The 144,179-nt window shown below is 43.4% G+C and overlaps 3 protein-coding genes across 5 annotated transcripts; 1 reads left to right on the plus strand and 2 right to left on the minus strand.

Moving 5' to 3' along the window:
* Positions 1-15,101: 15,101 nt before the first annotated feature.
* Positions 15,102-20,385, minus strand: LOC118015043 (cytochrome b-c1 complex subunit 7). The gene is made up of 4 exons (XM_035011566.1): positions 20,285-20,385; positions 18,019-18,090; positions 16,189-16,355; positions 15,102-15,309 (listed from the first exon to the last, which is right to left on the minus strand). The coding sequence occupies exons 1-4, from the start codon at positions 20,301-20,303 to the stop codon at positions 15,232-15,234; spliced, it is 336 nt and encodes a 111-aa protein (XP_034867457.1). The 5' UTR covers positions 20,304-20,385; the 3' UTR covers positions 15,102-15,231.
* Positions 20,386-23,848: 3,463 nt separating this feature from the next.
* MTERF3 (mitochondrial transcription termination factor 3) lies at positions 23,849-42,501 on the minus strand. Of its 2 annotated transcripts, XM_035011564.1 has the most exons (9): positions 42,384-42,501; positions 39,336-39,684; positions 37,896-38,048; positions 33,750-33,788; positions 33,042-33,231; positions 28,935-29,082; positions 28,507-28,578; positions 27,192-27,353; positions 23,849-24,150 (listed from the first exon to the last, which is right to left on the minus strand). In XM_035011564.1, the coding sequence occupies exons 2-9, from the start codon at positions 39,667-39,669 to the stop codon at positions 23,956-23,958; spliced, it is 1,293 nt and encodes a 430-aa protein (XP_034867455.1). In that variant the 5' UTR covers positions 39,670-39,684; positions 42,384-42,501; the 3' UTR covers positions 23,849-23,955. The 2 variants fall into 2 exon arrangements, with proteins under 2 accessions (XP_034867455.1, XP_034867456.1); XM_035011565.1 differs by lacking the exon at positions 33,750-33,788.
* Positions 42,502-42,806: 305 nt separating this feature from the next.
* Positions 42,807-105,151, plus strand: PTDSS1 (phosphatidylserine synthase 1). Of its 2 annotated transcripts, none has more exons than XM_035011568.1 (13): positions 42,807-43,105; positions 52,720-52,811; positions 65,750-65,794; positions 69,100-69,224; positions 73,132-73,290; positions 76,983-77,134; positions 80,490-80,631; positions 82,551-82,663; positions 85,575-85,640; positions 93,276-93,375; positions 101,246-101,314; positions 102,038-102,107; positions 104,085-105,151. In XM_035011568.1, the coding sequence occupies exons 1-13, from the start codon at positions 42,927-42,929 to the stop codon at positions 104,192-104,194; spliced, it is 1,422 nt and encodes a 473-aa protein (XP_034867459.1). In that variant the 5' UTR covers positions 42,807-42,926; the 3' UTR covers positions 104,195-105,151. The 2 variants fall into 2 exon arrangements, with proteins under 2 accessions (XP_034867459.1, XP_034867458.1); XM_035011567.1 differs by lacking the exon at positions 104,085-105,151 and adding an exon at positions 103,208-104,052.
* The last annotated feature ends 39,028 nt before the right edge of the window (positions 105,152-144,179 follow it).

The raw sequence follows: 144,179 nt of genomic DNA on the forward strand, positions 1-144,179 counted from the left end.
ACTTAGCAGAATTGTTGAATTCAGTCACTGAGATTTTCCCATTCCTCCATGTAATCATAGTCTGTCTGTATTTTTATACCTTCTTCCCAAAGCCTCGGTTTCTCTAGATTCTGATGACTCACAGCAGAGATGGCCGCGCTTTGTAGTTGTGACCCATGTTTTCATAATTAAAAGAAAGTAAAGGTTCTAGAGTAAAGGAAATAGTGGGTCGAGATTAATTCAAAGATTTTCCAAACTATCAGAGAGAAACCTAAACACACTGGCTCACCATTGTTATTTAACTCGGGCACAACCCCTATGCTTAAAAAACAGATTTGTTTGCCCAGTGACAGAGTCTCTTCAGACATTTGAACAGCTGCTTTCATCAATCCCTATACTCTAAGACCCCTATCTTAAATCTCTGAACCGAGGTCCACAGACACTTTTCTCCCAGGAGTGACAGAATTATGGAATTGAGGTTATAAATTCAGTCAAGCCCCAAGACCTTCCAAGTTGGAGTGTTAGGGTCTAATGTTGATATTTTGCTTTTTTAAGTCAAAGTCATAATTTGAAACAGTTGTTCATCAGCAAATCAGTTTTCTTACTTTTTCCTGATCTTTAGATAACAGTCTCAACAGTTAAAAGATTATAATATGGGTCAGTGAGCTAAGCTATGTTTTTTTTTCTTTTTTTTTTTTATTTTATTATGTTATGTTAATCACCATACGTTACATCATTAGTTTTTTTTTTTTAAGATTTTATTTATTTATTTGACAGAGAGAGATACAGCGAGAGAGGGAACACAAGCAGGGGGAGTGAGAGAGAGAGAAGCAGGCTTCCTGCTGAGCAGGGAGCCCAATGCGGGGCTCGATCCCAGGACCCTGGGATCATGACCTGAGCCAAAGGCAGACGCTTAACGACTGAGCCACCCAGGTTCCCCACATCATTAGTTTTTGATGTAGTGTTCCATGATTCATTGTTTGCGTATAACACCCAGTGCTCCATGCAGAACGTGCCCTCTTTAATACCCATCACCAGGCTAACCAATCCCCCCACCCCCTCCCCTCTAGAACCCTCAGTTTGTTTTTCAGAGTCCATCGTCTCTCACGGTTCATCTCCCCCTCTGATTTCCCCCCCCCTTCATTTTTCCCTTCCTACTATCTTCTTCTTCTTTTTTAACATATAATGTATTATTTGTTTCAGAGGTACAGGTCTGTGATTCAACAGTCTTACACAATTCCCAGCACTCACCATAGCACATACCCTCCCCAATGTCTAAAAGCTATGTTTTTAGTCCTCAATACTCAAGGTAGTTAACTTACAACATCTTATACCAAAATTTCAATATGGATTGGAAAGAAAAGCAATTTGGGGAGAAAAAAGAAAAATGAGCCATTGCCCAAAAATGTCTGTTCCTTCTTTTGGCTCACTCAATTGTGCTGTAAATATTTGAGTAAGGTAAAGACACGAGGCACTCTCTCTAACCCCAGGGACAAATTCCAGCACGTGGATCAACATGTTCTTTGCCTTCTCACTCAGTTTCCAGTCGGAAGCTCATTCCTGGGGAGGGTGGGGGAGGCATCTGACTGTGTTGTTTTATACAAAGTTTTGCTCACTAAGTTAAGTAAGTGAGTCTTGCAATTTTCCCATTAAGGACATTAGGATTTGACCCTTGCTCTGGAGGGCAATTTAGGACTTACTCTTTCTGCTGTCCACAAACTGCTGTCCGACTTCAAAGGATGGGCTGGTGGTTGGGTATTTCACACAATTTAAATGGCCGAAAGCAGCAGTGGCTTCCTATACTGGAGGGTTCTGCCAGCAAGTTCAATCCACAACCCTTTTTAGATGATAACAGAGACACGAGACGTATTAAAGGGGAGGGGGTTTCTGATCAGCTTATTTCCAATAAGTTATAGTGCTTTCTGGTAAGATGCAAGCTATTAAGAAGAGAAAGAGGTGAAGAAGGAAAGAGAAGGAGCCTGAAGAATCAGCAAATACCTTAGGAAGACATGAAGAAGAGAGAGAAGGCATTCATGCCCAGGAAGGTTGGAGTTTTTTTTCCATATGAGAAATGCGTACATGTTTGGAATTGGTGATCCTTAACCAGGGGCACCCAGATGATTCCGATGGGTTTTTTGTTTGTTAGTTTGTTTTCTGCATACTGAATCAGGATCTCTGGGTGGAGTGTATTGTGGAAAAGGCCCTCAGGTGGTTCTAACATACATCCCAGACTAAGAAAATGTGTGCTGCATAATATTTTTCTGTCTTTATTTTCTCCTAATATCACAGCTTAATTTTTCAATGCCATTATTTTTTTTAAGTGCTCAGATGATAAAAACAAGTCACTGAAAATCTGAAAAAGTACACCTAAAAAGGCTAAAACCATCTCTAAACCAATTAGCCAGACATACTTTTTTTAGTCTAGGGAGTCTAAACTTAGAAGCCCTGTAGGGATTTCAAGGGGTCCGTGGCCTAAATCTCTGAAAAACTTACAGAAAATTACTGTTGCCTTTTCCCCCTTTTATAATGTTAACATCATCTGTTTTAATTTGAAACTGCTTTTTTTCCTAGTTAACAAGACATGTCTTTAATATCCTCATGTCCTTAAGTACCCTTTGCGAATACCACTTTTAAAGGGTGAGTATATTGCAACCCCCATAGCCCCTCGTTGACAGTAAAACTATAATAAACAACACTGGAATAAACATCCATGTACAGAAATCTCTGCATTTTTATTTTCTGCTTTCCCATTCTGAGATGCAGAATTACTGGACCAAATGGTATGTCCTTTTAAAGGCTCTTGGCATCTATGCTTTCTTTTGGCAAGAAAGACCTTGCCAATCTGCACACCCACCAGGAGCGTATTAGAGAGGGACCCTCGTGTTTTGTCTGTACGCTTTTAGAACATACTCTGTGTCTCTGATTTCTTTTCAGATACCTTTTATTCGTATTAGTATTAGTCCCCTTTCTTGGGGAAAATGACAGCCTGATACAGGGCCCAAGTGTCCTGAAATGAGCCACACGAAGAAGGAGAGACGAGCTCACGTGAGTTACTCTAGTAGCCTTCTCCAGGCCGCCGGCCCCAGCAGCTCCGTCCAGGGTGACGCCCCTGCTGACTGGTTCCTTCCCGGGGTGTAGATGTGTTCGTGTGTCCACATCATAGCCGCCAGCATCTGGACGTGCTCCTGGCAGGGGGCGGGAGGGAACCCTCTGGTATGAGTCCCACGGGGAGGCAATCACCCGCCTCTTGTTACCGGAGCTTCGGAAGCAAGACACCTTCTCCCAGCAGTCAGCATGGGGGGCCTGAGCCAGGCCCCACCACCTGGATGTTCCAACTGACGATTCTGTCTAGTGGGAACAACAGAGGTGGAGGGAGAGCTGGGAAATGACGCAGGGGCCCGCAGCTGCCGTGGCCAGCACAGGCCTTTAGTCAGTCAGTCCTGGGACAGGAACTTGGCAGGACTTGAGCCCGTCCGTCCCTTTCTGGAGGCCTCTCTTTTGCCTTCCGTGGTAGGCGGAGTAACGGCCTCCATCCCCAAAGAGGTCCTTGCTTTAATCCTTGGCACCTGTGAGTACGTTACCTTCTATGGCAAAAGGGACTTTGCAGATGGGACTTAGTGAGGAATCTTGAGATAGGGAGATTACCCTGGATCACCCGGGTGGGCCCAACGTACTCACAAGGGTTCTTATAAGAGGGAAGCAGCGCGGTCAAAGATAGCGGTAAGCCCTGTGCTACCAGCATCAGAAACCGAGGAGTTGGCCACAAGCCAGGCAATGCTGGCAGCCTCTGGAAGCTGGAGGAGCGGAGGAACAGATTCGCCCCCCGAGCCTCCAGAAGGAACTGGCCCTCATGACACCTTGATTTTAGCTCCATAAGACTTATTAGGGGCTTCTGCCCTCCAGAACAGTCAGACAATAAATCTGCATGGTTTTATGCTAAGTCCATGGTGATTTGTTACAGCAGCAATGGGAAATTAAAACAACTTCCACTCATTCCATGACCGTCTCCCAATACGGATATCTGCTTCCTGTAGCCACAATCTATTCAGTTGCTTATCACCAATGACTGTCACCCACCTCCAGCCCTCACCCGGTGTTGGCTCGTTCCTGTCCTCCATGCTCCGTCCTCATCCCCTGCTTTCTGCAAAGAAACCCTGCTGATCCCGAGTTGTGACTGCAGGTCACAGGGGCGATCTCCCCTCCAGGCCACAGACCCAGTGAGGACAAGGCTTCCATTAGCACAATGCAGGAGTAAATGTTAGTTAATTACACATTAAAACTTAATTTGTACACGCACATGCACACGAAAGGTGGAAATGCCCTAAGAAAGAAATAACTTTTGAATAGCTGGAGAAATGTTCACATTAGGTACCTTTTCTTTAGACAATGGGAATTATCTATTAAAAAAATGGTATACTTGGGGCGCCTGGGTGGCTCAGTTGGTTAAGCAACTGCCTTCGGCTCAGGGCATGATCCCGGAGTCCCGGGATCGAGTCCCACATCAGGCTCCCTGCTCAGCAGGGAGTCTGCTTCTCCCTCTGACCCTCCTCCCTCTCATGCTCTCTGTCTCTCATTCTCTCTCTCGCAAATAAATAAAATCTTAAAAAAAAAAAAAATTAAAAAAAAAATGGTATACTTATCTACCTAAAAGGAAAATTCTGTCCTGATTTACGACAGGATTTTAAAAAGCTGACTTTTACATGAACATAAAATACTAAACATACAATATGTTCGCGAAATCGCTTGGATAGAACTGAAAGCAGAGCAAATGTAATCAATTTATGATATTATGAAAACCTAAGGGGAAATGAAATGTCCGTTTCAGTAACGCTGGGTGTGTCCATGTTTCTCACACTTCAGTGTTATTGTAGGACACTCCAGCGGCTGGTTGCAAAATCTTGATTGTCTGCTAAACCTGGCTTTATCCTGGCTAGTGGGGAACACGCATTTGAGACACTTGGGCTTAAGAGATCTCTCTCCCTTGCATGACAAGGAGTTTTAAAGGATTTTTCTCCCCTCCCTGCCAACCATGTCCCCTGTCTAAATTTTTTTAAGCCTTTGGACTCTCTCCTACAAAAATGCAAAAGCACTTTTTGTGCAGAAGGATATTCGCTGCCGCTCTATTTTGTAATAGCCTTCCATTGGAAGCAACCCAAATGTCAATCAATGGGCAAGTGGTTGAATAAATTATTGGACACCCATAATCTGGAGAGCTCTGCTTTCCTGAAAAAGAATGAGGTAGTTTTATACATACCGCTTGCTTTCAAATCATGGTTCACTGCTCTGCTTAAAACCCTCCTGGGCTTACAGTTGCATTTACATAAAATTCGAACTCCTTCTCCTGGTCTAAAATGTCCCCCACCAGGTGGCTGTGCCTGCTTCTCTGACTTCAGGTTTGCCCTCTCCCCTCCTCTGTTCAGAGTCAGCCCGATGGCCCTCTCCATCAGCTTCTCCTCAGCTGCTCCCAGCTAGCTACCACCACAGGTCCTTTGCACTTGCTGTTTTCTCTGCCGAGAGCATCCTTCCCTAATCCAGTATTTCTCGGCCTTAGTTATATATTAAAACCATCTGCATTACAAGCTGCACTCTCATCCGGTCAATTCAGGATCTCCGGGGTGGCTCCCAGGCATCAGGTTGTTTTGGTTTGGGTTGCTTGCTTGTTTTTAAATTTCCCTGGCGATTCTCTGCACAGCTCAACTTGAGAACCAGGGTGGCTTCCCATGGGGGTTCCTCTCCAACATTCAGGACATAGTTCAAATGTCACCTCCTCAGAGAGAGTATGATTACACTACTTTTAAAACTAAAGATTTCATTTCAAAAAGAGAGGCTTTTTTAAAAGATAAGTATAAGGAAATAATGAGTACAAAACGGAATTGAATTTGTAAATGTTAAGATGGTAAATACGAAATGGCAGGTATTGAAAAGACAGCATGCCATTTCGGGGCCAACAGAATTTAAATTTCAGTTTGCTCTCCTGCTGTGATCTTATATCGGTTACCTAAGATCTCTGAGCCCTTATGAAAATTGTACCCACCTTAAAGAGTTGTTTGTTTGTTTTTTTTTTTAAGGAATAACAAGACTGCTATGAGCCCATAGCGAACACTAGGTAAATAGTATTAGCTAATTTTAGATAACAAATGATTGGCTGAAGCAGTAAGTGCTTCAGAAATTCAAAGAAAATAGACATGTCAGCTGCCTTGGGATCAGAAAGGGCTTCTTTGAGTAGGTAGAATTTCATTTTTGTCTGAAAGTAAAGCTAGAACGTGGGCAAGCGGAGAGAATGGTGAGGGTTGTGAATGGCATTCCAGGAGATAGGGAACAGGAGAGACAGAGACTAGGGGTGGAATTTTAAAGTGTGTTTGGGGAAGAGGGAGTTAAACAAGAAGAAAGAGCTTGCCCAGAAAGACAGCGCAGCAGTATGTCAGGATGGGTGAACCTTCTGTTTTCTGTCATACAGCATCTTTTTAGCACTGGCATTTCCCTGATTTAAATTATGTGGAAGAGTAAGTCTCTGATTGGAAGCAGACCCATTAGGCATAGAGGCAGAGAGGTGGGAGTGGTAGGAGACAGGGCTTTGGAAGATCATTCCCTTCCACAGGAACTTGTGTGGTCTCTTGGAGGCTGACTCTGGGCCAGGACTTGGCCAACCTCAAAGAAGCAAGCTTGTAAAGTTTTCCAGGGGCGGACCACAAACCAGTTCCAAGGGGCAGCACTTGGTTCTCCCATGGGGAAACCCAACTACTCTTGAGGGGAGCCCAATTCTGTCTGAGTCAGTGTCCGTGGTTGCCAGTCAGATTCCCACAACCAAAGAACATCCAGTGAAGAACCACTAACAAAGGGCAGGCAGGGTTAGAGGAAACCAACAAAGGATGGGTGCAGAGAAGGAGAGAGCTGCAGGAATCCTGAGAGGGACTGCCAACCCATGGCCCAGCAGGGGGTGGGCTGGGGAAGTATACCCTAGTCTCTCTTCTTGTCTGCCCTCTCCTACAGGTGACTTTCCATTGGCCAACCTCAAGCCAGAAGCCAGAGGCCAAGAGGTCTATTGATGTAGTCCATACAGGTCAGCCTTCCGGGTGCAAAGCAGAATGGAGAAGTATAGAGAGTGGATCTGGAATATCCAGCACAGTGAAAAATCTTACAGAATGACACGCTCACAGAAGGGGCTGATTACCAGCCTGCATCCCCCCTAAAGCATTCCCTTTAGTGGATCCCCTCCATGCTTCCCTCTCTACATCCTACCTCCACCCCTGCACATGTAATTGATCATCCAGTCTTGCCAATTGGACCTCCTAGTATCTCTCAAAAATATACTCTGCTCATACCATACACCTAAATTCCTTGGAGATTAAAGATTTATGGTTTTACTTCTTACAGCTAAAAGTACTGGATTAAAACCTCACTGGATATTTATATAACCTTGGAGTAAAGGGAGGACTTCTCAAAGGCAAAACCACAGAGGAGAAGACTGATAGATTGTGCTACAGAAAAATTGGAAACTTCCATTCGACAAAAACCACCATGAACAAAGTTGAAAAGGCATCAAAAATAACCAAAATAAAACTCAAACAACGAAATAAGAAAATATCATCTCAGCAAATTTAAGTAAAAGGAGTACTGTCTAAATACGTAAAGGTCTCATACAAATAGATAAGAAATGACCCAAATTTGGGGGAGGGGGACTAAGAAGAAAACCAAACAAATAAGGAAAAAACTGTAAAAATAAAAAATAGAGGCATAGGCAAAGGACACGAACAAGATTGATTAAGGAGGAAAAACAGTTTTGACAAGAGCATATGGAAAAAGGTTTAACTACTCAATCCAAGAAATGCAAATTTAAACAAGAAACTATCCAACCAAGTTCATAAAGATTGTTCTTAAGGGGAGCACTGAGTGCACGCGGGGTGCTGAGGGATTACTTAGAGGCGTATGAATCATTACAAAGTTTTGAAAAGCAAATTGGCAGTTCAGTATTGAGAAACTTTAAAATTCATCCCTCTTAACCCAACTTGAAAATTCTGGGAATTCTGGGAAAATTCTAGAAAAAATTCTCAGAATCTTTTCAAATACTTTTCCTGCTCACAAAGTCCAAGCACGTCAACATGGAGTTCCCTTCCACGTTTCATCTCGCCCATCCCCCAGCTGACAACCGCCACTCCATTAAGGCAAAACTGCTTGTTCTTCCCAAGTCATAAGCCTTGCACTTCCGTGCCTCTGAGCATGTCCTTTTTATTTTCCTCTGCTTAGAAAGTCCTTCACCACCTTCTTGGCTTGGCTGACTTTGCTTACTCTTCTGGAATCAGCTAAGTTGTCAGAGGGTCTTCCCTGATTCCCCTCCAGGTTCAGTAAGTTTGCCTTCTTCCGTGTTTCCATAATACCCAGTACATATATTTTTACAGATAATTTACACATCTATTTACATATTTATGTATCTATTTACATATCTGTCTCCACCAGCTTGGTTTCTCTCTTTGTATCCCTATACTGACAGTTTACTGACTTACCATTGGCCAACCTCAAGCCAGAAGCCAGAGGCCAAGAGGTCTATTGATGTAGTCCATACAGGTCAGCCTCCCGGGTGCAAAGCAGGATGGAGAAGTACAGAGAGTGGATCTGGAATATACCGTCAGTATAGGGGCAATTCCGTCTCCCATGGAACATTTGGCAAGGTGTGGAGACGTTTTTCGTAGCCACAACTGGGGGGGAACCAAGGATGCTACTAAACATCCTACAATGTACAGGAAAGCCCCCACGACAAAGAATGATCCAGCCCAAAATGTCAATAGAGTTGATGTTGAGAAACCCTGTCCTATCCTTAGCTCCCACCTAGTATAAAGCACATAAAAAGCACACCAAAAAAATTTTTTAAACTATATAATGAACAATAGATAATTGATCTTTTCAAGCCCAATTTCTTCTTTCATACAGCAGATGTAATAATACCTATGTCAGAGGGTTGTAGGGAGGATTAAAAGAGACAACATATGAACAATGCCTGGTACAAAACTGATGCTCCATCAGTGGTAGTTTATCCTAACAGTCAAGTGCATAAATTAAGTCACAGACCCAGATTGTTTTGGTGCTGAAATGAGTCTTAAAGACTTTGCAGTTAAACCCCTTCATTTTATAGCTGAGAAACCCAAATCTATAAAAGCTAATGACTTGCCTAAATTGTTGGCATCAGATCTGAGTTTCCAGTTTAGTGGCAAATCACATTTTAAATGCATGCATAAGAAAGGAATTATAAACTGACTCTTTTGTAAACCAAATAATTATCATTCTTTGGGGGGGAGGGATTTGGCTTGCAAATATAGTTTTCATTTTTATGTATAAAATTTTCTTTAAAATAGTTAGAACACAAACAGAGCAATGACTCAACTGAATAATGTTACTGTAAGTTTCACAGGGATTTATTTTGAAATAACATTTTTGGCATTTATGCAAAAATAGGCAAATGTATTAAAATACAAAGTAAAACAAATAATACATACTTTTGACTGTAGGAGAGATAGAGTCAGAATCCAGAATAACAATCTAAATAGTTTGTCATAATACATAAACCTCTCAAATATTAACAGACTTTCTGGAATCTATGCTCAAAATTAACTGCCTTGTAATGATTCCACTCTTCTTCCCTGCTCAATTGCTAATACATACAATGACATTTCTTAGCAAAATATAATTCAGAGGCACCATCCAGTCTGAGATCTCAGATTCTAACATGTTATGACTTTTAATATGAACACCAGTATAACCAGAATTTAAACAAATTATGGCAAATAAATTAAAACATTTATATTTTAACATCTATAGACTTTATTAGGTGTTCCTTATACAGTCATCTGGTATGTTTAAAGAGTGAGCAATCATATAAAAGGAAATATGGTCATAACTGATTGAAGTAATAAAATCCTGAAACTAAATAACATCTCATAATTCATTGCACAGCATATATTAGATTTCATTACATCAGTATATAGCTTAGTTGTAAATTCTCCTGTTGGCCATAAACCTCTAAGGTGTTGTCATCCTGAAAAATGAAGGGGAGGGAGTTGGTGGGGCACAGAATGGATAAATCTTCAATCGCTCTAGTGTGTTGTATCTTGAAGTTGTAAAGTTGTAGTGCATCGCCACCTAGTGGCAGAATTTAGTACCTTATTCTAACAAGGGACCTTTCCTTGTATTTTCTGAAGTTCGTGATTCAGTCACCCTTCAACTCTGTTCATCTCTGATACCATAGTTCCTAAAATTCACGTCACCCAAACAGAGTAAACTCAATTCCCTTCATCCTCCAAGTTGTCCCGGGTTTGCTTAGTACAGTTTTTATGTTTGCCTAACTTTTAAATTCCAAGTACTTTGGTTATTTTCAAAGCCACACACAGGATGTCTGTATTAACAAAACCCCATCATGTTTGTGAATGTAGAAGGATTATTATGACTGTGGGAACGTTGGGCTTTGGCCCAGTTTTTATTCTTATTAATGAATCTTTTAGAAAGTCAGAATTAGTGCAGAATTAATGCCTTGGAGGGGAATCCTTAAAGTAAACATGAAATCCTTACCAAAATCTACACTTGGGATTTTATTAAGATTCTAGGTTCCTTCACTAACATGTCAGCACCATTCATAGAGCATCACATGAATGTTTAGGCTGCGAGAACTCTGTTTGGGAATGTTACCAAACATTGCTATGCAGTTTGGGATTACCAGAGTCAGTATTTGGGGACCTGAGACCCCATCATTCCTTACTCTGCTTCCTATACCTGGACACCATGAAGGTTGAGTGAAGCACTACATCAGTGAGCATAAGCTAAGTGTTGTATGGAATTGCAAGGAACAGAAAAACAAAATAAGTCACCTGAGAGTAAGCAAATCTATCTTCCTTCGAGGACTAGGAAGCCATATATTCAAAACCTAAATCAACCTCAAACTTCAAAGAATAAAAGATATCAAACATTTTACGCTGTACAAAGTAAACTAGCAGGATGTGAAATATTGGAAGTTTAAAAAACACTGCCAATCCAAAAGGCCAAACGGGAAAGCCTTGGCTGGGCTCCATCCCAATCAAGCTGTCATATGGGTCCAATTCCACCTGTCCTCACCTCGGCTAAATGGTATTTCATTCAAGGCCAGACATCCAAAGGGGGTAGATGGACCAGAAATGAGAATGCCACATGGCAGGTAGAGGAAAGGAGCTCAGGACCTGGGCCTCGACTACTCCACTACTAGACTTGATGGTCCTCAGCATTTCCCCAGAATATTTATTCTCCCTTCTATTCACATAGAGGAGCACAGAAGCTAACCCTTCTAGTGCTTGCCATGTGCCAGGAACTATTCTAGGTGCTTGGCATGTAATGAAGTCAGGTAATTTTCACAATATCCCTGTAAAGTAGGGTCTATCATGAGCCCCACTTTAGAGCTGAGGAAACTGAGGTACAGAGCAGTTAAACCAGAGTCCTATAGTTACATAGTAGGTAAGTGGATTCATATCTGGGCATTTCTGAATCCCTCTATTCTTTTTTTAAAAAATATATATTTTTTTAATTTATTTATTTGACAGAGAGATAGAGAGCACAAGTAGGCAGAGCGGCCAGCAAAGGGAAAGGGAGAAGCAGGCTCTCTGCTGAGCAGGGAGCCCGATGTGGGGCTCGATCCCAGGACCCTGGGATCATGACCTGAGCCGAAGGCAGCCGCTTAACCCACTGAGCCACCCAGGCACCCCTGAATCCCTCTATTCTCTCTGCAGATTTTCTATATTTCAGATTTTCCCATGCTGATTTTTCAAAGAGTACAGCTTTTGGGAACAAAATGACCCTCTCTTCAAATGAAAAGATTTCACTGACCAATTAACAAAATTCTCACCCCTTCAACTATTCTTTCAATGGGTTAGATACTGTTTCTATTTTCTCTCTTATTCTTCATAACAAGCAGAACAATACTGATAATTAACAGTAAAAACATCGATGTAGTGTTCTATGGTTTTCAAAGAACTTTTGCATACTTTTTCCATTTAGAAGAATAAGGTCATTAAGTGACGTAGAAAAGCCTTACAGTTTGGCTAGAAAGAGCTCTCACAAAGTCACAGATTGCCCTACTGTCACGCCTCATTTTCTGCCTTGAGCAGGTGGATGACCCAGTTCCTCCTATTACACCTTAACCTTGGTCAGCTGTTTGCCCCTGCCTTAGGCTTGCTGTAAATATCAACAGCATTCACAAGCATAGTCCCTAAGTATAATGTCGTGGCCTCCCTCCACCCCATCCTTCTCCCCACACACCTTTGTAGGGGTCCGGTGGGAGGTGCTTCAGCTCTGGTCTCCTTGTAAAAGTGCACACTGGACGCTTAGTTGAATGATTATCAGACTCCTACAAAAGTGATCTTGAAGTTAAAGGAGGCTCTGGAGAGTCCAAGTCAAGGAAATTCTCTGAGGATACAAATGCTTTTATTTTTATTTATTTATTTATTTTAAAGATTTTATTTATTTATTTGAGAGAGAATGAGAGAGAGAGCACATGAGAGGGGGGAGGGTCAGAGGGAGAAGCAGACTCCCTGCCAAGCAGGGAGCCCGATGCGGGACTCGATCCCGGGACTCCAGGATCATGACCTGAGCTGAAGGCAGTCGCTTAACCAACTGAGCCACCCAGGCGCCCTACAAATGCTTTTAAAAACAGGGGTTCTGGACAGTCCATTTTCTCAACCTTCTTCTGCCAAGCAGGACTACGTTGAAACCTCCTCCCAGCGTGACCTGATATTTTTCTTAAGAACCTCCAGAGAGTCTTGATCTTGCTTGGGTAGTTTTCTGTCCTCGCAGTACTAGCAAATTCACTGGCAACAAAGGAAATATAAGGGTACAGCCTACCTGCTGTTCTTCAGTCTGGTCTTCCTTATTCACCTGAACATGTTTTAGAAAAACTGTTGAGTCTTATTGCTAGCTACGTTCTCACCCATAAGAGCCCCTGGGGCAGGGGGCTCAAGCAAGGCAAGAAACCTACAGCTTTTGTGCCAAGAACACAAACATCTGCTATTGCTTTTTCTACTGTAAAAGTGATTGCTACTCAATTATAAAAAATCGACTATCAGAGAAAAGGAAAAATACAAAACCACCCTTACTCACTAAAAGATAACCACCACTGTTATCTTGATGTTTCCCATCTTTCCTTAACAAAGAGTTGGGGATTTTGTTCCACCTAGTTGTATCTTTCTTCACATATTATCACAAGAAGTTTCAAAGTTTTAAAACTATCTTCATAAATATACTTTTCCCACTCAGCACAGCTTACTTAAGCATGTCCTATTATTGAAAACTTACATTGTTTGGTTTTTCACTCTGATAAGCAATGCTGCAATAAACATCTTTTTCATAAAGCAGCACTGCATCACAGTTTTGGAGTCATACATTATTTCTGGGGATGCATGACTTGGGGCAAGTTGCTTGTCCTCTGTAAGTAAGCCTTAGTTTGCTCATTTGCAAAGGAGTAACGTACCTATCTGACTGCATCGTTGTGAGACCAATGATCATGAAGTGCACAGTGCCTCATGTAAAATAATCATAATCACTCAATATAATGGTGGCTGCTATTGGAATTAGATTTTGCCGTTCTTGATACATATTGCCAAAATTCTATCCAAATGGGTCATATGCTTATTAATACCCATTAGCAATGTATGAGATTTAAATTTTTTTGAAAAAGTGTGAGGAAAGAAATTGAATCACTGATTCAATTGAAATTGAATTCAATTGAAATTGAATTCAATTGAAATTGAATTTCAATTCAAATTGAATCACCGGTGGTCCTTGGTTGTCAGAATTTATCTTAGTTGCTTCATTAGGCCAGATAAGGAAGCATCTTGACACAAAAAACTTAATAATCAACTAAGCATATGTAGTCCACTAAACCATTCTCCAACACTAGCATCTACCACCATCTTCATCGGTTTCTCTGTGATTTGTCATACTGTACCAACAATGTATGCAACCAAATGGATTGCCAAATCAAATAAATCTTACAAAATATTAAGTATGTTAAAGGAGAACTGCTTTTACCATGACCAAGACCATTATCAAATGAGGACTCATCCAACTTGGACCAGACTAAAGAAAATTGGCAAGAATGATTAGGCGTTTCAGAAAATACTCTGAATGTGAAAGAGCAGGCTCTTAGAGAATTTAATGAGGCTAATATTTTAGATATTTTAGCAAAAAATTTAAGACATTCATGTTCATGTTGTAAAAGACAATCATAAATGACTGTCAAACATCGTAACCCATTTTGTGAAAAAAATATATATATATACTTTTGATTCTGCTTCAGGAATTTTAAATATAACCCCAAACTTGCTCTTCACATTCTAGTTCTGTTCTCCGAGGGAAGATCCCAGTCAGATGCTCTCTCTGCACACAGCAGAGGCTTGTGAAACCTTGCACAGGCTGCAGGTCCCATACAGCTCCTTCCACTGAAGCATTTTAGAATTCAGGGGTGGGAATGACATTATTGAATGGTTCTAATTTATATTTAAAATTATAACCTTAACACTTTTACTTTGTACTTTTGTCAATTTTTTTAACCTCTAGTTTTTGTTTTCTAATACACATATTAACACAAGAGCACATGTATGTATCCTACACAGACCCATATTGGGACCACATACATAACTTTTTTAAAAAGGATAGGATGTAAAATCAGTAATATTCAGAGAGCAGTGGTTGGAAAGGGCTGTTTACCAATCCTGGCAAACGAGGGCGTGAATCCTCTTTTCATCGGGTACCTTGCAAAGTCTGATAGCCAATCTGTTAAGAGTGCTGTTCGCTTTACACACCGTAAAGTCACGGGCACTCATTTCTTGCTCTATTGCATCCCTGCCAAGTGAGGCCCTGAGGGGACTTATAAGTATCTTGCTAATCTACAAAGGCAGTATAAAGGGGACTATTCTACTTGCAAGAATGTTATATCCTTCAGTAAATTCAGATGTTGTCCAACCAGTGAGGGAAGTTGATTAAAGTGGACTCCCTGAGCTTCAGGAAGCAGTAAAACACTAACTAAAAAATACCTTAAAAGTCTAGAAAGAATCCTAACAGGTAAGTAAATTCAGTAGTTATTCAGAGTAAGATTTAGAATTCAAACACTCCAATAATCACCATAGACATTTATTTAAAGTAATACATTTGCAGCTCAGATAGTCCTAAATTGTACATTTCAGGTTTATTCAACTTCTTAAAAATATTTGAGGGCAGCTGCAACCACAGATTTCAACTCCATCACTATTTCTTTGCCCATTCTTCTCTCTCTTTTCTTTCCCGAATAACTTCTTTCAGATATGGTTCAAGATAGAATTTATCCTAAAGAATGAATAAAAAAAAATTATATGCAGCCATCACATACTGATATATTCCAAACACTCAAGAGGTCTTCGACAAAAGAAATTCATCAAAATTAATTCTTATTTCCAACTTAAGAAAATAATTTTCAAGCAGACTAAGAACTGTCTGCTTTTCTAAAATGTAAAAACCTACAAAGATATTGTAATAAGTTGCTTTGATAGGTTGAGAGGGGAAAGTCTGCCAGAGAAGAAATGAGAGTAGAAGCTTTTGCCTACTTTTTTTTTTTTTTTTTTTTTAAGATTTCATTTATTTATTTGACAGAGAGAGAGACAGCAAGAGAGAGAACACAAGCAGGGGGAGTGGGAGAGGGAGAAGCCGGCTTCCCGCTGAGCAGGGAGCCCGATGTGGAGCTCGATCCCAGGACCCTGGGATCATGACCTGAGCCGAAGGCAGAAGCTTAACAACTGAGCCACCCAGGTGCCCCTTTTGCCTAATTTCAATGCAGTTTAAGGGGTGAGGGTTTACTTCAGAGTCCTTCCTGGAAGCCAGAGGACCACTCTATGGGTTGATCACATGGATACCAACATTTTTCCATCAGAGCAGGAAACATTGTAGAGGGAGAACAACGACCCATAAGACAGAGGATCTGGACTCTAGCCCAGGATTTCTATATTAGAGACCTGCTTAGCGATTCTGGAACAGTCCGTCCCCTTTAAGTCACAAAGTAATTATCTCTAAAATGGAGTTAACATTTGCTCTATTAACCTCACTGGACTGTCATGAGGGTATTTATTTGACACAACCTTAAGAACTCTAAAGCACTATACAAATGAGTGTTTGTTTCTAATGCTTAATGCTTAGTGGCCAATATTGTCAGATACATAAAAGCTGAGCTACCTCCTCATATTTTGTCCACTGCTCTTTAGGCAAGATCTGATGCCTCATGGTCAGGTCCAGTGCTCTCTTAATGCGAAACATCCTGTCGTTATAAAGGTTCTCAGGAAGCCTTCTTATGGCCTCTTTCACATCATCATTCTCATATATTGTATCATCTCTCATTAACCCTGTGACAGAAAACAAGAGAGTCAGATTGAATACACATCTCAAAAATCAGATTTTTTTAAAAAAATGAGTGAAATATGTGTATGACATAACTTAAGATTCAGGTGAAATATGTATGCATTTCATACATAATAATGGGTTCTTTCTTTTTTTTTTAATTTAAAATCAATTAATTAACATACAGTGTATTACTAGCTTCAGAGGTAGAGTTTAGCGACTTATGAGTTGTATATAACATCCAGTGCTCATTATATCAAGTCCCCTCCTTAATGTCCATCACGCACTTACCCATCCCCCCAACCACCTCCCCTCCAGCAACCCTCAGTTTGTTTCCTATAGTTGTCTCCTGTGATTTGTCTCCCTCTCTGATTTTGTCTTATTTTATTTTTTCCTTTCCTTCATAATGGGTTATTTCTTAAATGGTACTGTAGAAACAGTCTTTTAAAAACCTTTGTCACAAAATTCACATTTTATCTAAAATAATTTTAAAAATATCTAAAGTATCTACTTTGTTTTTAAACACACATCAATAAATCACATCTCTACTTTCTTATACTTTGAATCTGAGATCAAGGTATTAAAGAACCTTAAGATGACAGTGTACTAAGGAACCAGTAACATTTTTTTTAAATATAACTTTTATTTATTTATTTGACAGAGAGAGAGCACAAGTAGGCAGAGCGGCAGGTAGAGGGAGAGGGAGAAGCAGACTCCCCGCTGAGCAGGGAGTCTGACGTGAGGCTCGATCCCAGGACCCTGAGATCATGACCTGAGCCGAAGGCAGCCGTTTCACCAACTGAGCCACCCAGGCGCCCCCAAGGAACCAGTAACATTTAATGATGCTTCTGTCAAGCTTCAATTAAAAAAAAGATGAAGTTCATGGCAAATTATAAAGATCTAAAAAAGTTCAGGTATCCAATGATTTGAACACTCGACAATTTTAACATCAGAGAAATCTCTTACTTTCAAAGTTCATATAACTTAAATTTTCAAATGCCAAATGGAGGAGTTGGGAGAGGGAGCGTGCATTAAGGAAAATGTACTGCTACCATATTTCAAGAATGTAACTTATTTCCACCTCAAACATCTGAGATGACTGATTCTATTACTCTCTTCTCAAAATAATAAAAAGGAAACGATCGAACAATAACATGTGACCAAATTTTACAATTTTCTAATGTACACAGGTACAATTAGTTAAGCTGTTTTTGGGAATCATAACAACTCTTGCAAAAGCTAGTAAAACCCAGGCATTAGGTTGGTTGTCCACAATGGAACATCCATAGATGTTTACACACACACACACACACACACACAGTCTAAATCATATATATACTATATATATATATATATTATGATTAGTATAGAATCATATATATAATATATATAGCATAGAATCATATATATATATATAATCTGTAATATAACTTTAAATTATTTCAATATTTGGATTTTACTGTAATTTACTTATAACCAGTGGTTCAAGAACATCTTTGTAGCTAAATCTTTGGGCAATATTTAAATTATTATCTAAATTATTTCATTAGGATGAATTCCTAGAAGTGAGATTGTGGGTCACATGGCTATACATGTTTAAGACCTATGATATGAACTATATATAAAGCAAAAAAAAAAAGAAAACCAAGGGAAAAAGCAGATACTCACCCAGTTTATTGAACCCTGCAGCATTGTAGTACCATTTTCGAATACCCTCCAGCCACCGGCTTGATGCTGCAACTGATATTGTCACACTGTTAGTTGCTACGATTCACTTATTATACTATATGAACACCTGGAGAGGCAAGCAACCAGTACTCTAATAGTTACCTTGTTAGAGAATGCAAACATAGGAAGGAATTTCCTTTTGAAACTATATATTCTGTATACTGTAGGTAAAAACTGCTTATTTTATCTATGAGCAAAAGTGATTAGAGGTTAAAAAAAATGGGCAGCAAGTCATGGGGAAAAAAGGGTAAACTCAAACACATGATGTACAAAAGAGCTATAGTAGTTATTAGCACTCCAGCCTCTTCACGTCAAGTATCCCATCTTTTATGTACCCCTGCTACCATCAGAACGGAATGGGTAGGGTGTGGGACTGGAACTCGGAACTCCATTTTCTGCAATTTCAGAAATAAATTACAGGAAATAAATGTAAACTTTTCTTATCAAGGGAGTTGGAGTTATACGTAAAGACGGTAAGACTTCAGGATAGGTTGGCAAGTCTCAATGACCTTCATCTTCCAAAATCTTTATTCTACATTACCTTTACTTCACTTGCCTAGCCTCTTTAAAAATATATGTATTTCTGGGAGGATTTTTGATACCATTAGCCAGTCATTTAATAGTAATATGGGTTAGTAGAAGCAGCCCATTTTCCTCCTCCCAAGTAGCTAACTTTCCAACAAGGAAATGGATATTTGAAAATGGATGAGACGAAATAGATAACATTAAAGTTCTTTGGGGAGGACTGAGCCTGATGGGATAACCCAGTAGGGGCTAAGGGCAACATGATAGTGCCTGATGTTCGTAGGAGAGATGTGTTAAGAAGTGGAGATAGAGCAAATTTAAATCTTCTTTTAAAATTTTGTCTGGGGCTAGCCTCTCACCAAGGCATGAAAGCAAACTCTTTTATTCCAACCCCTCCTCATCCCTACTCCTTAGCATATCACAGATTACACAGCTTTGGTAAATCTCCTTGAAAATTAAGCACCATGTAGAAGATGGCTCCTAGAAAAACAAGTACCAAAGAGTCAACAATCTACAAACATACTTGTAGAAAACAAATGATCTGTATACATATTTGCCATTGACAGTGATGATTAATATTCATTGAACACTTGTGTGCTAGGCACTATCCCATCTGCTTTACCCACATTGGCTCGGTTTATTTACAACACGCCCGTCCTCGCAGAAGAATAAGGTTTACAGAACTTATCCTATCCAAGATCAGAGCCAGCCAGTGATAGGGTCGAGACCAGGTCTACCTAGTTCTCAAACACAGGACAGAGCAGAGTGCCTCCTATATTTGTCAAATTAATGAAACAACGAATTCCTAAATGTCTCCCCCACTCCCCAAAAAATTCAATGTCATTTAGATTAACGGATTTTTCAGGCAATCTGATGTTTTCACCATCGCTGAGGGCGAGGAGAAAGGGGCCAGTATCATTTAAAGGCTACTCCAATTTATACCTCCAGAGGGCAGAGACCGGCAAAAAAGGTGCGGGGGAGGGAAAATCCTTGATGTTCACGATCTGTTTTAAATATTCCGGTAATTTCTGTATTCTATTGCATAATAAGTATGTTTGTTTTAGTGCCTACAGTAAATACAAACTTCTCCAAATCTACAGACCGAGCTGACGTTCCAGATAAGCAAAAATTAATCTGAAGCTTCGCTGTAACACTGGCTCAGCTGCCCTGAATTCCGTTTGAGAAGGGCGAGGGGTGGACGCAAGTTTGCAGACCTATTTCCTCCGGTCACTTTGCCTCGGTTACCTGATCAGCGTAAAAGGGAAACTAATACCGCCCTCGTCACACTGGCAGGAGAATTTATCGCACACGACAGGGCTAGACTCACGGCAAGCACTCGGTTCATTTTGGTCGAAAGTCACGCACTATTATCTCCTAGTGTCCTTGAACACTTCTAAGGCCGAGCGGAAGGCCTGCCGAGCACAGGCAGCCGGAATGGCAGGGCTATCGGAGGCACCGCGGGCACCTGCACCGACAGCAGATCCACCTTCAACCCTTCGGGTGAGCCCGGCTGGCCTGGGGACAGTAAGAGGGTGGGGGGGGAGGCGCCCTTTAGGCTGGAGCGGAGCCTCCACCTTCCCTGACGTCGGACACCTAGCCACTTAGAGGAAGCGGAGCGATTTACTGGAAGAAAAAAAGGCTGAGTGGGCAATGCCTGTCAGGGACGCCACCAGGGACTTACCTGCAGGCCTGCTCGCCATTTTGACCCGAGGCTGCAGCGTTGCCTGCTGGGTAAGTCCTGGAGGACGCTCTGGGCCCTTGCGCAGGCGCCCTACGTCGCGTCGCCTGGCGAGGAAGGACGCCCGCGCAGGCGCAGTTTCTGCCAGCCGACTGGGGGCACCTGCGCCTGCCTTTTTTTCCGCTTGAGTCCTGCCGATGTAGTAGGGCGGGCATTTTGCGCGCTCCGTTCCAAGAACCATTTCGTGTGACCTGATGGGAAGAACATTAGGCAAGGAATAAGGGGCTTTAGCCTGGGTTCTGTGATGGACGAGCTGTGGGAATTTAGCGAGTATTTATTGCGCCCTTTGTGCCAAGCAACGCGCTAAGCGTTTTACCTGCGTATTATTTTAATTCTCATTTAGTTCTAAATCCGTGAGGTAAGTACTATGATTATCCCCATTGTAGAGGAAACAGGGGCTCAGAAAGTTGGGATAAATTGTCCAAGACTACACAGCTAGAAAGAATCCAGATTTATCTTCTAGTATCAGAGGATCCGGGTAAAACTTTGGGACTCCTTCTTAATTCTAGGGCCAAATACCACACTGCTAATCCAGGAGACACTAACCCTCTCTGGCCTTGCGTTTCTCCAGCTTAAGGTCTACGCCAGACCATTTTCGTGGTAGGTTAGGTCAGCACACCCGAAAAATTTAACACTAATCTAAGATACAGAGCAGACTTTGTGTGTGATTTTAAGATAAAAGTATACCCTCAAGGCCTCAGCCCCAACATGTTAAGTCTAAGGCATTAAAATCTAGGGACAGAAACGATTATAGTGTGACTGACTCATTCAGTTCCTGTGACCTCCTACCACCATTACTGTCACGGTCAGCTCAAATTGCCATAACAAAACACCACAGACTGGGTAGTTTAAAAAACAAATGTATTTCTCACAGGTCTGGAGGCTGGAAGCCCAAGATCAAGGCGCAAGAATGGTCACTTTCAGGTGAGAGCTTTTCCTGTGGGTTTTAGAGGACTGCCTTCTCATTGTGTCCTCACAGGGCAGACTCTTTTGTACCTTACAAGGACACTATTCGCATTATGAAGGCCCTGTCTCTAAATGCCATCACATTGGGGGTTAGTGTTTCAACACGACTTCTGGGGAGACACAATTCAGTCCATAACAAGAACCCACGAATACCTACTTTTGTTTACTTCAGGCTTAAGCGGAGAACTGGGACCATATAGAGAAATCCATCTCACTGTAAATTCAGGTTAGATTCAGTGGTCCTAGTCACATTCCAGTTCTAAACTTTTGTTGCCTTCCCCTTTTTTCTTCTTTGTGCCACCACATTCTCACATTACTCAGTCCCGTATGCAGCACTAAAAACATGAATGTCTGCTCCCAGACTACGCTAGCCAAAGTGAAGTCTGAAAGACGTGAAGAAGTGCAATACATTTAAACACTGGCACATTGCTTTACAAGAAGTACTCAGTGAACTCTTGTTTCCTCGTTACCCTTAAGTTTCAGCTTGCTGGTTACACGGTGAAGGTGGTAAGAGAAGGAAGACCTTGTCAAGAGATCAGATGCCCAAGACTGTCAAAAAAATCCAGCTCCTAGAGGTATTGAGCCTAGAGGTCCTGGATGTTTGCTGGCAGTCATTAGTATTGATTCAAAAATTGTTTGATTTCCCTCCGGGCACGTGGGTAGGACTGCATTTCTCTGCTCCCTTAAAGCTAGGCGTGGCCATGTGACGCCTTGGCCAAGAAAAATGTGATTAGTTTTTAAGAGCAATTCACATTCTTTTCCCCTTTCATAGATTGGCTACACTTAAGACACAGTGGAGGCGCCATCAACCTCTGTCACTAAAGATGATAAGGAGCAGAGCTTTTTTAGTCCCAAGTAGGATATGTATGAGATAAAAACTTCCGTGGTTTTAAACCATTTAAGGTTTGGGGTACCTGGGTGGCTCAGTCGGTTAAGCACCTGCCATCGGCTCAGGTCATGATCTCGGAGTCCTGGGATGGAGTCCTGCGTCGGGCTCCCTGCTCAGCAGGTTCTGCTTCTCCTTCTCCCTCTGCTCCTCCCCGCGCTCGTGCTCTCTCTCTCAAATAAATAAATAAAATCTTTAAAAAGAAACCATTTAAGGTTTTAGGACTGTTCATTATAGCCTGTTCTGATACAAGTGGTTTGTTAATAAAGGCAAAATGAGGTTCTGAGCCATAGAAAGACCAGTGGGATGGTTCCACGCTTTTTTAGCTGAGCCTTGTTTCCTGTGTATTGATCTCATCCATTAGAGAACTCCATGAAGGCCCCTATCTATGCCACATTCACCACTACATTTTAGGAACTCAAATGTCTGTTGGGCAAATGAATAAAATACCTAACAGGAAGGCCCTCATCAATTATAAATTTAGTTTCTTATGAGGCTTCCGGATCTACAGCACATCACAGAACCCTGGTGCACAACAAACTGCCCCCAAAGTTAGTGTTTTAAAAGTTTTTTATCCCAATTCTGAATTCAGCTGGATAGTTCTGCTCCATGTTGCATCTACTGAGGCTGAAATGTCTAAGCTTCCCCCCCCCCCCCCCCCCCCCGCCATGTCTGGTGCTCCCTTGGCATGACTGGAATAGCTGAGGTTTGGCCAGACACCTCTTTCTCTCCACCTCATTTCTCCGAGTCACCCAACCTCTTTACATAGTGGCTCAAGGTTCCAAGAGCAAATGTTTCAAGAGGACAAGCCCCAGTGTGCAAGTACTTATCTAGCCTCTGCTTGGTAATGTTTCAGGGACCAGGTCTCATTGGCCCAGAGTCAGTGTGGAAGGGGACAAGGAGAACAAATACCAGGGTGGTTCGCTGGAAGCCACCAGTGTTAACTACCCATCCAAGCTTGTGATCCCAAGGCAGATAGCTGAAGTCACAATGCCTTGTTTTACAAATAAGGATCTGACCCAGAGGTTAAATTATTGGCCCAGGATTACATGTCTAAATGATAAATGGGGAAAAGAGTATCAGTTCATGCTGTAAATCTTTGCATACTGGCAATAAGTCAGAGGTTTGTTATGGTCTTTTACCATACGTCTCATTGCCCTTTACTTATCTTCACACTAGTCCCCTCCTCCCCCCCCCCCCCCCCCCCCCCCCAATCCTTTTTCCTTTCCCGATTCTCGGTAGCTAATTTGTGGGCAACTCTGAATATCTATGCTCAGGAGGATACAGCACAGATCATCCAAAATGGAATGTGTTTTGTAGCATTATCTACGTGAACAGTAGCTATTAGGTGAATAATAATATAGCATGCTCCAGAAACTTCTAACATTTCGAAGAAAATAAAGAGGTCTTGTGAGGAAACCACTTTAGAAGGCCTGCGAATATCAGAGGGAAACCTCTGTCCTCATCCTCACCAGAAGGACACACAGTGTGCCAGCCCATAGGAAAGTGACTCTCACTCCTTCTCTCAGCTTGCTGTGGTTTAAGTTCTGTCCTCCCTGAGAAGGAAGGAAATGGTTGAGTTGAAGAAAATTAAGTCACCAGGAACTTGTAAGAAAGATCTGCCACAAGTGTACCCAAATTCACAATATCAAGAAATTGTTTCCAGCATCAGTGGAGGCATGAGGCATTTATTTAAAAATATGTATCATTCATTCATATATACATTCATTTTATATTATTACATTTTAACATTCATCAAAAACTAAAGAGTTTTTAAGAATTTTTCAAAGTCTTGTACTGAGGCTTTGGCAATCTCTTCACAAAATATTTCATCAGGCAAAGACACTAACTTGTCCAAAGAGATGTAGTTAGGTTTTGTTGGATCATATTGTGCTCTTCCTAAATAGGTAAGAAACAAATGCCTTTCTTTGACTTTAAACAACCTTGTATTAAATACCTAAAAAAAGAAAAAAAAAAGTTTTTAAAAACAACATGTGCACTGAAAGATGAACAACTAAAAATGTTTATTTGGCTAAAAATTTAAGTAGGCTAAAAATTATAAAGTAGTGACCACATGCTTAGTAACTATGATAAATGCCACAGGGTTTAAACCATATAGCTTTGGCTAAGAAATTATGATTAAAAAGAACAGAAAAATTATAAAGTAATTAAGGGCTATATTGCAGGCAAAGAACATTGGCTAATCCAGATGGAGGAGATGTTAAAATAGCAAATCCTCAGGCCCTGCCCCCAAAATACTCAATTTTTGTGGGGCCCACAGGTTCTCCAGGTGACTCTGGAGAGTCACTGGTGACTGATGTCAGAGGTGACTCTGATGACTGCCAAGTTTGAGAACCAAAGTTAGAAATCAAGGTCCACTGGCACCAAAAAGTTTGTAAGATTTCACAATCTTGTGAAGCTTCCTTATTTTTGTAAAATTCCTGCCTGCTCCCTCCGACTAGTATTAGAATGAAATGAACCTGGCCTCTAGGGGAGCAACTAGGGGAAGCACGTCTTTGTCTTGGGGTTAAAACTCCTAAGGAGTAGCATGAGTGGCAGCAACTTTAAAAAGGAATCAGAAACAGGTCAACCAGAACTGTTATTTGCAAGAGAAAATTCCTTTCATACCACTTAAGTTTTTAAAACACCAGCCAAAAATTTAAAGTCTATCAGTTCCCCCACAGTCCTGTCAGTTAGTTTTCCTTTTTTTTTTTTAAAAAAAACAATATTAGCCAGACCCCTATGAGTCTAAGAATCCCAAAAAGGAAGTCACAGTTCTATAACTGGGCTTCCCAGAAGCTAGGGTTTCGGGTGCCTAAAAGTCTGTGTTATTTAAACAAGTGATTTTGATGCATTTGGTCAAGTTTATAGTTTCCCCTACTTAGAAAGTTTCTGTCCATCTTTGAGACCCCACTCATTCTACTGACCACTCAAACGTCAGTTCTTAGAGTGGTAGAATATCCTAGTTAAGAGCATGGATTTTTAAACCTGACTGCCAGAGTTCTAATCTTGTCTCTGTTCCTTGTTACCTGGGTAGCCACCTTTGGACAATCCTTTTATGCTTACTTTCTTCACTTGTAAAATCGGGATAATAATAGTACCTATCTCATATGATGGTTGTGAGGATTAAATGAATTAATACAAGTAAAGCAGTAAAGACAGAGCTGACACACAGTGAGCACTTAGTAGCTATCATTATTTCTATGATTTTCCTACCTCTTCTAAATTAAATTAATAAGTTCTATAAGGTTAAGACTTATCTAAGTCTAGGTTAAGGTAGACTTAGACTTAACTAAGTCTATCTGGTTAAGACTCTAACATTATGTAAATCAATTACATTTTAGAGACTTGTCTTCCACACTAGATTACAAATTCCACAAGAATACACACCATGTCTGATTGATTTTTATATCCCCAAATCAGATTATTTTATCATACTCTGTCACTGAATTATCTAACAGCCCAGGGGAAAACTAATTGTTACTGCTTTTTAGTTGAAGACCACTTACTTTACAGTTGTTCCAATAAGCCAAATTTGTACCCCTGCACTTTTAATAATCAACACATACACATTTGATGAAACAGAAAAACTCTCTATTGGGGCGCCTGGGTGGCTCAGTTGTTAAGCGTTTGCCTTCGGCTCAGGTCATGATCCCAGGGTCCTGGGATCGAGCCCCGCATCGGGCTACCTGCTCGGCGGGAAGCCTGCTTCTCCCTCTCCCACTCGCCCTGCTTGTGTTCCCTCTCTCGCTGTGTCTCTCTCTGTCAAATAAATAAATAAAATCTTAAAAAAAAAAACCAACAAAAAAAACCTCTCTATTAAGGGCCCATTCGTAGTGAAGTGTGATAGGTAAATAAACATTGCTATTTGTGAAGGAATTGTACCAAATGCAATCTAGTTCTGAGTTATATTAAAGCCGTATTTCTTTTGCCTATCTTTATATCAAGAACACATGTAGCAACAGAGTAGGGGGATCACTCTAATGAAATTCAATCTTTCATTTATCCAGTGACTATGGAGTGTCTATTCACATGGCAAACAGGAAAGAAAGGATGACTTTGATGAAATTCAATCATTCATTTGTTCAGCAAATACTTATCTAGTGCCTACTAAATGTCCTGTATAGTTCCAGGCACCGGGAATCCAGCAGTGTATAAATCCGAAAGGATCTCTGCTTTCAAAGAGTTAACATTCTTGTGAACAGCAGATAATGTCACTTGCTAAAGAGGAAAGTCTGATTAGCTTGGAAAACATAAATATGGCTTTGGCACAATGGCAAACTAGAACTGTTTTATGTTTTTGTAGGAGATCATTACAATACGGCTCATTAACTAATGGATTTATTTATTCATTCATTCATTTATTCATTCATTTATTTATTCCAATTATTTAGAGAGACCACACGAATGGGGGGAGGGGCAGGAGAGAATCCCAAGCAGATTCCCTGCTGACTGCAGAGCCCGCTGTGTGGCTCAATCTCAGGACCCGTGAGATGATGACCTGAGCTGAAACCTAGAGTCAAGACACTTTAACTGACTGAGCCACCCAGGTGCCCCTAACTAATGGATTTAGATAGACTGTGAATGAAAAGTACATGTAGAATTGAAAGGACCTTTAAGGGAAGTGATCTTTTCTAATTTAGATGGGAGAAAAACACAACTGGGAATACGTTAGATTCCAACAGGCAGGATGAGCAATAGGTAACAACTAAAGGGAACAGACTCGTCCCTTGTGTCTCCTATGTACATGTGTGCCCTAGAAGTTGTAAACTTTTCACAAGTGATCCCTTGACTTCGTTGCTAGATGTGTTCTTGATTTAAAAGATGGGCGAAAGAAATTATGACCTTACTACAACTGTCAGTCTCAGAACCAGAGTATATTGGCCCAATTCCTTCCCAAACAGCAAGTCATTTTTGCAGTGGAACAGCACTATGCACACAGAGCAGTTCTGGACAAAGGGCAATGAGAGCTTCCAGAGAGAGTTGTGCACTTGTTACCTGTGGGAACCTGACGATGAGGTGGTGGGGAATGCTCATCACATTGTGCACATAGTCAAAAGTCTCAGTAAGTTTCCTTTTACTTGCAGTCAACATCTTTGGGACTTTGGTGATCATATGTTGAATTTCATTATGTTTAAAACCTAGTTCAAGACGATAAACCTAAGAGAAAGTAGAGTTGCTTGAATCACAAATGTAAACAGTTATTTTCCTAATATGCCAGAGGACACACTGATTATTTTAAAATCTGAAATGAGGACATTAAAAACTGGAGACAGCTATGCCAATGCCCTCAAGGGTCCATAGCTTCCTGCTTCTGGGGTATCCTGAATTTCAAGCCCCTCTCCTGAGACGAACTCTCACAGCATGGTGATAATCGTGAAGATCACCAAAAGGAGCTATCATAACGATGAAACAGAATAATGGTGGATGTGGAAGGCCTGGTCAGGCTATCTGTATGGGCCCTACACCACAGACCAGCAGTTAAGATTTTCAATGTGTTTTTTTGAGCCTCTGCTCCCAAGCACACTCACATACATGTTATCTGGAAAAACCACATGTCAAAATTCCAGACAGAGATGGTAAAACTAAATACCCAAATGTGTGTTAGGTCCTCTGCTCCCCTACCAATGCGTTGTTCTTATTACTCTGCAGGCTATGCCCCTACTAGATTATGAGCCCCATGAGAGCAGGGACTATCTTCAAGCACAGTGCATGGGCAGGTGCTCAACAAAAATTTCTTCAACAACTGGACATGAAACACTTTAAGCACCTCAGAAAAACAGGCCTTCTATCATAATTTCAAGTACGACTACAGCTTTGTATACTAACTAGTTAGCTGCCTTTGGCTTTATACTACTTGCTTGGAGGTAGGACAGTAACGAGTGTCTGGTATGTCCTGTGATAGAACTAGAGCGGGCAGTGTGCAATGTGCTGGCTACTAGGCTCTTCACAGATGTCTTCCGGATCCAGCCTCCAAATCTCATCTCCCACCAAGGTGACATAAACCTGGAGTCTCACACTGGCAACAAACGCAGTTTCCAGGCATCGCCCAGATACCTAATGCATTACTCTAGGATTACTGGTATCAGTGTCTACAAGGTGATTTACGCATGTAACACCTGCTCAACGTGTGAACATATTATTAACTAAAATAAACTGCTTGCTAGATATTTATTGTATCATTTCCTATGTCCATCTTTTTAGAAATTACTTCTTTCACAATCTAGTGTTAAGAAGACAGTAGCAAAATCTATCCTCTTCTTAAGCACTTAAAGAAAGAAGCTGATTTCTGAAAATCTTAAAGTCGACCCACCTTCATGTTTTCTTTCACGGGCTCCAGACTTCCAGTTAGTAGCCTTGGGAGACGAACTACCAGATCTCTAGTCTATAGTTATAAAACAATCTATTATTACTATACATGCACATTCAACTAGTTTGGGAAAACAAGGCATTACTAGGAACACAAAACTAAAATTCAAAATATGAGCTAGGAACCCTGAAAATACATAAACTTAATCCTGTTTGAGGGAAAAAAATACTGAAAACAAAACTTAAGGCACCAACTTGATGGAATACTATAAAATGATACAGTTATACATTTAACCTAGTAGGGTAATTCATTCTTATACAAAAATACCAGGCATTTATAGAATTCATATGGACCAGGCATCTGTGAGAAACGTGAGATTTAAGCTTCTAAATGTAGCTCACATGGAAATATATAAATTCTCTTTTCTTTACCTTCTTCACGCTAAGTTCAAGTTCTTTCTGAAAAAATCCCAATCTGTTATCCAATCTTTCCACTGAAAAACTCAGCAAAAATGGCGCATTTCTGACCATCTGTGCTATATGTGCCTTACTGAAATTTTTTGACTGCAGATAAGCCACTCTAGAGAAACAAACAAAAAAATACATGTACATATGATTAACATTTACTAATGTCATGTACTTTCCAAAGTAACAAACAAAAAAAAAAGGATAAGTAAAAACATTCAATAATGGCCCAAATATGGTTAAAGCAAAATAAGCACCCATCCAACGACAGAACGGTTCCCATTTCTACTCAGAAACCAAATAATTCTGAAATCCACTAACAGATTCTCTTTTCAGTTATTTTATTACTTGGTAGAAAAAAATCAAATAGCTTCATTTAAGAATTCTTTGCCAAGAACATAAATCCATAAATTAAGAAAATAAGAGATTCCAAACTCTTTTTATAAAGACCCTCAAGCATAGCAGAAGTCGAGAGAGGAATTTTTTAGTTTAGCAAATTTACTATGTATATTCGTAAATAATTTTTACTGCGATTTCCATTATGCATTTTGTTAACAACTGAGAAATTTCCTGCTAAGTTTCTGGGACCCAAAATATGGTAGTAAAATATAGAAAGTTTGACTATGAAATAACATTATTGATTTTTAAAAACTTATAAACATAGTAAAAGGCAGTTTTATTAAATGCCTAAAATATACTAGGACATTATCTTGTTTAATTCTCACCAAATAAAACACAAGAAACAAAAACCCGTGAACCAGGTAAATTTTCCACATTGTATCTGAAGAAACATAGATTCAGAGAAGTTAAATAACTCCTCTTAGACCACCAGCTAATTAATGACCAAGCTGAGATTTGAACTCAGACATGCCTATGAGATTTCTATACCATGTATCACCAGAGCTTATATTTTATAAGTGATGACTACTCCTTTAAGGGACTCCCTTAGAGGACATGAGAGAAAAGACCGACAAATTTAACTATATAAACACTTAAATGCAAGGCATCCCCCCTGCCCAAGCACTGACAAAGTCAAAACAAGTGACAAGTATTTACAACATGTCACGGGGAAATAACTAATTTTGTTAAAATACAGAAGAATGCTTACAAAAGAAAGAAAAAGACTTAATTTTAAAATGACAAAGGACATATGTGATTTATAGAAAAGGTGATGTAAATAGAAATTCAACAGAGGAAAAGAGCCTCCAAACATCATTTCTGAAACAACACTGAGGCACTGTTTTTATCTATAAAATGAACTGAAACCATAAAGTTTGATGACTCTGTAATAGTGAGGGTAACAGAGAAACTGGCACTTCTGTATGACGCTGGTGGATGTGTATACTGGAAAACAACCTTACAAAGGACAACTTGTCGATATCTTTAAGATTATAAATGCACATACCCTTTCACCTAGCAATTCCACTTCTAGAAATCTGTCCTACAGATATATAGCAGTATGTGCAAAATGATATATATATACATGCACACACACACACATATGGAGAGTCACTGAAGCCTTGTTGTGGTAGCAGTGACTGGAATCAAGCACCATGTTTATCGTGAGGGACTGGATGATCCACAGTATGAACTAAACTAGCATTAAAAAAAGAGGAAGTCCCAGTACAAAACTATCTCTAACATACAGTTAAGGTAAGAAAGTGGGGTGCAGAATAGTATGTATAAATGCTACCAGTTGTATGTATGTGGGTTCATGTGTATTTGTACACAGATATACACATATGCTTACATATGACAGAACATTCTTAGCAGGTCAAACAAAAAACCTGATCATAGTAGCTGCCTCCACAGATGGGTCTCAGAAAGTTAATGAGGGACAAATATAAGTAGGTGGGAAGGAGGATTACTTTTTGTCCCCCCCCCTTTTTTTGGTCACAGCAAAAATCAATATCTGACTAAAACATTATCAAAACTGTTGTCTACCTTGTGATAATTTTTCTAATAAAAAACTAAGATATGCCCAGCCAAAAAAAATTCAAATAATTAAATGCAAATTATTCATTTGAAAATAACTTTTTTATACATTTGAAATTTTCTTCATTCAAAGGAAAACAAGTATATGAAATCAATGCTATTACAGAAATCCTAGAAATAAGACTACTGTACATACCAGAGACAAAAGCTAAGTTCAATTAAAGATTATCATACTCTTGCCTCTTACAGTAGCAGCTTATTTTTTGCTGTATGTGGATAAACCTATTAAAAAATTCCAAGTAATTAAAATAATGCTCCAGAGTTTAGGAACCACTAGACTATGCTGTCCATGAGAGAATATCCTCTCGTTGTTAGGAGCATGTGTGATCTTGAGCAAGTAACTTCAGCTTCTTTTAAACTCAGGTTTCCTTTACAGAATTAAGAGTAGGGAGACAGCATGGGGCAGTAGCGAGGACTCTGCAGTTAGACTAAGTGGGCCTGAATCCCAGCTCTGTCACTTACACTATCCGCGTAATCTTGGGCAAATTATTAAACCTTTCTGTGCTTCCCGTGGAAAATGGGGATATTAATAATAGTGGTGCAATAGTCAGTGGTATTGAAATAGCGCTGTATGGTGACAGATGGTAGCTACACATGTGGTGAGCATAGCATAACAGATAGCCTTGTACAGACTTGTTGAATCACTGATTCAACATTGTATGTCAACTATACTTCAATTTAAAAAAATAGTATTAGCATAGTAGGCAGTTTCTGACATGGCTCCCAATAATCCCCACCTCCTGGTATGCACACTTCCTTTGAATAAATCTTGAACAGTAGGGCAAACTGGTTTTTGAATGGGGAGGGATCAGTGTTCCAGACAGTCAGGAGAAGCAGAGCTGGATATGTCAGACTGAGTTTCCTAGAATCATCCGTTCTCTCCCCTGTAATAGTCTGTCTGTATTATACCAGAAGGTAAGTCCATGAAGAGAGAGCATGTGCACGTTCTGTCTTTTGGGGTTCAAGTCTAGCTCAGTGCCTTGCATATACAGGAGCTCAAATCGTTCAATGTACGGAATCCAGTTTTTTGTTTAGTTCTTTTTCCTAATTCAGACAAGGCATTGTACTCTGATATTGTTCAAGGAACTGTAAAGTTCTCTGAAATGCAGTGAGGCTCACCATCAGAGTAAGAATAATCTGGGGATGAAGACCAGAGGCAGACCAGTCAGGAGACTGTTAGAGCAGTCTTCATGTGAAATGGGGACCCAAGGTGATCTTCACAGTGAAGATTCAGAGAAATGCACTGACTGATTTGAGAGATAAAAAAGAATTGATAGTTGATTTATTAGATGTGGATACTGTAAGAAGAGAAGCCAAAGTTAACACTAATGTTTCTGATTTGGGCAACAAGGTGAACAGTGCTCCTATTCAGTGAATCTGGGAATACAGGGAAGAACTGACTTAGGTACGAAGTAGGGAGGATGATAAATTCAAAAGGTGAACTTAGGGACAGGGGCTCTGTCTTGTTCTCTGTGGTGTTCCCAGTGCCTAGCAGGGTTCTTATCTCACAGATCAATACTATCTCATCTCACTGTATTGATTCTCACAGATGTAATAAATTCTTTGAATGTTGAATGAAGTACAAAGATGTTTATGGAAGTGCTTTTTAAAGAAGAAAAAAAGGAACAACCAAAATAGGCCACTTACGTAAATGATTAAGCAAATGATACAATAATGTGCCAAGAGGATGTCAGATGTCTACCATCAAAAACTGCCCTGAAAATTAAAACAACCCACAAAAGTTCAGGCTTTCGTAACTCTAAGTGCACTCTCAGGTAATTTAGCCATGTGTTGATGGATTAAAAAAATTTTTTTATTCCAGTTTCTGAAGAGAACCCGTTGAGTGTTGACTCAGCAGTAAGTTGAACACATAAAAATGAGAAGTCAAATAAAAGGACTGTTTTAGATACTTAATCTTGATCAAAGGAAGTCCCGTAACCAAAATAATAATAATAATAATAATATTCATGTTCATTATCAGCCGATCCTTATGCAGCTAAGACTTAAAAATAACTTACACATATATTTCCTTCATAACCACTTCTTGGGTTATGTGAAAAATCATTGTAAAAGCCCTACCTGGTCTTAAGATTTTCAAGGTCTTCGGAGAAAATAGCATAGTTTTTAGTCAGGTATGTTCCCAGCTGGTTATCCTCTATACCCAAATCTTTAAGAAACATGAGTATTTGCTTAATGTCTTTTTCAAAATCCAGTCGCAGAAGGAGGTTGGCTGCATCTGGATGTTTTTCTATCTTTGAGAGATCCACTCCTATAATAAATTACAAATACTGTTTGAAGATAACTGTTTAGCTAGGTCATTAAACTTCATACATAAAAACACAAGGAATTACTGATGAAGATCAACAACCTGTCCAAAAGAGAACTGAGACAGGCCAATAGAAACTTCTAAATATATTTAAACTAAACTAGTTGCAGAAATAAAATTAAATTAAAATGAAAACATAGTACTTATGTCAAAGTCACATATAGAGGAAAACAATTCAGTTGGGGTTAAATTTCTACCTGAAACAAATTCACCAAGTCATAGTGACCTAGCTAGGATCATCCTCTTTATCTATGGTTCTTGAATATTGTTTGAATAATGCTTATGAGCTCCTACTGATCTCCACAGTAATTGCTTAAGTGGCAATTCTACAGTGTAACAAACCCTTTAAATGAATTGTTACTTTCTTTGACATTTGTCATTTCCTTAGTTATAAGCATTATTTTCGAAATATGTTTATGATCTCCTCCGGGTGGGGGAATAAAAATAACCCTATGTCTTACTCATTGTAATCTCCAGGTCTTCAGCATGGAGACAAGTACCTTGAAGGAGCACAAGAAATGTCTGTGTGAGAACAGGTGAGCATATACAGCCCTCAAATATACAACAAAGCAGAAAGTATACAACCTTTGACCTTCACGTATCCTTATAATCTTAGGTAGTCTAAGTAAGTGAGACAAGGCATAGAAGAAAGAAAGAAGAGGGAGAAAGCAAGCTGTTACTTTCAAGTATTCTCTGGTTATGGATATAATTAGATGGCAATGTTAATTAGGCAAGGAATCAAAGTAACCTGTAATTCAAAATTCTCATTAAAACTGAGCGTTTTGGGGCACCTGGGTGGCTCAGTCGATTGAGCAGCTGCCTTCGGCTCAGGTCATGATCCCAGAGTCCTGGGATCGAGCCCCACGTCGTCGGGCTCCCTGCTCAGCGAAAGCCTGCTTCTCCCTCTCCCTCTGCCTGCCGCTCCGCCTACTTGTGCTCTCTCTGTCTGTCAAATAAATAAAATCTTAAAAAAAAAAACCAAAAAAACAACTGAGCATTTTATTCTCTCATTTTTTTCCTTTTATCTGATTAAAAAAATAAGCATGAACAGGAAAGGCCTCTTCTTTATGTTGAGAGTAAACATTTGAAGATAATCTAAAACCTTAAGGTTAAAGTTTTATATTCTTAAAAATATTTCTTCAGATGAAAAATAACTCTCAAACTGATTTCCAGATGCAACTTTCAAGTCTTAAATATAAAAGCAATGAAATAAAAACATTCTTTAATGGTGTACATAACCAGAAAAATTATAATTTCATATACTATTATATCCAAACATAATTCTAAACCCAAATTTCTTGATATTAGGCAGGCATTGATGTAAGATGATCATGACTAGAAAAACAGATTACACAAACACACCCGCAGAATAAAGACCAGAAACAGAGCCAAGATCAACTAAATGAATAAAATAAAAAATTAGCATATAATAATAATGGCATTTCAAATTAATGGGTGAAAAGATACACTATTCATTACAACATAATGGGACCACTAGCTATACGTGTGAAAAATAATTGTTTCTATTACTACACTTACGGTGAACATGATGTAATGTACAGAACTACTGAATCACTATGTTGTGTATCTGAAACTATATGTCAATTTTACTTAAAAAAAATTCCTTCTATATCTTACACAAAAGATTAAGCATCTAAATGTGTACTAACTCTAAAACTACTACAAGAAAACAGTTTAAAAAATATTAAGTATGACTACATAAAAATATAAAACTCATGTATGGCTTTCTGTAATAAATGTATTTGCATAGAAAAAGGTGGGGAAAGCTATTCAACAAATTGGTGATAGGGTTACCTCTGGAAAGTGGAAATGGGTATGTAGAGAAGGTGAGAGCTCTTTCTCTTACAGTACTTGCATTATTAACAACTAGATGAAATTCTAATTTAAAAATAGTATTAATAAAAATAAATTATTGGATGGATACATAAGTAAGACAGAAGCTAGTTCCAAATCTCTGTGATAAATGTGGGAAGGGGTGCTTTGAAAATAACATACAGGGTTCAGACTTGGAATTGAACTTACTCATACAGCTGATCTGTGCTGAAGCGCCTTGCTCAGCATTAGCCGTCACACCCTGACTGCGCTCAAACAGAAATCCTGAAAAGCTGCCTTTTAACAGCAATAGGAGAGCAGAATCTCATCAGGAGAGCACACTGCTGTCAGCACAAATCACTTGGACTTACTCAAGATTAACTTGAAAAAATAGTCACTGAATTCCCACTATGGACCAGGCACTTCTGTTAGGCTCTGGGGATATAACAAATGAGTAATACACGCCTCTAACTTCTGGGTGACTGCAGTCTGAGTTGCTTTTATCCATTCAGTAACTACAATTATTACCACTGTATTCAGTTATGGTTACACATATCTAGTGTATCCATCAAGGTCTGGCAGGCAGCAGATATTGCCCTAGAAAGTGCGAGCAAAAAGAACTTTAATGAAGGGACTTTACACAGTGGTGTGACGGATGAGGGAGCGAACAAGGGCACCCCTAGTGCTAAACAGACAGGGAGCAAAAAGTATGCCCCGAACCCAGAGGGAACTGCAAGCTATTAAGAAAGGGCTGCTCAGGAGGAGCTGTTGTCACGGAGCGAGGCAGTTACAGGACCCAAAGCAGGGAAGGAACGGGAAAAAAAATATACTCCCACCCGCCTTCGCTCTCCTCCTGCAAGTGCCTCCCTCCCACTGGCTGAAGCTGCCCAGGAGCCTGCTGGCAAAGAAGCTCTAGTGCATGGAGACTGGCCTCCTGGGATAGAAAACAGGCAGAGTAGGGCAGAAAACAGATCGGAGAAGCAGACAGGCACCGGGACACATGGGTCCTCAAAAATACTGCCTCTGACAAGTATGATTGCCTCTGACAAGGCAATCACGGCTCCTCCACGGTACTGTCACCTAAGTTACTTCCAAGATATGCTGTTGACATATCAACATACAGAGAAGGAATGGCTGGAACATATATTCCAAAACTCTTAGTATGCTGTAAATTATTTAAAGGCAGGGGCCACGTCTTCTGTTTATCTTGTATTAGCCCTGGCACCTACCATAAGGCTGGGGAAGCTGTTCCAGAAGGAAGGTGACTGGCTCTCCTCTTTGTAGCAGATGTCATCTTTCTCTCCCCTTTGAAGCCAAAGGACACTGTATTTGTATGTCTTATGTAGCACTTCTCACTTTACCTTTCATCCTTGTAGTCCAGTTATTTTTATATATGTATATTTAGATACTTCTGAAGACTTGAAGCTTCTTGAGAACAAAGGCCGTTACCTGCACATTTGCGTAACTTGCACAGGAACAGGGAAGTAAACAACTGTAATGCTGTTATTAGTGCTAGAATGGAACTAAGCCGGGGTGATGCAAGGGTCCAGAGGAGGGTCACCGAAGAACTTGAACTAAGTCTTCCAGTGGTCAGAGCTGGCCGAACAGAAGGAGAGAAGGGGAAAGGAGTAAAGCTGAAAAGGTAAGCTGGGGCCAGATTAGGCAGAGCGCTGACATCCCGGGGAGGCTTTGAAGGATTTCCAATAGGTCACTGACATAGTCAGATCGGCATTTTAGAAAGAGAACTGGTATTTGAGAGATCATCAGAGCAATGTGGCTATCTGATAAGACGGCTATCAAGTTAGGAAGCTCCTAACTTTCCAGTGAAAAATGAGAGCCTAAAGTATGGCAGTGACTGGAGAATGAGAGCAGATGAATTTGAGAGAGAATCCCTTACCTACCCTGTTCCTCTCAATCCCCCGGGGAGAAAGGAGGTTTATCATCTGGGAAAATGAAACCAGAGATGTGCCAGAGCTAGGGATAATGAGAGAAGCAGATGGCTGCAATAAGGTGTTGGACTGAACAGGAGAGGACTAAGTAAAAAGTCTGCAGTGAGATCACTTGGCTGTCTTCAACTATCCAGACCCCAGTGCATCCTCCCAGCCAACAAGCTAAAATAGTTATGGAGCAGGCCTAGACAGAAACCATCCACATTAGGGGGACAGTGGGCTCCAGGAGGAAGGGCAGGAGGTGGTGGGGAAAAGGAAGGAATTCCTCATCTGGTAGGGTTTACTGCAGGAAACACTGTCCTGACAGGCTACTGGAAGGTGTGGGAAAATTTGGCCCTAGAAATAAAGAAAACTAATCAAAGGAAAAACAAGAATTATTAACAACTATTGCAAAATGAAAACGAACCCAGAGAGCAGCAAGCAATATTTATAGTCATAATATAATCGCTGACTGATGATTCATCTAAAAATTGTTACCATAACTATACTGGGCAAACTGAATAGGGGAAAAATATGTATGTACATACAAGAGATCAACCAATGTCTAAAACTGATGAACCAAGCCACAGCACTATAAACAATGACATAAACAGAGATTAACTACAAACAGAAAGAGCTGTAAAAGTTAAGGAGACACCTCTGGGGAATAGCATGAAGGTCAGGAAGGATGAAGCAGAGAGTACGGTTTTTCACTAGAAGCTTTTTCCACACTATATGACTTCTGTTCATCTTGATAAAGATTAAAAATGCTGATTTGAACAAAGTAAGGCAAAAAAGCAAATGAGGAATACACTGAAAAAGTACCTGTAGGTTGTTGAGACTTACCTAGAAGCACTAACTTCTGCAGAGTCTCAGAATGATCCACGTAGTCTCGAAGCGTGAACGTATCTGGGGGCAGTGGAGGGTCTGCGATAATCTGAACGGCCTCCTCCTCGGAAACTGGCTGCAACGGAGACACCGGAGGCAGGTCGTCCAGTGCTTTGAAGCCAGCCATATAGAAAGACAGGGGCGGTCAGCTCTCCAGACTGTATACTTAAAAGTGAAACCTCTTCCCTAGTTTGCTTCTTTTTAAATCTTGGGATCATCTCAGAACTAAATATCTTAGAAGTTCAAATATTTTCTACCTCCTAAGAGGTAAGGCTAAGACTATTTAGAGAAATCAACCACTGTTCCTCCAAGATAAGCAATCTGTTGGTAAGTTTCTATTCATAAGGAGGAGGTCCTACACAAAATTCCTTTCTTTTAGTTCACTTTTAATCAATAGGTAAGAATGCTAAAAATCAACTGACCTTCTAGTACATTTTGAGATAGATTCTACCATAGCTTGTTAAACTGGCCCAAAGTACAACATATTCTACCATCCTGATTTGTGTGAGTTAGAGTCAATTCGATCCTGAAATGTCTTTTGATGCAATCTCCTTTCCTCCAAGTTATTCTCAAGTATGTCTTTAAAAGGACTTCTATGATTCTGTTTCTACCACCTGTAGTCCTTCACTATGGACATGACCCTCTCTAGCACAGCCCTGATTCTGAGATTTTGTTTTGTTTAAACCAAATGCGTAATGGGAGACACTGGGAACTATAACCTACCTTAAGCTAAAGAATCAAGACTATGATTTTTTCGTTCTATTTTTTGCTTCTCATAACTACCCTTTCTTATTTCTTATAGCCAGTCTTTCCTCTCTGCCCTCCTTGACCCTGCTTTCTTTCATATTCTACTTAACCTAATATTCCCTCATTGTGGTGAAATATTCCTTGCATGGGAATATTCCTAGAAGAGGAAGCATAGGAGAGCGAGGACTGACTAAAAAGTGACAAGGGAGTTTTTTGGGGTGTTCTATTTGTGTTCTTTTTGGTTTGTTAATTGTGGAGGCTGTTACACTACTAAATGTGTTTGTCAAAATTCATAAAACTATACACTCAAAACTGATGAATTTTACTTGGATAAAATTATATCCTAATTAGGAATATATTAGGATAAATTATACCCTAGTAAAACTAATTACCACCTGAAAATTTTTTATAAATTTAAATAAAGTATTTAGAAAGCCACTGTTACACATAAATCTAGAACATAATATTATCTATATATTAATCTACAAACCTTTTTTCTCAGTCAAATAAGTAAATGAATAGAACTGGCATTGTTCTTTTTCTTACTTGGTACAAAGTATGACCTGAAATAGGCTAACAGACTATAAACAGTTAACCTGTTCAAACTATCAAAGTGGGGCAGAGGGGACTCTTCGGGAAGTTCAGAATTACCTTCTAGAGACAGCTCAGAATCAAAGTTGGGTATTTTTTGTGTCTTCTGTGTCTGTTCATTCATGCAAGGAAGCAGAGTACTTTGGCCAGAACCAATCTCTTGCCTACTTGAGTTGGTAGACTGGGAACTATTCCATAAGGAGGAAGTCCTGTAAGTCTTGAATCCCCACTGGAGAAAGCAATTATCAGAGGACATCTGTGGCTGAGCAGAAAAGCCAAGCAACAATGTTCTTCCTGGTCTCTGGAAATGTTTTCCGCATTGTGTAGCTGTAATGAAGCTACTCAATTTAACTGAATTGAACCATCTGGATATCTGTTGGGCTGACAAAGCCATTTTTCTTAAAGTAGCCTACAAAGGAAATATATAACCATCAAAAAAGAGAAACTCACTTGACTTAAATGTTTAGAACAGTACTCAAACAACAAAATGATAAACTGGAAAATCTTTTTTCTAATTAAAAGATGTTCAATAGACTTAGATAATTAGAGCAGTCACATGTTACTTAAGCACAGGAAAAGCCAAAAACAAGACAGCCCCAGTTATAAACCAAAAGACAGGAACTTCTGAACTGGAAAAATAATGACTGCTTTACAATATAAAAAAAAGCAAAACCATTGGTATAAGAAAACCATTTAAAACAAAAATCTGTGTTTAAATTACAGCTGAACCCAATAATCTGTTAATTTAATATTTAAAGGAAATAAGGTGATGCAATTAAGTGTTCTTGATATTTGGTTTGAAGGACATTGGTTTGAAGAAGCAGATTGTTGATCCAAGACACTGAATTATGCAAATGCATTTTATGTTTATGCATTACTCACAAACTAAAAAACAAGAAGAAATCTACTTTGCCCTAAATGAATTATCACTGTCCTAAATATCATCACTGTTATCTAGAAGATTGTTTCTTGGTTAATCCTCAGGGCTGAACACTTGATTATTTCAGATAAAGCTGTTCCTCAAAAGGGAATTGAACAAAACCAATTTTGTCAAATTCTGTTTTTTGGCTGTAGGAAAAAAGAAAAAGAAAAGGCTTCAAAACAAAAGGTCAAAACTAGCAAGCAAAATGAAGTGACAGAAATACATAAGCAACCAGTAAAGAATACATGAATATTTTGAAAATGCAGTTGTTTTAAGATTTTTATAAGGAAAGGCTGTTAATACTTTAAGCTCCAGGATTATGAAGGAATTTTATATTTAGACAGCTTAATTAGAAGAGTAGATTTGATGCATATAATTTTATGTTAAATAAGATAATCCATATAACACACAGCATGGAGTCCAGTATACGGAAAATCCTCAACAAAGTTAGCCATTAGTATTATTATTGATTACACATCCATATATAAATGAATTCTGCTGAATTAACTGTAGTATACAACTTTTTTGTTTTTCTACATATTGGAATTCAGCTTGTTTTATGCTCACAATTAGACCAGATATTGAAGGTCTAACCTCCTCCTGGATATCTGTAGTTTAGGGAAGTCTCCTGAAAGAGCTTTACGAAAGTGAAAGTCTCACTATCATTCTGAAATGATTTTAGAAAGGAAATAGGTAGGCACAACAGCCTATGGGATAGGTGCTTTTTGTTAAATTCTGGCAGGAAATGACTCGCCAAATCTGTCAGGTTTCCCTCAAACCTACAACATTCATTCTCTGCACAAAGGGAGCAAATTGGAAGCCAGAAGACCTCAGGTGTGCTAGTTGACAAGACTATTTCTTCTTGTGGTGGGCACACTGACAGGCCCATGATGGGGGTTCAATAACTATTCTTGAAATAACAATTTTTGGGGGCACCTGGGTGGCTCAGTCGTTAAGCATCTGCCTTCGGCTCAGGTCATGATCCCAGGATCCTGGGATCAAGCCCGCATTGGGCTCCCTGCTAGGTGGGAAGCCTGCTTCTCCCTCTCCCACTCCCCCATGCTTGTGTTCCCTCTCTCCCTGCGTCTCTGTCAAATAAATAAAATCTTTAAAATAAATAAATAATAAAAATTGTTAAAAAAAATAACAATTTTTTGAAAAGGTAATGTGATTCTTAAGGTCCCAATCAGCTTTAAAATATTTTGACTTCTAAGTTTATCTAAATATTTCATCCTGTTTCAAAGCAAACTTCTGAAATCCCACATTCACTGTGAAGCCTTTCCAGGCTCAAATTAATACTCCTCCCATATAGCGCAAATTAATTTTTGAATTCCACCCATATTCATTTAAAGACCTTTATGCATTCACCTAATGTTTATCCTGTTTGTATTTACAAGTGCAGTATCCTCTCTACATCATTTCATTGCTGTGTATACCTCTTAACAATTGATAAATTGTTCGTTCACTGGACCAGGGCTGGGTCCTATCTGTGGACCCACCCTCCCAGTGACTATTCCCCATTAGCCCCGAGACTTGCATTGCTCCAATGTCTGTGGGATGGAAATGAATCAGTTGCAACTATGAGTAATTCGTCTACTCAGTATTCAAATGCGGATAAGGCATTTGCAGACGTGCACAAAGGCCCTGCGTGGTGCTAACAGTAAATCTAACACGACTCCATCAGGAAGATTAAAGGAAAAAGCCCTAAAGGATTCTGCATTAAAATATCATACACCAGGACTTGCTCTAATTCTTCGCTAGGAACAGGAATTGCCACTGAAGTACTGTTTTCCCAGGATTCAAGATTTCTAACTCTGTAAGGCTAATAAGTGATGTCAGGGGACGAAAGCGGGTGTTGGGAAGATGGCTTCGTAATCAGGGGCCCCTCGTGAATGCTACACGCCCCTCCTAGGCCATTTTAACAAGTCCCCACAGCGAACTTCCGCAGGAAGCCAGCTGCCACGCTAGGCTTCCTTCCGCGTCCTCCGCAAAAGGCGCTAATAAACAAGCATAGTTGCGTTTTCGTCTCGTCGGCCAGAGAAAAAAACAAAACTAAACTAATCGCCCCCGACCGGGCCGCGGAGACCCAGGGGCCAGGAGGCCCCGGGCCGGCCTGGACGCGGGTGGGTCCGGACCCGAACCCCACCGGGAGCGCGCCCCGAGTGCTCCGGCGGCTCCCGCTTTACCTGTGGCGAGGCGCACGCTCTTGGCTTGCTTGCGGGTGGCCGCCAGGCTGGCCCGGCCCGGCGGACAGCCCCGCAGCGTCTCACGGCCGCCCGTCAGCCAGCCCGGCCGGCCCGCGCCGCCGCGCTCCCTCGCCCACGTGGCCTGCGGCCGGAGTGGGCGAGACCATCTGCGAGGCTACGCAGGGGGAGAGCGGGCGGCGGGCGGCGGGGAAAGAGCCGGCCGGGGGTCACAGCTTCCCTTCTCCCGCACTCCACTTACCTTAGGCCTCGTCCACGGGGAATGTGAAGATAGCACGAATCCTCAGAGATGCGGCTCCCGGAACGCCGGCGGCTACACGGCCGGCAGCGCCCCCCCGCCCGAGGCCGCGTTGGCGGCGCCGCGACCCCGCCCTCCCGCGCCGGTCCTTCCCTCGGCTTCCAGCCTTCGCTCCGCGCCAGACTCGGCCCCGCCGTCCGGCTGCCCTCCTGCAGCGGCTCGTCACCTCCGGGGTCCCAGCCTCCAGGGGCCGGGACCGCCGCCGCCGCAGGACGGGGAGGCGGGCCATGGCGTCCTGCGTGGGGAGTCGGACCCTGAGCAAAGATGATGTGAACTACAAGATGCATTTCCGGATGATCAACGAGCAGCAAGTGGAGGACATCACCATCGACTTCTTCTACCGGCCGCACACCATCACCCTGCTCAGCTTCACCATCGTCAGCCTCATGTACTTCGCCTTCACCCGGTGAGACGGGCCGGGCCGCGTGGAGGGAGCGCCCTTGGGCGAAGGGAAGGGGCTGGCGGGAGGCGGTGGTGAGGAGCGTGGGCCGGTGGAGCTCTGGATGAGGAATCGTGCCGGCTGTTCCACGCACACACTCGCAGACCCACCGCCCATCAGCTCCTCCACCCGCGCGGTGTCTCACAGCACACCTAGCTTCCTGCCCTACAGCGCTTCTGGACTGGCGTTCGCCCCTACCCTCCAACCCCCACCCTCAACCCCCACCCTATACTACCTCCTATACAGCGCTTCGGGCCACATCAGGAGCACTCGCGGGTCACCTAGCGCGATGCCCACCTCTCCTATCGTACTGAGCATCGCTCCCCACACACATCACGATGCGCCCCCCTCCTCTCCAGCCCCCGTCCCTACCGAGCACACCGTATGAATCATCTCCTATGCACCACTTTCAGCACATACCGCTACACGCTGAAAGCACCCCGGTCCACAGCGTTTTCACGCACCATACACAGGCCCAGGACACAACCAGGACCCCTTCCTTTGGATCTCTTCCAGTATTCACTACCGGCCATGCACAAAATGCACATGGAAGTTGCACTACACAGTCTTTCCCATGCAGCACCTCTGGTATGCGTGGCACACAAACCATCTAGCATAACCCTTCCCCCAGCCTCAAACAGGACCACAACACAAATGATGTAGATCCGTATCAAAGCTGACCTTTCCCCTTCCAGCACAGCTGCTACCTATCACCTCTTGTACATTGCTACACAATGAGATATTGTCAAGCAATTGTAGCAGTGCCTGGTGCATAGTAAATGCTGTGGAAGTGATAAATAAAACACATAAACCTTAACACATAAACAACTCTTTTCTCCCCGAAAACACACACACACACACACAGTCGCTCAAAGCTGTTCTAATATATACTTGTGCATAGGAGCTCTCCAGCCCAACTCTTGATACCTACATCATATAACTAGTCACTGAACATGTGGCCCCTCACCTCCAACCCAGGGGAATATTCCATCCCAGGTTCATAATGACATACACACTATGGGTCCTACTTAACAAGGATTTGTATTTTCTTTTTTTTTTTTTTTTTTTTAAGATTTTATTTATTTATTTGTTTGACAGATAGGGGGACAGCGAGAGAGGGAACACAAGCAGGGGGAGTGGGAAAGGGAGAAGCAGGCTTCCCGCGGAGCAGGGAGCCCGATGCGGGGCTCGATCCCAGGACCCTGGGACCATGACCTGAGCCGAAGGCAGACGCTTAACGACTGAGCCACCCAGGCGCCCCAAGGATTTGTATTTTCTGACTGAACCTCTTTAAAGGAAAGGCATGCCTACCACACTCTTACGGCTTACAAGCTCAACCCAGAGAAGTGTAGTTTTGGAGCCAGACTGTTGGCTTCACGTGTCTGTGTGTCCATGGTTGAGTTCCTCAACCTTTCTCTGAGCCTCAGGATCCACACTTGTAAAATGGAGATAAAATAGGTACTTACCTTATACGGGTTTATGAGTAATAAATGAATATGTGTGAATGCACTTAGCAGAGTACCTCATTCACAACGCACAATTAACGTCAGTTACTTCTCTCAGTATTTTTATCCAGCAATCAATGGTTCTTGTTCCAGGTCAGCAGAAAATGTGCAGAAGGATATTGAGTGGTCACAAGGATTGGCACTTATGGTATTTAGTGGGTGGAGATTAAGGACGCTAGATGTGTTATGACACACGGGACAGCACTGTACAACGAAGAATGAACTGTCCCCTATATAAATGCTTGTGTGTGCACATGTACCTGCAAGATATACACATACATACACATGCACACTTGCACACGCGCAGGTGCCAGGGGTGCCTGCATTGGGAATCACTGCAATCTTTCAGATTTTCATAAAACTAAATATCTTCCCACATCACACTTGTTTCTGACCTCCACAATCCATTTGACTCTTGGGTCTTATTTTGTGTTTATCTGTTTGCATACATCTACCTAAAACTATAAAGCATATGTAACGATTACTTTTAATGATTGAGGGATACAGCTACTATGATTATAAAGTCTTCTGCTAATTCTATGCAGTGGGATAAGACCAGACCTTTCCATAGTATCCAACCAAGAACATATTTCTAGCCTGGGAGAAAACTCATTCTTGTCCCTAATCATGGTTACTCTCAAATACTTCATTCATTATGTCATCCGATTTTACCACTTAATAGCAGTGTGGCCACTTAATTTTGCTAAGCTTCAGTTTCCTTATTTATATGTAAAATGGAAATATCTATTAATTCCCCATAGGATTATCTGTCATGAGGATTTAGTTCATTTTTTTAGATAATCTGTGCTTAGATCAGTGCATGCCACATAGTAAGTGCTCAGTAAACATTAGCCATAACTGTTAAATCGTTTCATTGTATGCTAATGTCTTCTAAATTATATTTGTCAAGGAGCGAGGAGGAAGTATGTTCTATTATTGAGAAAAAGGATGAAGGCATTGAAATAATGGACATTGCTTTGCTTGGATAACATACATGTCTGTTTAGTATTAATTTCAGTTTAACTTCATCTCCTGTGTGGGTTGACAATGACGGAATTAGTGCAAGAGTCTCTTTGGAAATAAGAAAAGTAATTATGGTATTTTATTCTAAACAATGAGAAAAAGAATGAGCGGTTTGTTCCAGCCTTTTATCTTTAATATTATTCTAGGCCCTCTAAGAATAGATCTCTCTTCCTCTTTTCTATTACAGAAAGTCACATTCTTCTGTAATTTCCCTTTTACAGCATATTCTGCCAAAGCAGTCGATAAACTGCAGCAGAGAATATGAATTTTAATAGCTTGTCAAAAGTAATAGAAAAGGCATAATCTGAACCTCAGCCTATGGCCTTTTCCAAAAATAATAATCTTTTTATTTCTTCCAATAATTTCATAAAGAGAAACCATCTGTTGAAGAACTCATTAATAACAAGTTTCACCTTCTATAAAATCATAAGCACCATTAGTGCCGTTGGTACTTACTACCTCTTACTCATTTTTTGTAATGATTTGTGACCCTTTAAAGTGGGACATTACAGTGATCGCTCTTTCTCCATAAAGATCGAAAGTAGCGACTTCTTAAATGAAAATTATTCATTTTCTGCTCTTTTGTAATGATTGTCTCCAGTACCTTATCCTTACTTTATAACAGGATTAGTTGGATGACTGTTCAGTGCAGTTTCTTCAGTAACAGTGAAAAAGTGTGTTTTTCAAAGACTAGTGATGTAAGAACAGGAGATCGAATACTTTTGGGGTGCCGTATGACCAGTAGGTGAGCAACAGTAGCTGGGTCCTGTCACATACTGCAGAGACACAGCAAGAATTTAGGATCGTGTAGGATTAGATACCACGCACAGAAGTCTGAGACAGGTTTGGATTTGTCAACTAGTTCTTTTATTAAATAGCAACTAGGACAACTCACTGTTAAATCATAGTGTTTAAATCTCCTGTCTCTTTCACTATCATTAAAAATAAACCAGATGCCATTGAATCATTCTCCCCAAGCTCATTTTGCCACATTTTAGGATAAGTCTTCTTATAAGATAAATGCTTTGGCATAAGTCTTGGAAGTTTGTTCAGCCAAAATGGAGCAGGGAGAACCTTTGTCTCGAGTTCAGAGTATAATTACTGAGGTGTTTCATATTTATTCTGCTTTCAGAGATTGGCAAACTTGGACATAGTGAATGGCCCTCATGGCAAAAACTCAAACATCAGATTTGAAAACACCCAAATCTACTAAATCCCGTTCACAGCAGCCCACCCTTTCCTTAAGAGGCACTCGGCAATAAAACCATGGAATCCACCTCTCCAGGAGTGCCTGTCCGAGAACCTCATCCAATCCTCACTTACCCCAGAAGAGATTGCCTTCCTGCAGCTTGCTGTCCCTGAGTGCTTCCTAGTCTGTCTGTGCTGGCTTTCTCCTTGATAGGAGACTCAGGAGACAGAGGAGGGCAGGGACATGGACAGACTTTTGGTTGATTTGTTCTTATTTACTTGTTAAGAATGGTTTTTATTTCATTTCCCTGAGTAGACTTGGAGCTCCCGTTCTTCATCAGGTCCCTGAGCCTTACTTAGTTCTGCCTTCTTTGTCACCTCCCTCATGGAGACCTGCCAACTTTCCCCATTCTTTCCCCTTTAGCCCATATAAATCCCATTAGAAAACGTCTCCTGATACTGCTGAATCAGTTGTCTTGGTTCTGTTTCCTTTGTGTACATCATGTTCTTTCTCTCCCATTAACAGAAGGCCTGGATGTCCTTGTTCCCTGACACCAGCTCTATTAAGTGATGGTCCACAGCGGCTGTGTGCTGGGGTTAAACCAGCCCTGGTGGGGTGGGGGCGGGGAACAGAGTACAGTCAGGTGGTGCCCTCTGATGAGGTCCAGTTACGAGTGATCTTCACGTTTCTCTTCCCCACTTCCTATTTGAATCATATTTCTCCTTGGATTTCAGTAAGCATCTTCTATATCCTTTCTTATATTTACGTCTGGTGTTTTAGGTCCCTAATACGATTATAAGCTTATTGGAGGGGAAAATGAATCCTATATTTCTTTGGGGTCTTCTGTAGGAAATAGGTTCCTGGGTGACTTCCGATGTTTATTTGGTTTAAATGCTGCCTTACCTCAGAGAGATTGCATGCCTACCAATTGCTACCTGGTGTTTAGCATTTTAGCTATAATTCTGTTACCAAGGGTAATACAGTTAGTCTTGTGCTAATAATTTCTGTAGCCTCAGATTTTTGTAGGGAAGTTAGCAGGTTTTCAGTCTCATTGAATCCAGAAACCAGGTCTTATCCATTCAGCCACAACTGCTTTCTGAGCCCCTGGCCCTGGTATCCCGTTTAATTCAGTTCAGCTATTCAACGGTCCAGGTGTCTGCTCACCTGGAGTAGACCTAGTTTATCTTCGCCAGGTCTCACTGGGCCTTTACAGCTCTCAGAGCTCTTCTCTTCTGCCCAGGCCCAGGCCTTGGCTCAGCAATCCCCTTATCCTTTGGGATAGTATGCTCCCAAACCTTTATTCCACCTCCCTCGCACCTGTCCTCCACACCGCTGCCCTCATGACCTTCTAAGACAAAGTTGTGACCCCATCTGTCCCTGCATACAGTCTGTCACTGCATCCCCATCACCTGTAGGGAATGCTGGCTGGACTCTGAGGTCTTTCATTGTGGAGGAGTTTTCCTTCTCTAGCCTTGTCCCCCACCCCCGACACCTGCACGCAGGGCACACAGCAGGCCCAGCTGGCTCACCGACCCCACACCCAGTGCCAGGCTGGCAGCCCTCTGCTGCTAGAGAGCACCTTCCGGTGCCTCCTGTCTACCCACGAGCCCATGGTATCCTGCACAGTCCACCTGGATGGGCACCTTCCCGGACACCTTTCTCGATTGTTTGAGGAAGACATGTTTATATACTTCCAAATATCTTTTATTATTGTGTGTCTCTTATTGGCATTATAGTATTTGTTACTATATCAATTTTTTGAGGCCAAATACCTTCATCATCCCAGGATACACACCCAGTAAATGCTAAATGAATCAAATACAGGAAATCATTTATCCAATGAGAACTTTAAAAAAATATCACTCTTCTCCTTTCGTTGATAGATCTAAGTTATAATTCTCAACAAGGATTATAACTTACTGTAAAATGAAATGAATGTAGTCTTTAAAGACAATACCAAAGCTAGTTAACACCGCTCCACCTTGTAACCTGGGACTAGGTTTTCCATTGGGAGAGAGGATCCTTAACAGGGACCGGCCTTATCAACATGACCCTACCTGTGTGTCTCAATTTCAAGGACTCCTATTAAAGGGGAGGGTAGGAGAAGATGGGGGGAGGGAGGACAACCTACTTAGCAGCCTTAGGAGTCCTGGTAAAAGGTTCCTTTCTGCCTGGCCCCAGGGAGGAAGCCTTGTCGAGGTGACATGTGAGTGACTGCGTGGAGTGTGCTTCGTTTCCTGAAGTCGGCCTCACCCACTGCCTGCCTATAGTCAGACACTAAACTGACACAGAAACGGAGTCTAAAATTTTTTCTGAGTGCACACTTTTTTTAGTTCAGGGCTTTCCTTTATACCTTTCCTGCTTTTAGGACATTCTCTGTTCTCTGGGCAGTTAGTTCCTTATATTGGTTGAAACAGCATTTGACAGAAGGAGTTGAAGTGTCTGAATATTTGGCTGGCCATCCCCACCGGGACAGGAAAGCCACTGTTAGTGGACTCCGTGGGCTCAGGCTGTGGTTCACCCTCACGTGACCTGAGTCGCTGGGCCTACTCAGCCATAGCGTCTCGCTCATTCTGGCACCCACTGTTTTGAGAAGGCCTGCTGTGGGCCAAGGATTGTGCTGGGCGCCCGAGGTACCTCAGAGGAATGAGATGGAATGTGTGCCCTCTGGAGGTTAAATTACGGTTTTGTTGTAATCTGCCCATTCAGTATTTTCACTGTATGTAGTCAGGGCTACCCCCACATGCTTCCGGAGCACCTCCTAAATTTGACAGAGAGGGAAAAGGACTTGGCCTACTCCCCCCCACACCCACCCACCCCCCCAGCTTGTCTGTCTGTATCATTTTGGTAAATGTAGCAGTCTTGACCTAGAGCCAATGTTCCAGAAGCCCTGGCTCCTACTTCCACTCAGCCTCTTATTTGTGTGTAACTGTGGGCCAGAGAAAGCAAGAGCTTTATCTCCTTCCTCCTCCAAGTCAAGATAATACTCCTCCACAGAACTGGGGGGCCGTGCAAAGAAAATGCCAGTTGCGGAAGTTGCTTGGCAAGTCCAGAGCACCAGAGGTTGAGACATTTGTGGCCGATGGCGGCAGTAGGCCTTGGGGAGAAGTCAGGGCTGTGGTCAAGGTTGTCAGAACCAGGAGAGTTGTCAGGGCAGCGTGCCCTGGCATTGGTGTGTTTTGTTTTTGGTTTTTTAATTCATCCATTGTTTCTTCCAGAGCTTTTTTGGGTTTTTGATTTTTGGTTTTGGGGTTTTGGTTTTTTGTTGTTGTTGTTTTGTTGTTTTGTTGTTTTTTTTTTTTACTTCTTCCAATCATCTAGAATATATTTTTAGTAAAAAGTATGAGTTACAGTATCAACCTTCTTTTCCCAGGCAACAGTTAATTTATTTCAGCCTTGCTTTTATGTGTGCCCTGTCAAACTCTTTTATACCATCCCTGTGCATCTAACATGAGTCAGATAGATTTAGGATGACATAATTTTTTTAGGAGGCAGCTTGGCTCATCATCTTCAGAGTCTAGCAGACCTGGTTTCAAATGGGAACTCTGCAACTTCTTAAAATTATAGGCTTGGGCAAATTAGAATTACGTAACCTTCCTGAGCCTCTGTTACCTCATTTGTAAAATATGGTTGATAGTACCCCATTTCACAGATGGGTTGTGACAATTAGAGATGATGTTTCGAAACTGCCTGTCCAGTGCCTGGTACACAGTAAATACTTGATAAAGGGGAGCTGTTGTTATTGTCATTATTGTTACTGGTATCGGTAGTGGGATGTTGGCCTGAATGAGGACGTTGTGTTCCCTGTGGGTAGCCATTCTTCAATAAAAGCTCGTCTTGGAAATTGGACATAGGGCTTCCCTAAGCCAAAGGCCATGGCAAGTACCCTAGTAAATGATTGGGCTAGCATTTTTAGGGCCGTCCATGTTCATAACTTCTGGGCAGATGTTAAATTGTTGGGGTATACATTAAAATATGATTACACTTTGCTGCAAGAGAAAGTCCGTCTGATTGGGTAGTTTGGTTTTATAAGCAGATCTATGAAGTTAACAGTGAAGCATTGTTTGTCCAGCATTAGTGTTAGTGCTGTTGGGCCAGATGATGATTTAAGGAATGGGATCTGTGTGATCTCTTACCTCGGAACCTTATGTTCAGTCCTGTTATAAATCTGGAAATCATTTAATTGGGTACAGAAAGTTAGCATGAACAGAAGTTGGTATCTAAACTAACTTCTCTTTTGGAAGCCCAATACCCCAGGACCTAGTCTTTAATTGGGTAATTGATTACTGTTTCATTCCACACCTCTTCATGTATTCTGATGTTCTAGATTTTTTTTATATGTTAACTTGATTTTCCTGGAAGGTTTTTTTTGACCTCTTTTCTTTTCCTTCAGTAATGTTTAATCTTAATTTAATATCTGTCTTTTGAAAGCTCTTTCGCTGCAGTCCTTGCACAGATAAACCCAACTTTCAAAAATCACTTTTGAATTTATTGCTACTAGTCTCATTATGTCTAAATATCTCCTTCCATTCTTTTCTCCTGTTTTCTCTCTACTCATCCTGCACGTTTTTAAACTGAAAACTCTGGACTTCCCTCTCTCGAGCTTCTTAATAATTATCAATAATTCAGAAAATCTTACTGTGTGAGACTTCTGTTTTCCCTCCTTTGTTTGATTCTCTTGAGCCCCAAGTATGCTACTAGACTTTTCTTTTTTTTTTTTTTAATATAAACTGTCAGAACCTAATTTTTCTCTGCCATCAATGTTGAGAAAATTTCCATTTGGGAAATTTTACATGGTTTTATACAATAGATTTTCTTTGTAATCAGTAATCAGTCCACAAATATCCACTGAGGGCTTATTGTGTGCCAGCCTTTGAGGATACAATGAGTGAATAATGCCCTGCCTTCAGGAGTTTACTTTCTATATATCCTTTTGTTTTGTTTTGGCAGGGCAGGGGAGTGGGGGCAGAAGAAGGAGTAGAGAGAGAATCCTAAGCAAGCCCCATGCCCAGCACGGAGCCCAATATGGGGCTCAATCTCATGACCCTGGGATCATGACCTGAGCTGAAATAAAGAGTCGGACACTTAACTGACTGAGCCACCCAGGTGCCCCAGGAGTTTACTTTCTATATTGAAGACAGACAACATACCAACTAATAAATGGAATCATTTCAGTTACTAGGGTTATGGAAGAGATAAATACAGCAATAGAAATGACCAGGCACAGAGGGAGGAAACTCATCCCCTTTCTTTATAGGGCTTTTGCTTCTGGTCTGACCGTAAATCTTGTATTCTGTTTTCTCATGATTTTTCTTTTAATATTGTTTTCTGGTGCTTTCTTATTACCCAGCATTTTGCCCTTTTCTTTCATCCCTTAGATGGCCAACTGCCCGTTTTTAAGAATTGATAATCTCATTGCATTGTGCTCTTCTTCCTTATAATCTTATGCTTTCTTTTTGACTTCAAAAGATTTCTTTGCCACAGTGTACATCATAAAGGTCATCTTTAGTGATTATTGAAATCAAAAGGCATTTCTCCAAAATAAATCTTACGTTTTGACATCCTGGGTTTTTTGGTTTTTTTGTTTTTAATTTATAAAGAAGAGTGATCCTCAGATGTTTTGTCTCAGTGGAATGTGTGTCGGTATGTAGGGTTGCCAACTGCATTTCTTGTAAGACTGGACTTTAGTATAAGGTTGTGTTATTTTAGGAAAGGATAGTGAGGAGTAAGTAGTGTGTGTAAAGACTTTGCTTGCAAAATGAAGTTAACAGTCCTCGGTATTTAGAACATGGAACTCCTATGCCTTCTGGATTGACTGTTTAGGTCTGAAAATGAATACTCCGTGTTTTCTTTTCTGTTTTCAGGGATGACTCTGTCCCAGAGGACAACATCTGGAGGGGCATCCTCTCTGTCATTTTCTTCTTCCTTATCATCAGTGTGTTAGCTTTTCCCAATGGTAAGTGATGTCATGCTTTACCACATTTCTCCTGTGCATTGTACCCTTTGGTGTTTTTTGGGAGGTATGCCATCTAGAAGATGAACCTAGAAAATGGGAATAAAAACCTAATCTGTGGTGGTTAGGGCACAGGCTATGGAGGCAAACTGCCCATTCCGCCACTGGCTAGCTTTGTGGCCCTGGGGAAGTCCCCCAGCTTCTTCCCAGGTGCTTGAGTCTCTCTGTTCTGTAAATGGAGATTGTCAGGTAGGTACTGTTGAAAGCATTCACTAAATTAATACATGTTAAATTCTCTGAATAGTGACTGACAAATTGTAAGCTCTCGGTAAGTGTCAGCTGTTGTTCTGGTTGCTATTTTTGCTATATCAGCTGAGTCCTAAAATACTCAATTGTTATTTAGTCCTTTTTGCTAAGGACAGGGTCAATGCTGTATGAATACTACTTAAATAATGTGTTGTCCCAGGTGATCTTTAATCACAGTAAATGTTGCTGATCGTGCATTTGGGATATGAATTTTCATCATCAGGTGAAAAAAAGACAATCATTACTGTGAATTTTATCCCCCATCATGATTATAGAGTGAGGAAAAGTCTTTGTTTTTTGTTTTTTTTTAAAGGGGATACCTGGGTGGCTCAGTCAGTTAAGCGTCTGCCTTCAGCTCAGGTCATGATCCCAGGGTCCTGGGATCAAGCCCCACATCGGACTCCCTGCTCAGTGGGGAGTCTGCTTCTCCCTCTCCCTCTGCCGCTCCCCCTGCTTGTGCTCACTCTCTCTCGCTCTCTCTGTCAAATAAAATAAAATCTTTAAAAGTAAAATAAAAGCTGCCATACTTAAGATTCATCCCTTTCCTCTGAATTGTCCCTTGCTTTGTTTTTTCTTATTCTTCTTCAGTAACTTCTCCCTAGAATATTCTCTGCTTATTCCCTGTAACCATTTCTAAACACTTCCTTTTTATATCCTGTGTTTTTTACTCTTAAGATATTTTGAAATTTTTTAGTCTTACCTATGCGTTATGCTCCAAGGGCCGTACTTGGGTTTAAACATCATACTTGAGGGTGTGTTTCTTCTCTATCCTCCCATCTATTCAGTAGAATGTAATGTGTAATATAAGAAGCCCGTTGTGAATGCTACTCTTTGCTACTTGGAAATCTACCATGGTAACAAAGTTCTAATACAAATTCCAAATTATGTGTGTTGGGGGAGGCAAGTAGCAGCAGGGCTGGGGGTATTCCCCCACCAGTAAGCAATTTTTGGACACCAGCTGGCGGCCCTACAGTTCAACTCAATTCTGAGACTGTCTGCCCAGAGTTAGCATCAGATCCCACAGGTTAAGTGCTCACAGGATGGCCCCCCACTGCAGATGCCAATTGCATGTTCAGGTTTTCACCTGTGCTTCTGACCAAATGGTTATAAATCAGGGCTTCCCATGACCCCTCCTTGGGTTCTATTAATTTACTATAGTGGCTCACAGGATGCAGGAAATGCGTTTACTCACTAGATGACAGTGCCAGTTTATTACAAAGGGTACTCATCAACAGTCAGATGAAGAGATGCATAGGATAAGGTATGTGGGAAGGGACTAGGAGCTTCCATGCACTCTCCAGCGTGTCACTCTTCTGGCGTCAGAAAAGTGTTCACCAACCCAGAAGCTCCCCAAACCCCATCCTTTTGGTTTTTTTGGAGGCCTCATTTACATAGGCATAATTGATTGCATCATTGGCTATTGGGAAATGAACTCAACCTCCAGCCTCTCACCCTTCCCTGGAGGTCTTGGGGATGGGACTGAAAGTTTCAACTCTCTAATCACATGTTTGTCTCCACTGGCAACCAGCCCCATCCTTAGGTAGTTTCCTCAGGTCTCATTAACATAGCAAAAAATATTCATTATTCTCGTCACTTGAAATTGCAAGGGCTTTAGGAGCTCTGCGCCAGAAAAGGGCACAAAGACCAAATCTATAATTCTTATTGTAAATCACAGTATCAGTGATTTACAGGCCTTCAGTCTTTCCAAGATGATGGCAATGGCATTTTGTTCTGTATTTTTGCTTAATCTTATATAGCACTACGTGATTTTTGCTGGGAGTGGAGGAATTCAGCCAGTAAAACCATGACTGAATACTTCAGAGAATGAATTGTTTTAGATAACCAAGTTATTTGACAGCTGAGTTTAACTCTCCAACCACTCAAGCTTCTAGATTAAATTTTTAGTGGAAACCTTTCAAGATGTGAAGACCTGTCTCAGTCAGTGCAGGCTGCTGTAACAGAATACCATAGACCGGATGGCTTAAATAACACAAGATCATCTTGTGGCAGAATTCCTCTCCAGCTGTGCACCTATGAAACCAAACATGTGCTTACAAAGTCTGGTAGTGGGACAGGCACAGGACAGACACTCCCATTCCAAAAGGGAGAAATAGGAAAGAAGGGAGGGCGACAAGTCCCAAGCAAGTTCAAAACCAGGAAGGCAAACTGGATGAGACTTTAAGGGTCAAGAATAACCAATCCTGGGAGCGCCTGACTGGCTCAGGCGGTAGAGCATGTGACTTGATCTCGGTGTCGTGAGTTCCAGCTCTATGTGGGGGGTAGAGTTTACTTAAAAAAAAAAAGAATAATCAGTCCTCTTTGGCTCAGTGCTCCGCCTTCCAGACCTACTGGGGTAATAATAGTCTGTTTCCATAGCTCTGCCCACCTGGAGTTTGGCCTGCCCCCATGGCTCTGCTGGGTGTTGATCTTGCCTTTTGAAACTCAGGTGGAGATACTGTCCCCACTCTCCACCTGCCCAGTGGCCCATGCATTCTAAGGCTTGTGGTGGAAATGACAGCTCAGATAATCTCCCAATTGCCTTTGAGATCCTTCTTCCTGTGTCTTAAAGAATAGCAAATGTTCATAGCCAAGTAGCTCTATGGTCCAGTCCTGTAAGGTCCAAGAGAAGTCTTCACTGTAGGAGTTAGAATTATCACATAATGAATCTTGGCAGGCGACACAAACATTTGGTCTATAACACCTGCAAACTTATGCAGATATGACAAACATAGTTTGGCCTTTCCATGATGATTGAGAGCTCTAGTCATGCACAATTATTGGAAGATGATGATTAGATGTCCATGGTATGGCTAGGTCATGGAATGAGAGGGTATTGACCCTACTATAGAATTTTCTAGGAAAAGTCCCTGATGTCAAACCACTTCTTTGGCTATTTGCCAACTTTCTTTTCCCTCCCTCTTCCAACACACAGAACCTCAGAGTTCAGAATTTTTGGTTAAGAGGAGAGCTTGGACGTTACACAGCCCATCCTTTCTTTCAAGGGCCCCACGTTGTAGGACAGCTAAGTGGCCACTTGCAGCATAAAGCATGCAATACACAGGAACCACCTGAGTCTGTAGGTCGTCCACTTGAGCTTTAGAACTGGTCTTTTCCTCCAAAGGTGGCATAAAAGTAAAGGAGGGTGAGCAGGTGACAGGTAAAGGGGTGGTCACGGGCACTCCTCCCTTTACCGTTCCTACCTGTGAGAGCCTGCTGCTTACTCCTATGTCATCAGGCAGTGGCATGACCATTATTGCTCTGTGCCCTTTATTCTTACTTCTTATCTAGTCTGTCCCTGTCCTACCTTTTTTTTTTTTTTAAACATCAGTCAAGGCATGCTAGGTGCTTAGGGAACTGGTCAGTCCAGGGGTGTCAGGTATGCTCTGCAAGCCTTCAGCTTTTCTTGGCTGAGTGTTAACTGTCGCTGAGTCCTCAGAGGTAACTTTTTGGCTCTGAAGATTTCTTTTCTGCCTTTGTTTTTTTCTTTTTAAACTTGCTTTTTCTTTTTCCAGTGCCATTTTGGAAGTCTGAGATGTCTCAAAAATTAGTCACTCAATAGCCATGATTTTATGATTTTATAGCCATCCCTTCCGTGAGGCTTTAGCAGGAGCTGGGCTTGGGGCTTCATTAGCAGATGGTTTCCTGTAGGCACCCAGGGCCCTGAAGGCTGGGGGATGAGGTCTGTCGGATATAACACTTTACGTGCTTTCTGCTGCTTTTTCTTCTGTTCCCTAATGAAGTCTTCTAATCTTCAAAGTCCACTTAACCCACTCAGTCTCTCATTGTGGGACTGTGCTATTGCTTTCCTTCTGGGAAGATAAGAGCTAAGTTTGTTTTATGCTTTTTTTATCCTGGCTTGTGGGCTTCGTGATACATACAAAGTGGGGAGGACCCATAGGCCCATGGGGTTCATTCAGCCTGCTCAGTTTACAGCTGTGAAAGCTGAGATGCTCCGCCCTCATTCATCCCTGAAAGGTCACCGAGCCGCTCCATGTCAGCCTGGTGGGAGGACCTCAGCTCCGGCATCTTCCTTTAGTCTGACTTGTTCTGGATATTTTTCTTATTAGGTCCATCGTGATGTGTTTTTATCTCTGTCTTTGTATATGTTTTCGTCTCCTTTTTCTTCTGTTCCTCTCTATCTGTCTGGCTTTTCTTTTTCCCCAGGAATATAATCTTAGGGTCTTAGTTGGTCCGTACCTCGTGGGTGGTTGTGTCCATCCTTCATTGCCCAGATGTCATCTGTGACCAGAGAGAGTAGCATATCACCCGAAGCCTACCTTCTCTCTTTCAATCTCTCTCGCTCTTTTTTTTTTTTTTTAGATTTTATTTATTTATTTGTCAGAGAGAGTGAGATAGAGAGAGCACAAGCAGGGGGAGCGGCAGGCAGAGGGAGGAACAAACTCCCTGCTGAGCAGAGAGCCCGATGCGGGGGCTCAATCCCAGCACCCCGTGATCAAGACCTGAGCTGAAGGCAGACGCTTAACTGACCGAGCCACCGGGCATCCCTCCTTCTCTTTCTTCTATCCTGTCTCTTCCCACCACATCCTTCCCCTGCCATCTCTGTGTGTGCCTGCACCCACACCACTCCCCTACAGGCAGAATATGTAGGACTTAGGGCAGCATCTAGTTAGAGGGATTCTCTTAAAGCCATGTGTGCATAGCAAACACATTGTGTCCTCCTTGTTTTCTAAAGATCCCTTTGTCCACACTTTACATATGATTAGTAAGACTAAGTTTTCCACAGTAAAGAATGTTATTATTGAATATTTTAAAATTAGGGGTGGCTTCAGACGGTGCCAGTGTGGATGATGGGGGAGCTGGCCAGGCCCCTGGGGAAGGGTACTCCCGAGCTATGTGGCTGTCCACTTCCAGAGCCAGCACTCAGACTTCAGGCCTTCGCAGGGGCCCCGATGCTGGGCGGCTGCTTCTCTGAGCAGAGTATACATGCCTCTTCTTGTTCCAGTCTTGTCACTTTATTTTCCGTTCACCCCTACCCTTGGCACATAGTCTCGAATTAGGTAATGAAAATGGATGGGAGAAACAGAGCCCAACATTAGCCTTCTCCTTGAAAGGCAGTTTTGGGGGAGTGCCTGCAGTGGATGGCATTCCCAGAATGGCTCTGTTTTGGCAACTTCGAATGCGTTTATCCTTGACCTCACAAAGGCTGCCCAGTGTGTTTGAGTGTACACCTAAATTCGATTGTGTGAGCTCATCTGTGCTAGGTGGTAGAATCAGTCAACTCCTTCAGGAAGCGGGGGACCCATGATGCTTTTTGTAGAGTCTAAATAACCAAGGAAGCCCTTAACTTTCTCCATAGGGTTTTATAACAGTCAGGATGCTTTTGGCCACAAGTAAGAGGAAACCCATTTCAAAATGGCTTGAAGAAGAAAGGGAATGTTTACTTTCCCGAATGTCAGGAAGCTCTGAGATGGAGTGGTTCCAGGGCTGGCTAACTTAGCTGCTCGGTGACATGTGAAGACTCAGGCTCTTCGCCTTTTTCTGCTGTTCCATCCTCAGCCTGTGGGTGTTGTGCGCTGCTGCCCTAATGGTCCCGTGAGAGGCGACGCAGTGCTGGACAGACGGTCCCGGGCAGTGTCCAAAGAGGAGGAGGGCACTTCTTCGCTCTCTTTAAGGGTGAAGAAACCCTTGCCAGAAACCCTCCAGCACGCTTGTCCTCACTTCTCTTTGACCGGAATTGGGCCCTGTGCCTCTTCTCCATCCATACCTGAGGACAGGAATTTATAGTGCCCAAACAAGTGGGCACATGATAGATCTTCACTGACCAGAAGAATAAAAGAGAAAAAGGAGGGGCGCCTGGGTGGCTCAGTCGTGAAGCGTCTGCCTTCGGCTCAGGTCAGGATCCCAGGGTCCTGGGATCGAGCCCTGCATCGGGCTCCCTGCTTGGCGGGAAGCCTGCTTCTCCCTCTCCCACTCCCCCTGCTTGTGTTCCCTCTCTCGCTATCTCTCTCTCTGTCAAATAAGTAAATAAATCTTTAAAAAAAGAGAGAGAAAGGATTGCTTGCATTGGCTTAGATTTTACCACTGAGTTATCTGGGAGAGCAGTGGACAGCCAAACAAAATTTCATCCCCAGGGTGGGTGACTGGGGTAGGTTCTAGAATTCTTTCCTTCAGGCCTGTGAGCAGATGTGGAGGGAGAGACCCTGGGGTGAGGCCAGAGAAGCAGGACCTGATATCTATACCATGCTGCTTCTTTCCTGCCCTCTTGTTTTTTTCTACCAGTTCCCTTAAATTTTTTTTTTTTTTTAAAGATTTTATTTATTTGACAGAGAGAGAGAACAACCAGGAGGAGTGGCAGGCAGAGGGAGAGGGAGAAGCAGGCTCCCTGCCGAGCTGGGAGCCCGACACGGGGCTCAATCCCGGGACTGTGGGATCATGACCTGAGCCGAAGGCAGATGCTTAACCTACTGAGCCACCCCAGGCGCCCCTCCCTTAAATTTTTTTTTTTAAATGCTTCCTCCGTCTCAATATAGCAACTGGCACTCCAGCAGAAGTGTGATTTTAACCATACCGGTGTATCATTCAGGTGTAATTATAACTGTATCACTCCATCACTGCAGTGAAACTTAAAAACCTGTTTGGCTGTGAGATTTCTTTCAACAGGTGACCTTCAGGTGTGCTTTTCCAGCTTCTGGGGGCTTCCTTGAACCATTCCTTCCCCTTGGACCCCGCTCTCCCCAAACTGCCCAAGCCTTTTCTGTACCCCCAGTGCCTGGCCCACAGGGCCTCTCAATAAGTATTTGTGGGATCAAGTCATGAGTCTGCCCAGAAGAAGGTTCACAGAATCAGCCCTCTCTTTCCTAATCCTTGTCTGCAAGAGGAATGCCATTCAGCACTTCTTTAAGGTATTTTGAGGAGAGTGAAATACTAGTATTTCTTGATTTTCCTGAATTCACCCTTCGGTTTGTCCTTTGGCCTCATTTGACTTCTCTGAGCTAAGATAGTGTTAATCACATCTCCTTGAGGTTTGAAGGTGATCCAGAAGATTCACTGCCCCCTAAATTTGAAACAAAATTCTTGTCCTCCTCTCATCCTGTTTCCCGCTTCACTACTTTTTCTTTAAAAAAAAAAAAAATTCTTTCTTAGGTTTGAAATTTGCTTAAAGATCATTTTACTCACCTTTTCTAGGTTTTTCCTAGAGGAATTTAAAATCGCAAATAATAATAATTTTTGTCGATATACCTCATTAAAGCTGAAAAACAGTGATAATCAAGAGAGGAAGCAGACGAAAAGGGCACAGGCCCATAGCTCTTGGAGACGCAACTACTTCCCTAAGGTTCGGTCCGTTGAACTTAGTTATTCATGGGAATCCTAACAGGCTGCTGGCGAGTGGAGCTGTGATCTTATTTTCTTTTTTAATTTTTTTTTTTATTCTTATTTTTTGTGTGCTATTTTATGTTCTCATTTCTGAGGTAGTTTTCTTTTTTTAAGATTTTTTTTATTTATGTATTTGACAAAGAGAGAGAGAGAGACAGTGAGAGAGGGAACACAAGTAGAGGGAGTGGGAGAGGGAGAAGCAGGCTTCCCGCTGAGCAGGGAGCCCGATGCCAGGCTCGATCCCAGGACCCTGGGACCATGACCTGAGCAGAAGGCAATTGCTTAATGACTGAGCCACCCAGGTGCCCCTCTGAGGTAGTTTTTGAAGTGCTAGCTCTTCTTATGGCAAAGCCATTTGATTTCTGTTTCCTTTGAAATCAAACTCATTCTTAATATCTGATTGAAAATTATGTGTCCTAGATGGAGGGACTGATAAAGTAAACCAAGCCACGTTTGAGCGTGGCCCCGGGAAGAAGTCACAACCCAGAACCAAACAGCACTGGTTCGTCACCTCCTGGAGAAACCCTTCCCCGTACCTCCCACGTGATCTAGAAGAGTAGCTCTTGCAGGCACGTTTTATCAAGTCAGAAATGTGGAAAGAGCCGAGATGCCCTTCAACAGATGAATGGATAAAGAAGATGTGGTCCATATATATAATGGAATATTACTCAGCCATCAGAAAGGATGAATACCCAACTTTTACATCAACATGGATGGGACTGGAGGAGATTATGCTAAGGGAAATAAGTCAAGCAGAGAAAGCCAATTATCATATGATTTCACTCATTTGTGGAACATAAGGAATAGCATGGAGGACATTAGGAGAAGGACATTAGGAGAAGGAAGGGAAAAATGAAGGGGGCGGGAATCGGAGGGAGAGATGAACCATGAGAGGCTATGGACTCTGAGAAACAAACTGAGGGTTCTAGAGGGGAGGGGGGTGGGGGGGTGGGTTAGCCTGGTGATGGGTATTAAGGAGGGCACGTACTGCATGGAGCACTGGGTGTTATATGCAAACAGTGAAGCGTGGATCACTACATCAAAAACTAATGATGCATTGTATGGTGACTAACATAACATAATAAAATAGAATTAAATTAAAAATGGAAAGAAATAAAGCCTAGAGAAGACGCAGACCCTGAGATGGAGTGCCCCCTACCTTCCAGACCATAACACGGGGCAGAGGAGGAGAAGGTGCCCTGCCCAGACTTGCCCACTGACGAAGTAGTCTCCTGACAAGTGGGATCCGTGGGGAAAGCATGGAGATAGCGTGAATGTTCGGGGAAGACTGTGGGCAGTGCTAACATGCCCGGGCAGAGGAGAGCTGCGGGAAGCACGGCCCCAAAGCTGACCTGACTGGAGCAGGCAAGGGTGGGTGATGTTGTGAGCATCAGCGTCAGGGTTCGTAATAAGAGAAAAACACACCAGCCTCATCCTCCATGTTTTTTTAAAACGCAAAATAATACAAATAGTATTTTCAGCAGTATTCCCGGCTTTGATGGTAAGGTAGGTAATCTTAGTGAGTAATGCTGCTAGAGTGTACTCCTTGAAATACCGCACCAAAACATTCAGAGTGCCTTTTCAGAAAGGAGTGGGCAGATGTGATGACTGAAATAAAGCCTGGAATGGGTTTTGCAAGTAGCTGCTGAAAGTCTCACCTTACATTCCAGGGCCTTATCTACACCTGTTGTAGCAAAAGACACCAACGCTTCCCACCTACGTGGTTCAGGGTAGAGCAGCTTGTTCTCTGAAACTCACCACATCAGATTTCTTAAGCCTTTCTCGGATCCATCCAGTACATTTCGATTTGCAAAGCTAAAGGACATTTTAATTTTTTTTTTTTAATTTCATTTATTTGAGAGGGAGAGAGAGTACAAGCAGGGGGAGGGACTGAGGGAGAGGGAGAAGCAGGCTCCCCGCTGAGCAGGGAGACTGATGGGGGACTCGATCCCAGGCCCCTGAGATCATGACCTGAGCTGAAGGCAGATGCTTATTAACAACTGAGCCCCCCAGGCGCCCCTAAAGGACATTTTAAAAAACTGTATTTGTGGGGCGCCTGGGTGGCTCAGTTGGTTAAGCGACTGCCTTCGGCTCAGGTCATAATCCTGGAGTCCCAGGATCGAGTCCCGCATCAGGCTACCTGCTCAGCAGGGAGTCTGCTTCTCCCTCTCCCGCTCCCCCCTCTCTCTCTCACTCTCTCTCTCAAATAAATAAATAAAATCTTTAAAAAAAAAAACTGTTGAACACTACATCAAAAACTAATGATGTACTATATGCAGGCTAACTGAACATAATAAAAAAAATGTATTTTTTCAGAAACGTGGTGCGATATTATGAAGTATAAGTGCGAAATGTGGAGAAAAGAGGAAAAGATTCAATAGGGAGAAGTCAAGACAAGACTTAGAACAAACAGCAAACTGCACTATAGTAAGAGGAAAATTCTCATCCAGAGTCTGGAACAACATGTGCCTGTTGCAGGCATCACAGACCGATGGAGAGAAATACCCCGAGGCTGAAGCAGCTCCGTGTCAGGTTAAGGAAGAGCCACAAGGCCCCGTCAACCCCAAACTCCTCGACCGCCCTATCCTCTTATTTATGCTGGACACGCTCACAGGATGAGAAGAGAGAGCTGAGTTCTGTTTTCAGAAGGCTGCTCTTCAAGTCATCGTAGGCTGAAGATGACTTTGGGGGCCCTTCTATTAGTTGATAGGAGGGACCTTCATCAGTTCCCCATCCTGCCCCTTGTCCTTCCTGACCTTGCTTACCTGTTCCACATGGCAGCATCTGTAAACACCACTCATTAGCTTACTTCTCTCCCCTCGTTCTCCTGGCCCTGAGACAGCCCTGGTTGAAACCCTCAACGTCTCCCCACCCACCGCCCCTGCTTTGTCCTCCTGAGCCAGCCCAGGCCTGACCGAGGGGATCAGAAAGAACAAAGTGCTCTCAGACCAGAGTTGGGGTCCTGTGGGCTGTGTGACCCTGGGCAAGTACCTGTGCCTCCGTGTCCTGAGCTGTAAAGTGGGAGTGATGATACTCTCTCACCACCCAGCTGTCATGACAATTAGGAGACAACGGGGGGGGGGGTCTCCCCCCCATCTGCTACGCACTAAGTGCCCAGCAAAGTACTATTATAATTGTGATTGCTCTTGAGAATAACCCAACTTATGTGATTGGGCATGGAATTGTGTTGCAAGCCAAATAATCATACCGTTTTAGAGTTTCACCTTGTGAGAGGAAGCCTAGAGAAAGCCAGGGTCCTGTGTTCTGTCTAAAAGGTGAATGCGGTGATTTGGATGAAGTGAATACTTGCACGCCAGGCAGCCACAGTAACCAGAAGCCACTCGTGGTGACCAGCAGCAGTGGAGAGGGCGTTGGGAAGAGGAAATTAGAAGATGACCATTTTAGCCGTCCGTTTTCCAGGGACTTGAAGAAAGTTAGCCGTGTTGTTAGCTGGAAGGGGACCCTTGTTTCTATGCTTCACTGTGCCTTTCCGAGAAAAAAGCGGCCAGTTAGGAAGAATACAGTTATTCTTTGCTGTCTTGAGCCTTTGCTCCCAGAACTCAGAAATGGAACGGATTTGGAGACGCTTTATTTAAATCCCTCAATCTGAGCTCTCACTCCTTGCCATTCCAAAACTCAGACACCGTATTAATTTGGATAGAGCGGAGGCCCACACGAACCTCACTCACCTTCTGAGCTGCCTCTGTCTAAGCTCAGGAACCGACTAGATTTGGATGGCAGGGGATACTTGTAACTGATTTTCCTAATAAGAACCTGATCCATCAAAAGAAAGCAGTTAAAATATGTTTCAAAGTTGTCTTTTTAAGATGAGTTGGGTGATTGAGGATGAGTTCCAGAATAAAAATTACAACGTAATGTTTCCTCCAGACAGGATTCCAGGTTGCCAGCAACAGAAGCTGATTACTGATTGAAAAAACTTATAGGATGTTGGCTGGAGGACTCCTGGGGGGACTAGGAGGCTGGGTCCCAGGCTAAGCTTCTAGGAACTGGCAGGTCACCCAGAACTGGTCTAATGAGGAAACCCCAGTGAGCACTGGCTATAGTCTGTCCCACTGTCACCTCTGCAGGGAACTGCCCCGATCACCAGTGCCATCTCCCCCCTACTGTCTATGCTGGTCCAGGCAGAGGGAGAGGGAGATGTGGAGGGGAGCTCGTCACCCTTAGGTCTGTATCGCTGGCTCCTGAGATCAAGTCTGGCACAGGTGCCACTGAAGAACTAAGCCCCGTTTAGGAAGGGAGCTGGGCAACCAGCTCCCACATCTCCCCGGGAGATGTGGGATTCTGATGTTGGAAATCCTCCAGGAGTATGTAGGTAGGCTATTCCATAGGGTCGGGCAGCCCCCAATAGGTCCAGTGCCCACGAGAGCACTGTTCAGTATTCGTGAACTGTAACCCTTCCGTTGATGGTGAGTCGGTTTAGTAGATCAAGGCCTGGCTGGCTTGCTTGCTTGCTTCTACTTTTTTTTTTTTTTTAAAGAGCTAAACAAGAAGAGAAAGTATTGGTGGGTCACTTGTAGTCAGAGTAAGCTTCGTCCTGTGAAGCCTGTTTTCATGGTGCAGAAGCTGTGTCTGTGTGTCTGGTCGGGGTTGCCATGTCAGAGGTGTTTTGTTACCACAGTTCATGATCAAAAGCTACTGCACTAGCACATTCCAGTGCTCAAAGGATTTATTTTCAGTTTCATACCCCACTTCACGTGTTCTCAAAGCAGTGTTTCTCCTGTTTAATTCCCAGAGCGCTCGCGTTCTCTCTCTCTCTCTTTCACTCGCACGCACACACACACACTCACACTCTCTGTAGCTGGGCTGGGAGATTTCCCTTGTTAAACTTCAGTATGTTTGAAGAATTCTTCTCGCGTTCTCTCTCTCTCTCTCTCTCTCACTCGCATGCACACACACACACACACTCACACTCTCTGTAGCTGGGCTGGGAGATTTCACTTGTGAAACCTCAGTATGTTTGAAGAACTCTTTCAGGCTGGCTGGGCTGGTAACCGCTCACTGTTGTAACATTGTTTCCCTGGGAAATTACCGTCTGAGTTCTAAAGACAAAGCTTTGAAAACAAACGTCTGTTGTGGAAACTGGTACCTGTTACGCTTGTGGTGACAGTTGCTACAATGCGAATGAAATATTTTAATCTAGACTTGACCTCAAAATATTTATGTAGAAAAAAATTTTGACAGTAGAGAGCTTTTTTTTAAAATCGCTATAGAGGTCAGCACTTTGCTTTTAGTTTTTGTTTGAAACCTGTTTGTTCTAACCTTACATTTTCCCTCCGCAGGCCCATTTACTCGACCTCATCCGGCCTTATGGAGAATGGTTTTTGGTGAGTTACCCATTAGTAGATTTAGAAATATATTTTACTTAAAATCCATTTTCTGTATATCAGTAGAGCAGTTTTACAGTAAAACTTAATAGCCTTTTAATTCCATGCCCAATTCCATACTTCACTTCCGTGAAAGAATGCTTCACGGAAACGTGCTTGTGCAAAGTAGGATCTGGCAAGGATTGGGATCACTGGAAGCCAGGCAAAGGGAAAGTCTACTAAAATGGTCTCCAGCCAGAAGGAGCACGGTGTGTTGCAGGTCAGTGTGGCATAAAATGTAATGTTATGAAAAGGACCCTAAAAATGGATATTTTGTGCAAGTTCGCCTGTTTTTCTTTCAACCTTTAGAGATCACAGGTGAATCCCTTTGAATGGAGTGACATCCTTCCTTCAGCAGTAAACATAGTAATAAAATAATTTATAATAAAAATTAATAAAATAAATAATAAATAAAAGTAAATAATAATTAAAAATAAAATATAATAAGATAATAAAATAATTATGTTATTCCTAATATAAATTTTTATGAAAATTCTTTGACACAAAACAAACATGTTGGTGATAACTTCAGATTCTCATACAGGTGAACTGTTCCAACTCCACTCGCCCCCTGCTGTTGTCTCTTAATGTACATGGGGTCTGACATAAGGGGATGTGCTTGTTTTTCTTGATGCATCTTGATGTTGCCCTTCACGGGTGCTGTGGGCACTGTCTTGTCAGCGTCCAGAAGGGCCCGAAAACCTGGCAGTCTCCTGAGTGTTGTGAATGGGAAAGATCCTGGAAAGGGTGAAGTCTTTAGACAGAGAGCCCTGATTTGAAATAAGGGTCAGTGATAAGCATCTCTATAAATATTGGATGTCTTGTTATTACTTGATTTCGAGTCCACAAATACTCAAATCCCCTGAATGGACTTAAAACACATCTTTCAAATGTCGGCTCTTGGCTTTGTCCTGCCTAAAAAAGACATCAAGTAAGTCATTTTAGGTTCAGAAAATGTAATGTTATGAAAAGAACCCTAAAAATGGATATTTTGCTTAAGGTCGCCTGTTTTTCTTTCAACCTTCAGAGATCACAGGTGAATCCCTTTGAATGGAGTGACGTCCTTCCTTTAGCAGGTGTTCACTGAGCGCCCCTGTGTGGAGGTCTGCACCCTGAGGCTTCAGGGGAGGGCCAGACAGACAGGAGGCTCCCCCCGGGAGGGAGGACAGCTATCGCAAACAAACTACTAAACAAATCAATAATCAAAAAGTATCCCATGCCGCCAAGTGTTCAGAAATTAATTAAAACCATGCGGCCTGATGGTGACCGAGTGACTGCTTTCACATGCATGCGCAAGGAAGAATGCTTCACGGAAACGTGCTTGTGCAAAGTAGGATCTGGCAAGGATTGGGGTCACTGGAAGCCAGGCAAAGGGAAAGGCTACTAAAATGGTCTCCAGCCAGAAAGAGCGTGGTGTGTTGCAGGCCATTGTGGTGGAGCAGAGCAGGCCCTAGGGGAGTAGTAAGAGGGAGGCCAGAGTCGGGCAGGGACAGAGCCCCACTGGGCGTGTGGGCCAGTAAGGAGGGCAGACAGGAAGGACAGTGGGAAGTCCCGGGAGGATTTTTCGCAGAAGTGACGTGATTCATTTCCATTTTTTTTTTTTTTAAAGATTTTATTTATTTATTTGAGAGAGAGACAGAATGAGAGACAGAGAGCATGAGAGGGAGGAGGGTCAGAGGGAGAAGCAGACTCCTTGCCAAGCAGGGAGCCCGATGCGGGACTCGATCCCGGGACTCCAGGATCATGACCTGAGCCGAAGGCAGTTGCTTAACCAACTGAGCCACCCAGGCGCCCGATTCATTTCCATTTTTAAGTAGATTGTCCTGGTTGCATCATACTTATATCTCATGGACTTAATGTTGCTGCTTGAAATTATGATTTATTTTCAGCTGGTTGGCTACATTTGAGTTTTTCCTATTTCAAATGATCCATTATAGGTAATGATAATTATAATCTTACCTGAGCTCTTTTTGGGATCATGGAGCCCTTTGATAATCTGATGAGAACTAATCCTTTCTCAGTGTGCACGCATGCGCGCACACACACACATTTGTGCATTTTACATCTGGGGCTTCATAGACTTTGAAGCTCAACCATGAATTCCAGTTTAAGAAGCCCTGATCCACACAGATGGTTTCTTTCTGTCTTAAAATAATTATTTTGAAAAGATTATAATAAAAAAAGTGTAGTGTGGGGCATTTGAGATGAAAATTTATAAAAGCGGCTGGTAATAAATGTGCGGAGGTCCTTATACTAACGTGTGTGCCCTTGGGGCCCTGGGGTGCACAACCAGGTCAGCCATGCTGTGCTCAGGTCCCTGAGCTCCCTGAGGACAGGGAGAGGCGCTTTTGGAAGGCTTGGCGCTGTAGATGTTCAGGGGATTTCAGTCCAGCCATGGACGCTGTCTCCTCTGGAGCAGCTCGTGGGAGATTAGCGCGGAGCCAAGTTCACATGGAGTGCTGTGATTCAAGGTCATTTGTATGACAGTATCTAAGTGTCCTACACAGATGTTTTAATTCTAGCAGGTCTGAGAGAAAGAGAAGTGATAGAGCCGCTGGTGGCTGGTTTCCAAATCTTTCCAAAAGGCTTTTGCTGTTTTAAAAGCAGACAATTAACTTTATTTTTAAACAACGTGGGGTGATTATTAGGATACTGATTCTGCTATGATGCGACAGGAACGTAATGCCCACAAGGGCTGACAAGGTGTGGATGTGTAACCCTGGGCCACCTCTTGGCCCTTCACACCTGTCTCTGCTGATGTTGCCCCCTGACTGGGCTGTCCATACCCGGCTTGCCCACCTCCTTCCACTCTCCACACAGCAGCCGGAGCCCACTTTGTAAAGCATTACCCAGATGCTGGGGATCTTATTTCCCCACTTAGAGCCTGTCACGTGCTCCTTGTTTGACTTATGGTAAAATCTGAGATCTTTGCCGTGGCCCCCAAGCCCTTTCACCTCAGGGCTACCGTGCTCCCTTCCTCTTTCTGCTTCTGATGTCACGGGCTTACCTGGATGCCTTTTCTCTACCTGAATGTTGGCCGGTCCTTCAAGACTCAACTCGAGCATCATTTTCTCAGAGAGTATTACCAATCCTCTCAGTGTGAATTGGAACAGTGTATCAGACTCACTCATCAAAGGAAATGCCAGACTGTAACGGGGATCTTGACACACTACACTGCAATATCCATGTCTGACTTGAGTCTCACGTGTGTTGTGTGCCTGACCCCCGGATCTCTCCTAAACGTGGGGATGTTTTGTTTCCCTCAGGACTCAGTGTGCTCTACTTCCTTTTCCTGGTATTCCTCCTCTTCCTGAACTTTGATCAGGTTAAATCGCTGATGTACTGGCTGGATCCAAATCTTCGATACGCCACAAGGGAAGCAGACATCATGGTATGTACTTGTCCGTGGTCTCGCAGAGAAATCGGTAGATTCTTGGGTATAAGAGATAGTCGGCCTCACTAAAGTGAAGTTCTTTTTTTTTTTTTTAAAGATTTTATTTATTTATTTGATGAGAGAGAGAGAGCACAAGCAGGGGGAGTGGCAGGCAGAGGCAGAGAGAGAAGCAGGCTTCCCACCGAGCAGGGAGCCCGATGCAGGGCTCAATCCCAGGACCCTGGGATCATGACCTGAGCCGAAGGCAGTCGCCTAACCAACTGAGCCACCCAGGCGCCCTAAAGTGAAGTTCTAAATTGTTACTTCTGCATATTTCCCGTGTAGATAATGAAAAAGCCGGGTCTCTGGGAAGGTGAGGTGTGTGGTTTCCCTGAGTGATAGGGTCCAGGGAAATGATATCCCCTCTTGGAGCAAAGGGGGATGGTGGGAAAAGGGTGACTGTTATTGTCAGACAGCCTTAGGTGTGAATTCTGCCTCTGTCACTTGTTAGCTGTAAGACCTTGGGCAATGTACTTGTTGGCTAGCCTCTTCCTTTCTTTGTAAAGTGAAATCATAGTACTTACTTGGGGAGTTTTATTGTGAACTAAACAAAGTAACCTTATCTCCGAGGCCTAGCCTGGCACCTTGCACACGGCATGTCCTCAGTGATGGCGGTGGCTGCTCCTCTAGCAGTGTGGCCCTCAACACTCTGCTCCCCACTCTGGCCCCAAAGCCATGGCCCTTCGCCATGAAGGGGCCGATGTGAATGATCCAGGCCATTTTGTTCATTATTTTTCTTAACCCACAAAAATAATTTTATTCTTGGGTAAAGCTTCTCTGAACTTCGTTTTTAGGGAAGAGTCTATTTTATACTCTAATGCTGTTTCTTTCCTTTTTATTTTTTTATTTTTTTATTTTTTTGTTAATACCTAACATTTGGTACAGACTGAAGGAAAAACCTAGTAATGCTGAGAAAAGGAGAACAGGCATCTGGGCCATTGGCAGGGCCTTGTTTAAGAAACAATACAAAGGGGCGCCTGGGTGGCTCAGTCGGTTGAGCGTCTGCCTTCAGCTCAGGTCATGATCCCAGGGTCCTGGGATCAAGCCGGGCATTGGGCTCCTTGCTTGGTGGGAAGTCTTCTCTCTCTCTCTCTGACCCTCCCCCTGCTCATGTTCTCTCTCTCTCTGTCTCTCTCAAAATAAATAAATCTTAAAAAAAAAAAAAAAGAATACAAAGGGACTTAATGAAAGGTCCAAGAAGTGATCGTTCTGCTGGAGTTGAGATTGGTCAGACCCTTCTTGAATGGTGTTTCAACATTTTATCTTTAACTTTATAAAGGACATGCTAAAGGCAGAAATAAGAGTGCCAAAAATTATTTAAAAGTCTCAGGAAGAAAAGTCTGTCCAGGGGTTTCTTACTTTAAGGAACAGAGTGGCGTGGGGTGACTTGGGGCTTCTACTGATGATGATAATGATAGTGATGGGTATGGTGAGGGTGGTGGCAGTTACCAACTGTGGGTTGTCTGTTCTACCAGCACTTACATATATTCTATGTAAGCCTCACACATGCATGCTAGGCATTAATATCCCCCATTTTATCAAGGAGGAAACAGAAATTTAAAATGGATAAATATCTCATTCAAAGCACAAAGCTGGTGAGATCCCTCTGATTTCAGGACCTATCCTTTTCCTTTGGACTGTGTCGTAAGTACATAGTTATAGTAATGACAGTGCTTTAACACTCACAGGAGCCTTATGAAACAGAGATTGGGAGAAAGGTATTCCAGGTATATGATATTTTCCTCCACCATTTTCTTGGGTTTTTGAGCAAAGGGGATTATATCACAAAGTAAACTGACCGAGCCCGGTGAATAGGACTTGGTATTTGGTTAAGTGTTGGGCAAGCGAGGAAGAGGGTGGAGCCACCAAGATCAGCCCTGCGACCAGTTAGGGAGGTGGGTGCAATTTGTCTTTACCTACTGTTCCCTCATGTGCTCACATCTTCCCCTCCTTGCCCCCCTGGCTCGGGATTCCCTCATTTAATGCCCCTTCCCCCTGCTGCCCAGAGTTGTGCCTGCACTTGGCTCCCTAGCAGCATTAAACTGCAGGGTCCGTCTTCCTCCCACGACCAGGACCTCGGAGATCTTCCTGATGTGATCATTGGCAAATCTGTGCATTAATAATTATAATGTTAAGAGTTATGTTTGGCTTTTGTGACTTTCAAAGTGCCTTTGCATGTGTTGAAGCCCAGAAATATTCTCACGGAGAGTAGAAGGGCCCCCAAAGTCATCTTCAGCCTACGATGACTTGAAGAGCAGCCTTCTGAAAACAGGACTCAGCTCTCTCTTCTCACCCTGTGCAGCGTGTCCAGCGTAAATAAGAGGATAGGGTGGTCGGGGAATTTGGGTTGACGGGGCCTTTCGGCTCTTCCTTAAGCTGACATGGAGCTGCTTCAGCCTCGGGGTATTTCTCTCCATCGGTCTGTGATGCCTGCGACAGGCACATGTTGTTCCAGACTCTGGATGAGAATTTTCCTCTTACTACAGTGCAGTTTGTTCTTTGTCTTGACTTCTCCCTATTGAATCTTTTCCTCTTTTTTCCACGTTTCCCATTTACACGTCGTAATATCATATGCTAATGCTTCTGAAAAAATAGTTTTTTAAAATGTCCTTTCAGCTTTGCAAATCGAAATGTACCAGATGGATCTGAGAAAGGCTTCAGAAGTCTGATGGTGGTGGGTTTTGGAAGAGGGAGGAGGACCACATTGCTCTTTTGTTCCCTTAGGAGGCATTTCTAGAATTTAAAAATATTAATACTTTACAGGAATACTTTCAACTGGCTGATAATAGGTGGCTGTTTTCCAAATCTTACTCCATCCTATCAGATTAATTTTGGGAAGGAAGAATGTTAAATGTAGAGGTTCGAGAAATGTTTTATTGTCATAAGATAATTACTTTCTTAATAAATACAGAAATATAGGGATGTTGATTTAAAATTTCTTTAAAATATGTCGTATTAAAAACAAAAAGATATTAGAAACAAAACCAAAAGTCTTAAAAGCTTTGTCATTTTTATTATTTATTTGTTTTTAAAAGATTTTATTTATTTGAGAGAGAGAGAGAGCATGCATACAAGCAGGGAGAGCGACAGGCAGAGGGAGCAGCACGCTCCCCGCTGAGCAGGGAGCCCGATGCAGGACTCGAACCCAGGACCCTGGGATCACGACCTGAGCCGAAGGCAGACGCTTAACCGACTGAGCCACCCAGGCACCCAGCTTTGTCATTTTAAATATTTAAATTATGTAGCATGTGATAACATTTGGGGATGGGAGGTTTATTCTATTTTCTTCCAATTTCTGAAATTGGATGCTTTAGCTTTTCCTCTTTTCTGACAAATATTTAAGGCTTTACGTTTTCCTCTGAGTTCTACTTAGCTTCATCCCATCGTTCTGATATATAGTATTTTCATTACCATTTAATACTGACTATATTTTACATTTCTATTCTGATTCTTTCTCTACACCATGATATTTCCAAACCTATTGGGATTGTACTTATTCGTTATTAATTGGGATTCTATTTATGTTCTTATCACTGGCTTTACCATAGTTGCCATACAGTCAGGTGACGTGGGCTGTGTGATTCTACTTCTTTAAGACAGGTTAGTAAGCCTTTGTAAAATTACTTTGCTTCCCATTTTAATCAAATTTCTGCAATTCAGAGCAAAGCAATTCTGATTCATAAACTTTAATATTTGTCCATTTTTCCTAAAGGATGTTCAATTATTAAAGCTTTTGGGGGGTGGGGGGGTAGGACAAGTATTAGTTGTCAAGGTCATATCAGTTCTTTTCATTTATTGTCAGGATCCTGGAAGGAAGTTGATTTTGAGAGTATCCATTAATTATTTCCCTTTTTATTTTGAATAGGAGTACGCTGTCAACTGTCACGTTATCACCTGGGAGAGGATTATCAGCCATTTTGATATATTTGCGTTTGGACATTTCTGGGGCTGGGCCATGAAGGCCTTGTTGATCCGTAGTTATGGTCTCTGCTGGACAATCAGTATTACCTGGGAGCTAACTGAGGTAAGAAGGGGCTGTGATCAGTTAGTTTACATGTAGGAGGAAGGTAGTCTGTCCATTAACAGGCAGTTAATCCATTCTCTAGCCTCTGTGGCACAAACTGTGTTTAAACCACCCCCTGGGAATATTTTATGCCTTTGGTGGGGGGTGGGGTGCAAATTCCTTATTAACTTAAAACGTGTCTCTTGTCTCATAAGTCTTAAAGAGAAACAAATGAAATGAAGCAAAAAGAATGAAGTTAAAATCCCCAGTGAGACAAATACATGATAATGAGATCTGCTTAGAAGTAAGTAAGTAGGTTTCCCACCAGCTGGTTTCCAGTTTGAGATAAATAGAATTATGGTGTTTAGGGATTACAGGAGCATCCAGGATATTTTGTAGCTAAAAAAATGGATTCCTGATATAGCTCTAATATCACAGTAGCCAGGTTTGTCTCATTTAATGAATGAAAGAGATAGTCTTTTTTTTTTTTTTTTAAGATTTTATTTTTTTATTTGATAGAGAGAGAGCACAAGTAGGCAGAGCAGCAGGTAGAGGGAGAAGGAGAAGCAGGCTCCAGGCTGAGCAGGGAGCCCGATGTGGGACTCGATCCCAGGACCCTGGGATCATAACCTGAGTCAAAGGCAGATGTTTAACTGACTGAGCCACCCAGGTGCTCCTGAAAGAGATATAGTCTTGAAAAACTATTAGGAAAATGAAATTTGGGGGTCTTACTCATTTATCATTCAGTTATGATATTATTCTTAGTTAATCACTCCCAGGGAACAAAATTTGGCCATGTGTACAGTATATTTCTTGATGCCAACTGTTGTCTTGACCCTAACTTAGGGAAGCATGCCAGCCACATCTAGCTTCTGTTAATGTGCCTCTTATAGCCCTGGAGGCTAGAAGTCTGAGTTCAAGGTGTTGGCAGGATTGGTGTCCTTTGAGGCCTGTGAAGGAGAATCTGGTGCAGGCCTCTCAGCTTCTTATGACTTGCTGGCCATCTTTGGCATTTCTTGGCTTGTAGATGCATCACCCCAGTCTCTGCCTTCGCCTTTGAGTGGGGTTTTCCCTGTGTGCATTCACATGGCGTTCTTTTTGTAAGGGCGCCAGTCACACTGGATTAGAGGCCCACCCTATTCCGGGATGACCTCATTTACTAATGACATCTGCAGCAACTCTCTTCCCAAATTGAGTTCACATCATGAGGACCTGGAGGTTAGGGGTTCAACATGTGGCTTTTGAGGGGACACAATTCAACCCACAACAGTACCCAACACTGTACATGCATTATCCTAAATCCTCACCATAAACCGAAAAGGCTGAGTATATCCCCAGTTGACAGAGGAAGGAACCAGAGCCTTGCTTCATGAGGTGAGCCAGGATGGGACTCCAGCTGTGCTTGGTTGCAGGTGTGCAGCCCATGTTCCTGCTCTCCCACCATGTTCCTCTCGGAATTCCAGGCATCTTCCTAACCTCGCTGCTGTGGGACCCTGGGCCAGGCTCTGGGCCTTTCTCGGCCTGTCTGCTTCTCTCCCCTCATACTACAGATGGCCCCGTGCCTTCCTTCCCTGCTCCTCAGTGGCCTCTCAACTCTCGTAAGCAGTGCTGCTCCATCCAAATCTTCCATGCCACTGCTCAACGTGTATCTAACCTCTGTCCTCTCCTGGCTGAACCACTCACCTCCTCCCTTCACCGTCTCTTCCCAAAGCGATCTTTTTCACCTCTCGATCTGGTTACAACCTTCTTCAACTGAAACCCTTTAGTGTTTATCCAAAATCCAAACTTCTGGACCAGCCTGCGAGGCCCAATACTGACCGGCCTTGGCCCACCTCCCCCGTCTGCTCGGGACCTTTCCCATCCTGTGGTCTGTGCTCCAGCCATCTTTGCTTTCTTCGTGTTAAAGATTCTGTGTCTTTTCCTATCCCAGAGCCCACCTGCAGGCTCTTCCCTCCTTTCCCTGCTCCCTGCGCTGGTTGTGCTCCACGTTTGTACACCTGGAAATGGAGCACCTGGCCCTTCTCCTTTGAAACGCTCATCACGTTTTAGATGCTCAGAGTGTCTCTTTGCTGCCAAGTGTCAGGCCTTGAGAGGGCAGGGCCCGTATCCACATCGTCCTGGATACTGCGCCTCACAAGTGGCAGGTGCTCCCCAGGTTCCTGGAGAGTAAGTGAATCCAGCCCTCTGCAGCGTCTCCCACTCAGGTCTGGACAGACCAGAGGGCCAGAGCCCAGCACCTTGCTTCGTTAGGTGAGCCAGGATGTGCTCCGCTCTGGATGGGCAGCCCACGTTCCTGCTGTTTTACCGTGTCCTGTCCCTGAGTTCCAGGCATTCATCTGGATGGCGTGCCTTACCCCCAGTATCTGGTGCTTTCCAGGAAAGCTCTTGAGGCCGAAGCCTGTCCTCCACATCCCGCTCCCCTTGCATAGTCTCATGTCAGCAAATGTGTGTCATCGACTTCTGTTGATGAGTCCCTCTTCCCTGTGTAAAGCAACAGTCGGTGCTCTGTGCCGTGGCTGGGAACCTGGGAATACACTTCAGGGGCTGGGCCTGGCTCGCCTCGGAGAGGAACGCAGCCCCGCCGCCTTCGTGCCAAGCCGCTGCGCTCTGTCTTATCGCTGGCCGGCACACCAAGCAGGCAGACTCCTCAGATGTTTACATTGCTTTCCCTCTCTGAAATGCTTTCATGAACAGTTTTATTTCGCAGTATTGATCATATGACTTCAGAGGTTGCCTCTTTCCAGAGAATTCCCAGGCACGGTCTTTGTCATGTCAGACCTTCTTACAATGGGCCTTCACGCAGCAGGGCATGCTGCTCTGGACATGGCTGATCCGCTCTTTGTTTTGGACAAAGCTATTTCCATAGGAGATTTCTATCCCCTCCCTGTTCCCTTCATCCTGCTGTTCCCCCTTTCTGGAATGTCCTCAGTCTTCATCTCCCATCTCCTGAAAGCAGTCATTCCTGTCCTTAACGGTCCCAGTCCAGTATGTCGTGCTCCAGTTGCTATCTGTCAGAATGAATCTCCCTTTTATCCCCACCATGCTCTGTTTATGTCGCCATGGAAACATTTGCCACAGCCTACCTTATTTTGTGGTTCTAGATAAACTCCTGCCCTTGAGATCAAGAAACTTGACTTTATTTTGCTTCACCACTTGTGCATCATTAGCACTTAATAAGATTACGATTGCGAATCAGTTATCGAAAGGCTTTCTGTTAAGCTATGGGTTTCCTAAAACATGCCATCAAAACCTAACCTTTCTACTTTTGCAGTTTCTTCGCTGTTTTACCTAAATATCTATGGAATATTTCTAAAATGCACAGCTTGAACTGTCAAGCTGCTAATGTTGAGGACTATGCCAGCGCTCTGTTGGTGGGTATGAAGACTTTTCTCCTCCCCCCCTCCTAGATCCTTGTCTCGTTGTCCTTAGCCAAGGTCATTCATCAGTGGTATTTTTTCAGGAGCAGTTATTATTTCTTTAAAGCCCTATGTAAAAAAAAGAAAAAAAAAAAGAACCGTTTGGATTGATAATATTTGTAAACCGTCCACGGCATAAAACGCAAACCTAATCACAGACATTGTTTTTATTTATTCGGTTCATACATTAGGAAAACCTGACACATCAACAGCTCTTCCTAACGGAATATGTTCATCAAAGGAACTCTATCGTTCTGCAGTTTTGTTTTTAAAACCATGGTCTCTTGTGTTTCTCAGCTTTTCTTCATGCACCTGCTGCCCAATTTCGCCGAGTGCTGGTGGGATCAGGTCATCCTGGACATCCTGCTGTGCAATGGCGGCGGCATCTGGCTGGGCATGGTCGTTTGCCGCTTTCTTGAGATGAGGACCTACCACTGGGCCAGCTTCAAGTGAGTGGCCTTCTTTCTGGACACGAGTCACAGGGTTTCACTACGCGCCCTTCACCGCGTTAGGAGCACGCAACTTCAGTATGGTCTTGGATGATAAGAAATTAATTGCACGTTAGTAATTGAAACTCATGAGTGATTATAGACCTAATTCGAGGCATTCATCCAGAAAAATGCCAAATCATTTATGATTTTCTCCCATCCATTTTATTTTTATGCTTAATGCCTCAGCCTGCATTCACCCTGCCATCACTGGATTAATTAGCCCCCTGTTCCCCAGTTACCCGCTCTGAGCGATCTTTTTCAGAACGTCAGATTCATCGTGTCATTCCTCTGTGATGGCTTCTCATGGTGTTTAGGACAAAGTGCACAGAGGGGGCTGGGCAGGTCCGCTCCTTTTCTCCAGGCCCTCACCCGAGGTGCTGAGCCCGAGCACGTGCTCCTCTGGACTTGGGTTTGACCTGTGTCCCCATGTGCCAGGATGACGGGTCCCCTCCTTTTCTACCTCGACTCCCTTGATATCTCTCCAGGTAGTTGTCTCTGACTCTCTGATTCAAGTTGCACGTCCCTCCTCTGTGCCACCATGGGACAGACACAGAGCCCACCTCCGTCATGGCTCAGCCTGCTCCCCTGAATTCGCTCAATTTGACAGTCACAGGAACTGTGCCGCTGACAAGGAGGGAAAGTGATCGTGAAAGTAGTTGTTTTTATTGTGTTTTCACCTTCATTTACTTATCAAACAAAATATAAGCATTTTCCCACATCATTAGTCCCCTAAACCATGATTTTAAGGGCTTCTTCAGATCCCAACCTATGAATAAATCATGAGGTATTTAACCAGTTACTTTTTGTGGTCATTTAGTTGTTTCAAAGTTTTCAGTTTTATGAAGAAAGCTAGAGCAAACATTCTTGAACATATATCTTTGTGTAAATTTCTGACTCTTTTTTTCTGTAAATAAATTTATTTATATTCTCACCCATGTTCACTAATATATGTATGTGTCCATTTCACTGTTCCTTTGAATTTTACCTTTAATCCTTCTAAAGTGTTACCCCACATAGAATTGTGAGATACTGAATTTCTAGGCCATGTCTATTAGGTTTTCCCTCTTTTTATTAGTGCTTTTTATAGGTTAAGGGTATTAATACTCTCATAAATGTGACTTCATTTTCCATTTTGTCATCTAGTTTTAATTTTCTTTGTGGTAGATACTCTGTTTAAACTTCAAAAACTTTCAGTCTTTTTGTTTAGGTAAATGTTGACCTGTATTTTCTTCCAGTTCTTCATGGTTTGGTTTTTTATTATGAGTAACTTATTTAATCTTTCTCAAACTTAATTTGGTATATGGTGTGAGGGAGGGATTTCATAGTGTTTTTGCAATTGATTCAACAGTTTTCCCCACTCCTTCTTAAGTAACCCTTTCTTCAGTTCTGGCTTGAAAACAGACTTTTTAATATAGTTAAGACTGTATATAATGGAACAAAAACCATAGCTGGTGCCAGATGGTGCTGTAAGCAAGCTTTCTCATTTGAGCCTGACCTCAGTCCTAGGGATTGACACTACTTCTCTCTTCCTTCTAGGGACGGCGACAGTGAGAACTAGGTTTAGTACTTTGCCTAAGGGTCACACAGGTAGCAAGCAGCTGAGTCTGATTTTACGTCAGGCTGCCTGGCTCTTTACACACTGCCATAACGCTTCCCCGTTTTCATACATTTATGCTTTAGATTCAACTTGAGAGTCGTTTTGTCAGTTTACCAAAACACAAGCCCAACTAATAAGCAGAAATCCCGCTGGTGTTTTTTTTTTTATGTTAACGTCAAATATATAAATGAATATAAAGTTGAATTGGCCTCTTTACAGACAATCCTGACTTACAATGGTTTGACCTCATGATTTTTGACTTTACAATAGTGTGAAAGTGATACGCATTCAGTAGAAATCATACTTTGAGTTTTGAGTTTGGATCTTTTTCTCAGGCTAGGGCTGCATGTAGGACCCCCTCTCGCGATGCTGGGCGGTGGCAGCGTAGCTCCCGGTCAGCCAGGCGATCATGAGGGCAAACGACCGAGATACTCACCACCATTCTGCACCCAGACAACCACTCTTTTTCCGCTTTCAGTACAGTATTCCATAAGTTATGTGAGATATTCAACGCTTTATTATCAAAGAGGCTTTGCGTTAGATTTTTGCCCAACTGCCATAGACAAATGTAAGTGTCTGGTAGGTTAGGTGTGTTACATGCATTTTCATCTTATGATATTTCCAATTTATGATGGGTCTTTCAGGACGGAACCCCGTCGTAAATTGAGAAAGATCTGTATTAAGCATTCCAATACTTAATCCCACTGTGTCACTCTCTTTATTCCCCAGATTCCTCTTCCTCTTTCCATATAGTTGGCTTTTTTTTTTTTTAAATACAAGTCCTTCATAGTTTTTGTTTATTTTTGGATAATCTCTGGGTTTTTTTGTTGTGGCTTTTGTGCCTCAAATCTTCTTGCTGCGAGATTTTCTTTTTTTTTTTTAAGATTTTATTTATTTATTTGTCAGGGAGAGCGCGAGCACAAGCAGGCGGAGCGGCAGGCAGAGGGAGAAGCAGGCTCCCCTGAATGAGCAAGGAGCCCAATGTGGGACTCGATCACAGGACTCCAGGATCATGACCTGAGCTGAAGGCAGATGCTTAACTGACTGAGCCACCCAGGCGCCCCAAGATTTTCTCAGTACATGCTTGTTGATGGGTTAGGTGAATGAATGAAGGAACAAACCCTCACCTCTCTCCCACAAGAATAAAAACCCTGACCTGTTCTGTCATGGGAGTTTGAAGTTTTTAACAGTGATTTCTAGGATTAAAACTAAGGAAGGTTAAAAGCCACTGTTTGTCATCCCCAACTGTTCACTTATCTTAGGAACACGTAGGATGAAGAAATGGTGTGGGTGACCTCAGAGTATGGAACAAGTTGTCTAAAATGCCCTGACTTGGGAGATGCACAGCGGGGGGGATCCCATCCTTGCCGGCGCCCTCATTCTCCCTGGCCTGGTTCCAGGTGCTTAATGCTTCAGCCTCTTTTGTCACCCGTTCACAAGTGAAGGCCTCTCCTGGCTCTGCGGTGACCTGACCTCTGCCCTGTGCCTGTCATCCCTGAAATGCCCCATCGAGTACACAGCTCTCCACGCTTCGTCTGGATAGAGAGATCATTGTTGGAGAGACGGTTCGACTTGACAGGAATCTTTTTGTTCTGAGCATGCGTTGTAAAATTGTCAGTGCCGGGTTTTTTTTATTTTTTTCTTGTCTTTTTGTTTTTTTCTTCTTCCCCTTCCTTATCTCTCCGGATTTTCACTGGGGCCATTCTCTTCTTACAGAGACATCCACACCACCACCGGGAAAATCAAAAGAGCCGTGCTCCAGTTTACTCCTGCTAGTTGGACCTACGTTCGATGGTTTGACCCCAAATCTTCATTTCAGAGAGTGGCTGGAATATACCTTTTCATGATCATCTGGCAGGTATTTTTTCAGATGCCCAGAACTCAGTGGCGGGAGTGGGGGGTGGGAGGGCGGAGTACAAAAGCAAAATAAGAACCGTCCCGGAATTTAGAGTTAATGCTAATTGACACTGCTTAGCTGCTGCTGGCTGGTTCAGAAGACAGAAGATCCTGCAGCTGACATGTAGAATAATTAAACCGAATGGTGTTACCAGGCCTAAGGTCTTGCTTCCTGGGGAAGACATTTTCAAGTATCTTTCTTTGCATTGCAAATTAGAAACAGCTTAAAATTCCCCGAAAGAAGCTTTTGGTCAGCATCTGTCACCCAAGGAGTTAGGCATTGGATAGCTTTTCGGAATGATCACTTGCAGGACCAAAGGAACAAATGCAAAGGCTTTTTCTTACATTCCAAATTTAATGTTTGATTTTTAAAATTGTGCCTCAGCTGTTACCACTCTGGGTAATATGTAGAGAGCTGAGTAAAGAAGCCCTCGACTACCTGTGGGGCCCTGGAGCCTTTTGGGGACCTGGGTCCTCCAGGAAGGTGCTGTCAGTGGAGGGAAGGTCTTCTTCCATGCAGCCCACTACGTGCTTGAAATGATTGAGACAGCCAAGGGTCTTGGAAAAGGATTACCAAACATCTCTGTTTTCTAGAGATAGCCTTTTGTGTTGATCCTCCCGCCCCCAGATTAATTATTTTACATCTTTGGGAGACTAGCTTTTGTCTGAAGAGAAATTATATTTTGAACACATGCACAAAATACTCCCCGCATAACAAAAAATAAGCATGTGTCGCCTTTAAGACAATCATCCTGGTCCACACGTGGAGAATACTAATGCTAATCCCAGTAAATGGACTTTAGGGATACAGAATTGTATGTGAATAGTTGAAATAGTCACCGTGGTTCGGGGAAGTCCGTATGTATAAAAATGGGAGCTTAAATGGATGGGGATTAAGTTTTACCACATGAGAACAATATCCAGGAAGGTGTAGGTTTTCCTTTAATCCGCGAACTGAGCAGGAGTTTGGATTTGTCCAGGAGAGACAGCAAGCTGTGCTCCTGGAAGGGCAGCATTACCCAGAGCACACCTCTCCCGTGAGCGCGAGCACCGAGCTGTAACCAGCTTTCCACGTGTGGTGGTAATTAGTGGACCATGTTTTAATTTTATACCCTTAAAATCAGTGCTATGGGAAAAGACACGCGTCTTACATCACTGAAATGAGCCTGCTGGTCCATGTTTTCCAAGCAGTGACCTTCCTTAATCTCCGCTCCTTGCTTAATCTGGACGGGAAATGCATCCAGGCCGGCTCTGCAGGGAACACATCCCCGTGCTGCCTCATGTGATGAGCTGCATCGGGATGCTCACCTCGGGGAAAAGGAGCACGGCCCGTAGATGAAACCTTGAACCAACCCTTCACACCCACCTTTAAGAGCTGCCTTTGGCCAAGGCACGTGCTACATGCACTCCCAGTCATTTCTCATTCTCAAGCTTCTTTTGGTGATTAAAGAACTCACTTTCCTATAGTCCTACATCTCTTAGACCGGTCTGATTTCTGTAAGACTTCGTAAGTGTTCCATGGCAAATACTTGTCTTCATGATTTCTGCTGTTCTCAAAGCATCTCCCTCCCAACTGTTCCAGCAGATCATGCATGACCCAAGTGACAGCCACGCCGCAGGAAACACGACAGCTGATGCCACCATATACCCCTTCCCCCACCCCAGCACCTCCCCCGTAACCCCCAGTTGGTTGGTGCCAATATTATACTGGCTGTTACTTAGTTTAAAAATAGCAACTATTCCTGTAGCGACTTGGAAGACCCCATCTATTTTCTGAAAATGCTTTGAACATGCTATTTTTTTAGAGTGTCCATAACAAGGAATATATTATTATGACTTAGCATGCGGTACCGAGTTGACTAATGCCTCCTTCTTTTTCAGCTAACTGAGTTGAATACCTTCTTCTTGAAACATATCTTTGTGTTCCAAGCCAGTCATCCATTAAGTTGGTGTAGAATTCTCTTCATTGGTGGCATCACGGCTCCCACAGTGAGGTAATTCTATACAAGCCTGACTTGTCATTTGAGCACATTAACCTGCTATGTATTCTCCTGTTCAGCATAAGGAAAGTCACATACACCAGCAGATTTTCCATGAAAATATTAAAGGATTATACATCTGAATATGAAGAAAATGTTTTGCTCTCAGACCTGAGTCACATGAAGTGAGAACACCACACACACCATTATCTTCAAACCTTTTTATCATCCTCCACTGCTGTTCCTTTTTTACCCCTGTTTAACATCCTTTAAATAAAAAAAAAGAGTAGCAGTGATGCTTTTTTTCAAAAATGAGGTGATTAAAAAATACAAAAGTTTTAATGGTGGATCACAAGTCATAAATGACGTTATTTTAGAATGATACTTTATTCGCTCTTTTAGAGCCAGTTAATTTCCTTTTAACAGTGTCCTTCCTGTCATCCTCCAGGACAACTGAGGTAAGCTTGGATATTCATGCTGTTCCTCTGATTCGGGTAGGGCCACAGAGGTGAGGGATTCTTTGGAGACTGCCCCTCATGTAGACTGATTCCAGTGAATATCAGACAGACATAGTTTCATTTGTTTCATTTTTCCTACTTAGAGCTAATGACATTTGGATTTTGCAGTTAATGTTGGAGTACCAGCATTGAACAGTAGTAACACCAAAGATATCTGCGCAGTTGATTCAAATATAAACTAAGCAGTTACAAGGGTTAGCTTTCCAGAATCTGTGGGATAATTTAATTCATCATTTTTAGTGTGCATGCAAACCACACAAGCAGAGGGCCTCACTTGCCAAGAAGAGTGGGTGTTCTTGGTCAAACAAACCTTATTCCAGCCAGCACGTCTTCTGGTCCTCATTAATTATTACAAAAAAGAAACAAACATATATAGATATACAGATGTATTATATATAATATATATCTCTGTAGATATTTATGTATCTGCATCTATCTATATATATTTCCCCCCAGATCCTGGATTGAACAAACCAAGTAAGATACAACTGAGTCCTGTGGAGTCAAGGCCCAAAATTCCATCTCTGGTGTTCATTATGAACCAAACGGGAAACCAGCAGTTGGTAGGCAGGCAGTGTTCTGACGTGTCACAGACCAGTGGCCTGTTGAAGTCGTTTTCTTGTAAATATGCTATTTTCCCTTGGTGGATTGGAACCTCCTTCTCTCATTTAAAATTTAATTTAATTTGAGGCTCACAATTATCTTCAAGAAAGATTAGCAGCAGCTTCTTCGTAAAATTAGGAATAATCAATAAAGTCAGTACGCGGGGAAAGGAAACCTCTTATAAAACAGAAGCACAAACCACATCTGATCACAAAATTTCAATATCGTTAAACATCTCAAAAACTGGAGACTAAATGCCCAGTATTTTGAGTTCTTTTGAGAGCTTAACATTTTTGCCAGACCCTATGGATTTCTACATGATACTTTTTTTGTTTAAAAATCAGCCACTTTTTCTATGCTTTTATACCAACCAGAGGCATTTCCTGCGTAAGAAGATGCTGTGACAAGCTGCTTGGAAAGATGGAGGTGCTCCTAGCGCGTTTTAACACAGCCTCTCCAAGGAGTGTGTGCCAGGCCCCTAAAAGGAGAGGAAACCTACAGGCTTCAGGATAAATCATACAGACCATATCTCTGTTTTTTTCCCTTTCACTTCGACTCTCTTGCTTTGAGAAGATGTTTGATTGAACATTCTTTGAATCTGATAATATAAAGTGCAGTCTAAGGGGATGGGTGTGATCGGAGGGTAGAGTCGCTAAACTGGTAAAAGCGTATTAGGTCATGAAACTGTGAAGTTAGAGGTAGACCTGGATTCTTTATGACTAGAATTCTCCACTCAGGCCTTTGGCGTAAGGAGATGATAGTTTGTGGATGACCTTCAGGTATCCACGAATCCCCTGAGGCTTAATGCAAAATTTTGTGTGTGTGTGTGTGTTCATGTGCCTTGATCATGGGTTTCATTAAATCCTCAGAGTCTGTGCCCCCCCCCCCCCCAAAGATGATGAGCTCCCGCTTCAGATGCTACTTCTGAAGGGATGGATTGAGTTGGGGGTAGTTATGAGGGTCTAAGCTTGTGCCGGGCTAAACGGCAGTTGCTTACACGGGTAGCGGTCGAGCACTGGAAATGTGACTAGCCTACATTAAAATGTGCTATACGAGGCAAATACCGTATTTTAGACTTAGTGCAAAAACAATGTAAAAAAAAAAAAAAAAAAAAACAATGTAAAATACTTCGTGATAGCTGTTTTCAGTATGTTGGATTAAATAACCTAAGTTACTAGAACGAATATTACCAGTTCCTTTTACTTCTTTAACATGGCCGCTGGAAGATTTTAAATCACACTTGTGGCTTGTATTACATATCTATTGGATGGTGTTGCTCTAAGCCTTTTAACTCCGTATCATTGCCTCTTTTTTTCTGATCTCATCAGTAGCATTCAGAGTCGTTGGTATTCAGTGCGCAGTGAACTGCCACCGGGGTCCCATTCCAGTTCCTGAGAGCCAAAAATGGGTGTCTGCCCTGCCTGGGTTACAATCAGCAACCTTTGTCCTGGAGAGTGCCAGAGGAGACAGTGACTGACGTGTACGTGACCCTCTGGAACCACTTCCACGCAGAGAGACTGGAAGCACCCATTCTGTCCCCGAATCAAAACCGCCTTTGCGAATAATTGGCTCTTTAAACCGTGCTCTCTCCTCCTTCCAAACCCAGCCCGAACTCTTAACCTTTTACAGGAATGTTTCAGCAGGCACTGGCTTTCTATTCCCTGGACTAGAAGTAGACCAGGCAGCTGCAGTGTGTAGAACCAGTCAGAACATCTTTTATATTTACTCTGTCAAAGTGATTTAATTCTGTACCAACCCCTTGGTCTTCCAGAAGCTCTCAATGAATTCCACCTTTGTTCTTTCAGGCAGTACTATGCTTACCTCACTGACACACAGTGCAAACGCGTAGGAACACAGTGCTGGGTGTTTGGGTGAGTAATAATCTCTTACTGTGGACGTTTCAAAACCACTTGAGCCTTTAAATTTCATTGGTTGGTTCTTGACCCTACACATTAAGTGCCTCTCAGTACAATTTTCCTATGTAGGCTTGCTGTTGTTTTTATATGTCTTTTCTTTTTTTTAACATTCTCTTTTCTGATTTAAGTTTAGAATATTGTAGTTGATTGGCAAATTATAGAAAAGATGATATACAAACTGCTTTTTAAGAAAAATAGGAAACCAAAGGATATTTTCTGCATAGAACTCGGGAGGCTTTATGAAATAAATAGATGATGGATTGTTCAAATTCCCTCTAAATTCAGGGACAAGTTTGGGACATCATTTTGTGATAGCCTTACTGATGCTTTATGTTACTTTCACATCAGAAAGGCCCCTTAAAACAGCTGCTTGCTACCTACCAAGGCAGAATTTTATTGTTCCAAAGAGAGCTAAAACATAGTCACATGTCCACAATTTATTGTCTTGTTACAGATACCAATGTTATCTTAATATATTATTATTTAAATGTTTTGAAAGACCATAAGAGACTCGTAACTATAGGGAACAAACAGGGTTTCTGGAGGGGAGGTGGGCGGGGGGATGGGGTAAGTGAGTGATGGGCATTAAGGAGGGCACTTGTTTTAATGAGCATTGGGTGTTATATGCAACTGATGAATCATTAAATTCTGTGCCTGGAACTAATTCTACACTATATGTTAATTAACTAGAATTTAAATAAAATCTTGAAAGAAAAAAAAAATGATTTGAAAAGACCATAGGCTATGTAGTTTAACCCCGCAGTGTTAAATGCGAGACCATCTTCAGTATCTCAGGTAAGTGGTTCTTTTGCTTAGATATCACCAACAGTTTACCATTCCACATAGCAACTGAGGTTCCAGAGATGGCCAGCATATCTGTGTGTGAGGTTCAATCCCTGAGGCAGCCTAGATTCAAGACCTAATCTAGGTTCTCAATTGAGTGTGATGGCATAAAGAAAATTTGATGAGTACCCATAGTAGGGAAGAAATTACTACTTCAACAGATTTTTAAGCAGAGTTAACTTTCTTTTTCCCAGTTAAAATGGTAATACATATGTATAGATTAAAAAGTGGCAAAAGAGGAGTGCCTGGGTGGTTCAGTCATTGAGTGTCTGCCTTCGGCTCAGGTCATGATCCCAGGGTCCTGGGATCGAGCCCCGCATAGGGCTCCCTGCTCGGCAGGAAGCCTGCTTCTCCCTCTCCCACTCCCCCTGCTTGTGTTCCCTCTCTTGCTATATTTCTCTCTGTCAAATAAATAAATAAAATGTTTAAAAAAAAAAGTGGCAAAAGAAGAAACTAAAGATGATCCAAAGAAGTCACCCGGTCAGAGATAATCATGGTTAACGTTTCTATGTTATTCCTTGTAAACATTTCTGTGCGTGCGTGTGTGTGTGTGTGTGTGTGTGTGTGTGTGTGTCCAGCTTTCATTTCAGAGTCTGAGGGGTTACTCAAGTTAGCTGTAGGCAGGCTTTTCCCCCCTCCCAGAACACAAAGGGTCATTGTCCTTATTTCTCATACATTCTGTACTATCAACTGATTTTCATACCCAGAGTAGCTTACCGCGTGATAACATGGATTAGCTTTCCACTGTTTAGTGATCTGACAGGAGAGAGAACTTACTTACATAGACTGAGCAGAGGCCCTGTCAGGGCACATTTGTTGAGTCATGCAGAGGAGGGAGGTGGGCTCTCCTTCTTCCTGTCCCGCCCACAGAGGACAAGAAGATTGGTTTTGCATCTTCTTGTCTACAGAGCATTTGAGTCCTCCTCCACCGCTTACGGGAACCTTCTGTCCACATGCGGTTTTCTCTTCATATTCTGAAGTCCTTGCCAGAGCCTTCACTCTGCTGCGAGTAGACGTATTTTCCACACAACCATCTCTGTTTACCTGTTGAGGGAAAGGAGAGAGTGATGAGAGAGAGGGGTGGTGCCACAGCAAAGTTAGTTTCTCATCAGGCGGCTAAAAAATACAATCCCCGGTGGTAGGAGAAATGGCAAAATCAACAGGGCCCGAGCAGCAGAAAACGCTGCTGACAGAAAAGTCGCAACTTGTTGAAAGTGACCAAATAAAATAAAGCAAAATGCAAAGGAGTGCTCATTGGGCTTATTTAGTATGCTTCTTGAGAATGGAGAGCTCCCAGTAGGGTGGTATCAGGACTCCGGAATCTTGAGAACTAGTGGGTCACGCTGAAAATAACAAAGGCCTCTCCATGAATCACACATAGCCATCCTCCTGGGCGTGTGGACATTGGCAAGAGCCACCTCCCGTGAGCCGGCGAAGGAGAAACAACCGGGCCCGAGCCTTGTCTCCTCTCTCTGCAGCTTTGCCCCTCGGAAAACCACCTCCCCTCTTCTGCCCCATCCCTCCTCTGTCTCCCTGCTGCCTTCATCTTGTGTTATTTCCATCTCCTATCAAAACAGCAAATGTAGGGCTGCCTGGGTGGCTCCGTCCTTTAAGCATCCGACTCTTGATTCCAGCTCAGATCATGATCTCAGGGTTGTGAGATCGAGCCCTGCATCCGGCTCAGCGGTGAGCATGGACCCAGCTTGAGAATTCTCTCTCTCTTCCCTCTGCCCTCCCCTGGCTCACACACACACACACACACACACACTCTCTCTCTCTCTCTCACAAAAACAAAAACAAAACTGCAAATGTGTAAATGTCTCATTTCTTTTAATAACTAGGAACTGCTTTGTAGCTTCCTTTTCACTAATTTGAGAGTAATTTCAGGCTTTAGCACAGTGTGGAGATGTGGGGGAACAGAGCAGAGCGCCCCTTATAGCGACAGTGGAGTTTTGCTTTGGGGGAGGTGGGCGGGGGAGGGGAAACGGCAAACAGGACCACCTGAGGTGTCTTTCCCACCATTCCACAACTTTTTCTCCTGAAGAGGGCACTTTTTTCTTCTGTAAATGTTATACCCAGAAAAAGTTTGTATTAGTTACTCGCTGATGTAACTAAATACAGACTTACAATGTGGTCTCCCACAATTGTGCCATAGACCTGAGCTTTTAAGCCTTTTATACTCAAACACACTGTGCCCAGCAGAGAGATAGGACTCCATCCAGCTAAGGAATGGGAACCCCACCAAGGAGAAAGCAGTAGTGTGAAAAAGCCGGCCCCTCCTCTCTTTAGAAAGTCCCATTATGCTATTTCCAGCTGTGTGGGGGCATTAGGGCCAGACCGATATGAACAGATTCCCCAGGGGTACACTTTATACCATCTTTATCTTCGTCTTTCTCCCCACGCATCCCTCATCATAATTGAGTTTCCAAACAAGAGAGAAGTAGCCTGATGTATAAAGAAAAGATGTTTGATCACGTGGCCCTGAAGGAGGGTATCCAAAAGCTTTGGCTGTCGCAGGAGTGAGCCGTCACTTTTCCTTCCCGAGAAAGTTCCTGGGTGGGACCTTGGGGGTGTTGGGTAAGAGTCTACTGAGCCTGTTGGGGCTCCAGGACTGCGTCTGCCTCACTGTCAGAACTGCCCTTAGCTCCATGTCATCCTAACCCTACTGGTGCCCCTTTGACAATCAGCTGCTATCTCCGGTGCTCTGCTGAACTGTTCTGGCCAAGGCCAGTCCCAAATCAGCAAGTCCTTCCTCCATCCACAGCTCTCCTGTCTTCTCCCCAGCATCTGCCATCTTGAAACTGTTCCTTCTGCAGCGGCTGGCCTGGTTTTCCTCCTACTTTTCTGTTCCTTCTCAGTTTCCTCTGCTGGCTGCCCATTCCACGTCTCACTCCTCTCCACAATTTCTTATAATTGTGCTTGTTCTTCCAGCCTCTTTTGGGTTTCCCCCCACCTCTCCCGGAAGGATGGACAACAGCTGTGAGGCACAGGGTCCTTCCAGGAGGAGGTGTGTGTGAGGGGAACAGACCTTTGTGGGAGGTCTCATCCCATTCTGATCTCTCCCAGCACGACCTGGTCCCCAGTCTCTTGCTGCTGACCTTTGTTCACAGCCTCCTGCATCCCTCACCTCCTCCCCCACCCCCATCTGCCCATCCCTGTGTCATGCCTTGTGTGCTCACACTCCTAGGGTAACTTCATAGCCAGTTGCCTTTTCCCACTGTCTCTCTCTTCATACCATTCTCGATACCGCCACTCCCTGCTTCCTTCCTCAAAAACACCTCCACTGACAGCCCAAAACCTCTGGCAGTAGGTACAAAAATTTTTTTAGCAGCTGAATCCTGTTCCCCAAATGATATCTTTCCCCAAATCCTAATAGCAAAAACAGTTGAGCAGAACTACCCAGGACCCTTTGCCCCCCTTCCCGCCCTTCCCACCCTGCCCCTGGGGATCTTGGGAAGTCAGAAAGTTCCATGGAACACAGTTGGACCTTTCATTTCTATCTGGTAAAGCTTAGCTCAGTATCACTTCTAAAAAGCTGTCTTTGCTCACCCTAACCAGAACCGGAACCCAGTTCCTGGGGACCTGTGTGGTTGTGTGGTAGATGTGTCCCGTGTGTACATGTCTCCTTTCCACTGCGGAGGGTCCCACCGCGAGCCATCCCAGCAGCGGGTTCTCGTGCAGCCAGGGGGCAGTATGTTCAGTACATGCCAGGTGCACCCAGGCTGTGGCATCCTCCTAAAGTGGGTTTTGTTGGCCAACTGAAAACATCCTCTGCTTCTCCGGGTTGGCTCGTATGCCCAGTGCTTTTGTGTCTCAAGTTTCTGTAATGTACCTGCCTACGTTCTTATCCCACCCAGTGAGGAGCTCCTTACCCTGGACTCTACGTTAATGTCATCTTTATTTGTACCATGTCTGGAAGGAGCAGGTTCCCCAGGGTCGGGGAGCCGAGAAGGTCCGAGTCAGCAGACCAGCCTTGTCCCCAGGCAGGAGCACCTCAGGCAGCCCAGATGTTTGGCTGCCTTCTAACCTTGCTGATTAAAGATAACGATGGGCAGAGGCATCAAAGGGAGTAACAGCCCCGACTGAATTCCATCAAACCATGGCCTGGCCACCGAGTTCAGTCTGGTAAAGATCAGAGAGATGTAAATTTGCGCCCCACCCCACCGCCTTGGTGAGGAGGTTGTGCGGTCCCCGCTGACAGGCTCAGTAACACAGGCTGCCTGTGTGCCCAAACCTTTGGACTCAGCCCTAAACAAGCAGCCACTTGGGTCTTGTACAAAGTAACGTCAGCCTTCTGTAAGGACTTTATCAGGATTCCCTCAGGGGGCCAGGGATAATGGGTGGGGAGCAATGACTAGTGGGAAAGGGTCCATGTGATTGTTGGGTTTAATGCATCCCAGTTCCCACTGCTTCTCACACCCCCATAGCAACTCCCCTGGTCCTCTCCCTACATTAGAAGCCTCCCTGCTCCTACCCCCAGAATGACCATATTAAAATGGAAATTGAGTCATGTTTGCTTTGCCCTTTGTTCGAAACCCTTCCTCAGACTAAAAGCCACACCCTCATGTGGCCCTCAAGACCCATGTTGCTCTGTGCCTCATCTCTTCTGCCTTCCCCTCACTTCCTGCCACGGAACTTTGCCCAGTGATCACGTGCTCACTGAGAAGACCACACGCAGAGACCACGGCTTAGCTAAGATCCCTCAGCACGAGGGAGCAAATCCTAACCCTGAAGTCGCCAACTGAAACGCTCTGTTGTCTTTAACTTCCGGCCATTATGAAGTCAATTAGGTGGGCCCTGACCAGCGTTTTCCTAAAACAAAATAGAATACAAAAATATCAAAGTAAAGGAACAAATTATTTTGTGGAACTTTTGTTTCAGTTGTGTGTGTGTGTGTGTGTGTGTGTGTGTGTGTGTGTGTGTGTGACAAAGAAAAATGTGTTTCTTGCTCTGGGTCTCAGGTCATAGAAGTTTGAGAATCACAGCCCTAGTTCCTGTGGTTTTGAAAGGTGACTGGATCGAGTTGAATACCCAAAACTCTCACAGTAAACTGGGTGTTTCGTCTGGCTGAAAGGCAGATGAGCACACTGACTTCCTGGGCTGAGCACTTGCTCTTGTAATTCTTCAAGAAGCCCCAGCCAAAGGTTAAGTATTCTTTCGGAGCCCCCTCCCCGCTCCCCCTCCCGGCACCTGCCTGCTCTGTGCTGCCATCTAGCGGCACCTCACAGTCCTGACTTGAGCATTCTGGTGACACTCAGCCCAGCACTGTATCCCAGATAGAATGATGCTTTCTCACACATGTACTTTGTTGGGGGTGGCGTGGGGCGGAGGTGGTCTTTAGAGATTCAGGCCAACCACTCCTAAACATTGTTTGGTCGCGGCTAAGGGAAAAGAACCCCAAACTCTCTAACGATACGTTAAGGAGATTTTCTGCTTTGGTTCAGATTTGAGGTGTTCCGTTGTTTAGAGCCATCCATACATTTGATGATGGTAGTGACCTTTGTGCCCTTGGGTAGGGGGACCGAGGACCTCCTGAGCCCCTTCTTGCCTTTTGAGAGAGTATCTGTGCAACTACATCAATCCCTGATTGACCAGATTCCATCTCGAGTGAAGAACACCTAAAGTGGAGCTGTGTGAAATCAGCATTCTTGGGTAGTCTTTAGGATCACACGGCCAGCGCTATTATCCTCACTTCCTCTGTTCTTACCTTCAAGCTCTGAACCTTAGTAAAGATCTGATCTTTATATTCATGAGTGAAGATGCAGAACGTAAGAGTGGCTTCCACCCCCCCTTTCCTCTTTTAACTAAAGAGTAAAACAAAATTGTTTTCTTTAACATTTTTATGTTTGGAGGATAAAGGATTATTTATACCGTCAGCAAGAACGGGGAATATGAAATCTGGAAATGCTTCGAAGTCTGAGAGGGAATGTGATTGCTGCCTTCCAAGTCCCTGAAAGACTACTCGGAAGGCTCGAACTCACCCTGTACCACTGGAGGACAGAGTTAGGATCCATGGGCAAAAGGAGGCAGATACCAGCCTGAGACAAGGAAAACTTGCCAACAGCTGAGGAGATCGAGTGGCAGAATAAGTGGGTTCCAACAGGGGCAGTGACAGTTCACCCCAATGGTGATGGGCTGAGTTGGAGGCTTCCAGCTATTAAAATATTTGGTCTGGGAGAAAGGAAGATGTGAAAAATATTTTATTATATCTGGGGAGGTATGGGGAGACAAATAGGCAGAACACAGGGTTATTAGGGCAGGATCCTATAATGGTAAATGCACATCACTATACATTAGTCCAGACCCACAGAATGTACAACACCAGGAGTAAACACTAATGTGAACTGTGGTCTTCGGGTGATGACGATATGTCCCTGTAGCCTCATCAGTTGTAACAAATAGACCCTTCTGGGGGAGGGGTTGTGACACGCAGGGACGTACATGGCAGATCTCTATACTTGCCCTCAGTTTTGTTGTGACCTAAAGCTGCTCTAGAAAAATTAAGTCTTAAGAAAAAATAACAATAAAATAAACTTTGTATTAAATCTAATATATGTGTTATTTCTGAAGAAATTGCTGTGGAATAGAACATGTATCATTTTGTGAGGAGCCTGCTACCGGCGTAAAATGATGGAATAGTGCATATTTCTGATAATGCATTTGCTCAGCCCTGCACTGTATATATGCATATGTATAATGCATATGATAAGAAGAATTAATATTTAATCTCTCGTTCTGTCTGACTAGGGTCATTGGTTTCCTGGAAGCTATCGTGTGCATAAAATTTGGACAAGATCTCTTCTCTAAGACCCAAATACTCTATGTTGTGCTTTGGCTTCTTTGTGTGGTAAGTCATTACTTTTTTACCCAGAAGTGTTAGCAACACTCCCCAGGATGTCTCTTTAAAAAAACAAAACAACAACAATGAAAACCCGTGTGCATCAAGTTCTTTCAGAAATTTGCACACAGGACCTTCTATTTCTAATAACCCAAAACCGGCCACTAGTCTAAAGGTCAAGATTAAACACATGAGACCACCCAGCATCCAAAACAGGTCACCTGGGCAGGTGCTGGTCAGATGCCTTCTGCAGGTGCACCATACGTGCATTTATTTCGCTTATGGGAATTCAGCTCCATGAGGGGACAAGGACAGTTAGAGTGCCCCTTAGCATATGTATGGCTGTTCAAGGGTTTATGTACAAGATGATGGACTGTGGTTTGTAGGCCATGTAAGATGTTCTTGTAGGTATTCAGACCATGCAGTTTCTGCCCCACAGGCTGACTTTGATGGGCCAAGCCCTGTGGGATGATTTTCCTCTCTGAAGGGAAGAGCCCTTGGGGACCTCTAGCTCCACTGTCCTGGGACTTTTTCCTCTTCTTTAAAATGAAGTAAGATCTTCCCCATGATCCTCTGTCTCGTTTCTTAAATTGCACATATGAATGAATGAAATGATAATTATGTTTCTCTGATAGGGGAAGGGAGGGAAAAAGAAAAGACAAAATCAGAGAGGGAGACAAACCATAAGAAATGATGAACTGTAGGGAACAAACAGAGGGGACGGGGGTGGGGGGATGGGATAACTGGGTGATGGGTATTAAGGAGGGCATGTGATGTGATAAGCACTGGGCGTTCTATGCAACTGATGAATCTCTAAACTTTACTTCTGAGACTAATAATATACTCTGTGTTAATAGAATTTAAATTAAACAAAAAGAAAGTAAAGTAGGATCTTAACCTACCATTCTGTGTCTACTCTTCTTAATTTGTTTTATTATTTTGGGGAAAAGTCTTATTTTACATTTAAGCTTAACATTCTTCACTTTTCACTTACTTGATCCAGAAAATGAACTCAGGCTTTCGTTATAATCATAGAAAATTTCAAATGTATGTGGAAGTAGACAACCCCTCAGGTACCCATCCATCATCCAGTTTCAACAGTGGCCACCTCATGGGTTTCTTGTTTCCTTGTATTCCCCACCCACCATCCCCACGCTGAATTATTTTGAAACAGACCCACCTTTAATAGTTCAGGATGCATCCCAAAAAGGTCAGGATGTTTTTTTGTTTAATGCAACCACCATACCATTATCACATCTGAAAAAGAATAATTTCATAATGCTATCAAATACCTAGTCAATGTTCAGACTTCTACTATTTTTTAAAATTTGGTATTTTTAGTAGTTTATTTGAATCAACATCCACTTGTTAGACTTGGTCAGCAGGCCTTTTAAGTCTCTTATTATATAGTTTTTCCTGTCTCTAGCTGTCTCCCTTACAGTTTGTCGAAGGACCTAGCTTTGTTGTCCTGTAGATTTTCCCACAGTCTGGATTTTACTGATTTTCTAGTGTACTCTGATTTAACAGATGTCTTTGTCCTCTGTTTTTTTTCCTGCAAATTAGTAGCTGAATCTAGAGGCTTAATCAGATTCGGGTCTTTTTTTTTTTTTTTTGGCAAGACTAAACTTTGTATTTTTAAGGTGTTTTTTATTGCCTTTCATTTCACAGCATCTATTTTGTTAGAAATCTGAACTGTGCCAGAGCACCTTGAGCCTGTTCTGTCCTGTTTTATCTTGAGCAGTGAAAGGGAATAATGATCTGCTTTGTACCTGTACACCAGAATTAATGTTCAAATGTATTTTTTCCATCCCAGTGAGACTAGATGTAAGGATTGGTTAGGGGAGCGCATCGGAGGAGCCTGGAGATTTTAACCGTGTGCTTCTCACATGTCTCCCTATCCCTAGCACGTGCATTAGGTGCGTGAACTGTAGCAGGACCAATTGCAGAGGGCGGGCTGAGGTGGGTGCTGCCCTCACCCGGTGCCGGAGCCCTGGAGACCACCAAGAGCTTGAGGCAGGAGGCAGGACTCCTGGGACGGGGGCAGCATCCCTTCTCACAGCACCCGCATACAGCCCCACCCTGGAGAATCAGTGGCCAGCAAGGTCTCCCCAAGGCCATGGCCAGAAGTCCTCTCCGGTCATCTGCCCTGCAGGGGCTCCTCCAGCTTCTCTTTAAGTTTGAGAGACTTTTCTGTTTTACTTATTTGACACTTAGCGTATGCTCCCTTGCGTTGGTGATGTTTGGTTTGCCTTGGAGCCTGCGTGATTGTCACTTTATCGAGGACGTGAACCGCTTTGGTCTCTCCTTCACCTGGCGTGGTCCCTGCAGGTCTGTCATTTGTTCACAGGACATTTACTGAGTGTTCATCAAAGCAGCCTCTGATGGGGCGCCTGGGTGGCTCAGTCGTTAAGCGTCTGCCTTCGGCTCAGGTCATGATCCCAGGGTCCTGGGATCGAGCCCCGCATCGGGCTCCCTGCTCGGCGGGAAGCCTGCTTCTCCCTCTCCCACTCCCCCTGCTTGTGTTCCCTCTCTCACTGTGTCTCTGTCAAATAAATAAAATCTTTAGGAAAAAAAAAAAAGCAGCCTCTGATAGTGAGCCACACAGAGAGCAGACGGTGGTGATAAGATTATATTAATGCTCACTGTGAGCCAGACGCTGGTCTAAGCACTTCTCATGAATGGCATGTTTGAGGATTACTTGGAGGGGAGGTACTTTATATGCCATCTTTTATAGATGAAATAAAGGCCCAGAGAGGTTCACTAACTGGCTCAAGGTCACACAGATAGTACGTGGCAGAGCTAGGGCCCACACCCAGACAGCCCGGCAAGAGAGTTCCTGTTCTCCCACAAGGGCGTCCCCTTCCAAGGATCTCCAGGTCCAGATGGCAATGACCCATGCAAACTCATCGTGTTCCTATGTGACAGACAGTACAAAGGATGTGTACCTAGAGCTGAGGGAGCACTAGAGAGCACCACACGAGCTGGGGAGCTGCCAAAGTCTCCCTGGACGTACCATGTGAGCAGGGTTTTGAAGGGTTACAGTGGATGCTCTCCCATCCATCAGGTGCCCCAGCTAAAAACCTCAGGGGCTGCTTCCTCTCCTCTGTCCCTCTTGAAACCAGTGGGTCACCAGCTTCTGTCCATCCAGCTCCGTCCCCACGCCCCCATCCCCGCTGTCCCTGCAGCTGTCTGGACCTGCACTTCCTCCCCATTCTGCCCCTTGGCGCCATTCCCTATGCTGTCGCCACGCCATCTTCCGGGACTCAGATCCGAATCTCTTTCCCTGCTCAGAACCGTTGCCTGTTTTCGGGGGCTGGAGAAGGCCCAATAATACAACATTTTTCAGTTCAGAATAGTTCAAAAGATAGGGTGAAAGAAGGCTGTGGAGAGCAGCATAGCGTCTCTATTACTGAGGTTTGGACAAGATCTCTTGTCCAAAGCTGATACTCTTTTCAGTATCAGCTTTAGATGCACGGCAACAAGGGGCTTCTGAAGAGTGAGGTCCAGAATGAGACACACTCTCTGGCCCCAGGAAGCAGTCCTCCTCACACCGTGCCAGTGGCCCAGCACCCAAGGAAGGACAGGAAATGTCCAGCTTCCTTATCTCAGATTCCCCCGTCGGTGAAGAGAGAACTCTTCTGCGAAAGAGTGGTGGAGGGGTGAGGGGTGGAGAGAAGCAGGAATGTTATACCAGCAAAGCTCCTCCGTGTAGAAAGAAGTATCAAGAAGGAAGAATCCCCACCACAAAACCTACCGGTTGAAATGTGAACTCTGACGTGTGTGTTTAGGACAGTCTTCATCTGGAGCGTTCATCATACCCACCCTCTTGGACTTGAATCTCAGGCTACCCCAGACTGCTCTTAGTCACCTCAACGAATCATCCTTCCAGACTTCTCTTGTCTTCACCTAGGGTGCTTTCTTTGCCCCATCTGAATGCTTTTCCCTGCTTTTTCTACCTAGTGACTCATGCCAAGACCAAACTAAATTCCTACCCTCCATGAAATGCGCCCCAGCCAGGCGGGCTGATTACGTCCCCTTGGGGGACCGGTCGCACCTGGTACATATTTCTTTGAGTTCTAACCTCAGTGTCACGTAATTTTGGGTTGTTTACATTCTCTCAGCGTTGTACCTCTTGCTTACAAAGACTAAATTTTGATGTCCTCTTGTCCCCACTGACCCTAGTACAGTCTCTGATGCATAGGACTCACTCAGCAAATGCATGGAGAATAAAGGAGTGGGTTCAAGAGATAGGGACCAGGAGCGACATCCAGGCAGGCTGAGAGACTGGCACATGCAAAGACACGCAGCGGTGCCCGTGCCCAGCGTCTCAGGAAGACGGCACCCTGTTTGGGGAGTGAGAGGAGGAGAGTAAAGTGGGGGAGGGGACAAGGGACATCTGCTTCAGAAGGACTCTTGTGTGTCTGTAGTTGGAGATCCAAGGACTGTCGTTCAATGGGAAGATACTGGTTCACAGAGAAAGGCTGCATGGGGTGGGAGAGTCTGGAGGGAGGAGAGGTGCTGTCTGAGGGTGTTGAGGGTCCCAGGCAAGAAATGACAGAGGCTGACCCAAGGCAGTGGCATGGGAAGACGCAGAGAGAGGGCTGGATTTATTTCTTTTTAAAGGTTTATTTATTTATTTATTTACTTACTTACTTATTTGGGGGGGGCGGGGAGAGCGCACACGAGCGGGGTGAGGGGCAGAGGGAGAAGCAGACTCCCCATTGATGCGGGGCTCCATGGGGGGACTCCAGGACCATGACCTGAGCCAAAGGCATCGCTTAAGGCTGAGCCCCCCCAGGCGCCCCAGAGGGCTGTATCTGAGAGATGTTCAAGAGAGTAGCTCCACAGGATGCCACCCCCTTGTGATAGCATGAGGGTGATTCCAGGGTTTCTAGTTCGTGCCCCTGGGTGGCTTTTGGTGGTAATAACAAACGGGGGGATATCAGATAAGCCCACTGAGTGAAAGGAGATGAATTTGGTTAGGGCGTTGAGGGGAGATGAATTTGATTAGGGTGTTGGGGTTTGAGAGGCCCTTAGAACTTAGAGGCGAAGATGTCCTGTATCATTGGAAATTCCAGTCTGTCCAGTAACACTGGGAAGACTTGGTCAGCAGTGGAGGTGAACGAGTTGAGGGCCACTGGCGCACAGGACGTGGTTGGAGCGTCGGGATTAGGTTAGGGGAACCGAGCAGGGGCAGGAAAAACTGGCAGAGGATGGGATTCTTCGGAGCAGCCGCATTTAAGAGCCCCGGCCCTGAGAAACAGACCCAGGAGATCAGGGCTTTGAAGACCAAGCCCAATCCCCTGATGAGTGTTATCAGTGATGAGTGCCATAGAGGGGGACCTGGCCTGAAAAGAGGCCATTGGTGGCTGGGATGATTGGGGGTCCCCATTGCCCATATTCAGGGCCTTTATTAAACATCAAGATTGATCTCAAACTCAGGAGGGAGGTGAACCTTATTCAATAAGAGAGTTAAGTGTGGCCAGAGAAACAAAGCCCCTAATTATTCCCCTTGCTTGGTAAGAGAACAGATCCAGACCTTGAGATGAATGCAGAAGCAGAGATGCCATATGCTGGTTAGTAAGTTTCTCCTCAGCAGTTGTCTGATCAGTCGTGTGTATTTGCCTGCTCATTACTCTAACTGGAAGTCAAGCCAGGCCTACGCCCTCATTGCCACCACACCCCCCTGGCTGTGTGCTGCCTTGGCCCTTCTCCCACATGTTTTTCTTTCTCTTTTTTTCCTTCCCCTTTCTTAAAACAAAATCTGTACAATTGCTTTTTTAAATCCAGGCCTTGACATTTTAAGTGGATATGCGCCTAGATTTTCACAGGTATGATTGCAAACCTGTAAATTACAAGCTTTTGTCTCCTTGGGACAAGTGTGAAATGGGCCTCTTAAGTACCCGGGTGAAGTGGTAAATTTGGCCACCACAGCAGGCTCTTTGTGTGGCGATTGTGATGATAAGCACCTGTTGCTCACCACCTGCCAGTGTTTGCCTGCCTGCAGATTGCAAAGCCCATTCTTCTGGAGCAAGCCCCAGCTGCCCCCACCTGCCCTCTCGGGGACAGGGCTGGGGAAGGCAGAGCTCCACACTCCTGCCCTCCAGTGGGCGGAATTCGCTATGACAGCCAGCCCCGAGCTCCCCGCCCCTTAGTCTAGTGGAGTGACAGCTATCTGGCCAGCCTTCTGGTCTGGGGAGGTGGAACCTGCCCCCCACTCCCCACCCCCTACCCCCAAACCTAAGACAGCCTATTTTGCTCTTTGTAAATTTTGCGAACACCTACATAAGCTTGATACCCTGCAAATCCTCTAGGCTTCCCCACTCTTTCCATCCCATGAAAATGGTACGTTTAATGGTGGTGTAGATTAGAAATCTTGAGCAAGTCCTAGAATATGTTAAAGGTTAGAAGTTATTTTCATTTTATCATCTTAATTCATTCATTGTCTGATTTTTTGATGGGGGAGGATATGAGCTTCCTTTTCTTTAAATCCCTCATCTGCAGATTTACGCCAGCTTGCATATGGCTTTAAAATAAAATGAACCAGTGGGTCTTAACATTTCATGTTGTCTCCACCACGCCAGTATTCCCACTTCATTGACATAGAAGAAGGCCCTCCAGAGCACTCGGACTCCTGTCTTTTTTGCACTTAAGGTGACACTGTGTACCCAGCAGATGCTCCGTAAACATGGCTGACTGACAGGAACTGGGCCAGAGCTGGACTGCACGCTGGGGTGATGAGAATGCAGAGCCCCCCACCCCAGCCTTCCCTGCAGGCTCGGCTCCACCCTCAAGTGTTCCTGTGATGCTTTTCTTTCCCCGGTGTCAGTCAGTTCCTAAGGCGAGGCATTCTGAAGACACAGAACCGGGATGGACAAGCGTTGTTTTGTTTTGGTGATTCACTTACAGTCGGGAAGGTCAGGCCTGGCTGCAGGGCCTGGCGGGGACTCCTCTGTCCTCACTACCCCTCTCTCCTTCAGTGCTCCAGCAAGGCAACCAGAAACTTCTCCCTGATTTTTAGTGCTTTGGCACGTTTGAAGACTTTGGATTTCCGTAGATGCTATTCTTTGCTTAAATTAGAGTATAATTTAGGGTGCGGTGCAAGGTGGGTGGGGAGTTGTCGGGGAAGTAGAGGTCGTCCCTGCCTCTGGGTACCCACAGACCACTCCCTTCTCATTTCACTCCGGGGCTTGCTTCCAAAGCGGTTTTGTTTTCTCTGTATTTTCCTATGGACTCAAAGAGGAAAAACAAAAGCAACCAGAACCGGGGTTGGGGTGGGGCCGCTGAGACAAAAAAGGAGTTGAGAAAGTGGTGCAGAGCCATGGGCAGCTGTGTCCCGCTGCGCCCGCCACCCACTCAGACACCGTGGGCGTCGGTCCTCAGTGCCCTCCCACGCCACTGTGATCCCAGACCGAATGAAACTCCCTTCTCATTTAGAACTCGTCTTCCCCACAGAAGCTGACCAGCTGAGTCCTTGTAACTTCCCAGCGCTGGCGGCAGAGGATGGGCCATGAGAACCAGACATAGAGGATATAAAAACCTGCAAAGCCATGCAGAGAAGGCATCCCACTTTACCCGCCATCGAAAAATGATCTTGCATTCTGATTATCGGCATCATAAGTGTCACTAGGGTCTCAGCATGACTCGTGTCCGAAGCTTTGGGGGATGCCCTCCCCCACTCTCTCTCTCACACACACACACACACACACACACACTCCTGGGGTTCATCTCTGCCATTGTGTAACCGGTGTCCTAGGAGAGATGGCAAAACCACATCGAGCCGTCTTGTATGCATTACTGTTGAAACCCTGAAATCCTGGGAAATGGGATTTTTTTGGTGCAACATTATGTATGAAATGTGCTTGTTTTTTTCTTCCAGGCTTTCACCACCTTCCTGTGTCTCTATGGCATGGTTTGGTATGCAGAGCACTATGGTCACCGAGAAAAGGTATGGAAGGGTCCGTCTTTAAAATGATCACATCCTGCTCGGAGCTTGGGGGAGGGGGCGGTTCATCTGAGAATATGGCGTGGCCAGCACTGTGAGCACGCACCTTCAGTCTTGGCCACTGCGGAAACATAACCAATTCAGGATTTGTCCCCTCTCAGTGGCTGCCCATGCTTGTGAGTGCCCTGCTCAATAGGTCACTATTTCTGTCCTCATTTTGTAAGGGGTTTAAAACCCAATTATGTGTCTGTTTAAAAATAAAATCGCACAGAGAGCCCTGCACTGGTTTTTGAAAGGCTGGGTTTTCTTCCCAGCTCTTGGACATTGTGCGGGCCTCTTTGTGACCCAGCCTGGGGCTCCCCCTCATAAAACGCCTGCCCTGCCCACCTCATAGAAGACACAGGGGTTACAGTTAGGAAATAGATGTGAGCAGGCTGAACACACCGTGCTACGTCGGTAGTCTACCACAAAGTGTAATATCTTCTTAAGTAAAACACAGCGTTCATCCTCGATTCATACCTTAAGTCTGAGGAACTGACGGTACTTTCTAGAAGATTGATGCTGTAGCCCCTGGGAGACAGTCGTGGTTTTATAGCTGAGGAACCGGAGTGTGAGGAGGTTCTGCCACTGGCTGGTGACCCAGGGGTGAAGCGGCCTCACTTGCTGGCCTTGCCCCACCCCGGGGAGTACTTGAAGCTCCATCACTAAGTCTCCCTCTCTCCCTAGACGTACTCAGAGTGTGAAGATGGCACCTACAGTCCAGACGTCTCCTGGTCTCATGGGAAAGGCTCAAAAGGTATCTCTCACGCATTGTTTAAAAACTCTATTGAGTTCTCTTCCTCCTGAGGCCCCATAAGGAGATTTGGAATCAATATTTATCCTCTGAATGTTGATAAATGTATGCCCTGAAGGTTCTCAGACCTGCTCATCACATGTCCTCCATTAACTATTCGTGAAACCTGCCAAGTACTGGCAGGATCTGCCCAAGAAACTTGCCTCATAAGAAGAGGCGCCGTGTGGTTCTGCCTCTCCTGAGATGGGGAAATGTCACGAGGCCTGCACCCGTCTCAGGCATCCTGATGGGAATGTTCTTCCTCCTGGCTTTGGTCATGAGTGAAAAGGGTTAGGAAGAATTATGTACCGGGAGGAGAGGTCTCTCAGAAGAGGTGGAGTGATTTAATTACATTTATTCAAGAGGCAGCCCGGTGTAAGAGAGATTTCAGTCGTGGAGCCAGGAATTTCCCATTGGCCCCTGCAGGGAGCCTCTTGGAAAGATTTGGGGCCACCTGGCTCTTTTAAAGAATCAGGCTTGTGGAATGACACCAAGGAGGCTCCACTGGACAGTAATCTCTTGTCCGTTCTGATGAGCCGATCGGAAGGCTTGGCCGAAGGGAGAGAATTATGAATGCTCAAGATGGTGAATTTGAGCTCACAGAATTGCTCCAAGAAGCTGTGGGCCCACGGAGAGGAAAGCACTACCGTTCACACTGCTTTCCTGAGTTTTTTGGGGTCAAGCTTTCCAGAGTCCTTTCCAGGGAAGAGGCAGGCATGCTCTCTGCCGAGTGGCCGGGCACCCTTCCTGAGACTCCTGAATCAAGGGGTCGATGGGCACCCTGTTTTGGAATGCTGATACTGGCGAGCCGAGGGGTTCCCTGGGGCTCCCTCATTCAGAACCAGCTCCTCACAGATCAATTCTTGGCACTTCTAAGCCCCTCTCCAGTGAAAAGACTGCAGGAAAGTAAGCAGTGGTAGAGGTATGTTGAAATGAAAGGTAGCCAGAATCATTAAAAAAAAAAGAAAGAAAAAGAACTTCAGAGTGGTAGAAGAATCCCTTGGACTAAGCCAAACGGCCCTTGCAATGGAGACCAAAACTCTGGGAACTTCTTATGTTTTTAGTGGCTGTCTTGGGTGGAGGGCCTGGATCTGAGCCCTGGAGCAGAGAACTGTCTGGCTTGACTGCTGGGCTGGAGGGTGGCCATGTGCTCAACCTCAGGGCAGAGCCAGCCTGATGCCAGGCAGTTTTGCTTCTCTCCCAAGCCTTCCTTACACCCCACTACGTGGAAGGCCCACCCCCAGCCTGCTCCCCTCCGCTTCCACCCTCTGCCTGGCTGACACCTGCTGGCTGCTCAGCATCCGGCTGATGTGGAAGTTTTTCTCCGAGGTCCCAAACAAATAGTAAGTGTGTCCCTGCAGACTGCGTATCTCGAACGAAGGTGTTTTGGCATCTTCAGTGGGAGGCTCCAGAGCTGTCATGAGCAGCAGGGGCTGGTTTTTAAAGGTATTCTCTAGATCGGATGATAGAGGGCATGCTATCTTTAATTTTGTAAAGTCAGGAATCCTTTCAGTTTGGGGATGTAGAAGCTCTAGTGTGTAAATGGGTCAAGGCATGGAAATCTAGGTGAGGTCTCCTTTGGTTGTGAGAGTAGACTCGACACCCCTGTGGTTTCATTGTTCTTCCTTGTGCTTTGATGTCATTTGTCCTCTCCGTTCTGGAGCCCATCACCGTGAGCACAATCCACCTTACACAGTGAGAATGTAAAAATTCTTCAGGAAGCACCCCCCATCCCCATCCCCATCTCCTTGCATACGCAGGCGAAAGCTGTATTTCTGGGCCTTGCCCTCGTGTATTCATGAGGCCACTAGATGGAGTGCAAGTATCAGCAGAAGAGCCTACACTTCGGGCAGGTCCCCAGCAGGGAGAACTCCAAATCTGAGGAGTGAGCCCTCAACCCCCACAGCCAGGGTGACGGCGTATTCTCCTTCCTTTGGCCAGGTTCTGAGGACAGCCCACCCAAGCATCCAGGCAACAACGAAAGCCACTCTTCCAGAAGAAGGAATCGACATTCCAAGTCAAAAGTCACCAACGGAGTGGGGAAGAAATGAGAAGAGCCTGACTCATCGCAGATGTCCCAGAGAGTGCCTAGAACTGAGAGGGGAAACTGAATGGTGTGGACCTCCCTGTGAGGAGGGCAAACATGCAGTGCCATCGGGACGAGGAGAGGGGGCTCGGGGGTCATTCTTTGAGAGCGTGAGTCTTGTTTCCCACAGACCCGGCCACCCCAGGCATCCTTTGCCAATTCGAGGTCTCTTCCAACTTCAGCATTGGTATGCGGTCACGGGTAGGCGTGTGGAGCGTTGGCGGGTGGGGGGCGGTGGCTCCCTCCCCGCTGCCCCGGGCAGCGCCACGCTTGCGCCTGCTGTGGTCCGCTGTGGTCCGCTGCGGTCGCGGGTCGCTGAGACGGGGCGTCCGCGGCACGTTCGGACTGGTGACCGGGCTTTATTTTTATGCATCTGCCTCTCCCATTCGACCTATGGGGTCTGAGTTCAGGCCCCTATTCTGTCTTTTATTTTACTGTTGTTAGTACTTGGTTTTAAGTTAGAAGCCACTGCTGAAACTGAGTTGGGGAGGGCGCCTCTCTCTCCCGGAGATAAAACGCGGGAGAGTGTTTGTTGCTCTCTCGCAAACGCGTCCCTTCTCGAGGACCTTAAACCGCGCGCGGTGAGTGGAAAACCGGCCTGAGGAAAGGCTCGCTACCCACAGAGGCTCCCGGGCTTCAGATCAGAACCTGGTCCGTCCGTTCCCAGTGTCGTCTGTCCCGACGTATCCACAGTGCACACACAGCGCCCACCGGGCTTCTCTCCCAGCCAGGTGCCTTCTACATGGTGTTGGTTTTCCCTCCATGCTGTGTGGCTGTCATTGTCTTTTAGTCCCATGTGAGGTGCTGGTGAGTATTACCTTTCATCCGTGCCATGCTCTAGAACATTTACTTACCCTGATAGTCCACCACCTCTGATGGATTCCTGTTTTAAATAAAATAATTCACGTTAAAGTCCATCAAAGATCAGTCTCTGTAAAATGCTCGTTTCTTCGCATCGTATTGGTATTTTTCATCGTTTGTAAGCAATCACTGTATTCTTTAGGGTGATGTGAATGCGTACGCGCTCTATATAGTGAGAAAAGAGGTAAGTGAGGTATTTTAGAGGGCTTACAGACACACGTTCTGTTTCCTCCGATCCCCGGGTGAACCACAGGAAATGAACGAGATCGTCATTGTGTGTTCATGTGGTTACATCCACCGAGTTGGATTTTCTTCCTCTAACAAGGGGCCAGTACTCAGCTGATTGGCTTAGAGATCTAATTTTGCCGAAAGGAATCCTCTTGTTCCTTCATTTCACAGAGCAGAGTTTTCAATCTCTTTTCCCCCTCTAAGGAAATCTTTCGCCCTAGAAGTATCATGTTTTTCTTTTTCTGCAAAGGAATTCCGGGGTGAAGGGGTTAAATGAATCATGCAGAGCCGGGGTCACATCCTGTGCCCTTGCTCACTTGGGTGAGAGCGTCAGGCAGCCTCACTGCAGCAGCCGGGCCCATTGCCGGTGGAGGGGCACCTGCGTTCATTCTGCTGGAACGGTGACTGGGGGAGTCAGCTGTGATGCTCCCCCCGCCCCCCCCCCGGCTCTGCATTCGCATGTGGTCCACACGGCAACCCCGTCCTTCCCAGAAAGGGCTGAGCCAGCAGAGGTGCTTGTGGCATAAACCCACCTACACTTCGATAGCCCATGAAAGAGGCATTTTTAAAACATAGGTACAACGTGAACTTTCTTTGCAAGTATTTCCCATGCATTCTGCTTTTCTGAGCACCGAGTGCCAGAGTGTATCACAGTATCCTATACATGGTCTACCTCGACTCTCCTTCCTGTGCGCCTGGCCCACATCATGGAGTATTTCCAAGTTCATCATCTGGGAAAGCTGGGCCTGGCACTTGAACGCTCCTAACTCTTAGCTCGGTCAGACTGGTGCAGCACGTTCCTTTCTCCAAGGCCGGCGTAGAGGGAGGCACCTGTTAGCACGAGGCGGCTGACTGTCCCGTGGGATATCCGAAAAGCAAAGCGCCCGTGGGACCGTTTTTCCTCCGTGGCTTTGTCTGATATCCCAGCAAAGTCCTCAGATACTGTCTGTGCCTGCTCTTTGAGTTTAAGCTCTTTCTTTTTTTCCCCCCTTTTCAGTAAAAGCTCTTGACACAGTGGTTACAAAACCAGTGCTTTCCATGACTGGCCAGAACCTCAGCTGCCGTTCCTCCTAGAAACCATACTGTCAGCTTTGGCCTACTTTCCTACTCGTTTCTATGGAAATGGACCTCTCACTGATGGCAGTAGATCAGAGGCATCATTTAATATCAGAAACGATGCATTTGCAAATCATCTCACATTCGCCATTTGCAAATAGCCCTTTTAAAAGACACCATTGTTCCGGACATAACGCGCAAAGAGTGTTTCGCATCTTTTTCTCCATCAGTAGCACTGTACTGCATGTTAGATACCTTTCCCTTTTTGTCATTGTGGCCTTTCCCTGCTTTCCTTGTGTCTCCTTTCACCGTTTGTAAAAGACTTGGCCCAACTGCTCCCACAGCAATGCTAGGACATTTCATTGACCTGGTAAGCATTTCGATGATAAAAGACATCCCATAAATGCGAGCCTTATTTCCACTAGAACGTCTTCTGTAGTGAGCTCATGAGTAAAGTACTCACCCAGGAGAAATAAAATAAAATTCTTTACCAAACACATCAGGGGGAGCCCTAGTGGTCTCCCCTCTGAAGCTGCCTCTCTGAGTCATAGCTCCTTTTGTCCGGGATCTCCCTTTGGAAGTGGACACTGGATTGTTCTGTTTGTTTCTAAGAGTGTACTTGGTCAGGCCCTTACAGTGGGGAGGCTAAATGCAGGGTGGAATAGAACCACCCCGTTCGCTATTGAGAACCAGACTGAAGTGAGCATGTTAAACACAGGGGATTTGACTTGTGTGCTCTTTGAATTATGCTCAGCATCTCCTGCAGAATCCCTGGGCCCACCATGGAGTTCGCCAGCTGGGCTTCATTTATAGCGTTCTTACTGTCAGAGAACCAGGAATCCCACAGGCAGCTATTGTCATCCTCAGTATATTTCTCACTTATGTGATTGAAATCAAGATGTAAGGAGAGCCGAGACTTCTGTCCATCAGTGAGTGTTTCATCATAAATGCATGTCTTTCCTTCGTAAGTGTGTGTGCATTTGCAAGGGTTATATTTGAGATTTGGTGCTTTGCAAGCGTCGGCATTGGTCATGGCTAAGACCGATGGGCTGCAGAGTCTCGTTACTAGCCCATGATAATTCAGTTTTTACAACATTTTCTTGATCACATTTTGTTCTAAACCTGATGCTAAGACTATCACAGGTGTGAAGGTCACAAAAAATTCTAATTGGAACTTTGGTATTATTTTTGGTGCAATAAATATTTATGGCTTTTTTACTTTCTTCTGTGAATTCAGAGGAATCATTTATGAATGTCAGTCAAAAGGAGAGAAACAGTTGCACGTGAGTTGTTTGTTTGGGTTTGGTTTTTTTGTTTGTTTGTTGGAATGCTGAGTTGTAAAAATCTTCCTTGTCTCCTCTGTTTACTAAAGACTGCCTTTAATCCATTTCAGAAATTCATCTGTGACTTTGTCTATCCTGACATTCCCTTTCTTGCAGCTTTGTTGGGTAGATTTTGAAGCTGCCTGTTCTATAAGAAAATACTTGTTGTTCCAGTCTTACCCTGTTAAGGATCTGTAACAGGTCCAAGTAGCTCCAGGGCCTCCCATAACTAAGCTTAGTTTTTATTATACATCATGATACTCTGGTTGGAAATCAGTCTCTGTGTAGAGCATACCTGGCTGGCTAAGGGGGTGGGTGACAGGCAAGCTTCCTGCCTACAGTGTTGGCAAAAGGGACTCCTAAGTCCCCAGCATTCTTGTCCTCTTAGAGCAAGGAGAAGAGCATGGCAAATCCATCCCCTTCTCATAAACCCAGCAAGGACAGGAACACCATTCAAGAAAATAGAATTTGTTCAAGAGTTTTGCTTTCACAGCTCATGCAGCCAACCACCAGCCTCCTTAGCCATTCTGGGCTCACACGTGAACCTCTTGTGCCCCGGGTATTAATTATTTTTTCTGTTATTGGAAGGCTCTGAAAACATGTTCAGAGGGCCTGTAAGTTGTGGGAACCAATAATGTCCCCCAGTGTCTGGAAGGTTTTCTTAGATCTGCCTGGCCTCCTACCCCACCCCCGCCCCCAGTGTGGTCTCCCCCAGGCCTCAGACGCTGGTGTTCCTACATAGGCCATGTCCCCGTTCTGGATGCTCAGGAAAGATGACTTGTGGTTTTACAAACCACCGGAAATAAGGTTTGTTTGCCTTTAAGAAAAAAGTAGAAAAATCTGAGACTCAAGAACCAAAATACTGTATTTTCATGTCTGAAGGATACACAGAATAGCCTTAATTACAGTGTCAAATCACAGGCAGGGTTTATGTAATAATCCATACTGGAAAATCTGGACCATAAACCTTAACTATTCCCGCTCGCCTGACAAAGGGCTGCTTTGGCTCATTCTCGTCAATCTGACTGCATACGTCATGGACTGATCAGGTATTTTATGGTTGTAACCCAGGAAAGGCTTAAGAAAGACCTCCAGCTTTCAAAATGTTTAGAATCCTCTACCTTCTTTTGGAGTGGACAAAATCCAGACCAGGAGCAAGGGGATGCGTTTAATGGGCCCCTGCTAACATACCTCCCAGACAGGCTTTCAGAGAACTGGGAACCTTGGAAAGACCTCTGGGTGGGGCTCTTTGGACCCCCTCGCCCCCCTGAATCTTCCTAGGGCAGGAGAAGCTCTCAGCTGGCCTCGCTCCTGAGCCAGGCACCAGGACGGTATTTTCAATTCCAGGGGAAAAGAGCGTCCCTGAAACCGCCCCTCGCCTGCCCCGTGGGCCCGGATGTATGTATGTATGTGTATTCTTTTTGAATCTAGTGAGTTTGGTGGTGTTATCCCCATTTTCTGGGGTCATGAAGCTTGGGGAGGGTAAGTATTTGACCCAAGAGCACACAGCCATTAGAGGCTGTCGGATCAGCGCAGAGCTTAATGCTCTTTCTTCACTCCAGGCTCCTTAACTCGATTCTCGTGCACAGGTCTCGTGCCTCACTGCCAGACCAGAGCCTCCACGGACCTGCCACCACCTTGCTTCCAGCCGCCATCCACGGCAGACGCATGGACAGTGAGAAGCCTGCTCCAATGGGGGAGCCCAGCCCCTTGCCTGCCCTCACCCTGGACGGTGACAGTGTGACTCCTCTCTCAGGTGCTCACTGTGTTAGGGCTGGCTGAACCTCCAGGCCTCTCTCCACACGTTGGCTCCCGTGTGATCTTGGCTGGCTGCATGCTGGACGGAAGGAATACCGGTGTCGTGTGAGGAGATGGACTCTGGCCTCATGAGCCCTTTGTATGGCCCCAAATGAGTCAAGCTGTCATTCCTTGAAGCAGGTCCCATCTCTGTTTGGGTTCTTTTCCTGGTGTTTTGACGCATTCTGCAAGCTGTCGGAAGTGCGCTCCTCAGCCTGCAGCAGCTCCCTCCACCCTCAGGAATCTGATTTATGATCTGGTGAGGCCATAAACCTCTGCTCTTCGCTTCTGAAAAACAGCGAAGTATGGGAAAGAATGTAAATTATAAATACTGAATTCCTATGGTCAGCAATAATGGAATGGCCTGGGTTTTGTTTTGTTTTGTTTTTAATATGGTTTGCATATGGCTTTGATTTCTAAGGGCCTGGGTTCCCCCCACCACCACCATCACCACCATATTTCTAGGGAGAACAGACAGCCATGAAATATCCCACGGAGATACGAATGAGAGAGAGCAGTTTTCTGATGACTCACTGGCCAGATACTTTGGAAGCCAGTCTTCACAGAGGGACAGGATAGTAGGTGACTGTCCCATACCCACACTTTTCCTGCCGACCCAGTGACACGCCACCCCACACCAAACCCAGGTGTTCGCACTTAGCAAGCCTGGGTGTGTCACCCCAGTTGTAACTCTCTAGGAGGAGGTTTTCCTGGAAGATTGTTGAAATTCCCCACCTGTCCCTCTTACCAGTCAAGGTTCTGCACTCTCGCTGGGAGCAGACTTACTGCTACCACTAGTAGTAAGGACGAGGGCAGAGTCATCCTGAAGATGAAACGGTGGCGTGGGTTTGAATTTTCATTCCAGTGGTGGGTCAGCTCCAGCTTCAATTTCACAAGCTGGACAGAAGCAGCTCCCCACTCTGCTGAGGCGGGAAGGAACCACTTGGTCACCGTGTGAATTCCTCTTGCCTGTCTCAGACCACAGACTACAACGCCTGGGATTGCTGAGCTGGCGTTCAGCACTTTTCCCCTTCAACCTGACCTCGACCCGGCTCACAAGGATGGGTGAAAGCTGAAAAAACACCCAGAGTCTCAGAGTTCCCAAGCCACTGTTATCATAGCCCAAGTCTGCCAGAGCATCTATTAAAGTCGATAGGATTGTGTGTTTCCGTGTGTGGTCAGCAAGGATGCTGACAGCAGAGAGTGCGTGTGAGAATATGGCACTTCAAATCACAATCGTGTCCACCCACAGAAACACATACTCTCACAAGCACCTATTCACCCCCACACTCACCCTTCACGACGTCTTCCTGTCTTTTCCTTTGGACCACATTGGATTCACAGAATGCCAGGCTCAGCTCGAGGGTGGGACCAGCCAGATCACACATAGGGCATGGGTGAGAGGGCTAAGGTTCCCAAAAACGTCCATGTGGAAGTGTACATTTTGCCCCCTGGATCACCTCCACTGCAGGTCTCAATATTGTGTCTCTGCCGGAAGTTTCTGTTTATGGACATCTAAGTAATTTCAACAGAAACTGAAGATAAGCCCAGCAGTGGTGGCCAAAGAAAATGTCTAGGTCAGTGGGGTGGTTAATTTTACATGTCACCCCTGACTGGGCTGAGGGAAGCCCAGACAGCTAGTAAAACGTTATTTCTGGGTGTGTCACCACAGACAGGGTATCTGTGGGAGAGATTAGCATTTGAATCAGCAGGCTGAGTAAAGCAGATGGCCCTCACTAACGTGGGTGGGCGTCCTCCAATCCACTGACTGCCTGAATAGAACAAAAAGGTGAAGGAAGGGCGAATTTGCTCTCCCTGCTTGAGCTGAGACATCGATCTTCTTGGACATTATTGCTCCTGGTTCTTGGGCTTTTCAAACTCAGACCATGACTCTTCCCCCCGCTCCCTGACACACACAAACACACATGCACAGTTCTCAGGCCGTTAGACTGGATTATGCCATCCAGCAGCTTTCATGGTTCTCTAGCTTGCAGACCATGGGTCGTGGGACTTCTCAGCCTCCACGTAAGCCAATTCCTGGCAAGTCTCAGAGAGAGAGAGACAGAGGTACCCTATTGGTTCTGTTCTCTGGAGCACCTTGACTAATACAGTCAGCCTTGTATTTGGACTGAGGTTTGTAAATTGAACTTCTAAAAGGAAATGAGAAAATCAAAGTGGAGCCCGGTTCACCAGCCAGGCACCTTCTTCCTTCAGGATGAGCCCTCCTTTGGGGCCTCAGTATCCATCACTGCCGGGGACCAGCTAATCCATCCAGGAGATTCCCCTAAGCACGGGAAGAGTTAAGCTTTACCTCCGTCCTCGTGCCCTTTGGCCTCTCAGCAGCTCGTCATAAGCCCAGAACAGCTTGCCCCCAGCACATGCTGCAAGTGGGTGCCAGGTTATGAAGGCAGAACAGCAAAGTTCTGCTGCCACAGATTTCCTGTTTCCCAGGGTTCTGGTTCTTTCCCGGTAAGGCTGGCTGGATGTGCTTCATCGCATCTGACAGTGTACAGAGGAGTTCCTGCTCCCATGTAAGCCGCTTCCTTCCTGACGAGACCTGCAGCCCCTCTGGTTCTCAGATGGTGACAGCAGTGTTCTTGGGGGTTCCTTCCGGAGCCACAGGGGCTGGGCCGCCAGGGGCTGTGTCTGCTGGGCATCTAGGGAAGATGTTCTTTCCATATCTTGCAAGGCCTGGTTACTGCTTTAGTGAGAAAAGAGCCCCCAAAAGAAAGGCCCTTGCATTGGTGGTTCTCCCCAAAGTGAAATGATTCTCTTTCATCCTGCTAACTTTATCCTGCTGTGACCACTTTAGTTTGGGGAATTATTTTTGCTTTTGAATGCAAATGTTCTTCCCTCTCGCATCTGTTTGCCATAAGCTTTCCACACAGGCAATGACAGACCATTGAGTAAAATGTTTTATCCCCTGGATGAAGCACTTCTGTGTTTCCTCAAGAAAGCCATGTGCAACATCCGCCTCTTCTGAGCAAGTGTCTGTGTGAATCTGACTTCTCTCGGGGTTAACTCAGCCAAAAATAAATCACTCCCCTGGCTGCGGGGAGAGGCCGACCGGCCATTCTGCAAGATTACAATCCCGTAATCAGCCTACTGATCCCTCCTGCTGATTGAAGCCAGAAGACTGGGCTGTATTAAAAGATGGTTGAGGAAATGACACGGAATAGCACATTTTCACCTCCTTTCCGATCCAAAGAGAGTTGCTCCCAGATGCTGTTTCTGTAGTCCAACTCTGCCTCGCAAACTGTTCAAGAAGGAGGTTGTGGATGGATGGCGAAGAGCCCGCGTGACCTAACCTTCGTGTTGTTAACACACACACGTACAGATGGAGGAAGCCAGGAGGCACTCGGAGGAAGGCGCTTAGGGTCAGCTTGTGGTTAAACCCCTGCGGTTCACAGGTCAAGACACCAAGGGGCCCCTCCCACCCATTAGGATGGCTGCCATCCAAAACAACAAACAAAATAGCAAGTGTCAGCAAGGACGTGGAGAAATTGGAACCCTTGTGTGTTGGTGGGAACGTGAAATGGTGTAACTTCTGTGGAAAACAGTGTGGCGATTCTTCGAAAAATTAAAAATAGAGCTACCAGATGATCCAGCAATTCCACTGGGTAAATCTGGGTATATTTTCCAAAAGAATTGAGAGCAGAGTCTTGAAGAGATATCTGTACACCCGTGTTCACAGCAGCCCTAGTCATAATAGCTGAAACATGGAAGGAAGCCAGGTGTCTCTGGGTAGGTGAACGGATAAACAAAATGGGGTACAGACATAAAATGGAATATTGTTCAGGCTTAAAAAGGAAGAGAATGCTGCAATATGCGGCCACATGGAGGAAACTTGAGGACACTGTGCTGAGTGAACTAAGCCACTCAAAGAAGGACAAATACTGTAAGATTCCACTGACAGGAAGCACTGTGGTCCAAATCACAAAGACAGAAACATAAGGGTGGTGGCCGGAGGCCGAGGGGAAGGTGGAAATGGAGAGTTGTTATTTAATAGATATATAGAGTTTCGGTTTTATAAGGTGAAAAGAGTCCTGGAGATGGATGGTGATGATGGTGGCACAACATTATGAATATATTTAAAACCACCGAACTATACACTTAAAATGGTAAGTTTTATGTTACATATGTTTTACCACAATGACAAAGAAATTGGAAAAAAAAAAGAAAAGAAAGAGAGAAAAGACACGGAAGCCCAGAGTAGTGAAGTAACTGGGCCAGAGTCACAGAGCTGGCTGCACCAGAGCTAGGGTTCGGGCTGCCCCCAGGTCCATGCTCCCGTGCTCCTGCCCTCGTCCGCCACGTCCTCCTGCAAGTTACTGAAGTAAATGAGCCCTGTGGTGCTTGTGCAGCCACCAAGGCTTCCTGCGTTTAAGGTATTCGTCCCTCCAACCAAATGTCTCTCTTCCTCCCCAGCACTGTGTATCTCTCACCCTCAGAACCGGCTCCACCCTCAGAAGCCTTCTATCACTAACAAGTTCAGAATTTTAAAAGGCATGTACAAGAACAGCACATAGATAAGCAGGGATGCTTATAAAAAGAGGGACAGAACCCGTGGAAAAGTCGCGTATCTGAAATGGCCAAAGCCTGGGCTGCGATTTGGAAAGTGCTAAGGACAATTTTTTTTAAAAGGAGGTAGAGTTTTTGCAAGTAACATATAGGACTAGAAAGGAAAACAAAAGATTGGTGTCCACTGTTTGAAAAACAGAGTTCAGTCTGATTACATTTTATTGTGTCTTATTTCCCTGCTGCAGAGCCTTCTGTGATTTCTCTTTGCTCTTTACTATGGCTCCTGAGTCCATTTCTGGCCCTCCTGTGTACCGTCTTCCCCTCACCTCTGCACTCCAGTCATTCTGGCCTGTTTTTATCACTTGAATATCCACCAGGGTCTTTCCCATCACATCCTGCTTCCCACTATTCCCCTAGTAAACTCATCCCACATCCTTTTGTTCTCAGTTAGAACACTGCTTTGGTAGGAAGACCTTCATCAACACCCAGACTAGCTTACCACCCCCACAGCACCGTCCACCTCCTCTTGTAACTCTTACTTCCTGTACATCATCTGTCTTCCCTGCCAGATTATTGACTCCATGATTGGTTTTGGCTTTTCCACTCTCAGATACCCAACACCTAACACAGTAGGTATATTTGTTGGATGAATGAATTCTTGAATGAAAAGATGATAGAGGAAACAGGACAAGTCAATACATGCATGACACAGGAATATAGGAAGGGAGAGATGATGTCGGTCAGGAAGAACCTAAATGAAGTAAGAGATCATCCAGCTGGTTCTAGAAGGAAATGACTATGAATTAGCAAAGAGGAAGGTCCATGGGAAGCAGTGGGAGAGAAATAAGCAAGTCTGACGCAGAGTCAGTGAGGACTCTACCTTGAGCACAAAAGAGTTATTCCTTTATATGTTTCCCATCAATAGCATGATATACAACCTGGGAAAAGGCAGAACATGCATTGGTAGAAAGGAATCAGAGCCCAAGGTAGCACCTACCTGTGTTAGAAATGCCAACTCCAGGTAAACCTCATGTCAACATGGTGCTGAATTTTAGAGCTGTTGTTGGTTCAGCCCTGAGAAACAAGAAAGTGTCATTAGGAGAGAGGAGGAAAGAGATAGATTTTGAAAACTACAAATCAACATGCTTGGCATTAATCCACAGTAAAGTTCTAGAACAAGTTATGAAAGGTGGTCTGTGACCATCCTTACAGAAGAAAGCATTAATCATTAAGCATTAGCAGAGGTTCACTAAGAACAAACCATGCAAGGCTAATGTGTCCTTTTTCACAGAATTACCAGACTGGGAGATCAAATCTCAAATCTCAGAGTACAAATCCCATCTAAGCTAAAAAATAATACTGATTTAAAAAAACAACCCACCTCAACTTTGAGAAACCCAGTATGCTAATATACCTCCTCCTAGTCACAGTGCATATTAGCACATTAAAGGTTCTGAGAAATCCTGCACCAAAGAAACCTATTTAAAACACTCTACTGAGCAAATGTTCCACAGAACACACTGGGAGAAAGGATGGTTTGGGCAAATTTCAGCAAGGTGTTTTACAAAGTCTTTTATTGTATAACCTGTGAAGGAGGTGAAGAAATAATATGGTTAAAAATAGCTCACTGGAATCACAATTGGGTAGACAACTGTACAAAGAACATTAATTAGTAGCCACTCTTTGGAAGTCTCTAATAGAATGTCTTGAGGCTTTGCCCTTGCTCTTGGCATGGTCAACATTCTTACAGTGACTTGTATCACAACATTGAAGACTAGAACTACTTTTAAAATTTTCCAATAACCTAAGATGAGAGAGGCAGCTAATATGCTACAAAACATATTGAAATACTGTCTCAAAACTAACCAAGAGAGGAATCCAACAGAATGCCATCAAAATTTGTTAGAATCAATAGTATAAGTAAAGGATAGATGAACTCTGACTTAAAACTAGCTCAGATGAGAAAGACATGGGATTGTACTTCTATCAGGTAAATGCATGCTTCTGAAGTCAGTGAAGCCATCCTGGCAGATAAGATGGCTTGCCAGGCAAGCAAGGCAGGCAAGATGGTCTGGCCCCTCTGGGAATGGTATTCCAGTCTTATGTTGCATTTTGAGAGGGACATTGACAAATTGGAGCATGTTTAGAGAGTGACCACCATCAGGAAAGGTCTGGAGAACATGTGCTCTAAGGAGGGAAGTCTGAAGAAACCAGGGACATTTAGGTGGTCTGTAGAAGAGATGATAAGGAACATGTTGATAACTGACCTTGGGAGGTAATGTAGTAGAGTAGAAAAGAGGTGAGTTTGGGCTCAGATCTCTGCTCTAGTACTTCTAGGCCGTGTGTCCTTGGACAAGTTTCTTAACATCTCTTACCTTTCAAGCCCTTAGATAAGAAATCATCATCCCTATTTGGTGGGGTTATTGTGATGTCCTGGAGCAGAGTAGGTGGTCAACTCTTCCCTTTCTCCATGCAAAGAAGGGCAATCATAACAATCAGAAAGGTGATTTATTTAATGTAGATCGTGGGGGCGGGTACTGGGACCAATAGGAGAATTCCCTTAAGGAAAGTACATTTGGCTGATGAAAAATAGGAACTTTGTACTAATCAAAACCTGAAGAACAAAGGAAGTGGCTTAGTTGCCTTTAAGTTGACAGTGGAACTACCACAGATTCTGTAGAAGAGATCTCTGCTTTGCATAGGAGGTGGGATGAGATGACCCCCAGATCTCTTCCAATTCTGAGATTCTGTGATTCAAAGACTCAGTCAGCTAGACTGTTTATTGTTCTCTTCCATATGTGGTCAACTCTGTATTGTTCAACTCCCATGCATATATATTGAAGAGATACTTAGGTGTACTTCCTTTAAATTGTTCTTTGGCCATTTCCTATGGATGTTTTCTGTCCGGTTTTGGGGCTCCATTACAGCCTAGTTCAGGGATTTGTTCTCAATGGGCACTTAATAAATGTTCATTTGTTCAAATCTTGGCTTCACCTCTTGGCCATGTGACCTTGGGCAAGTTGCTCTTTGGGCCTCCATTTCCTCATCTGTAAAATAGAGTACTTACGTTTTTTGAGATAAAATGAATAGGATATTTTAAGTTCTTAGAAAAATAGTAAGTTTGCAATAAATGTTAGATATCATCGTCTTTATAGTTGCTGTCGGTGAAATCAAATCTACTTAATACTTACATAGGAGTTTTCTGACTACACAGTAAGAGTCTTAGGGATGAATTTGTTCTTCCTGTACCATCTTTCCTGTACCAAATATCTTCTCCTACAGAGTGTTCTTGGTTATCATGCCCCAAAGCCTACTTAGGTCTATTACCCTATCTCCTGCAGCATTCACAGCGGGGACAAAGAGGAATTAACTGGAAATAAGCAAAAGTGGAAACATTGAAGAGGGGGCAATTTATCTTTGGCCAGAAAAATCTCTGACAATGCCAGAGCTGGTCTGAAACATCCTCCTGGGGAATGCCTGGCATGCAGTCTCCATGCTGGAGACTAAGCTAGCCTCTAACTGGGCCCTGCCTTTCGTTGATGTGCTCTACAGAATAGGGAGTGCTCATCGGCATGTGCTGGGGTCCTGTGAGCATCTCCAGACAGAGCCCACACCTTGGTTAGTGCATAACCCAGCATGAGCCATGACTTAGACCTAAAGATATTTGAGGGACAGAGGGAGGGAAAGAGGAAGGAAGGGAAGGAGAATGAAGTAGAGATGCTTTTTTAAAGAAATTTTTTTTTAAAGATTTTATTTATTTATTTGACAGAGAGAGACACAGCGAGAGAGGGAACACAAACAGGGGGAGTGGGAGAGGGAGAAGCAGGCTTCCCGCGGAGCAGGGAGCCCGATGCGGGGCTCGATCCCAGGACCCTGGGATCATGACCTGAGCCAAAGGCAGACGCTTAAAGACTGAGCCACCCAGGTGCCCCTAAAGAAATTTTTTAAATTGCAATAGAAAGAAACAAAAACATAAAATTTACCATCTTAACCATTTTTAAGTGTACAATTTTGTAATGTTAAGTATATTCACATCTCCAAAATTTTTCATCTTGCAAAACTAAAACTCTCACAACTCCCCATTTACCCCTCACTCCAGCTCCTGGCAACCACCACCTTACTTTTTGTTTCTATGAATTTAACTACTTTAGATACCTCCTTTAAGTGAATCATACGGTATTTGTCTTTTTGTGACTGGCTTATTTTAATTAGCATAATGTCCTCAAAGTTCATTCATGTTGTAGCATGTGACAGGACTTCCTTCCTTTATCTCCATTGGAGATATAGAGATAGATGATAGATAGATAGATAGATAGATAGATAGATAGATAGATAGATAGATAGATGATAGATGATAGATCAGTCGATCACATTTTGCTTATCCATTCATCCATTAATGGTCACTTGGGTTGCTTCCGCCTCTTGGCTATTGTGAATAATGCTGCCATGAGCATGGCTGTACAAATATAGACATGCTTTTAAAGGAATATAGAAGTGAAGGTTTTGGAAAGTTAGGAGGGGAGATTTAGGGAAATAAATTTGTAGAGACAAAAAAAACTCAAAAAGCAATTTATGCCCAACAATGGCAAGGTTGAAAGAATACCTGTGAATAGTTAGCAAAAAAAAGTCATTAGTCAAGGATCGTTGAGTTGTCAGAAACAGAACCCATTCATACTAGCTCAAAGAAAAGAGAAGTGCTTATCATAAGAACACAGTGGTGTCTCATGATACCCAAGGTGGGACCTCAGGAAGGGCTGGATTCAGAAACTGGAGTTAAAAACCAAATTCTTCTCTTCATCTCACAGAACCCACATTTGTTCTTTCAACTGCGGACACTGCCATTCTAGGATTTGAGGATTCAATTGTAAATAAAACAGACTTTACACTGGGGAAGATGAGTAATAAGCAACTATATAAACAAGCAATTCCAAATTCTGTAAATTGTGTGAAGAAAAAAGCAAATGCTGTGAGAAAGAATATCAGGGAGGTGAGAGTGGCAGAGGGACCTGACTTTATCCTAGCTGATCATTGATTGTTACTCTGAGGAGGCAACACTGAAGCTGCAACTGGAAGGACAAGGAGGTAACAGCCACATGACAGGCAGAGTAGATGTTGTGTTGATGAAGTGAGAGAAAGCCATGAGCCTGGAGCGGGGTGAGCGAGGGATGGTGTAGCAGATGGAAAGGAAAGGAGTATAATGATGGGTACCAGATCACACAGAGCCTTGTTGACTATGGAATGAATTTCTTTTCTAGTGCAATGGAAATTTACTGACAAGTTATAAACTAGGGAGCAACAATATCTGATTTATGTTTCTAGAAGATCCTTCTGGAAGTCAGGTGGAGAGTGGATTTGAGAGGGAGACAGGAATGGGAATCTCATAGGCAGTGGCTTAGGCCAAGACCAGGGAGGTAGAGAGAAGGGGCCAGGTTCAAGACATACTTGGGGTACATGAGTGTTCATAGCAGCATTATTCATAATAGACAAAAAATGAAAACAGCCCAAATGCTCATCAACAGATGAATGGATAAACAAATTGTGGTATATCCATACAGTGGAATATTATTCACCCACAAAAAGGAATGAAGTACTGATACATGGTACAATGTGGATAAACCTTAAAAAATTGTGCTAATTGAAAGAAACCAGTCACAAAAACCACATATTATTTGATCCTATCCTTATGGAAGTGCAGAATAGGGAAATCTATGGAGACAGAAGGTAGATTAGTGGTTGCCTAGGACAAAGGGGTGGGGTGACAGGAGGGGAGGTGACAGCTAAAGGGTAGGGGGTTTCTTTTTGAGGTGATGAAAATCTGAAATTGGCTGGGATGATGCTTGAACATACCAATGAATAACTAAAACCATTGGATGGTATACTTCAAACGGGAGAATTGTATGGAATGTGAATTATTCTCAGTAAAGCTGTTGAAAAAAGAGAGATTCACACCTGGGAAGCAGAACTGACAGATGAGCTCCTGGCTTGGAGGAGGAGTGTGCAGCCTGTCATCTCTCTTCTCTCTCTGTGCTTCCATTTTGTTCCCCTTCTCTCACTGGGCTTTCTCTGTGCACAAGGAGAAAAGTGGCCTATCCTAGGGCTTACTCTACATTGCATCCAGCCCTGTGCTCGTACAATAGAAATCTCTGTAATCCAGCTTTAAGCCCCCTGGATGGAGACTTGTTTGCCCAGCCAGAGTGCCCCTTAGTAGGGCTGTGTGGGATGAGCTGTTCCCATCTGAAGAGGTAATAGGAATCTATTGTCAGAGTTTTCCAACAGAACCAACATATAATGAGCACCTTCCATGTACCACATACAGTGTCAACTGCTCTCACAGCCCTAATCCCATATAATCCTTTATGAACACTGTATGAAAGCATGTGCTGACTAAATAAACTTTCTCATTTGGGTTCAACTTGTGGGGTATGCATAATGTCCCATCAAGGCCACAACTGGTAAAATCTTCTACCCGAGGGTAGGAGGAGGCCTCCTTGAAATGGGATTACCAGCCAGAGTCTGGTTTCCAGAGGGTAGTGTTTTCAGTTCACCAAAACACAGGGCTCAGAGTTCCTTCTGGTTAGTTGCATTGGCCAACAGAGAGATGTTTCTGAAGAATGCTTTAAAACCAGTCTAATGGGAAGAGAATCTGTTATAAAAACTATTTGGCTGTTAAATATTAGCAATCTATAAATTCCCTGTTTAAAAACCTTCCCTGGCCTTCCTGATCTGACATTACTCTTTGGAAAGAATGATGGCAAATGCCCGAGGTTGAAGGTAGAGAGTGAGACCCGAGGAAAATCCATATTCTTTAGCTTAATCAGTGTTTGTGGAGTAGGCAGAACCCAAATCCAAACCATATTTTCCAAACAGATTTTCCCTCTTAATTCTTAAATCCATGTGTATTATATGAGAAATCTAATCCATATGTTTCTTACTCGTTTACACTTAACTCATCAAATCATTTCCTCTGAAGAGCTATTTGATGTCCAAGGAGACTTGAGAGACTTCTTTTTTTTTTTCTTTTTAACAAGCCTTTGTTCTTAGAAATAAAGAAGCTGCTGAAGTTGTTATATGCAAAGAATAAATGAACTTGAACCCCAGAAAGGTTAAACTTTGTTTCAAGGAGATTCTATATTGGGAAGAAATGAGTTTAGGAATGAGCTCTTCTCCTTTTAAAATTTTTTTAGGAGGGGCCTTCAAATGGGTGCTTGGGTTTTCATGCCAAAACAATTTGTTCTTCAGCTGTTGTTGGTAGGCACCATTAGATAGATAAAGTCCATCTTCTTAAGGCATTCCTAGGTGGTCTTCAACTTTTTAGTTAGAAGAAACCACAGCTAATTTTGATCTCTATCTGATCATTTGAGGCAAAATCTGCCCAAGGCAAGATGAATCCTTCTGAGGTTCCCAAGATGTATGTTGTAAAGAACAAAGCTCCATGATGAAAGAGGTGCCATGGAACCAGAGGGCTGAGAGGTTCTTCCTTTCACTGGGAGACAAAGTAATCCAAGTGAGAAGTTTATCAGGCATGTGCTTGGTGGGTATTCCAGGACCTCCAAGAAGGGAAGGATGGTCAAGGACAGACAGGGCAGGAGAGGCTCACCAGGGCAGCTGGGCCCTGGGGGCTGAGGAGTAACAGCCTGAGTATTGATGCGGCCATACCCAGATGAAGACACAAGCACCCTGGGCTGGCATCAGTTGGACACTCCTTCAAATCGCTGTGTTAAAAATATTTGCTTGATGTTTATTGGAAGAGAAACTGAGGACTGTGTGTAAAGCATGCAGGACTGAAGGTGGCAGGACTCATGATCTCTACCACCTCTGCAATTCCACTCTACCCCAATCTGTCCACCCCACCCAGCAAACCCAAGCCATGCAGTCTGCTACTGGCCTGTTGGGGACCATCAGTTGTAACTTTTCATGCCCTTTGGGAATCTTACAGCCCACTGAAAGTGCTCTCCCTGTATTCTAGTAAATACAGATTTCTTGGCCTTGTACCATTTCTAATGATGCTTTAGCAACCCATATAGACTATTCTTAGACAACTGCCTGTTTGGGATGATATGAGATATGGGCAAATACTTGGCTCAGTGCATAGAGGAAAGGAATAAGATTGAATAAGAGAAAATAAGGTCTAGGAAACTGGTATTGTTTATTTTCTCCTATGTTCCAGGCTAGTGCTTGATGTCGTAGAAGCATTGTTCTTGTTTATTCTCTATAACAGCACTACAAGGCAGGCGTTGTGATCCCATTTAGTAGGTGAGGAAGGAGATACACAGAGGATAACACACTTGCCCATGGGCAGCTAATAAGGAGAGAAGCTTGGATACAAACACAATATAGGGTTAGGATAGATTTGCAGTGGGGGAGGAGGGTAGTTGGATGAAGATCAGACTCAGAAAGAGCAATGAGGAGCCACTAAGAAACTTGAGGATAAAAGGAAGGGGCAGTGAGCTAGAAACAGGGCATATTAGTGACCACCACATTTGAGGGTTGGGAGTGGGTTTGGAGGGAGAGGAAAAGAAGCTTTTGGTCCTGAGGAAACATTGGTGACATTGAAACCTGGATGTCAAGGGAGGGCATGGGTTTGAAGGGAAAGATGCTGAACCTGTTGTGTTTGAGGTTCTGGAAGAACTGCAATGTAGGCTTCTGGTCTGTGCTGGAGAGCGGTCAGGGCTGGACTGGAGGACTAGCCTCAGGTTGACATACTGAAGGACACAGATGGGACGCCAGGCAAGGAAACAGAGCAGCCCACTGAACACTGAACTTTTGGGACCACCATACTGTGTTGTCTGATGATACAGTATCTCTGCTTCTCAGTGGGGACTCTGCTACCTCTGATGCAGAACATTGGAAAATGGAGGGGTTGTTTTTCATTGTCCCAGTGACTGGAGGATGCCACTGGTCTTCAGTAAGCATACAAGGTATACAAGGATACAAGATGTCCTACAATGCATGGGAGTTTTGCACAGTGAAAAATCACTCTGGGGTCCTCTTCATTTCTAAATATCCCGTTGGGCATTCATTTAAGTGAAAACTCTTTATAAGTCTCTGAGCCAGGACTCTAAGTTTGCATATATACATATATATTTTGCTCCATTTAAATTTATACTCAGTTTCATAAGAATGTAAACCTGTAAATAAAAAATTGTACTTTGATTTACTGGACTTGACTGAGTTGTTGCATTTCAGGAAATCACATCTCTGATGTAATATCATTCCTAGATTTGAGTTATTACTCTGCATTAATACCTATTCCATTAATGATGATTCTGCATATGCATTCAGGCATGATTATTTTGTCTTCAGGTACTCATAATCTAACCATAAGTTTGAAATACATTTTTTCCTATGGATTCCTTTCCTTTCACTGATCCTTCACATTATAGTTAGGCCATTATGTTGATCTTTTAAAAATCATGCATTTGGTGAATTATATTATATATAACATTCATTTCAGGAGAGTGAAGAGGGTGTTACAAGCTGATCATTATAAGGGAAGGTTGAGACTAATGGAACTGAGAACCCGTGGTTCTAGACTAGTGCCATCCTATGGAAACATAATGCAAGCCACAAATAAAATTTTAAGTTTTTTTAGTAGCCACCTTAAAAAATTAAGAGGATGGAATATTACTTTGCATCCTTAAAAAGGAAAGGAATCCTGTCACATGCTATATAGCATGGATAAAACTTGAGGATATTGTGCTAAGTGAAATAAGCCAGTCACCAAAAGACAAATACTGCATGAAGTACTTATATGAAGTATCTAAGGTAATCAAATTCTTAGAAACAGAAAATAGTTGCCAAGGTTTCGGGGGGAGGAGGAAAAGGGGAGTTATTTAATGGGTATAAAGTTGCATATTTGTAAGATGAAAAAGTTCTCAAGATCTGTCTCCCACAAAGTGAATATACTTAACACTACTGAACTGTATGCTTAAAAATGGTTAAGATGAGAAATTTGTGGTATGCTGGGGCACCTGGGTGGCTCAGTCGTTAAGTGTCTGCCTTCAGCTCAGGTCATGATCCCAGAGTCCTGGGATCGAGCCCCGCATCGGGCTCCCTGCTCGGCGGGAAGCCTGCTTCTCTCTCTCCCACTCCCCCTGCTTGTGTTCCCTCTCTCACTGTGTCTCTCCGTCAAATAAATAAATAAAATCTTAAAAAAAAAGAAAAAAGAAATTTGTGGTATGTGTTTTTTACCAAATTTTTTATAGGAGCAGGTGAAATTAAATTTTAATACTATATATTTATTTAACCTAACATATCCAAGATGCTATCACTGTAACATATAATCAATATAGCAACTGTTGCTAAGATATTATATATTCTTTTTCTCATACAAAGTCTTTGAAATCTGTGTATTTTATACCTATAGCCCCCGTCAACCCAGACTGGACACATTTCTAGTGCTCAATAGCCATATGTGGTTAGTGGTTACTGTATTGGACAGCCAAGTGCTAGAGAATAGAATAAGAACTATAGAACACTTGTTGAGTAAGCTTTAAGTGCCAACCACTGCTGTGAATCCTTCACATAGAATGACTCATTTAATCCTCATAACGGCCCTATGAGATTGGCACATTGTCCCTGTCACACATGAAGGAACTGAAGCCCAGAAAGCTTCAGTGGCTTGTCTGAGGTCACACACCATTGTGTCCCCGAGTGGAAAGCTGAACCTGGGTGTTCTGGCCCCAGAACCCTGCCTTAACCACTGTTCATGGGTGCCTTTGTAGGATTTTTCCTTAGGATTCCCTTGCTGGCCCACTGGGAGTCTGCACAGCCCTGGCAGGTCTTAGGGCCACAGGGACATGGCTGAGCCACCAGGGAGCTGGTTCGACTTGTCTTTCCCTGCCATTCCTGAGGAGCATGGCAGAGGCACTGGTTAGCCCTTCTGAGAAGCAGAAAGAAAACCTGTGCTTGCTTCACGACCCCCAGCAATGTCCTCTATTCTTCACTGTATTTCCATTAAAAAAGGTAGTAGGGTTGGGCAAATCAAAACACAGAAGGGACAGAAAGTCTGTCCCAATTCATGCATCTAATAAGGACTTGCTACCAGGACCTTGCTGGTGAGTTGTCTGCATTCCAATAACTTTCTCCAGGATTCTCCTTAATAAAGACAGATTTCTCATTTCCTGGGACTCCATCAAGACTATGCTGACAACTTCCCCATTAATTATTAAATTATGCACCGTCACAAAATGATTGCATTTGCTTTTTATCTAAACACCACCCCTCATTGATGAAAAAAATCTCATTTAAGCTAATATGCTTTTAACTTGCTTAATTTCAACACCTCCATGGAGGCTACTCATGAGCTGACTCCTTGCCCAGCTGGTCCCTTGACCCTTCTTTGTGTTCTCTGTTCCAAGACCAGTCTTGCTGAGCAGGAAAGGGGAGGACTCGCCATTTGAATAGGAGTCTTGGCTGGAGAGTTCCTGAGGGATGTGTATACTTCAACATGCAACTTTGAGTCTGAGCCCTCCACAAAAGTGAGACTCTACCTGCTGCTTCCAGAACCATGAAAATGGCCTAAGAGTGCTCCCACAGGAGTAAAACAGCCTCCCAATTTCAATTCGGCAGCTTCATGAGTCAGGTAATTATACCCAGATTCCCTTTACGGGGACCTCCTAATTATTAATAAAGAGATGATTTCAGATGTGACCCACAAGGCTGGCGGCATCATAACCCTAGAGCTGGAGAAGTACCTCCTCCCAGATGTCGCCCTCCTCTGGCAGGGAGACAAGGTGTTTTAAAAGGACCCTTCATTGTTGATTTTGGAGAATATCATTTGTCAAGCAACTCATCTTCCTGGCACTGTCTTCTCTGGGCTGTCAGATGGGTCACTTCACTGGAGTGCTGTGAATCAGGTCAGTCTGTTCCTCTGATTAACCCTGATCTCATTCTGTTGGCAGCAGGCCATAGCCTGAGGCCCTGCTGCCTTCTGAAGGCTGCCCACTCATGCCAGGGGTACTGGGAACAGGAAGAGCTGACTGAGCTCACACCATGAGCCAGGCTCCGTTCTAAGTGCTCTTGAAACCTGTCTCCTTAAATTTTCACATAGGTGTTATTTTACTTCTCTCCCTGTTTTACAGATCAGAAAACTGAGGCTCACTGGCGTTATGACCATCGCTCAAGACTACACAGCTAATATAACTGGGGGAGCTGGGATTTGAACCTACATCTCTCTGGCTCCAGAGCCTAAGGGCTTAACTCCTATGCCATACTGCTGGGGGTTAGCTAGCCAGAAAGGGAATTATCTGGGCCATGTTTTCATGGCCAGAACTTAGCTAGATTATCCAAGGGCACCCATTTTCATCAATATGGATGGCACATCATGCTCTTGGCCTCTGATTGGGGGCATATACGATAATCATAGTTTTCCTTGCCCATCGCAGCCATATTCATTAGACCAGAGATGGGCCCACTATCCTAGCCAGAACAATAAGAGGTTTCCCTAGGAATTTTCAAATTGAAATTGAAAAAAAGAGGAGCCTTTCCTACTCCAATGGTGCAACTAGGTAGACAAGAGCTGTTAAGTGGCCATGGATCATGGTCCAGGTTTGTGGAGAAGGGCAAGAAGATAATGCTTGATAATACACAGAGAAATGGAAAAAGAAAAATTCCAATGGCATTTGAGCCCCTGATTCAAATTTCTGGGGCACACCCTTGTATTTCCTACAGTTCAGCTACGTAAGCAAATAAATTTCCCCTTTTCACCCAAAATAGTCCTACTTGAGTTCCTATCACTTGTGATAAAACCACACTAAAACACCTTGCACTGGAATTTGGTCTACTAAGGACGATGCAGAGCTTCTAAAGGGCTTTAATGAGCACTAGAGAGAGGCAGGAGTGGAGAGGGGAACACTTTAAGCAGGAAGACCAGCAAGGATCCTCTTGCAGTGTAAGCTGCATCATTGGTCCCACAGAGAGGTGATGAGGGCTAGAACCAAGGCAGTTGGGGGTGGAGTCAACTTGGGAGAAGTTTTCTGATTTGGCAATTGATTAAAATTAGGGAGATGATACAAGAGGTGCCCAGGATGATTCTCAAGTAGATGGTGATGCCATTAGCTGAACAGAAAAGCACAGGAGGCAGAGTAAACTCAGAGGAGGTGAGTGGAGAAGCAATAGGTAATAAGCTTGGCCATGGGTAGCTGACTGGTGTTCAGCTGTGTGTGGCTCCTTTAAGCTGACACAATATGTTTTGGCACCCTGACAAAGGTGTGTTCTGGTAATCACCTGCTGGTGACAGCCTCCGTCCCGAGTCACTCACCCTAACCTGTGCCTCACACCTCTTTCCACCCTGCTTTCAGCTCTCCCAGTCACCAAGTGGCCTTATTTTGTCCTTGCATCACCCAGTAGATTTGTCAGAACTGGCATTGTCTTCCTGGTAGAACTTAGGCTCCTTTCCATGGAATTCTGTCCTTCTTGCTGCTCAGCTGAACTGAGCCACGTTGGATAACTCCCTCCCTAGAGTGGAGGGGATGGATGGCTAGCACTGTTAAAAACAAACAAAGGAATCATGCTGTGGAAATCTGACTCCAGCCAATTTGGCTGCTTATAATTATCAGGTTCTTTGTGCTGGGTATCTGTAGCCTACCATAGTTAAAAAGTGATGAGGCTTATAGATTTGCTCTACTAAGACTGCCCAACTAAAGGGTAAGTGTAGGTTGCATTGAAAGCAAGACCCAGACCAAATTCTATTACACATACAAACATTTATTAATAAGCAGGCATTATAATAATGCATAATCTTTTTTTCTACATTTGATAAAATCTCTGCCCTCTGACATACACTTTGTTGCATGATGAGATAATATTCTAGTGGCAGAATTCTAGTCAAAATCAGGCAATAGCCTCAAGCACACAGATAAGGTGGAGTCTGTGGCTTGGCAGGCCATTATGAAGAGTGTAAGGTGTTGAACTTGAAAAATTCTTACACTGTGTTCATGTAAGCATGGAAGACCTGTATTGTATTTCGGGCTACCCACATATCTTTTGCACCAATTATTTCACCAACAAAAAATAATTTCTAAACCCATTACACAATGAGCAGACCCTCTAATGCTGATGGAAGATAAAGATTGCTGAAGTACTACTCAGAAATAAACCCACACATATATAGTCAACTAATACTTGACAAGGAAGCTAAGAAGACTCAACAGGGAAAGGATAGTCTCTTCAATGAATGGTTTTGGAAAAACTAGATAACCATATGCAAAAGAGTAAAATTGGACCCCTATCTTACACCACTCACAAAAATTAATTCAAAGTGGATTAGAGACTTAAATATAAGATACAAAGTTGCAGAACTACTAGAAGAAAACAAAGGGGAAAGCTCCTTGACACTGGTCTTAGCAAAGAGTTTTTTGGATATGACACCAAAAGCACAAACAACAAAAGCAAAAATAAATATGTGGGACTATATCAAACTAAAAAGCTTCTGCACAGCAAAAGAAACAATCAGCAAAATAAAAAGGCAACCTACCGAATGGAAGAAAATGTTTGCAAATCATCTATCTGATAAGGTCTAAGTGTCCAAAATACATAAGGAACTCATACAATTCAGTAGCAAGAAAATCCAAACAATCCAATTAAAAATGGTCAAAGGACTTGAAGAAACATTTTTCCAAAGAAGACATACAACTGGCCAACAGGTACACAAAAAGATGTTCAACATCATTAATCATCAGAGAAATGAAAATCAAACCACACACCTGTTAGAATGACTATCATCAAAAAGACAAAGATAGCAACGGTTGGTGAGGAAGTGGAGAAAAGGGAACCCATATATGCTGTTGGTGGGAATGCAAATTTATACAGCCACTATGGAAATCAATATGGAGGTTCCTCAAAAAAATAAAAATAGAACTATGATATGATCCAGCCATCTCCCTTCTGGGTACATATCTGAAGGAAATGAAATCACTATCTGGAAGAGATCTTTGTATGCCCATGTTCACTGCAGCATTATTCACAATAGCCAAGACATGGAAATAACCTAAGTTGAATAGATAGAGAAAATGAATACTTATGAATAAAGAAAATATGGTATATATGTACAATGGAATTTATTATTCAGCCATAAAATAGAAGGAAATCCTGTCTTTGTGACAAATAGATGGACCATGAGGGCATCATGCTAAGTGAAATAAGTCACTCATAGAACTCAGGAATAGAGACTAGAATGGTGGTTGCCAGAGGCTGTGGGGTGGGAGAAATGGGAGATGGTCAAAGGGTATGAACCCCCAGATAGAAGATAAATTCGGGGAATCTGATGTACAGCATGGTGACTATAATTAACAATACTGTATTATATACTTGAAAGTTGTTGATAGAGTAGATTTTAAATTTTATCATCACAAAAATGGTAATTATGTGAGGGGATGAGGTGTTAACTAACTTTATTGTGGTAATCATTTTGCAATGTATATGTTTATCAAATCATCATATTGTACATCTTAAGCTTTCATATAAGTTAGTAATAGCTTATTAAAGCTGGGGGTGAAGAGGAAAATTGCTGAAGCTCATGTAGAAGCTACCCTAGACTGTAGATTTCCAATTAGAGTTTATCAGAGCTTACAAAACATTGTGGAATGTGTATTGCTAATTAGGGTACTTCAGACATTAACAAAATGCTCCTAGGATGTAGCTTAAAAATCAATTGGTCTATAAATAAAATAAATGACATGTAAAATACATATACAAATATATATAATTCATACCATGTGCTTGCCTCAGAACCTTTGCATAAGCTGTTCTCTGCATACAATGTCTTCATCCCTTTCTCACACATTTGCCTGAATGACTCCTATTCTATCTTCAGGACTTGGAATAGCTATCACCTCCTTCAGGAAGCCTTCCCTGATCCTCTGCCATCCCCATCAAGGACGAGTTGAGTGACTATCCCTTGTCTTTCATATCTTTTTGTAGCATCTTGTGCTAATTTCTCGTCATTGAAAGTCAATCAACCAGTCTGTCCCCTTCCCTTGACTGTAATTCGTAGTCCCTTTCTCCATAGTGCCAGCAGAATACCTGGCCATTAGTAGATGCTTAGTTTGTTTGTAAAATTGAATTTAACTCAAAGGAGAAACCGGTTTTGTTTTTCTTCCTCCCTGCTTCCCATCCATGTATTGGAAAAGGAATCACCAATGATTATTTGTTGACCAAAGGTAGATAACCAGTGAGAAGGGGCTGAATGGGACACTGCCCTGGATAGCTCATAAGTTTGAGAATAATTTGGAAGTGACTAAACAAAGAAATATTTTTAATTTGTTTTTACTTTAAATGCTTCAAGTGTTCACTGATTTGCTCTCAGGGTGAGCTCTGGAGCTGGAGTCGTGGTGAGTATCTTCTGTGTTGGCTGATCATTGATATTTATCCTGAGGGGAAGAAAGTGACCAGAGGCCTTATTCAGTGATGCTTCCCTTGGGGTCATGCAATTCCTCATGGAGTGAAGATCAGTGAGGGGCTGTCAGCCAGACAGCCCATCGGGAGGCTGCTAACCTCATTTTGTCCACCACAGTCCAAATACACAGACTTGGACTTGACATTTGCCAAAGTACAGCTAAACAAATGGTGGTGAAATGATGCTCACGCATTCAGCCCCACATCAAAGTAGCTAAAATAGGGTTTTAATGTTAGAATATAGACTCGGCAGAAATTTGGAGACACGGGTCATTTATATGGAGGTACTCTTCCTTTTGCAGCTCTGAATCTGTCATTTTAAATATGACCAGGTTTGTATCTCATTGAGCATTTCATCTCATTTAAATAAATAGTGAAGAAGGTGGGAGGATGATGTGGAATTTGTGCATTCAAAATATGTAAAGTTTTGGGATTATGTGGGAAATACTATGAATGGATGATTGCCATCCCTGAGGTTCCAGGAAAGGAGCTGGAGGTCGAGAAGGGGCGTAATACCTGTTTCTCTTTTGCACCTTTATCCACAGGCCCAGTATTCCTCTGGACCCTCAACCCCCTCAGCCCTATAAAATACCACAACACCATAAAATCACACCAGGATCAGCACTCGGGGCATGGAAAACAATGCAGGAGAATTCTACAGTGCGGAGTTGAAAGCCTTCGTCCTCGGTCAAAGACTGGGCAGCAGCTCCTAAGGATCCCTGGGCCTGCCTTCAGGTCGGGCTGGGTGGGTGTGTCTGGCCTGGGGCTTGTTAGTCCACCTTGTGGCAAGTAAGGGTCCTCTGAAGAGCTCTTGGATAAAGGTTCTCTCAACAAAGGTCATTCTGTGAATGAAATCTGGTGTGTTTGTATGCTTTGCTCTGGTAAGTAGCAAAAAATGGTCAGAGATCATTTAAAAAGGCCCCAGAGCCTTCATCCAAAATTCAGAATTTTTCAGGTTTTAGAAAGGGAACTCAGGAGCTGATCACGGATCTGTCATAACATTCTCTTGAGGAGCTATTGCCCAGTGTAGCTCTCTGAAAAAGAAAAGTTCTGATTTCCACTCCCCCATTTAGGAAACCACAAACCAGCCCAAAGATTCAGGCTCAGAATCCTGATACCCTTCAGGTGAACCCGCTGCAACCCACTCACACCTGCGTTTTCTTCCCAGAGATTTTGAGACTCTGTGTGGGTTTTTTCATTTTCTCTTTCTTCCTGTGTTGTGCTTAAGGCCGTGTTGGCTTCCTCGCTCCTGTTGATACCCACCATGGTGAACTAACATGGAATCACGGTTAAGGGCTAAGACTTGTGGTCCGAAGGAACGTGGTTGAAAACCTACCCCTGGCACTCTTTGGCTGTTAGTTGGATACTAGGAAGCTGCTTAACCTCTCTGAACCTCAGCTCCTTCAGTGATAAGCCCTCTTGCAGGGTTGTCCTAGGAATTAAATTGAGGCTATGAAATCACTGAAACTTTCAGAATGCTTGCTCTGGACCAAGCACATGTTAAGAGTTCTCCATGAAGGGTTATTCTATCAAAAAGAGGAGACCAGGGCTTTTTTTTATGAGGAAACAGACTCAGGAAAGCTAAGTCACTGGAGCCATATTGCAATCAAATGGAGAAGCTGGCATTCAGTAAGTAGTCTAACCTCTGGGACTCTTAGCCCCTCTGCCAGGATGGCTCAGTAGGTGGTCAGTGAAATGTTTTGTGTGGTTTCTGAAACAGAGCGAGCTCTCAGTGTAAGTAACTATGATGTCATCTCGAGGATGACGATAAAGGAGGAACAACTTTAAAAACAAGTGGAAACTGGAGGAAGACCATTGGGTAATGTGGTTGTCGGTGATGATCCGTGCGCTGCTCCTGACTTGGCAGCCCAGAGATAAGCCCCGCAGCTCTGTCACCATCCTTTTCAGTAGAGGCTCAAAGATAACTGGCTCAGAGATTTTCTAAATGTTACCAATCCATTCTCCGCACCCTCCAATCCGCTGGTGCAGGAGCCCTCATGTTTTAGGTCAGGTTCCTTGGGAAACAGACTCACGGAGATTCATGCTCACAAAATTTATTGGTCATCTGGAGATTATCATCTGTGGGGAATAAAGGAAGTCGGAGTGGCAGAGGGAAGAATTGCAATGTTATGCAGTCCCAACAGAAGCCTCATTCTGTCTATCCCACAGGGAATGCTGAGGCTGCTAGTCTGTGGTGGGCAGAATTCCAAGATAGCCACAAGATTCCTGCCCTCTGGCGTACACGCCCTTACAATTCCTTTACCTTCAGTGTAGGCAGAACCTGGAGATATGATGAGATATAAACCCATGATTAGGCTCCTAAAGGTTGACTTGGAGTTAATCAAAAGAGAGCCTGTCTGGGTGGGCCTGGCCTAATCAGATGAGCCCCCAAACAAGCCTGTGCTCTTCCAGAAAGTGAAATTCATTTGAACATAAGTGAGAATAAGTGACTGTTAGAGGTCTGCCTTCCCTCGACCGTATCTGAGTCATCCATCCCCATGTTACAGATCAGAGCTGAGTGACAGCCACAGGATAGATGTTCAATGTTTGTTGGATGAATGAATTTTCCTTGAGGCTCATGGATGGCAAAAGAGAAAACAGACTCAGAAAGCTAGTTCTGGCTAAGGAATGGGGCCTACAATGTGTAACTTACTCATCTCCAGCTTGCATTCCTCTCCAGGGTCTCCCTGCCCAGAAGATATCTCCACATCTTTCCCTTCCCACCTGGCATACTCCAGCATAGCTAGACTTCTCAAGACACACCCACGGGGCAAGAGAGAGAGACAGGAGATCTGCCCTATGGTGCTCAAAATCCACTAAGTTTCCAGATTCTGACATGAAGGGCTACATCTTTCCTGGTTAATAGATTCTGGGGCTATCCACCTTTTTAGGGGTGTGCACTTACTCTAGGTCAGAAGGGAAAATTGAGAATTAGCAAGAAGGAGTAAGTAATCAATTAACAGTGACCACCATGGGTGTGGTGAGCAGGAAGGATAGCATTTATGAAGTGTATTTGCCTATGGCCTCAGCAAGACAATCTGTCTTTATATAACAAAAAGTCTAAGATCCACACTTGGGGGGATTTATGTCATAAGTACCATTTAAGGATTTAAGGTTTCCCTGGGTAGTCTTCATGAACCTACTCCTCCACTCCAAAGACTTGAAGAGTGGGAAATTTTAATAATTTGTATCCATTTCCGGTATAATCTCTTGTCTTCTGAGATAAAACAGAAGTTGAAGGAAGCAATTGCAACAGGAAGGTATTTCTCAATGACTCAATTTGTTCTTTTTTTTTTTTTTAATTTTAGAATTTTAGTGTGAGCCTGTAATGGGATGCTGTGCTGTTTGTCAAGCATCATTCCCAAGCCCTGGCAACGGCAACAGATAAACCAGGGACAGTCCAGATTGTTCCTCCCCACCTCTTGCCCCACCTGGGTCTGAAACATGCCCCAGAGGGACTTTGGCTCAGCAGGGACACCCTCGATATTGGAGCTCTTGTTGGGAAACCAGAAGGCTCTTCAGAGCACCCACGAGGGCTGTGGGTGATGTAGCTGGGGAAGGGCCTGAGTGGATTTAGGTGGGTTCTGGGGATGTTTAGCATAAGACGTAGAGGATAATCTGATCCACTTTGTCTCACCAGCCCCTGACAGGGAGCTGCAGACCTGGAGAGAAAATAACAAAATGCCTGGAAAGCTAAAACAAAAGTTGGGGGATAGCAGTGTGCCTGAGTAACATGGGAAAGGCACAAGGGCTGAGTACTCCCAGCGAAGTACAGTATTGTCTTTGAATGTTCAGATCACCCCGGGAATTTCCAGTCCTTTTCCATAACTCTGAGACCAAACGTGTGCATGTGACATTTCTAAAACTGTGATTTGTTTAAAAAGTTTTAGAAACAGGAACAGATAGAGATGGGTTCTGACTTTTAAAAATGGAAAAGAGGGTTTCTCTCTGGCTCGGTATTGTGACCAGTAAATGGAAACAAAGCAAACACGAGTGCAATACCTCACTCAGAACGCCTCAGCTCATCTTCCCACACTTCTAGCTGTTCCTCAGACTTCAGAGCATTTCATCTTTCACTTTATCAATGAGCAACACACCTTACTTGAAGGTGAAGAACACCATCCTGGCTGATGGGCAAAGACTGGATATCTATGAAATGTTTGTTTTCCTACTATTTAGAAAATTGTTTAACTAGAAGATAAACAAATGTAAACCTCCACGGATGATTTCAGAAATGCACCGATAATGACTTGGAAAGAGGAAAACCCATTCTGCATCCTCTGTCATCCCACTGATGCCTGAGACAGCAGAATGTCATTTTCCACTCTTGCCCTGATCTTCTCATTCAATAAATAGTGATGACACAATAGCAGCATATAATATTCGCAGTGACCATGTAATTTATTACCCAAACAGGGGCTCTTTTGAGAATGAAAGGGGATGCTCATAATCATCACTTCTGGACAACAGGCTTACACATATGGTCATCCCAATATCAGTGGAAATAGGATTGATTCTCTAGTCAGACTCAGATTTCAATCCTAGTTGCTCACATACTTAGTCACCACATGAATGCAGACATGCCATTTCACCTCCAAAGCCCCACTTTGCTCATTTTATATTAATACTAATCTTGCAAGATGGTTATGAGGATTAAATGAAATAGTGTATGTGAAGTCACCTAGCAGAGCACGATGGTGGCATTCCACAAATATCCATAATTTTGCTTTACAGCAATATGCCAGAATTGGTGAATTGTTCATTTGTTCATGCATCCATGAGTGAATTGGATAAGCATTACTGAGTGGAAGAGGTCCTCAGTGGAAGTCGTACTTCTCCACAGAGGATGTTTTAGAAAGTTGTGAAGGTGTATTTGGTTGTCATATGATTTGGGGGGTGCTACTGGCACTTAGTGGGAGGATGTGAGGGATGCTAGACATCTTGCAATAGACAGAAGAGCATCCACTGCGAAGGATGATCCTTCATCTTTCATGGCCTCCTAGTGTCCCACTGGACATTCATGTGGGTTAAAAAAAATAATAACTCTTCATAACGATGTGAGCCTAGAGACCATTTTTATTGTACACATAAATGGAAGGCATTTTTTGCAGAGTTCTCGTATGCACTGGGTTTTCCAGGAATGTGTCAGCTGTATAAATAAAGAGAAAATTGCCCTTTGTTCAGAATTTTACCATTTCGGGAATTCTCATTACCAGAAGCAATACCACTGTTGGATAGTAATGGTAAAATGGGAAAGACACGTTAGTCACTAAGACAACATACCTGTCTTAAACTGCATTCCAGGCCTTCACATTCACATGATTCCCCATATAGAAAGACACATTTTACATTCATGTCTGCTAGTGCGGCCGTGCCTAAGGATTTACATCATGAAAATCATATTATTTTCTTAACAATTATTTTTCTTTTATTTCTCTATAATAACGGAGTATTGTATTTTGTGGCAGAAACTGCTAGATGCTCACCAAAAGTTATGTCGTCCTCTCTGTTCTGGGCCCCCAACTAGACTCGATTTCCCAGCCACCCTTGCACTTATTATGGTCATGGGCTGAGTTCTAGCCAATGGCACCTGAGAAAAGTGTGACCAGCCACTTCCGGGCCTGGCCCATGAAAATCTCCTATATGCCACACTCCATGTCCCTTTCTCTTCCCCACACATTACTTATCTGCCAGTCCCACGATAGGAGCTAGAAATAATTTCTATCGGTGTAAGCCTTTAAATATAGGGCCCATTTGTTTTAGCAATCAGTGTACCCTAACTAATACAATATGGTCTTCTTTTTCTAATACTTATATGTGAATTTCATTTTAAGATAGTAAAGAGGACATTTAAAATATTAGCTATAAAAGAGGCCTTGGGTCAGATAGGGTTGAGAGCTTTTGGCCCAGACTGTGCAAGTTTTTGTAAGGACTATAAAGAAGAATGGCGCATGGTTGGTACTTCATCAAGTGTATAATAAGAGTATGCACAATGACACAGACACACAAATGTATGAGTGAATCATTAATTTGAGGCAGTGTGTAACAGGAAAGAATTGAGTTGTATAGATTGGGTGGCCTCCAAGCTTCTTTTCGTTTTGCAATTCCATTAGTTAAAAACTTTCTTTGAGCAAGCACACCCAATATATGTATATTTCATGGAATTCAAGACACTATCAATTGTATATGACATCATTATCTCATGTCTCATTAAGAAAGAAAAATATTGCTGCCAACTATATTGGGACATAAGGCTTTCTTTAGGCATCTGTTGTAAAATACATCTCAATATGAGAGACATTAAAACATGAAGCAATGTATGTCTTAAAATCTATAAGAATTGGTCATGTAGTTCTAAATGAATATATTAGGTCTATTTAAAAACACACAATGATGGAAGTTTTAAAAGGTTGAAATTTTATAAGCAAAATGTCTACTACTTTCTTGTTGCACCTCAAAGGATCACCATATACCCCCACTTTGGAGACCACTGGCATAGACAAGTCCTCTGTGGGGTCAGAAGAGCAAGGGTTACTCTTAGCTGTGCCTGTGAGGCTCTGGGTAAGTGGAATAGCATTCCAGGTGAAAGATGTTTCCAGAGTGCAGAAACAAGGATGTCCGAGCAGTGTTGGTGGGCAGTGAATAAAGCAAGGGACTACAAGTGACCAAGATTCTGAGCCTCAGTGTTAGGGTCAGTGACAGAAGTAGGGGCGCCTGGGTGGCTCAGTTGTTAAGCATCTGCCTTCAGCTCAGGTCATGATCCCAGGGTCCTGGGATCGAGTCCCGCATCAGGCTCCCTGTTCAGCGGGAAGCCTGCTTCTCCCTCTCCCACTCCCCCTGCTTGTGTTCCCTCTCACACTGTCTCTCTCTGTCAAATAAATAAATAAAATCTTAGAAGAAAAGAAGAAGAAGAAGAAGGAGAAGGAGAAGGAGAAGGAGAAGGAGAAGGAAGAAGAAAGAAGAAAGAAGAAGAAGAAGAAGAAGAAGAAGAAGAAGAAGAAGAAGAAAGAAGAAGAAGAAGAAGAAGAAGAAGAAGAAGAAGAAGAAGAAGAAGAAGAAGAAGAAGAAGAAGAAGAAGGAAGAAGAAGAAGAAGAAGAAGAAGAAGAAGAAAGTAGGGTAGCCAGGAGAGGAAGCTAGTCTTCAGGGAAAATATAAAAAACGTGAAAGAGGCCATCCAGTAGAGCTAACTTTGGACAGGGCAAGCAAATGATAGCTGGGCTCTGGATTTAACGTCAGCCTGGGGGAAGAACAGCACGAGATCTTGGTAGGTGCTACTCAAGGCTGATCTCTCTAAGCCGGATGTGGCGTGGTTGGAAGAGAACAGGTCAGGAGTTCCTGGAGCAAAACATCTCCCTTACTGACTGTCACAGTGCCGAAAATTTCTCCTTTGAAAATTAATCCCGGTCTCTTAAGGGACTAAAGACCCCAATTAAAATGCAGTTACCCCAACAGAAGCAAGGTCTTTGTTTCTTGTGAATTAATACTTCAAAGGGGACAGGTTGCTGAAAGGAAAACACTGCAGAAATATAGTGGGGAAGGTGGAGGTAAGAGAAAGTAGGAACCCGAAGAGGAGAGAAGGTTGTACCAACAGATGTGGGAGAGCATAGGATCTACTGAAGGAACTCCTGTGTTCATAATCTGCATATACAGTCTTGGATTCTTCACTGACTTCCCTATGTACATTTATGTATTATATAATATATAATTATATATATTAACCACCTTGTGAGAAAACACACACACATATTATATAGTGATATTTATATATAACACACACATTATAGAGTACACATATGTATTTCTGAGTATGTATATACTATATATATCTGAGTTTTCTTATGATTTTTCTCGTGAGAAAACACACACATATATATGATATATATAATTATGTATAATCAGATATGTATAATATGTATATTGCATTGTATGTGTATATTGTATAATATATATTATGTATAACTAGGTATAATTATTATGTATAATCAGTTTATTAAAAGAGTAACATAATTATATGTATCATATGTGTGTGTGTGTTTTCTCACAAGGTGGTTTCCAGAAAAAGAAAAACTGTAAGAAAACTTAAAAATAACCATTTTTAGCACTTTCTAAAGTCAAAAACAAAAGTAAAAATCATAAGGGAAAAAATCAGTAAATTTGAATAGACTATTTTAAAATTCTATTAAAAAAAGCACCACCAAAATTAAGATTATAAGGCAACCTGCAGGAAACATTTGCAGCAAATACAACAAAGAAATGCTCTCTTCACTGTAGAAAGACCTCAAGCGACCCAGTGAGAAAAATGCAAAGAACCCTCACCATACACAGGCAAGGTATGTAGAAACGGGTCACGAAAGAGAAACTACCACCAGTCATTGATTATAAGGCCGGTGAAGAAGGGAACATGTCTGTGCGTTCACCATTGTAGCCCTTTGCCTGGGTCAATGCTACTTACTGCTAAGTATTTGTTGACTAGTTGATTAAGTGAACGAATGAATGAATTAAACAAAAAAGTCAACCAAATTAAATATTTTTGCCCATCGCTGTAGCAAAGATTTTTTTTTTTAAAGATTTTATTTATTTATTTGACAGAGAGAGAGACAGCGAGAGCAGGAACACAAGCAGGGGGAGTGGGAGAGGGAGAAGCAGGCTTCCCGCTGAGCAGGGAGCCCGATGCGGGACTCGATCCCAGGACTCTGGGATCATGACCTGAGCTGAAGGCAGACGCTTAACGACTGAGCCACCCAGGCGCCCACCAAAGATTTTTTTAAAGGAGTAATATCCAATGAGTATAGTAAATCCATGTAGTGAAAAGGACTTTCTCGTGTGAATTGATGGTCATGTAAATTGGTGTGACTCTCCAAGGAAACAATTTGTTGATAATCTTAACCTTGATGTAACAGAGAATTTCAGGGCTCCCCTCCTTCCATTGTGTGGGAAGAGGATACCTCCTGGCCGGACCTCACCTCCTTTGGAGTCAGACATGGCCGTGTGATTAGTTCTGGCCAATGGGTAGTGGGCAGGGGTGTTGTGTGTCCCTTCTGCACTGAAGCAATGGAGAACCTTCCTCTGAGGATGTGAGTCAGAGAGGAGGCCTCAGCTGAGATGGTGAAGCCAAAGACTGAACAGTCTGGACTGCTGAGTCCCTATGGAGAAGACAGCAAATTCAGAGATCGTTTTATATCACTCAGAAGTAAATTCTTATTTAGTCAGGTCATTGAGATACTAGAGCTGCTTGTTACCACAGCACACCTAGGCTGTTCTGATGAATATACTTAGGTCATTTTTTCAAATGAATATCTATTGAGCTAAGCACCTACTATAAAACAGACCCAGACATTCCTTTTATGGAGGAGAAAATAATCCTAAATATGGAAAAAGATATTTATACAGGAAGATGCTCACTTAAGGTTATTTTAAAACCAGCATTCCCATAATAGAATTGTGAGTTGCTGAAGAAAAACATATCACATGCACTTAGTAGATATTTATAAAGAAGATATAATCACATGGGAAAATATTTGTGACTGTCATCGTCATAAACTTCCTACATATATGAAAAAATTGAAAGGAAAACCACCAAAAATGTTAAAGACTCATTCTGTTGCGTAGTGAAGATATAATTTTTCCTTCTTATTTTTTTCTACAGTTTGATGTTTTCTAAATATTTAAAAATAAGTTGGCACCAATTTTCACAATAACAGTGTTTCTCTCCCAGTTACTCAATTTTTAGATTTATAATAAATAGATCATTTTATTATCTCATTGGTAAGATTTTTCTTAATCTGGAAACAGATTTTCCAAGTTACACCAAAATCCGGATGGTGAATGATCTTTGTATTTTTGCTACTTTGTTTTTTCTGTTCACATACATGCATAAAATGCAAATTTCAAAGAAAACATTTCTCTCCATTCATGTCTTTTAGAGGCGTTGCAGACTGCTTATTGATGTTTTACAATAGAGAGAATCTGACCTTGAGCAAGACCCTCTTCCTCTCTGGAACCCATTGTCCTTATCTGAATAATGGGGGGCTGGGTCTGATGACCTCAAAGACCATCGCCAGCTCTAACAGTCTATGATTCTATGTACAAATGGCATAAGAAGTTGATAATTTCGTATGTCAAAGATGTCATTCAACCAGGTTTTGGAAAACACTCATCTCATTAGTATTTGTAAACAGATCTATGGAAACTACTTATATTTGTACTCAAGAAGGATAACCACTTATGCATTTATCTTCATGCAGTCTTCACAAAGATAAGGTTGTGCCCAGGCTAAGCTTCTAACAGTGTATACCAGAAGATAGTTTTATACCACTTTCGGTGGAATCAAATAAAAATCATCCTGACAAATTGAGGTACTATCAGCGTTCCAGAAACTAGATGGTTTCACTTGAAAATATACCATACGAATCCTGAAAGTCACAGTATTCAATAGACACAATTTCAGAAAATTTGGTGAGCAGAAGAGAAAAACTAATTAAAGGCAAGCAGCATCATTTTTCATCCAACCTGGGTCATTTTTATCCAATGATTCTGGAATGACCAGCTTGTTCCCTAATTAGCCGTGCCTCTCTGGCACAGAGAGCTTTGGCATGTAGAAAATGAGAGACCGTAATCAGATGACATCTAAGTTCCCTTGCAGCTTTAATAATAGGACAGTTGAGCTAGCATTTATTTTTGCTATCATTTGATGTCCTTCATCACTGATTAAAAAGAAAAAGAAAAAATCAAAACCCAGGTTATATGCAAAGAGGCGCATCTATGTTTTATATTGTCTGATAAGCAGAACTGGTGTCTTCCAGCTAATGGTTCTTTGCTCCTCTCTAGCTGCCTTGTTCAGGGCCCTGGGTGCCAATGACAAAAGTTACACATGACTTAGCTTAACTTGAAAGGGCGTGCCTTGGCTCGGTAATGAAATCACTGAAAGGACATGGGTCAGATGGTCAAAGGACAATGGCTTCAGGGACTCATATTCCTACAGCTCAGGACCAGAGAAGAAAATTAGCTCTCTTCTTCAAGTCAAAAATTCACATGTGAAGACACTGTTGCACAGCTCAGGTCACATGTCCAACATCTGAGCCAATTGCTATGCCCAGAGGCAAGAGGGATGATGATTTGCCAGCCTGGTCACTTGCCCAGGCTTTTTTGTCAGGAAGATTGGAGTTAGAAGGAGTTGAAGGGAACAGTGCTGAGCAGGGAAAGAGAATAGTTGCTGTATTAAGCTTGTATTGCTATGGAACAAATTATTATAAACTTACTGGCTTAAAACAGCACCCAGCTATTAATTCACTGTGTTGTAGGTCAGAAGGTTATCCATGGCATGGCTGTGGTCTTGCTCAGGTGTCAGCAAGGTTTTGTTCTCCTTGGAAGCTCAAGGTCATCTTCCAAAGTCATGTGGTTGTGGCATTACTCAGCTTCATGTGGTTGTAGGACTGAGTTTCCCATTTCTTTGATGACTGCTCTCAGCTCCTAAAGGCCACTTGCATTCCTTGCCACATGGCCCCTCCATCTTCAGAACCAGCCAGGGTTGAATCTAGTCTCTCTTTGCATCTTTTTCACCAGGAAGAACCCTGTCGTTTTCAAGGGCTCACCTGATTAGATCAGCCCTCTGGCCCAGGATAATCTCCCTATCTTAAAGTCAATTGATTTGACACCTTAATTACATCTGCAAAATCTCTTTTGATTGATTGAATAACTGGGAGAAGACATATACTGGGAACGAGGGGGATGCGATTACTGGAGCCATCTTAGAATTCTGCCGACCACGGCTGCTATAGGAGCTTAGAAGTTTAAGTCAATCTTGAGTAAATATATATCAAAAGGTCAATCATCCCTAGACTAAGTTTACTTAAATCTTGAGCAACTAACTCATTTATTTATCAGACTGCTTGCTTGACTCATGTAATCAAAATCAAAATAATTTGACTGAATAGATTTTTTATTATTAATCTGTTAATTTTAGGAAGATGGAGTATAAACTGAAAATGGAGCTTACTTAAGTGAAAAGCGTGTCCTAAACACTTTTGGCCTGCTCCTCCTCTGGATCACCAACTGTTTGATACCATACATTCAATACACCCAATCTGGTCCCCCTGTTATACACCCTCATGGAACTCTATTCTTTTCACTCATGACTTTTGCAACACTCCTAATTGCTATCCAATATCATTCCTGCTAGACTATATACGGATGACACAAAATCTGTGTTTCCTGTTTAATGCAGTATCTCCCTCCACTACATAGCATAGCGCCTGGCACATACAATAGCTATTTATAGAATGAAAGAGGCCAGGTGCCATCCCAGGCCGTCATCATTTGTGTACTTCTACGCTTAGGGCAGTGCCAGCATATGGTACGTGTTCAAAGTGAAGGGGAGGGAAAGAGGGGAAAAGAGGCGGGGAGGACGCAGTACTAGGCCTTTAAAAGAAAACAGCTAATTTGTGTCATTCTGACTGATCAAACTATATCAACAATTTCTTAGCATTTCACCCTACCCCCCCCGACTTAGGACCAAAAAATTGCATAAGGTGATTTAAGTTATTTTTGAAACTCTCCAAGCCGATGAGGTACAATGCATAAAGGGTCCCAAACCAAAGGTTGGCAGTGGGTGCTTCAGAGGATGTTTATGTGTCTGGGCTCCAGACTAAAGCACCGGGCTGTTCTCTCGGTCTGTTTTATCCTGAGCACGGTCACTTGCCTGCTCCAGGACTCCACACAGATGAAGTGCGCCTGGAGTGAGTGTTCCTGTAGCAAAGCAAAAACATTCATCCCCAGGCCAGTGGCAGACAGGCGGGAAGGCAAGCTAGACTCCAAGAACATGGCGCTGATTATATAAAAGATCTCCTACCATGTCTGGGAGATCGGTCTCACTTGTATGTTAACTACCCCACTAGCTCTGGGGATCCAGGTTTGAAGAAGGTCTCAAGATTTCAAACATCTCAGAAAAAATACTTTCTGGGTACAAAATGTCATTAAAAATGCATAAGCAACCCGTCTTCGCTGAAGGGAATTTGGAAAATACCTTCCAGGGCCATTGTCAATGACATTGTGTTGGTCTTTCACGAGCCCCCCCACCCACCTCAACCTCCTCCCCCACAACCTTGGCCTCATCTATAACTCTGCCCCTCTTTTAGCCTTTTAGACGGAAAGTCTGACAGAGATCACAAACACGTCCTACCTTTTTTTCTCTGAGGTACCAGTAGTTGCAGGAGGAAGCTATACATAGACCCAGAACAAGTGAATGGAAAAGAGACCATTGGCAAAGATGTGTTTTCAAATCTAATCGCACCTCAGTGCTGCCTGGTCCTGTCCATCTCCCTTCCTCCCTCACTTACTGTGAAGGACTGAATGTTTGCGTCCCCTGCAAACTCCCAGGTTGAAGTCCTACCCTCTGATGTGATGGTATTTGGACGTGAGACCTTCGGGAGGCAACTGGGTTTAGATGAGGTCTTGAGAGTAGGATCCTCAAGATGGGACTGGTGCCCCTTTGAAGAAGTAGAAGAGAGAGCTCTCCATCTCCATCTCCCTTCTCACGCACGTACCGAGGAAAGGCCATGTGAGCACACGGCTAGAAGGTGTCTGTCTGTCCGCAAGCCGAGAAGCAGGCTCTCACCAGGAACTGAATCAGCTGGTACCTTGATCTTGGACTTTCCAGGTCCCAGAACTACAAGCAATAAGTGTCTGCACTGAAGCCACCCAGTCTATGGTATTTTGTCCCAGTAGCCTGAGCTAAGATACTTATATTACTGCAATTACCAGTATTGTTATTA

This window comes from Mirounga leonina, unplaced genomic scaffold (genome assembly GCF_011800145.1).
Source record: "Mirounga leonina isolate KUSES-001 unplaced genomic scaffold, KU_Mleo_1.0 Mir_165, whole genome shotgun sequence".
NCBI classification, from domain to species: Eukaryota; Metazoa; Chordata; class Mammalia; order Carnivora; family Phocidae; genus Mirounga; species Mirounga leonina.

Excerpts from the sequence above, each read along its gene's own strand:
- MTERF3 (XM_035011564.1), bottom strand. The coding sequence starts at position 39,669 with ATGGCTTTGTCAGCCCAACAGATATCCAGATGGTTCAATTCAGTTAAA. Across the intron at positions 38,049-39,335 it reads TTCTGAGCTGTCTCTAGAAG|CACTGGACGACCTGCCTCCG; the intron begins GTAATTCTGAAC and ends CTGGCTTCAAAG. Across the intron at positions 24,151-27,191 it reads TCATCGTCAGGTTCCCACAG|GTATTTAATACAAGGTTGTT; the intron begins GTAACAAGTGCA and ends TTCTTTTTTTAG.
- LOC118015043 (XM_035011566.1), bottom strand. Across the intron at positions 16,356-18,018 it reads TGCAGGGTTCAATAAACTGG|GGTTAATGAGAGATGATACA; the intron begins GTGAGTATCTGC and ends TTTCTGTCACAG. Across the intron at positions 15,310-16,188 it reads AGTGGACAAAATATGAGGAG|GATAAATTCTATCTTGAACC; the intron begins GTAGCTCAGCTT and ends TTCATTCTTTAG.
- PTDSS1 (XM_035011567.1), top strand. The coding sequence starts at position 42,927 with ATGGCGTCCTGCGTGGGGAGTCGGACCCTGAGCAAAGATGATGTGAAC. Across the intron at positions 73,291-76,982 it reads TTACCTGGGAGCTAACTGAG|CTTTTCTTCATGCACCTGCT; the intron begins GTAAGAAGGGGC and ends TGTGTTTCTCAG. Across the intron at positions 93,376-101,245 it reads TGCTTTGGCTTCTTTGTGTG|GCTTTCACCACCTTCCTGTG; the intron begins GTAAGTCATTAC and ends TTTTTCTTCCAG.